At 37.4% G+C, this 144,179-nt stretch overlaps 2 protein-coding genes across 7 annotated transcripts; one reads left to right on the top strand and one right to left on the bottom strand.

Annotated features, from left to right (window-relative positions):
• Positions 1 to 24,634: 24,634 nt before the first annotated feature.
• On the top strand, positions 24,635 to 26,483 carry SHISA3 (shisa family member 3). The gene is made up of 2 exons (XM_030239076.2): positions 24,635 to 24,929; positions 25,785 to 26,483. Exons 1-2 carry the CDS (start codon positions 24,635 to 24,637, stop codon positions 26,234 to 26,236), a joined length of 747 nt encoding a protein of 248 aa, XP_030094936.1. The 3' UTR covers positions 26,237 to 26,483.
• A 4,556-nt stretch (positions 26,484 to 31,039) lies between these two features.
• On the bottom strand, positions 31,040 to 126,867 carry ATP8A1 (ATPase phospholipid transporting 8A1). 6 transcript variants are annotated; one of them, XM_030239043.2, is made up of 37 exons: positions 126,312 to 126,867; positions 119,199 to 119,313; positions 117,911 to 118,010; positions 117,112 to 117,210; positions 114,027 to 114,072; positions 110,062 to 110,102; positions 109,130 to 109,203; positions 105,003 to 105,072; positions 104,286 to 104,413; positions 101,054 to 101,165; positions 100,062 to 100,227; positions 97,741 to 97,868; positions 95,032 to 95,109; positions 92,537 to 92,625; positions 91,960 to 92,004; positions 89,253 to 89,325; positions 87,160 to 87,265; positions 85,865 to 85,947; positions 85,637 to 85,686; positions 81,297 to 81,366; positions 80,399 to 80,483; positions 76,736 to 76,875; positions 74,718 to 74,856; positions 73,498 to 73,562; positions 71,652 to 71,824; positions 68,902 to 69,085; positions 68,676 to 68,786; positions 62,145 to 62,219; positions 61,905 to 62,027; positions 59,330 to 59,408; positions 55,429 to 55,490; positions 52,205 to 52,261; positions 51,642 to 51,749; positions 41,784 to 41,872; positions 41,303 to 41,395; positions 35,848 to 35,939; positions 31,040 to 35,511 (listed from the first exon to the last, which is right to left on the bottom strand). In XM_030239043.2, exons 1-37 carry the CDS (start codon positions 126,358 to 126,360, stop codon positions 35,414 to 35,416), a joined length of 3,495 nt encoding a protein of 1,164 aa, XP_030094903.1. In that variant the 5' UTR covers positions 126,361 to 126,867; the 3' UTR covers positions 31,040 to 35,413. The 6 variants fall into 6 exon arrangements, with proteins under 6 accessions (XP_030094903.1, XP_030094905.1, XP_050829595.1 ...); XM_030239045.2 differs by lacking the exon at positions 109,130 to 109,203 and adding an exon at positions 106,490 to 106,563; XM_050973638.1 differs by lacking the exon at positions 109,130 to 109,203 and having other exon boundaries at positions 105,003 to 105,092.
• Positions 126,868 to 144,179: the final 17,312 nt, after the last annotated feature.

The raw sequence follows: 144,179 nt of genomic DNA, 5'->3' as shown, positions 1-144,179 counted from the left end.
GATTCTTTTCTCCATGTTCAACAGCCCATTGCCAGGTCACGTCCAGCCTCTCATCCACCAGCATTCCCAGGTCGCTCTCGCAGGGCTCTCTCCAGCCATCCATCCCCCAGCCTGGGGCCATACTCGGGGCTGTCCCGACCCAAGGGGCGAGGGGCCTTGCATTTGCCTTTGTTGAACCCCCCGTATGCCCACCTGGTGAGCTTGTCCAGGTCCCTCTGGACGGCATCCCGTGCTCGGGCGTAACCTGTGAATTGCTGGGGGGGGCCTGACACAGGCAGCGAGCGAAAGGGGGAGCATCTGCCAGGGGATGCTGACGCGGGGGACGCGCTGGGACAAACCGGAGTGCGGTGACGAGCAGGGTTAGGCTCAGGAAGCGACAGTGGCTGCGGTGCCGGAGCAGGGTTAGGCTCAGGACAGGGTGCCGGAGCAGGGTTAGGCTCAGGACGCGGTGCCGGAGCAGGGTTAGGCTCAGGACAGGGTGCTGGAGCAGGGTTAGGCTCAGGACGCGACGCTGGCCGCGGTGCCGCCGGGCCGGGCCGGGCCGGGCCGCCTGAGGGGGGCACCCGCAGGCTCCGGCAGCGCCTGCAGAGGGCGCTCCCGGCCCCCTTTTGGAGGCGCTCCGGCAGCGCCGCCGATCCCGCCCCGCGCCGGGCCCTCAGAGCTCCGGAGCCAGAGGTACCCCAGCTCCAGCGGGTTGGCCCTTGGAAGACATTAACACGGGCAACAGGCCTTCCAGGAAAAAGCAGCAGCGTGTGTAGAAAAGGTGGCTTTCCTTTTTTTTTTTTTTTTTTTTTTTTTTTTTTTGCCTCCCTCCTCATTGCATTCCATTGTATTTTGATAAATTGCGCTGGTTTTGTTTGGCTGGGGTAGAGTGAATTTTCTTCATAGTGGTTAGTATGGGGATTTTACCTGTCCGATTTCCCTTATCCCACCAAAGAGAGTGAGTGAGAGGCTGCGTGGGGCCGAGCTGCCGGCCGGGATTAAACCACGACATGAACTCGCAAAGCATCTGAAATAGTTGTAGATATTCTGCAAATACGGTGCCCAGGGAGAAGAAGCTCATGCGTTTTTCCACAAGCTCTTCCTTTTAAGAAGTAACTAGCAACAAAGGAAGAAGAGGTGGTCTGAGTCTCTTGTGGGATGCCTGTGGGTGGGAGTCAGGATGGCTTTCCTCCTGTTCTCCTCCCTCCCCTGGTGCTTTAGCCATAACTAACTAAAAGGAATTTCCTATACTTGGAATAGTTTTTGTAGTGGCTGAAAATGCAGATGCTGAGCATGCTCACCTTTTCTTCAAATAAAAGAAGCTCTGGGTGAAATAAAGCCTCAAAGAAGATTCAGCACTTCATGAAATCTTGTGAAAATTACAATGTTTTGAATTCATACATCGAATAGGAACATAGACTTCAGATAGGATTTTTATTTCATGATCTCCATGCCAGATAATTTGGGGACCTGGATATATACGTAGGGTATGCTGTACTTTCCAATTCCAATACTTTTTAATTGCATCAATACCTTTGGGTTGGTCTTACTGAAAAGTTGCCTGTCTTTTAGCTAGTAGAATATAAAGTTTGTTTCAAATACATATGGATGCTCCTGTCCTGATGGTGAAGTCAAACCTGCCAAAGTACTAATCTGGCTGTCTGAAAGAAAATAATATCAAGAAAAACTCAGTGGTTTTAATTTCTTCAGACTGCAAACAATGTGATAAACTCCTGTAAATTATTGGGATGCATTCATGTTTTCCTGATTCTTCTAGTTATGGTTTTTCGGGGCACAATTCATATTTGTTTGCAGACACTGGCAGGGCGGATTGTGTGCTCTGACAAGCTGCAGGCACACGCTGCTTCAGCAGATTCCGGGGATTTGTTCTCACTGTTTATTCCAAAAATAAGAACATCTCCTCCTAATAAATGTTGTATGCAAATGTGGTTCAGTCATTTCTACATGAGATTCTAATTCATTCATTTAGAGATGTTCATTTTGTAGTGTATGCAAATTTGCATATGTAATTCAGCAAAGGCAGAAGCAATCTTTTATTCTTATCACTTCTGACATTTTAATCAATGATTTATGTCTTATTCTTACATTTTTTAGCCCTCCCTCGGAATGCTAAGGCAGATTATTATGCATTGATATTTCCATACATATATAAAGCTCATTAAGGCTTTTTGACGGAAAAATGGACAAAGTGCAGGAGCAGGGGGCAGGCATTTGGGGGCTTATGCTTTACCTTCTCTGCAGGCTGGTTTGGCTCATTTGATAAACAGCTTCCTCGTGTTAATGTTGTTCCATCTGTGCAATAGAGATAGCACTGCCCAAACTCAGAGGTGAGACTAATTGTAGTTTTTAAAGCTTCTTGAGCTCCCTGGCTGGAAACTGCTATATAAATATTCTTCTGGTCACAAAGAAAATGAACGAGGTACAGTGCTAGGTAATGGAGATATCATCCATTATTTCTAGGTTTTGTCTGTGTCAAAGGTGTCTGCAGAAATGGTAACCTCTTTTTCTAGAGACTACCCCTTGTAGCTATTCACAGTCACACACTCACTGACTTTTTGACAAAACACAGCTTTTATTGCTATTTCCTTCTTCTGACTTCATTGGCTTTCCAGATCTGAGGGACTCAAGTGAATTTTATTACCTCCTAGGCACCATCAACAGAATAATTTATCCAGTCTCAATGCCAGTCAGTCACTCCTCTGTGAATCCTTGGAGGGCAGTTGAGTTACAAAGATGATTGGGAAAGGCTGAATTGTAAGACACAGCATTACAGAGGAGTAATTTTAAAGGCCTGATTTAACCAACAGACCTTTACAGCTGGGATGAATATGTGAACGGGAAGAAAGCTGGGATCCCAGATTCCCTTTTGAGTCTGAACCTGGTTCTCCATATTTAGAAGAGTGATGAAATAAAGCAACAAGGAATTTTTCAAAAGCGTAACTTCAACTTGAAGGGTGAAAATATAGTCTGCAATTCTTTCAGAGTTAGAGCTTTGATTATGTGATTTTTGGAAATACATTTGTATTCTTATATGAAATAAAATCAGACTTGCCCCCTGCAGGAATCCAGTTCCAATTTTCACAAGTGTAAATCCATCAATGGTACTTGTCAAAAGCAAAATCTCAAGCATGTTTACAAGTAGAAATGGGAACTATAAACTTATACTTTGTGCTGAGAGTCGTGTGTTTGGTAAATGCCACACCATATTTCTGGAGAACACAGGCATATATGAGAAATCTATTCTTAATTCTGTAATACTGCTGCAGCTGAAGTTTACAGTGTCCTTTTAAAAGGAAAATTTCTGGAGGACACCCAAAGTCACACTCCAAACACTTTTCATCAGAGTAATTTCTGATTGCTCCTGCTGTACACTCTGGTCTGCATCAGTATTTGAGTAAATCCATGTGACTGCAGTTGCTAAATAGTTGGCCCAAAGTAAGGATGGGGGTCACAAGAGTCCCAGAAGATAAAACTGGGTATTTTCATTATAAGAAAATGCAACCTGACATCTGACTCTACACAGGTATTGGTAAGAGTCCTCTGAGCCACAGGTATACCCAGATAATCTTGATGTCATGCTGTCAAGCCCAGGATAATGAGAATAAACAAGATGAACAACTAGCACGATGAGTTTCTTTCTAGTAACTGTAGTAACAAAAGTAAACATTTTTGACATTTGTGTAAAGCTAAACAACCTTAAGAGAGATGAGTGTACATGTCTCTGATCTTGGACATGTAGCTGTAAACAGTTCTTGTTGCTACAGTGAAGAAAAGTATAAATTCTAGGGAGGTGCTCAGGAGTGAAAGAATGGTGGGGAAAAGAGGCACTGGAGTATCTTCTCTGTGTCACCTCTTCTAAAATAATAACTCAGACTGTTTTTACCTAAGCAAACTATTTTAAGAGAGTTGCCTAGTTTCACAAGGATAGGCAACTATCTTGAAAATAAAATAAAATATGTTATTTTCAAAGTGATATGATTCCAGGGGCTGGAGCTCTAAAAAAGTCATTGTCCATACTCTTTCTCCTTGTCCTTCTCCTGACAGGAGAGAAAAAAAGCTCCAGTGTTTCATAATGTCAGGAAATGCATTTTATTCTTACATTGCCTAAACATTTCCTATGTTATACAGATATCCCAAACATTTTTATTTTATTTCTCTTTATTTTGGTTTAGTTTACATAAAACGCGAAAAATAACAACAGGGATTTATGTCCTTGTGTTTTCTGTTGTTACTGAGACCAGACCTCAGAACCACAGAGAGTTGGTAATGTGGAATAAGGAAAATAAACTTAATTGTAACTGTAATGGTTTATTATTTCTTTATTCTACAACACCCTCCAACCTTTCACTTTCTGAGGGGCAAAAGAACACCAACTCCTGTCAATGAGAAAACAGGAAAAGGAAAGAGATTAGGACTGTGTAAAGTGCAAAGTGATTTCTGCTTCTGTATCAGAGGCAAACAAAACAGCCCCATTTTCAGTCAGGTACACATATTTTGTGGTTTTAATTGCAGGATATGTGGTATCACAGGAAAGTCAAGCCAGAGCAGCACGTTCTGTGCTGCTACTCCTTCTGCTGCTCTTATGGAGCAGAGCTGCTCAGCCAGTGCCCCAACCTCTCAAGTCATTAGAACATTTCATAAAAAGCTGCACTTCTGGAAAGTTTGATATTTTTTCCAGTATCCACACAGGCCCTAGCAATTTATTTTTTGGTAGTAAGTACTCATTAATTGAATTTCAGAGTTTTCCTGTGTGGTTTTAAAGGTAATTTGGCCGGAGGTAAGACTACAGACCCCAAGGGCTGGAGCCAGCATTTGTTTCACATAAGTCACAGCTTGCTTTAGGTTATATTTTCTTTGGAATGGAAAGCCCATTTGTTTAGTTATGTTGGTCTGAGGGCATCAAATTGGACCATACTGTCACTGGTAACAAAAACAAGCTCACAGACTGCTCAGGACATCAGTAAAAGTAATTGGTCAAATTACTTTAGCCAGCCATAACTCTAAAGGTAGACGTCTGATAAGTAAGTCTTCACCTTTCAGGAGCTATCAGTCCATACATCATTCTTGACATGAAATGGGCCTAATTTCCACAGCTTTAGCACCGAAAGGGATTTTTTTTCTCCTTAAAAATAACAGCTGTGCACAAGATAGCACTGAAAATTTTATACCAGTAACTATAATCTTACTGAATCATACCTTAAGAACATTTCTCATTGGATATTTGAGTGTGTTTTGTAATTGTACTACTCATCCACTGAAGCAATACCTTTCAAAACAGACCTTAATACTAACTCCAAGTGATGGCAAAAGAAGCCATCACACTTCCCTCTGCTAACAGTAAGATGAAATAAGTTTAATTATTTAGTAAAATTGTTTGTGCACAAGTGGCTTCTCTTTCATCATTATGTCTCAGACTAACAGAACAATTTTCTTAAACTAAAAGAGTATTTTTAAAATTATGAGTTACATGGCCTCTCTTATTAAACTTTTTATGCTGCACTTCACAGCAATGTGAAATTGTTACAAGGAGCAAGATGGTAGACTTGTTCATGAATAACATGAGGATGTTATTCTCTCTGTTGCTGGAGCAGGCACCACCCAAACCCCCTGGTGAACAGTGCAGGTGGGCTCCCAGGTCTGGACTCCCTGGGACTTTCCTCCTTTGCTTTAGGATGGAAGGAGCCCTGTCACAAAGAGCTAGTACTGAATATAGATCCAGATACTGTGCTTCTCTTCTAATATTGACTTTGATGAAGAATTAAAATTTAGGAAGAGTAAAGACATCTCTGCCCTTGAAGAGATGCTCAGCTCTCTTCACGACTGAAAAAGTTGCACCACCGTGTTACAATGCATTTACCTCCTGGTTTGGTAATTTTTTTGCTATTGTCAAGATTTAATAAGTCTGGCTTGTTTTTTTTCAGAGTTAATTACTCTAGAGGATCAAAGGTGTTAGTATGACCCTGGCTTTTTACAGCATTAATGGACAACCAACGTGCAAGGTTTCAGATGCAAGAACTTCAACCTCCTTACTCCAATGATCTTTTAGTGTTGTCAGGAAGGAAACATTATTTAAGGCATCTGAAATGTGACTCGTTAAAACTTTTTGTTCTAACACTTTTTCTTATAAATGGTTTTTACAATTGAAGAGACATAAGTAAATTCTTGTCGCATTATCTTCTCATCCCTTCTTTGATAGGAAGGAGGAGAAAAAAAGGGAGATCATCCTGGGTAATGCATACCAACCAAAATTCCTGCTTTGGCAAATTGTTTCACCAGTGATATGCCTATGAGCAGTTGCTTCTTTAGACAAAGGTCAGCCCAAGTTATGGGACAGACGGAATCTGTGACCACCAAAGGCCCTCCCCTGAATAAGCCTCCATGGATACCTGGAGCTTGGACTGTAAGTTAAGGCACCACAGAGGGAATTTGAGGTAAAATAAAGGCAGTGGTCTTGTCCAAGTGTTACCTCAGACCAAGGGGAAGGTAAACAAAGCTAGGGAGAAGAATGTATCACTGATGATGGACAAGGAAAGCCAACACAGCAACCCTGCTGAAATCAGCTGATTTTCTAGCTCTATATATGTCTGCACCACATAATTTCCAATCAAACTAATTTTGTTTGTATCACGTGGCAGAAGTTCTGTCCCCTTACACATAGTCTAGTACTCAAAGAATGGTACTTCTGCAGTATCTAGCTAATACATAAATGTCCTGGTGATAGTCAGAAATGGACAAATCAGCAACCACATCCCAAATGGATGTCAGCATGCAAGCCTTGATTATACAGAGTTTGATATATATGTGTACATGGGAAATCAGGCTGCTGCTTCTTGAAAATCTACAATGTAATGCTGAATTCCAGCTACTATGCAAGAATATGTGCAGACAGGGGACATAAGCTTTGTTACTCTCTTTGTTCAAACTTGGAGACAAGCTATTGAAAAACCAAAAAAAATACTATGCTTTTAGCTCTTCCCATTAATGGCTTGTTTCACTTTTCTACCCGTTTTCACATTTCAATAAGTTATTCTAATATGTGACCAGAAAAATAAAAGGGAGGTATTGCAATACCAAAAAAACCTGCTAATCTGAGTTTAATAGTTTTATTTTTATAATTATTATTGAAAATTACTGTCTCTGCAAGCTGTTGGAAGATGTTTTCATGATACATTTTTTATCAAAAATGACAGTCTGCCTTTTCAGTAGTTCTGCCTTTAGTTTGCCTGGTTCTTCATCTGCTAAAAGGAGTCTCCTCTGTGTGACACTCCTTCGTGCAGCACACAAACACACCTCGTTCAGCCATTATTTGTAGTAGGGCTGTCTCAGAGGGTCACTGAGATGAGGCAGATTAGAAGACATGCTAACTTAAAGTGAGCAACAAGTGATGCAAGGGGGTGCATGAGTACCAACCACTTGATAATCACTGCAGGATAAGTCAGGCTTGACTGCATGTCAGGGCTGTATGATGCTGCCTGTGCCTGGTGCATCCTGAAAGGCACCAATAATGATCTGATGTGGAGATCTGTGGGTTGAATCAATGGATAGTTTGTCTTTTAGATTATGCAAGTACCAAATGCAACAGTAATCCTTTGCCTGAGCTTGACAAGCTAGGAATTGACAGTTCCTCATCTTATTGCATGCCTTGGAAGCCAAGGTTCTGCCTTGCTTTAGGGCAAGAAAGGTGGGCTAATGGACCCTTGGCTATCCAGGGCCTTGAACTGCTCATCATTGCCTTCCTCAGTATCAGCAGCCTCCAACTTGGAGAATGGAACTATAAACATTCCACTGAAATACTAAGTGTGAGAGCAGATCTGACAGAGACAGGCACTGTCAGCACTGATGCAGGTGCTGGTGTGACAGCAAACGGCAGGGAATTATGAGGAAGCACCATTCCCAGGTCACACTGCAGTCTGGCTGACAAAAAAGTGTCAGTTTCTGGCAGAGGTGCGGCTTTGTGCTGCCTCCCAAGCAGGGGGCAGACAGACCACTACCCTCCCGCTGCTAGTGGGCTAAAATTTTTCCAACTGAGATGTTGCTTCCTGGGATTGCTGTTTCTTCTTTTGTATTTGTAGGCATCTTTCCCATTACTATTAAGTGTATCAGGTTGTCCTGAAGGCTGTCAGGGTTTCAGAGCTAAATCCATGTAGCCACAAACCCAGTGAGTCTTAAAAGGCATTTGCACTTTATGATTGCCAGGCATTTGTAAATTGTGTGGTCACCAGGAGTTTTGGTACATAGCAGAGATCTGTTTTTGTATGCATCCTCGAAAGTTCTGCTCCCAAAGGATGTTGATTAAAAATTTTAATAGGGGTTTTAACAGCCAAGCTGTATGAAAATGCTCAGCCTTTAAGTACTGTCCCCAGCATTAATAAAATTACTGGGAATACACTCTGCATTTGTGTTACAATTATCCCTCAGTTTCTATTTTGTTCCTCTAGATCATCTTGCGTCCTTCAAGTATCCTGTCTCTATGATTTATTGCTAGATCTGCTTTGTCACCATCTGCTCTGCTATTGCTCAAGAAAGAACAAATCCCCAGAAAATATTACTGTCCAGACTAAGCACCACATACCCATCCTTTGCACATTCAGCCAAATATTGACTAATGGCAAAATATTATACTACAATCTAAACTATAGACTATAATCACAAATTCCCTTCTTTCCTGTTCACTACAGTTCAAATTCATATAAAAAACTTGGTGGAATTCAGCTATCCTCCTTGGGGATATAGGTTACCATCTGTCTGGTTTCCAGTGGTACATTTAAAAAACATTTGTCCCATTTTCATAAAACATCCTGCTGTACAGAAACCATTTTAATATCTAATTACACAGCATTATGTATCACATATGTCACAACCAGTATAATTTGGCCTAAGTTTCTCTTATCTAGTTTAGTCTGTTTTGCTCTTTTAAATTAAGTTATCCAAACACCTATAAATCCAATAGCATGCCTCTAGCTAGAGTAATTTAAAAAAATAAAATAAGTAAATACTGAACTGCCTGAAGAATATTTTGGATTCAATTTGATAATTTATATAAGATCTTCATTTCAAAAGGAAGCAACATTTTAAACTAAAGGTTATGTACTCACCATTACATTAAAAAAATACAAATTGGTAAAAGCAGACAAGAAAATGGTAAAAGGTATCAGTTATTCTGGTGCCCAAACATATGTCAAAAATATAGCAAAATAAATTATTCTTTCACACTTCTCAAATCTTTCTAGTTGTCACCAGAGGACAGTCACACTGTAGTCAGTCGGGGGACGGTCTCTTCCCAAGCCACATCTACTCTGTGTACTTCATGTGGAGCCTACTCCAGCCTGTGGGAAGCTTCACAAGCCATGGTGCAGTCAGGGACCGGGGAGAGGGTCTGGGAGAGGCAGCCAGGCTGTGTCACAGCTGGGGTGTGGTCACACCCCTGGCCAGCCCATGTGCCAGCAGTGACTGCCCCCGAGCACCTGTACAATGCAGTTTAAAATGCTCTGGGTGCAAAGATGCTCTGGGAACATTATGATTTCAAGTGAACATGAAACTGCTTGGTACCAAAATCCCATGAAGTGGACTAGCCCTTGCATCACTTTGCCTGGCTGGGCTGTATTTCTGCCCTGCTCATGCACGGATGATGCTCCAGCAGTGGAGGCATGATGCCTACAGCACCCTGCTTCCCCATGCCCTGGCCAGGATCTTTCTTCTTCTCCCCCAGAAATGAGGGTGTTCCTCTTGGAAAGCCCCAGCCTGAGTGGGATGAGACTGCCTCAGGAGCTGGAGCTGAATGAGAAGAGAGACAAATTTAAGTAAGAAAAAAAATCCTCCCATCTTCTACCCAGAAATTCAAGTAGACCCCTTGGCCAAAAATGATGGTATCCAGAACCAAGTTGTGTCATGATACTTTTTTGTGTTGTCAGGTTCTGGAAGACTCAAATAGTATTTCCCACAGCTACCCCAAGCAGAACACTTGCAGTGGGCCACTCTGAGATGAGATACAGATGATGGATAGCAGCAATTATTTTTTTGAGAACAAATTTTTTTCTGTCTGTATCTAGTCAGAAAGCAGCTATCTTGTTCACAGCTATTTGTCTAAGAGAAGCTATAAATTTAACTAAAGTTTGCAGGAAACATGCCCTCTGAAGGGTGGCAGAATACTTCCCTGTAATCACATTGGTTCTGTCACACTGAAACTGAGCCAAATTACTCAGAAGTCTCCCTCAATTTCGGAGTGTTCCTGATAGATATGACACAGTTGGTCTAAAGAACACTGTTTATGATGGAGTTGTAGCATAGGATTTCCCCCAAAACTCAGGATCACCTTAGAAGAACATGCAGCACCAAGAAGCTCATCCCAAGACAGCCAATCTTGGTTAGCCAGCCTGTCTCCACTGAAATGCCTTGTGCTCTTCCATGTGAGAAGGACTCTGGCTGTTTTGCAAAGAAAAGGTCTGTTCTAAGGAAGTGTCTTGGTGGAGCAAGGGAGAGAGGGGGTGGTTGAATACACAGAGATATTTTGAGAGACTTAATTCTCTCCTTCCTAGAGAGGGAAGGTGGATGGGCTTCACCTAAGGTGTGTGACTGAGGAAAGGAGACTCACATTCCCCTGGACTGGTCATTATTTGGCTGAACATTAGCAAACATCAGCTGTGTGATGTCCTGAGCACACTGTGGGCACCTGACCAGGCTCCCCACGACACAGAGGGAGAGGCAGGACTGTCACAGTGCAGCACCAGAGGCATACATGTGGTCAGAGCTACCCATCCTTTGCAAACAGGATGGGTAGCTATTAACAATAAATTCAATTTAACACTAATAGCTATGATGCTATTAGCGTTAAATTGAATTCACGGTGGGAAATATCAGACGGAGAGTGATGTAATTAAAAAAATGGACATGGAATCCTCAGGAAGAATGGCAGAAAAGAAGGGAAAGTTTGCAAATCACATAGATTTTTGAGAACTTGTTCTGTTCTAAAGACATCCCAGTAGGACAGAAAAAGCTCTTTGTAGGAAAAACTTCATAGGCATCAGATATTTCATTATACTGCTGAGCTAGTCAGTGAGATTTAGAAAGTAGTCAGCTATCAATACCAAAGCCTATTTGATAACTACTCCCAGTGGTATTATTATAGTCTCAGGTGCAGCTAGCCAGGAGAAAAATAATCTGATAGCCATGAGAATTTATCAGCTGTTTCAGGACAGATTATCTGACCAAGAACAGTATGACTCTGAAGTTATCTCCGAGGAGACCTCCTGAGTTCTATATTATTCAAACTGACATGAGTAAAAAAGAACACAGGTAAGTATCATAACTTATATTTCATTATGAGCCTATTACCTATGTCTCTTACCTCTTCAACTATCCAATAAAAAAATATATAAATACAGAAGGAAAATTATCTCTAAATTTACCTTGCTGTGACTTTGCACTTTTTGCTGAGTGACAAAATTTTTAACTTCTTGCCCAGAGCTTCATTTACACATCTGCTCCTGAGCACATTCACTCATACAAAAACTGTGAATTGCCAGAGCAATCATGCTTACAGCCTGGGTACAAAATAATCCTCCATTTATGACTTGCCTATGCACAGAGGTCTAAGCACTGCAATAAAGGCAGTATTTAACAGGCATCTCACTTCTCATCATGGAATTAATCAGGACTAATGATGGTAAGGCAGGCAGATAACACATGATTTTTGCACACATAAAGATACAGTATCTGATGTCCCTGACTTGTGCATTGGGACAGAAGCCAAAGGTTTGCATAAACTTATTAGAGATGAGAATGGAATTAAACAATAAATTATCTGTGTGATTAAGTTGCCTTGTGAAGGAGAGTGGTCACATTGCTTTAAGGAAGTCTTGGCTCTATCACAGTAAGGAAGCTGCTGCTCTGGGCACTTCCATGTCTTCCATAGAGTTTCTTGTGTCACCAGTTCCCTGCTGCTCGTGTGCCATTAATTCACCAGTGGGATGCACAGTTTGATCTCATTGATGCTTCCATTTTATTTAACTCTATCAGGGTTCAAATAAATCTCAGCATATTTACAGATCCTTTTTTGTGATGAGTGTCCACATGGCTATGCAAGGAACTAATGTATCTAACCTTTCATCCCTAAGTGATGGGAATACTTGGCAGGATTCTTTGCATAAATGTGAAGTATGCACTAGGACAATATGTTAATTCCATTTTATGATTGCTGGCAAATGCAAGACAGGGATACACATATATTCATACCAGAACATACATTAATAAACTTAATGAGCATTTTAAGAATCTCAAATGACTCAAAACAAAGCAATACAAAGTGCTTTTGTTATGATTTTCAAGAATGATAATTGTTTTAGTGTCTCTTTCTCAGTTCAACTTCTCTAACTAAATAAAAAGCCCTAGCTGGTACAATAACCTTCCAAATATAAAAGGTGCATTCAATTTCAAACATATCTCCTCTTCACCAGAAGTTGACTTAATTATCTTTCAAGAAAAAATTGTTTAAATGTGCTTGGTTAGTTTATAAGAAGGTACTAAAGTAAGTCTACAAAATACAGATGCATCTTTGATTACAAACCAATATGACAAGATGAGTTTCATTATCAGTAACACTGAACCTGAGCATTTTTGTTCTTACTGTGCTAAAGACTGCTGTTTCCTGTAGTGTCATTTTAATTCCCAAGGGGTATTTGATGGAGGGTGTGGGAACAAGCCATTACAAAATCTGTGCCTGGTCTAGCATCCACAGCTGAGTATGCCTGAGGACTGGCTATTCACAGCAGAACTACCAGTGTTTCATGTGAAGACGTTAATTTTTATCCTGTCTTAACTATTGGTGGTAAAGATCTGCTAGCAGAGACTCTAGCAGAATAATTTGCTGATACTTAAAGTTCAACTCTGAAGTGCTTGTGTAATAGAGTGATGTTTAACCATACAGCATGTGATCTGCAGAACAAAAAAAAGATAAATAGGTGACTGCAGAGGAGTGAAATTATTCATAATTGCAAAATTATGAAAATTTTACTAGAGTGCATTAGCTTCTGAACAATTAAAAAAAACTTCTCACGGAAGTATAAGATTAGGTCTTAACCAGGTTAATCTACATGACATTTGTTTGTTTCACTCCTTGGTACTCTAAAGTATAGGGGTTGTAACAGGTCTATTAATCAAAGTGATGGAAAAATAAAATGTTCCCACTTAGCCAGGAAGGCATCAAGTCAGTATCAAAATCACAACGTTTTAATTTAAAGCTGTCTATCTGGACTTTGGAAATGTTTAGACTATACAACTAAAAGTTAGAAACCAAACATTTGAACTAAGCTGATAAAAAGTGATCATTAATTGAGGCTGAAGTCAACAATCTGGCACTAAAGAAATTTCTAGGCTCCTGAGCCAAAAGTCTGAAGTAAAATTAAGTTTGTAATAATACATCATCAATTCAGGATGAGATAAGCTCTGTGAAGGAAGCCAAACATGGGTAATACAGGGGACTACAGGCAGTCTGTACAATAAACATTAACGTTTCTTCTGAGGGAGGCTAATGGTTCAGCTAATTTAGGGCTGGTTTTTAGAACAGTATTAACAGTGATTTAGGGCTGAGGCTACTGACTATTATTGTTGTCAAAGATTTATATAGACATGCCAGCTATCAAACCCAGCTGTTGGACCAGTTGTGATAGGTCAGTCTAAACCCCAGTGGTTTTTTACTGCAGGAGATGTACACACAGCCTCAGTTACAAAGTGATAAACGCAAGCAGGATGCTCTAGTTCAGAGCCACCCAGCAGCAAAGGGCTCAAACCCAGGCTATGAGCAAAGCAAGCACTGTTGAGCACTGTGGCTGCTGGCAGTCTGCAAGGCCAGCAGAAGTGGGGGGTAAAAGAGAAGGGGTTCTTCCTCTATGGCTGCTTTTGCCTTATGCAATTGCTCCAACTCTCATTTTTCCTCCTAGTGTCCTCCAAAAGCTTATTGAAAAGGACAGTTGTGCACAGGATAGAAGATTTAGGAGGGGAGCTGAAGGAGGACTCTTCAGTGACACATTTTCCCTTGGTTTTTTTCACTTGCAAAAGGGAGCCCTTGAGAGAGAGTAAAATGTTGCTGAAGTGTTGCTAATATAATCTCTGTGTGTGGTACACTGGTGCACTCTCCTTCTCCTCTCTTCCAGACTGTGGGGAGAACTGCTGGCTGGGCCTGAGCAGGTGCTTCTTGCAGCCCTGCTGGGTGGATGAACTGAACTGGAGGGTGGGACCAAGACTGTCCTGTGCTCGTTACCCATCCTTGCAGCCCTTGGGAAACGCAAGCACTGGGCAGGAACAGCAGCTGGCAGGGAGGAGAGGTGAGATGCAGCTGGAGAGAGACAGATACAGGTCAGGAGGGGGAAGGGAGAGACTGCTGGATCCCTTTTGCCAGGGATCTGACATGGTGCTCTTGCAAGACACTGCACAAACTGGGATGTCTGCAGCCTGGCATCCCCACTGGAGCTCTCCCAGCGGGAATGGGACATGCACTCCTCCTGCCCTCTTGCATGGTTTGACCTGACTGTTCTGAATGCAGCCTTGGTAGTACAAACAGCATCATTCAGAGAAATAATTACTCACCACAGTGTGCCAGTTCTCATTCCTCACACAAGCTGTGCACAGTCTGTCCCACGATGCCTCTTTTGCAACACATGCTCTGCACTAACAGAAACTGCTGCCAGAAGAGGAAAAGCCATGACATTTTTTTGGGTATGAATACCCTCTCTCATGTCTCCTGTCGATAAACAGCTCCTGCCATGTCCCCGGCCTGCTCTGTAGATGGCAGTGTGCAGTTACTTTCTGTGGTGTATTTACACACTAGCTGCTTTCTTGACATTTGCTGGAAAACTACTTCACTCAGTAAACACCGAAAATGATAACATCGAAGACTATATTTAAACACTGTAAATTTCATATCTGAAATAGGAGTATTTGTTAGGTGTTTGCTGTAAACTTTAGAGTATCGTAAATACAGTTGTTTTTATAGGTCAGATCCCAGAAGAAATAAATCTAAGCAAAGAGACTGAAATGTAGATAAGCAAAAGAAAATTTCCTCAGGCTGTTGTATATAAGAATAATAAGTAATACTTAGAAATAAAGTAATTAATTCCTCAAACACTTGACTGCATCCAGTCTCCATGAATAAGTCAAATTCAAAAGCTGAATATTTTAAGTCAATGTTACTGGTCTCCAAAAAAATTAATGTGTTCACCAAAACATTTTATTATTTTCCTCATAGTTCTTTAAAGTTTGTCTTTTTTTAGTGTCCTACATGGCAGAGTATAGCCTGTACATGTTTTTCTACACAATTTTGCCTTGAGTACAATCAAGGAAAATTGCATTGATTCCTACATGGTGGTAATGCTCTAAACTGCAAAGGGTGAAATGGATTTGTGCAGACCCTGCTGTTTGTGTCAGGGAGTCATAGAATCATAAAATGGGTTGGGTTGGAAAGGAATTTAAAGGTCATCTCATTCCAAACCCCCTGCCATAGTCAGGGACACTTTTCATTAGACCAGTTGCTTAAAATCCTGTCTAGCCTGGCCTTGAGCTCTTCGAGGAATGGGGCATCCACAGCTTCTCTTGGCAACCTGCAGTACCTCAACATCCTTACAGTAAAGAATTTCTTCCAAATAGCTAATCTAAACCTCTCCTTGTTCAGGTTAAAATTTTGCCCCTTGTCCTGTCACTATTTGCTTGTGAAAAAGTCCTTCTCCAGCTTTCTGAAGGCCCCCATTAGGTACTGGAAGATGCTGTAAGGTGTCCCTGGAGCCTACTCTTCTCCAGGCTGAACAATCCCAGCTCTCTCTCAGCCTGTCCTCATGGAGCTCCATCCCTTGGATCATCTTTGTGGCTCTCCTCTTGACTTGTTCCAATAGGTCCATGTCTTTCTTTTGCTGGGGGGCCAAGAGCTGGACACTGCAGGTGGGGTCTCACAAGAGCAGAGCAGAGGGGCAGAATCACCTCCCTTGCCCTGCTGGCCATGCTGCTTTTGATGCAGCCCAGGATGTGTTTGGCCTTTTGGGCTACAAGAACACATTACCATCACATATCTACCTTTTCCCAAATGTCACTGAAGTACAGTTGGTGACAGCCAGGCGGGTATGAGCTAGATTTTGTTCCTAAAAGCTGGGCTTCAGGATTGGTACTTGATAACTAAAACTAAGCATGTAGGTGAGCATGAGATACAACTTTGTTCCTTCCCAAAAGTTTTATCTCCCAAGAAGGAAAATTGGTGTGGAGAGCAAGATAGGAAATGATAAAATGTGCATGGGGCTGTCTGGCTGGAGCAGAAGTCACTCCCAGGCTCATCCAGGAGCCCCTAACAATGTACTAGGTCCAATGCTGCTGTGCCAGTGCTTTGCTCTTCATTGCAGCAGAGAGATAAGCAGAGTGGATATCAGATGGGATGGATGTACATCCCAATAGTGGCTGCCTGCTAAAAGTTCTCCAGTTAAAATCTTCTCTGGCTGGTTAACCACTGCAAAGAAACTCAATCCTTCTCAAGCTGAGTCCTGAGCAGCAGCAGGTTTGTGTTAGTGACCCTGAGTTACCATCCACTCCTAGTTACTGCATTTGCTTACAAAGATGGAAGTGCAAGAGGTCCAGAGCCCTCGGGCAGCAGACAGCATTTGAAAGCCACTACTCACTAAACAGAAGAATTTCTCACAGACATTGTGCCAGGGGACACTGGGAGGCAGCCCATCTTTGCCTGGCACCTGTTTGTGTGAAGGGAGGTACCATGGGAAGCACACACAGGAGGCTGTCCTGTCATCTCTCCAGCTAAGGCAAGGGGGCTGGCTGAAGAGGCTGCTCCATGTGGAACTGTGGTGAGACACAAATGCAGACTCTGCTTGGCACCACTGCACCATGGCTGTGCTGATGGCAGCAGCCAGTTCGTGAGTGGTGGTGGCAGCAGCCACCAGCTTGAGTGGCTGTCTCAGGGGACATTTCATCTTGAAACAGAGAAGCTGTGTTTGGAGACTCGTGATGATACCTGAGGGAGTCAGGTGAGTGGGTAACCATGCTGTTTTGGCTGGGGTACAGTTAATTTCTTCAGAGTAGCCAGTAAAGGGCTGTGTTTTGGATTTGGGCTGAGAACAATGTGAGGGACTGGCTGCAAGGGGCTGAACTGGGGTAAACCATCACAGCAACACAGGCAAATGAAATGCTGTGCCTGCAAATGCAGGGTAATACCATTTAGAGAGGCACATTTAGACTTCTATGTAGACACTCAACAGGACTTTCAGCCCACAGTATTATACCAGAGAAAAGGACAGCCCAGTGAAGACATCTGCTCAATGTTCAGCTGCCATCAAAAAATTACCAGCAAAATATTTTAAAAAGTGTATCAGTGTGCCTGCTTTGAGTTAAAGCCAATCCCCAGTTACTGATCCAAAGTTTAAAATTACTATATATTGGTCTCACTAGATAAGATGTCTTTCTGGCACACAAATCTTGTTTGGATAAAATTTAGGACAGTGCACTTCAGCACAGGATCCCCAAATATTTCCTGTGTGCACATCCTGCTCAGGCAGACAGCCTGTGCCTAACAGCCTGCTCACTGCATGGAGAGGTGGAGATGGCACTGCTGCAGGGCTCCACACCTCCCCTGGAGCAGTTCTGGGTGGCCACAGAGATGAGACTGGATGTGGTGAGTGGCAGGACCCTTCTTGCTCAGGATCTGGAAATGCAGCATATCAGGAGCAACAAGCACCTGAGCACAGCAACTCTGCAGCTACTCAAAACAGTGCCAAGGTGAGCCAGTCCCTGACTTGCCCTAGGCTGTGGGAGATGAGGTAGAGCTCTCCCTTAAATCCTACCCACCTGCAGTCAGGAAAAAGAAAATGGGCCTCAGTCTTTAATCTCACCTAATCTGTCATTCACTGATTAGATTATCATAAATATGGAACTAATTTATATCACCAAATGCTGATTTCTTCAGACCTGAAATGTCTTAAATTCTTTGGGAAATCTGAGGTTGTAGGCAGTGTTAAGAGGCCATTCCACAGACAGGATAAATTCAATGAATGGAAAACCCCACAACAATCTGTTATAAACATGCACTGATATCAACACAAACCTGGATGGGTGGTCCTCAGTGGGTGAAAAGTAGCCTGAGGAAGATGGTGTTGAGGACCTGAGCCAGAGGAACTGAGGGATATGCTACCATGGTCAAAGATGCAGAAGTTTGCTCTGTTTTTAGCATTGGAGAGCTGATATTTAAGATCCAAAATAAATTTTTAGCATCAGCAATATAAGATTTTTTTTAAATTCCTGTTTGTACTATTAAAATATTTGATAAAATTATCTCTTTGGTTGCTGATTCAAGTTAATGGGACTAGCTTAGTTTACCAGCTTTAGTGATTCAAAGGAATTACTCTTTTAAATCCAGAGGCTCCATTGCCTGTGAGCTACTTGTGTGCAACTTTCATGTGTAATAAGCAAACAACTAGTGCTAGATATTAATATTTCCTATAAAACAAGCTCTTCCTTAGATCTTTAAAGGATGTATCCTACTTAAGGCTAAAGGTTACTCCTAATGTGTTCATTTGGAGATTTCTTTGGGCTTTTTCTTTGTCAGTTATTCTCATGCTTTAATTTCATAATACCAAAAAAAGGAAAATGCATATTTTTAAAGTTAGGCATATGTTTATTAGGCACTGAGTTAAGGATTGAAACAGTGCCCTTGTATACAGCACTATTTATTTAAAAATAAATAAGTAGTGCTGCATGTGAGGGAGCACTTGGAGAAACAGAAAAAAGCATTGGTATGTATTCATTTATTCTTTTTGAATGTTTCTTTTTTTTTTTTCCCTGGTGTGAGTGAAAAAAAAACCAAACCAACCCAGTTGTCCTCATTCCCTGGTAAACACATTTTCTTTCTACACTTTTCTACACTCAAATGTCATGTTCTCTCACATCCTTTCACCTTTTTTTGGTCATTAATTCTGTTTCAAGGAAAAAGAAATGCACACTCTGCTACAAAGCAGGTCTGATGCTATCTCTTTCCCCTGACCTTTCTGTTCCAATATTCATTAATATGACTGTTTGGGGATTAGGGAATTGCCTGGCAATACCATACTGAGCCTTTCACCTCTAGCTGGTAAGCTTGGTACTGTTTAAAAATTACTGCAGCAGCTAAGATTATAAGGAAGTATGGGTATTTACTTGCAATAATTAATTTCTTCTCAGCAAGTTACAGAGAAGGAGCTCTTTGCCAAATCACGATTGAGTAACAGTTTTCAGGTGAAACAGTGGTCAAAATGTGGTCATTTTTCAATCTTTTTTTGGCTGTCAAAACATTTCCCTATGTTCAGTGCTTTGAAAACGGCTGTTAGAAATACAAAAAACCAGTAATTTTTATTCTTTATTTTTTACTTTTTATTTTGGGCTTTATTATCTTGCTCTGCTAGTGGTTGGAATAACTACATACTGAACTTTTTTTTAGACTTAAGAATTGTTGCTTGGAGAATTTGTTTTTGAATTCCGAAGCACAGGAACTTCTGGATTAAAAGTAAAATTAAACACTTCTCCAGAAAACCTTGCTTGGTAGCCATAAGACAGGCTATTTTTAGCCACAGCAGGAATGAAGAAAGGATAATTGCACATCATGTGAGATCAAAAATTCCTATCTATTCTAGACATCTGTCCCTGCTTTTCTACTTCTAACAGCTCTGTGCCCTCCTGGGTGAGGAGGTGGAGAGCACTGCTGTGGTTGTACAGGGGGGATGCCTTCAGCACACGTCAGTTACTGAGTGTAACCACAGCCAAATCATCTTTAGGACGTGGTCTCTGTAGAGCTCAAAAGAATGGCAAGAGTGATCCTCTAAAGGGTAGATGGGGATGGCTGGCATAAAATGTTCCTCAAATAGGGATGGCTGCATTGCTGGCATAAAAATATCTTCCACTCTTGCTGCCTTAGGAGGAGAATGATGACTCCTGAGGTTTGATCCTAACCCCTCTACCCAGCAGGGCTACAGACTCCAGATAAGGAACCATTATGGTGACGTGTGTACACATGGATCAAGATACCAGTAATCAAACTTCTGCTTCTTGGGTGAGCCCTAAGGCACTTATGATTAATCTCACTTACTTTGGCAGTCATGAGGCTGAGATAACCTGACTTCTGAGTTTTTCTCCACAGACTGTAACCAGCTTTCTCAATGGTTACCTGTGGGAAAGAGTAAGTGGCGCTGCCTTTAACAGCTGGTTTATGTAACCTTACCCCTCAAATATTTCTGACAGACTTGAGAAAACATGGTGATATTCCTGACTGGGGTGGAAAACCATGCAGTGCTGGTCAAATCCCAGGAATAAATCATAAAAAGTTGGCTGTCAGAGCTTCAGCCTCCAACCCAGACCAGAAAAGTACAAAAGAATACTGAAAAACAAGCAAGGGAAAAGAAAGAAGAAAAGCAGCACATTTCCCCTTGATTCAGTCAACCAAAATGCACATTATGGGCTTCATGGGCCTGTTTTAATTTGCTGATGTAGGCAATGGGATGAGGCTCTGCAGCCAGAGGAGGAGCAGAGAGGCAGCTGGAGACTCCCTGGGTCATGGGGCTGATTCTGGGGCCCCTCGCAGCACTCCTGCCAGCACTTCCAGTCTGGGACATATGTGTGGCCTGGCAGGTGACAGGGATGCTGGTGGCCTGGCAGGTGGCTCTCCCAGCAAGAGAGCTGCAGGAAGGGCATTCTCACAAGCAGCCAAGACTAAAGATATCACTTGGGAGATCAGCATACAGGATTTTGTTCAACACAGTTGTTATATGCCCAATGCAGCAAATCACCTTACTCAAGGGCTTGCAATTTCAGTGACAAAATCTTTTGGTTTTATTTTTAAAGGGAAATGTGCTTGCACCAGGCTGTTTTAGAAGCTGATACCTCAATTTGGCCTTTTTTACTCTTTGAAATCCAAGACAAAATTTAATGAAGAGCTGGGGTGAAATGACTGATCCTGCAAGATATGACTATCAGAAAAGATATGAGCTGAGCCTATCTGTCACTGCCCTAGTCAAGACAGAACTCTGACATTATTTATGAATGTTTGGGAGAGTTCATCTCTGCTTGGACTCTAGTAGCTAATCCAAAGTTCTGGGACTTTACATTACATTGGTAGTGACTCCCTGAAGTGATAATAGGATGTACTCTCATGCGAGAGCTTCCTGGGTCACTGGCTTGCTTAATAGTCTGAAAGAATGCCAAAAGTATAGTAGTGAAATCAGGGGAAAAAGAACAAGAAAAAAAGCCCAAATCCAGAAAATGGAATGTAGCAAAATAATTATTAGGAAATATGAATATGGTTAAGAAGATTTTAATATCTGTTTTTACAACTGATTTGGCAGTAGTAAGGTAATTACAGTGTGCAGGGAGCCACTGATTTCAGAAGTCATTTAAGAGGAAATGTTTGATCTTGCACAGAAGCAGATGAGGAGTGCTATAATGTGTTCTCCCTGTAGGTTTGCTATAGAGACAGTAAAAAAAGCCTGGTAGATAACAATACCTTAAAATACAATTAAGTATCTCTTCTCCCTACTATATGACTGATCTGACCTTCATTAATTTTCATACTAAGCTTTATAAACAACAACAATCAGAACTACACGAGCTTTTAAAAACAATGCTTCTCATTCAAACTGAATGTGATGTAATTAAGTTTATGACACATCACCTGGAAGCTGGAAGGTTTTGGCTGGGAATAAATAATAAGCAAAGTCAGCACTGATGTTTGGCAGGAGCATCACCCAACAAAACCAGTCTAAAAGTGAGTGCGCTACTCAGAGCCATCCAACGTCCTCAAACTGCAGATGTAGGATGCTCAGCAACAGTCAACATTATAGTTTTTACCTGTATTCTTAATTTTTTTGTGGATTTAGTTTAAAGCAAATGGCAAAAATCAATGCAAATGAATCTTCTAGCATGTCAAACTGTACCTTTACAGAAAAGGGAGCAGAACAAAGATTTTTACTGTGTAGGTCAGAACAATCCAGTTCACCTTTACAACAGTCACATCACATTCTGCAGGCTATATCAATATTTCAGAGAAAGGAAAAAGACCAAAGAAGTAATTTAAGACCTCAGCAGTTTATAGGAAAACTCATGTATTTTCAAAGCTTTCCAGGCTGGCAGTGTTTGCAGGATCAGTCCTGAAATCTGCCACTGACTTATTTGGCAAAAGGGAGATAAATCCACTTGTGTGATTGAAATGCCATTTAGTCACACAAAAGTAAACCAACCACACACACTTGCAAACCCATACTTAAGAAACTCTTGAAAGAATTTTCTTGCAGGTTGGAGAAATTGGGGATTCAAATAAAGAGAAGGTTAATTTTGCCCATTTGCAGGAGACCCTGTACAGGTGCCATCATCAGAGGGGAGCAGAGAATAGCCTCTGCCTAAAGAACACAAACATTTTTATTAACAATCCAAGCACTAGAGATGGCACAGACAAGGAGAAATAAACCCAAGTCAAAGTCCTCCCAATGTCTGTGAGCTGGGAGCCTCCTCAATGCCCCCACCCAGAACTCTATCACTGCAGTTCCTATGGCAGCTTAGGATCTGAAATATCTCTGTATCTCAGAAGGCTTTTTTCAGACCACTTTTTTTTTTTTTTTTTTTTTTGGAAGTCGAGGAATTAATTAACAAAATCATCATATGAGCTGTGAGATATTTACTCACTGACTCCTACTAAATGAGGCTTTCCTGCAAACTTGAGAGGACGGCTCTGTTGTCTCTCTTTCCTCTGCACCTGAGACAGCTAAATGCACCATGAAGACCTTACTGAGTTCCTGCTCCAAGCCTCATCCTGGTTAACACAGAGATTCCTTTTGACCTTCCTGGAAGTTGGATTAGGCCTTTTAAAGTCATACATTTTAAAACATTCCATGAAGGTTATGTTTGCTTTAAAACCACAGTGAAGTAAATGCAAAACTGTATTAATATTTAACATTGGCTTATAAAAACTAGGAACTTGTAGTCAGGACAGCTGGTAAAAGTTTAATCCACATCATCGTTTCAAATTAAAAATGCAGGGAGGATGAAATATCACATTTTCACTTTCAGAATCTATATGTTTTTCTTTTATATCCAGTTTTGTTATTTCTATAGCCATATCTGTTAAATAGCCATGAAAAATATTTTTCATTTATGCAATTTTTTAAATTTGCTTTTCTGATTTGGTGGTACTGGTTATACATACAGAAATCAAAACAGGAAAAAAGGGTCAGAGAAGAAAAAAAAATAGAATAGATTAGTTAAAGGGAAAAAACCCCACAAATATAGTGCTTGTGGACTGTATTTTGGAGTTGGCCAGAAGTCTAATGTCTTGATAGATGGTTCTGAGTGCACAGTTTTATTGCTGGTACACAGCACACTTTGTTCCTTTTGTTTGACTAAACTTGCCAACTTTGGAAATTAGTGACATGGGCATTCAGAATGTTGGACAAGTGGTCAGACTCTGATATACATATTCATACCCCAGCAGTAAATGATGTCAGGAAGTTTCAGATGCAGGAAAAATGCATTCTTTCGTTCAGCACAGCTTTAATATAAGTTTCATAAGTGCTTTCACCGTTTGAGCAAGAGTGCCTCTTAGATAGCACACAGGGGAGACATAATTTACAGAAATGTTTCTTTGCTTGAACCAGAAGTCCAAATCTGCTTAGTTCATTTAAAATGTATTTTTCCTCTAGAATAAAAGAATAAGCAGTTCCTTTTGTGGTTTTTGCTTGGTGACTTGCTATTATTCTTCTAGCAGAAAAAGGATTGGATTCTTATATGAACAGATGTGTTCCTCCTCCCTAGCCCCACACCCATTCCCTCCCTTTGGAAAATAGAGGTGACGGGCCTGGTGTTTGACTAAGAGAGGCTATAAATCTTCTGGGGATATGCTGTTATATCTTTGCACATAAAAGGCATTGAGGAAGGGAAAAGGGTTAAAAAGAAAAAAGTCTTTGTAATAAATCATACGCTGTAGTTGCTTTTTAACCCTTAGAAGCACAGGGCTGCTTTAATAAATTGCCAGCGCAGAGACCCTTCTGCTTCTTGGCGGCCGGGAGTGAGGGACGCGATCGGATGTGCGGGACGGGAGCTGCCAGCACTCCCGCTCCGCGCTTTTCTCGCAGAGGCCGGGCACAGCCTGCCGAGAGGAAGAGGCCCGCGGAAAGCAAACGCTGAGCAGGGAGCCTCCCTCCCTCCGCGCCCGGCCCCGTCCGACCGACAGGTACGGAGCGGAGCGGCCGAGCCGCGGGGCGGGGGCCAGAGACGTGCGGGGCGATGCTGCGGGGGCGCGGGAGGCGGCGGGGGCCGGGGGCGGCAGGTGAGCGGCGGGGGCGAGCCGTGTGCGAGTGTGTGTGACAGTGTGAGTGTGAGTGAGTGTCAGTGTGCGTGTGAGTGTAAGGGTGTGTAAGTGGGGGTGTGTGAGGGTGTCTGAGGGTGGGTGTGTGGGTGTGAGGGTTGTGTGAGGCTATGTGAGGGTGTCGGGTGGGGGTGTGTGAGGGTGTCTGAGGGTGTGCGTGTTGTGGGAGCTGCCTCCCAGCCCCCGGACGCGGCGCAGGAGGCCCCGCACGGCACCCGGGGCCGCCCCCTGCGCGCCCCGTCGGGGCGGGCGGGCGGCGGCGGTGGCGGGGAGATGGCGGGGCGGCGGCGGGCGCTGCCGCGGCTGCTGCTGCGCTGCCTCCTGCTGGGGCTGCTGGGCGGCGGCGGCGGGGGCCAGCCCGGCGGCGGCGAGTACTGCCACGGCTGGGTGGACGGGCAGGGGGGCTACCACGAGGGCTTCCAGTGCCCCGAGGGCTTCGACACGGCGGCCGCCACCATCTGCTGCGGCTCCTGCGCTCTGCGCTACTGCTGCGCCGCCGCCGAGGCTCGCCTGGAGCAAGGCGGCTGCACCAACGACCGGGAACCCTCGGAGCCGGGAGTCACCGCCCGTGAGTGCCCGGCCGTGGGTCCCGAGGCGGGCGGGAGACGGTCCCCGCGGAGCATCCCCCGGGCCGAGCCCGGTGCCGGGTCCCTGTCCCGTGCCGGCGGGTGGGCTGGAGGCGGGCGCGGCTCCAGGTGCGCTCCGCCGGTGGCGCCGGAGGTGCGGCTGCGGAGCGGCCCCGCGCCGGGACGGACCGGGAGCCCGGGGGCCGCAGCTCCGCGATCCCAAGCGCACCGGCATCAGGATCCCTCCTGACTGCATGGTGCGCTTGTATTTTAAGTTGGCATCGGCAAATTCTGCTGGGTCTGTATAACTTTACTGCTCCCGGAGGTGTGAGTGGGCCCCGGTGCTCTGCACGCACTGCCCACCGTGCTAGGGGCCGTCAGTTTCCCAAACAAAAGAAATCCGGCAGCGCATACGGAGACTGGTTCCCCAAGTCACACGCTCTTCCACCTTAGGAAAGGAAGCGATTTAATAGCATCTGCAGCATTTGAGCTTCACCTGCAGATTCTAGCTGTTACACCTCACAGTCCCGGAGGTTTGGGAGATGAGGGAGAGGGAGAGGAGTGAGATTCTTGAACTATACCTAACAAGAACCAGTGAAAGGGACACGATGTAGACAGCTTTTACCTTTGGTAACTATTAAAGCTGTAACAGAAATAAATTTTTACTGGAACCTACAGGGTTTAAGTCTGATTTTGTTTCAATACTAATGTTGCTTTGTATTCTAAGCAGATTGGTATGTTATTGGGACTGAAATAATGTGAGGCTTCATAAACACTGTGGAGTTTGTTTCTACGCAGAAGACCTGTTACTTAAGTGGGCTAATGTGCATGGCTTTTCTTCTTCTTTCTTCTCCCAGAACCAATCTACGTTCCATTCCTCATTGTTGGATCAATATTTATTGCCTTCATTATTGTGGGCTCGCTGGTAGCAGTTTATTGTTGCACATGTTTAAGACCTAAACAGCCGTCACAGCCAATCCGATTTTCTCTGCGGAGCTATCAGACCGAGACTCTTCCCATGATCTTGGCCTCCACAAGCTTCAGGACCCCATCCAGGCAGTCCAGTACCGCGACAAGTTCCAGTTCGACCAGCAGCTCGGTTCGCAGGTTCTCCTTCCCCCGGGCAGAGCCAGGCTGCCTTGTGCCCTCCTCACCTCCACCCTACACATCTGGCTGCTTCCAGACAGCCCACACAGTCCACCTGACCCAGCCATCAGGATTTCTGGTGTCTCCACCTTACTTTGGGTATCCTCTCCAGCCAGAGCCTGCCCTGGTAGGGAAGAGCTGCTCTGATTTTACTCAGAGCTGAAAGAACTCGTGAAGAAGTAATGCAAACTTTGCAACCACAGGGGCTGCTGCTGTTGGGTGTCACACTGATGTGCTCTGTGGCTGCAGAAGTCAGAACTGTTCCTGTGGGTGAGTTGCCCTTGAAAAGTGAGGGGTCTCACTTGAGATTGCATTTCCCAAACTTGGATCACACTTACAAAGGAATTGTAAAACACTCCAAACAGTTGCTCTAAAACCGGACTGCTCTGCCTAATTTGTGCAGAATGTGTTCAGAGACAAGTAAAAGAACCATGCTGGGATGAAGGTACTCAGTGTTATAAATGACATTTTACCCTAATGCAGTTAACTTAGTTAACAAACAGTGGCTGCTTTCCACTGATAATAATCAGACTAGTTCTATAAAGCAGCAATAAGCCTGAGAAGTAAGACAGGACTAATACTTACTAAAGAGGATCCTTGAAAACATCTGACTGTTTACCACTTCCACGAGCAATGAAAGTAAGGGGAAGAATTTTATTAGAGATCAAAAATCAGAGTTTTTTTTTTAAAAAACACATAATCTACCTGAACTCACACTGCATATTTGTATTAGTGAACTTTAACGATGGTAGATAAAACTAGTAGTAATTATGCTAGTTGAAGATCAGACAGTCTCACATAGCCAAATTATATATGAGGAAAGCAGAATGTATTCAGCAATATCACCAATACCTTCTCCACATAAAATTCCAAAAATAGGGGTCTACTAAAGCATTCTTCAGAAGGAAGTATTTATTGTCAGCTTTTTGCTCAGCAAGTGTAAGTTGGACAAACTGATAATGAAGTTCTTTTTGTAAAATTAGCCATGTATAAAATGTAAAGACAAATTTGTAATTTAAAATGCATTTACACCATTGACATCACTAATTATTTAGTAGTAACACGCAAAAAATATTACCAATAAACTGTGTGGTTGAAATGTTGTGTCATCAGTATGACTCTGTACAGGTAGTGTTTGTTGAATTTGGTTGGTGTAACTCTTTTGTATTTTTTTCATGTTAAAATAGTTTATTCTGCTTTTTAAAATGATTTACAACTTTAACTGCACCTGTTGTGCAGATTTAATATAATACAGATTTCTGACTATATAGCAAACAAACAGATTCATTTATGTTTTTTACATGCAGCTGCAGTGAAAAAGTGTTGAAAACGACACTGATTAGTTGGGTACTTTGGATTAAACATCCTGCACTAGGAATAAATTCTGTTTGCCCTTCTACATTCCTTCACCTAAGTAAACCAACAAACCAAATGGAAGAAGAAAAAAAAGCATCTAAACCAAATACTTGGAGTAAGCAAATGGAAAATACACAAGTTAAAAAATGCAGTCATTAAAGGGCTCCTCTGTATACTTGTTTTTTGTGAAAAACTGAAGTCATTCTGTGGGTCAGAATCTACAATATCAGAGGCCAAGCTTTCCTATTTTATCAGCCTCAAACTCCCTCGTAGGATCTGTTGAAGTACATTATAGCTGACCTATTTAACAAGTAGTTTAGAAAAGCTTCATTGGTTCTTTCTGAAGAGTGAGTAATTTTTTCCTAGCAAATATCTAGCAATCAGTATCTAGCAAAAATATCTAGCAAAATTTTTTCAAAATAACCCTTTTAATAAGTTTTTTACCACACAATTAACATTATAATCCAGCAAACAACACTGCTAGAAATGCAGAAAAGGCAAGTTCTATACAATGGTGTTTTAAATAATAGGCTCTAGCTTGAATGCTGTAATCATTAATTACACCCCAAATCATGATACACAGCTCTGTATATGTTTTGCAAGATACAAAAAATTAGTTTTTAAGTATTCAGGAAATGAATTGAAAGTTTAGTGTTCTGGCCTGTAATTTTATTGTAGAAACAGTCTTCAAGAAAGAAAAATTTTGCTTGCCTTTGGTAAGGTTTCACAGGACTCTTTGCTGCATATTTTGAATAGCTATGGATGGGACTGTTCGTCAAGTAACTTTTTTGAAAAATCATTGGATATTTCAAGATGTGTCAGCTGTCTTGTTCAGAAGCATACTGTGAGATGTACTGATCACTCCTGTATAGAGCAGAAACAGCAAACCAGCTCAACAATTTTTTTACAAATTATCATTAGTCTCCAATTAGAAGAAATCTTTGTCTAAGCAACACAGACCCATTCTGGAAGTAGAAACTTTATCACTTTTAACTAAGAAGGGGCAATTTAAAGGGACACCTTTAAAGAGCAATTAGTCATCAGAGCCACTGACACAGGTGGTGAGGGGCTGAAATTCAGTGTTTTCCTGAAAGAAAGACTTACTGCCCGTTACCATTTGGTGCTGTACAGGCCAGGCTGCTTCAGTGTGATGGTCTCAGAGGGCTCTGCAGTCAGTTATTAATGTTTTCACACAGGGGCAGATTTTTGCTACACTTGCATACAGCCTTAAATTTTAATGACTGTTCAGCCTAAGGAGAGCTGTGAAGTTTGCCATGTAGCAAGAAACTCTGCTTAGCAGGGAAGACCTCTCTGAGCCTTTTCCTTTCTTCCCCTGATGCTGCATAATGGGTTTGTCCTCATGGAATGGTTGAAGAACTTGACACAGAGGAATAATTTCATTGAATCAGACTTAGATAAGTCTGTAAGTTTACAGAGTGCTAAGTACTTCACAGATCAGTAGCCAGACTGCAACAAATCCTGCAGATGTGGCTCTTAGGGTGGGAAAGATCAGTTGTAATAAAAATACCTGTAAAACTACCTGTAAAACAGGTACCTGTAAAACAGTTGAGGTGGGGATTATGCACCGTCTGCAAATAGACAAAGAAGAACTATAAACAAACAAACAAACAAATCTATTTTGTTCATGTAGTTACAGTAGCAGTGACCCACATAGCTGAAGGGAGAGGAAAGGAGGTGGCCAGAATGAAACCCATGGATAGAAACAATTCTGCCTGTGCCAATAGTTTCCGACCCAGATGGATTTGGTGTGCAGGCGAGAATGCTGAATTTCCTTCCTAATGGAAAGAGCTTTTTGGCACTAGATACTCCTGTGATTTATAGGAACAGGAAATTTTCCTAAAACTTGCAGACAGAAGAGAAATGACATTGTGATAGCACTTTAATGACTAATGAAATGGTTTGAAGGGCTGGATGCTTGAACTGAAAACTTGAACTGAATGCAATTGCTTACTATCAGAAGTAACATTTACAGGCAGTACTTGCTTTAATGCCATGTTAACAAAGTAGATTTAACTATTTCTTTTGGAATTCTGAACTCAGTTCATACTCCTTTTTACTAGCACTACAACAATCCAAAATCAAAATGAAAGAATATTCTCACTCATTAAATTGATAATTGTAATTCATGAACAATGCTTTGATTGCCATTAACTGGTAATGACTTAGATGAAACCCAAGCCTTCTGTGGATCATGAGCAATAGTGGCCTGCCATTTGTTTAGTGTTTCCACAATTTGGGATTCTGAAGTGTGTATCTCCAAAATGCATCAAGACTTTCCAGTGCTAGGAAAAACATTACAAGTACTTGCAAGAATGTCTGAAGGATTCTGTTTTAAACTAGGTAAGCAGTGCAGTATGTGGCTGTGTAAACTCATGGATTATTTGTAATACTAATTCCACTGGGATAAAAAAAAAGTGACAATTTCAAAAGTATTTTGTCATTACTGCTCAGTTACAGCTTGACATAAGGACATTAAGGAACATTAAGGAACATTAAGGAATTCAAGTAGTTTTTCAGTGCTGTTTTGCTGCCTATTGCAATGTGCTGTCTGGACTTGAACTCCTCTGAACAATGAGTCTGCTTTTGAGGGAGCCACTGCCCCCCAATATCTCATAAAATTTTTGAATCACAGTTATACCAAGGCTATAATTCTATGCTATCCTCTTTTCATTAGAAAAGGCAGACAAGGAAATGCCTTTCTGTTCTTTTTTTTCTTTCCATCTATGGCATGTGCAAATTCAGGAGGCTGTAGTGTGAATCAGGTTAGTGAAATGATTTTAGCTTAAAAATAATATTTACTGTAAGAAAGAAGGGAAAGGATTTGAGAGGGAGCCTGGATCATTATAAACTGGATTACAAAATGAATAATTTCAATGATCTCATGACTGCCAGTATAATAGAGATGCTAAAATATTATGAGGTGGAATATCCTTAAATCAGACCTGCTACTACGGGCTGGATTTGTGAAACTAGCACTATCTAAGATGCATGAATTACCGAATCTGCTCGACAGAATACAAAATAATTCATTGTCTAGTGTATATATAAAAATCAGTCACCCAGCTACTACCAAAAAGCAGTTAAAGTTTGGATATATTGATTTTTTTCAGTGGTGGGCTCTGTTAGAGGAAAGAAATACCAGTGACTATCAAAGCCACAGGACACAGTATTTACCACTGTTGTCTGAAGAGAGAGGTGATGTTTCCTTATTCCTACTCTTACCATTCTCGTACTACATACTTCTCTTTCAAAATAGGGTATCGCCACCAGAATATGATAGGACGTGGCTGGAAGTCAGTAAATTGTAGACTCCTGTGCTCCTTGGTGTTTTGGTTTTTTTTTATTTTTAATTTTCTAGACTGAAAACGACATCTCCAAATAGGTGTTCAAAAAAAACCCCAACCCTAACAAACATTAAACCAATTTTCTGCTTTTTCAGTTTACCTTAAAAAATGCAAGAACTCGATGATATTTGTGAAATAATATTTCTGGTATGTCTCATTTTAAAGAATGCAAACCCAAGAATGATGAGATATGTTTTCCTCTGTAAGTAATCCCTAGCATTTCCAACCAATAAAGTCAATAAAGCTTCTTAATTTAATGGCAAAGTTTATTCATTTTTAACAATTAAATGACAAAACATTTAAAATTTGCAGTTCAAAACATGCACATTCACCAAATGCCAAATGACATTTAACACTGCATAGAACTGAATGTGTTACTAAAAGAACTATTTACAAAACACAGTGCATTTAACATCCAGTTAAAACTAAACCTGAGAAACTACCATAAACACCGAGTCAAAAAATCTTCATTCATGCAGCTTCATAATTTCCACAACAGTTTCAGCAGTAATGGCTTAGTGGAGCTGTAAAACCTCACTTCATCTTGAATGCAAATTTTGCTGTTTCAGACTGACCGCTTTCTGCAGCGGTTAACACATATCAAACACTGAAAATTGTTATGAAAAATTATGTTGAAGTAGAAAAACAATATTAATGCATTTATGGCTTCTATGCTACATTAAAAAAACACCATAAAATATGACTTTAAAAAAAAACAACAGACTTGTTCTGGTCACAGCTTTGCAATTACAAATCACACTCTACATGGAAACACTTTTATTTCAGTATCCACCCTCAAAAGTGCCCAAATTTGCACATCATTGCTCAGATGAGTAGTCCCTATACTCACAAGCAGTCCAGTTGGGCCCTATGAGAGTAGTGGTTTGCATAAGCTGGAACCAGGTTTGGAATGCTAAAATATTCCTTTGTTTAATAAAGATCTATTGGTTAACAGCAAGGAAACTGGGGGAGCGAGGGCAGAGGGTGGGAAGGAGAAACTCATTCGTGGAGTTTTGTAACCAGTGAAAATATCCAATGCCAAAGAAGCTGAACTGACAAACTCATTTGCTTACACAGCACTAGCTTCTCAATATATTATGAGCAGACATTTAACGAAGGCATTAAAAAACAGGGATCAACAACCACCATGCATCGCCTCAGAACACTTAGAAATAGTGCCTCATGCAGACAGAATGATAAATTCATCAGAACTACAACTGCTGTAACACAATACACAAGAAAAAAAGGGAAAAACTTTTCTCCGTAAATTTAACATGTATTCCAAATTACTCATCATTCAAGATGGGTTCAAATGTCATGATACACATCTTAAGACAATGCTCATCTTTGTAACAAGGTGAATTTTATGGATGCATGTGGACATATAAGAATCTTCAGCTATCTCTTAGTGTTTCAAAATATTTTATTTATCATTTTATACAAATAGAATGATGACTAAGTATAAATCTGTTGAAACTGCTTTGCAAAAATATGTGTAAAATTAGGAAATGGCAAGAAAAAATTCCAGATACAAATTGTCAATAGGTTTGTTAAAATTTTTTTCCAGTTACTCTTTTGAATAATTTCTATATATATGTATGTATATATTTAAAAATAATCAAGCAAAAGTATTTATATAAGATACCCGATTTTTTAGTGGCACAGGTTCATCTTTTAGATGGAAATTTTTAATACTAACTTGCAGTGCCCATGAAAGAGATGGAAAAGTCCACGTGAACTCTCTATTTAATACACTTTTGAATTTTTGAACAGTAAGAACAGAGGCATTGTTATGAGTATTTCCGCCTCAACTGTTCTTTTTTCCTTTGAACAAACATCAGCAGAATCCCCTTATTTTAACAAAGGTATGACATGCTAACAGGATGGAACTAGATTATATTTCTGTGTACTTAACATGAAAAAAAAAGTGCATATTGTATACTTGGCCTGATTTAAAAATGGGAACACACAGATAAAATAATTTTGTATTTTAAAATGGAATTGTATGAACAACCAAAACTCACTGGCTTTGCCACATTTGGCTTTTTTGCTATTTTTAAGAGGTGGTATCTTTCGACCACTAATTATCAGGGAAAGTACAAGACAGGGGAAAAATTCATCAGAAGTAGTAAAAAATGTGCTTTGTGAAATACTCCTTCAAATTCTGAAAAAATGTAAGCATGAAATGATGTGATAAGATTATCTTACAAACCTTTAAATTAGTCTGAATTGAGGATCTTAGAGTTGTTTCAGTCATTTTCTCCCTTTTTAAGGTGGTTAATTTGGGATGTACTGTGTGTTGTTTTCTTCAAACTGTATTACAATAGTAAAAGAGAATTTTATTTCATAGGAAGAATAAGAGATCATGTAAATATCTCACTGTATATATTTCACAGTGTATTCTAATCTCTATCTGCATAATTAGCAATTCGACCAATTAGAACAGAAAAAAAATTGCCCATGAAGAGACTAGGTATAAATTAATTTTATATGAATTAAGTACACAGAAAGATTAAAAAGGAGCAACAGTGTCATGGTTAATTTCAGAAATGTTTTGAAGGTGGTCATTGTCCCTTGGATGACAGCAAATAGGGATCCCTGTTTTAGGAAAGGGGCATGCTCCCGAATTTTTTCTTGCCTTAGGTCAAGTGATTTGGCCCTCCCATATTGATCCATCTATTTGTCTATGCCTGCAATGGCTTTTCTGAAGGCAGTTCTTGTCTGCATGACTGACTGGCAGTACTGTTTCTAGTTCCCCTTCTCCTTGTGCCTGCTGTTTAAAGATCACTCCGGGCTAGTGAGAGGAAGACACTGCACAGCACACATATGAAATGCAGACTGCCTTGCCACTGATACACCTTCCTAAATATGTACTTTCATATACTGCCTTCTGTTGGGCTTTCTCTGGGTATTTTTAAGTTTCTCTTTGAATGGTGGACGAGAAACTCGGATAGTGAGATTAATTGCATGTTAAGCATTTAGCTAGATGAAAGGCAAAGAGGTTAAGTCACCTTTAGTATATGAAAAATGAAGGAGGGCAGAGAAAAGATGGGACTGGATGACTTGTTATGATTTGGAGAGCAAAGAGGAAATATCTAATTTAACAGATCACTGGGGATGTTGTTCTGCTTTTCCATCTGGTTGATCTCCATTGAAAGGAAAAAAGAGATCATTCCTATGCAATGCACAAAAATTTACTTAACAGTAAAACCAACTGCTACTATAGAAAATTGTATTTTTAATGGAATTGTGGTGGCCTTTAAACCCAGAATTAAACATGGACTAAAGAGTGGCAAGAATTAGCTAAATTTTAAAGTTCAAGTAGCCTTTCTTAGCTTGAAACCTGACAGTTGTTGGATGGTAAGTTGAGAAATACCAAGTATAAGTACTTAAAGAATGTATTACAATGTTCTCATTTAATACCACCCTCTTTTTTTTCCCTCATACCAGGTGTGTATCTTTTTCTGCAGTCACTTCCTCTCCATTTTAATTAAATGTGAGAGTATATAAGTATTCTGCATGACCAATAGGTTGTAAAGAGACTGCTGCAATCTATTTCACACCTTTATAGGAAGTGACTTTAGTGCAAATAAACCAGTACATACCACAGACTAGCGAAGGGCATGCTTTGCTCTGGATTTCAATGTATGCATTTCAAATAATCCTAGTATAAAAATGTTGAAAATTTGATTAATTTTAAAAAATAAGTTTAAACAAACTTTCTTTTGAACCTACAGTATAAGCAGATACAACTAAGCATCACAAAAATAATTAAGTTTGCTAAAGAGAAGTAAGGCAGAGCAATTCTTAAAAATTGAATAAAGTATTATGTGTACTCCATTAAACAAGTTGGCAGCCATATTCAACATACACAATACTAAATGAAAATAAGGGGAAAGCTTGTATAAGGCCAAAGGTGCAAAGACTTGCAGTTTTGAAAGCAAATGCCAAAAAGGCCACTCAAATTAGATTCACTATACCTTCTCCTCAAGTGTGGAGACTGAAGCATGCAGTTCTGAGATCAGGACTGGAGATAGTTTCCTTTCAAATTGTTTCTAACAGAAGACATTTATGGAACTTCTTTGGCAAATGTTTTTAGATTAGTTTGACACAAACACCTATGAGCATCTTGACTCAAAATCTTTCTTAAAGAAGGTGAATTAACACCATTAAGATACTGGGTTTTTTTCAGCACTTGTTGAAATCAAAGGCTTGTTATCAAATGTATTTAAATATATTAACACTTAAAAACCTTCACAGATGCTAGTTGATCTGTCAATGTAAAGTACATTTAGCAATCCGACCACTGCCCTTCCAGTGTATGACCAGTATTGATCCAATTTCATTGTAAAATAAGCAAGCTGGCAAGATACAAGGTAAATTCCAATCTGTTTACAAAGGCTAAGCAAATACTCGTTAAAAATTTAGAGATGGTGTGTTACAGTATAGTTGCACAGTGCTTATGTCTACTGAATACACAAATCCAAACTTTATGGAACAAGACCATCATAGATCTTTCAATGTCTGATAACTGGACCATGGTCACAGCTCCCAGCAAAGATCTAGCAGCCTGTCTCACAAAAGTAACAACTAAGGCCTAGATGTCCAGCTGTGCTCCTTCACCATTCCTCGGGTCTCTGCTTTGTGGTATCGTAAGCTCTTATGACTTCAGACTGGGAAACAATCCCGTTTTCATCTTGAGAAAAGGCGTAGCCATCTGAGATACAAAGCAAAACAGAAACAAATTAAGTTTTGATAATTTTTAGTTTTTTAAAGCTTTAATAAAAGCAACTTAACAGAGGTGAACAGAGGGGAATAAACGTCTTTTCAACAGTAAGTAAAATCCTGTGCCATTTCTTACAGAATTGTGCAGTTATAGAACAGCAGAAAGAGCTCTGCACAGTACCTTAGGTATGAAGGGCAACTTAACCACAGAAAAGAATATGGTCTAATGGGTTTAGAATACTGCACTTTTACTATAAACAAATGCAATGAAAGGCAGAATTTTACTGCTGTTATTAATGGATATTAATATTTGTCAGTGAACACTTACGAAGCAAGTTTTGTTGCAAAGAGTCAGAGCGATACAAGTTCACATGGTTCTTCTTAAAAACATTCTTCAGTAGCTGGGCTCTTTCAGTTAAGCTAGAGAGAAAGTGACACATGAAAAATATTTACTTACTAATTACCCTATCCCTTTATGTTTGAGTCTGCTCAATGAGAATTAATTGTTAAATGAGAAGTGTCCACCCTCCTTTTTCCTTCTATATTGTGCCTAATGAATTATTAAGATGATGATTAAAAGCTTGCATGAAGACAGACAATTAAGTTCTGACCCCTGGTAATGATTTTACTTGTCACAGTGCAGGCAAAATATCTGTTTGAAACACTGCTGTGTGCAGACAACACAAATAAATGAATAATATTGTGAACCTTTGAGTGTGACTCCTTTAGAAACACACAATGTAAAGGCAAGGCACTGTCTTCCTTAATGTAGCACAGCTTGAATAGTGCCAGGCTGAATTAGTCTTTTTTATCCTACACAGAAAGTGGTTCCAGCCTCTATGGACACAGTACCCTAAAGGGATGGGAAATGAGTGGAGTGAAAGCCATGTTCATGGTCATCAGCTGTGTGTACAGAACTTACTTCCATGAAAAGTGTTCTAGAAAGGAACTTTCCCAGAAAACTCTAGAAGGTGTTTTTCTGGAGATCACACCCAAATAACATACTACTATTGCTGCTAAGGTTGGCCACTTCAGCCCATCTCCTTCCTTCCCAGCACTACTGAGTTTGTGGTGTTGTTGTGTACACACACTTGGGTACCCTTAGTGTGACCCAAGGTATTCCCCATTTCAGCCCAAGTGCGAAACAGGAGCATTAAACATTTTTTAAATTGAGACTCAAGAGTCAGCCAAATGCTGCAAACTGTAGTGAAATGAGTAGCAAAGGTATTGGGTCTCCTTTCTGTCTTTCTTACACTAAAATTCTAACAGGAACATACTTTACTAAATAAATACCAGGTAGATGAGCCATAGCTAAGAAAAAATTGCAAAATCTGACAGTTATAATAACACATTAAATATGTGCAAGGGACTATATTAAAAAAAAAACAAAAAAACTCTTCAGTGTCCTCTTAGTTTGATATTCACTGTGAATTACAGCCTGTGTTTCAAGAAATACCAACCTATCACTTAAACACTTCAAATGCTGAAAAATCCAGCCGCCTCTCAATGTAAAGTGGTCTAAAATTAGTTCAATTAAAAAAGAGATGTATCTTGTGTATAATGTGAGTATACAGTGATTTGATATTGTTGCTGTTTTGCTAGATTAGCAAAGTAGTCTCTTGTGCAATGATGTAGTAAGGAAAACAGATTTCACACACCTTATGTTACCAAGTTTTGATTACTCAAATTACTTTTTAATATTATTGTCAATTAGCTCAACAGACTTACCTTCCCAGGCTATCAACCAGACTAAGTGGTGCAAGGAAGGGAACTAGACTGCTTTCCTTACCAGATTACCGTTCAAGCCACTAAATTAGAAATGCTCATTCTTTCATAAGTGACTCTATACTTATATATGAACCCAAACCACTGTTTAGAGCTGGAGAGACTAATGGTTTATCTCATCTTTCTGTTCCCCTCTAGTTGGTGGTTAAAGCATATGGTGAAAGCTTGGCTTTTCTAAGTTGAAAAAGGAAAATAAACCTACTATGTCCACACCCACAGATGAATGCTAACTGGAAAATCTACAGGGTAAGGTGAAAGGCAGGAGAAACTGCTTCTGTGGCCATCTTTTAAATGAAAAGATGGAAAGAGACTTCCTTGTAAGAACAAAAATTATGTACCAATTCCAGGAAGGTAGTTGGCATCTGCTGACTGAATCAAGAAAGGAGAGGCTGAAGTACTGAAACACATCTTACTCTCAGTCCTTTCCTAAGCTAACTCTCTGGGGATTTTCTTTTCATCCTGCTTGCTCCTCTGTGCTGTGTAGGAGCCTTCTTTTTTAGTTCAGAGCTGTAAACTGTTTAAGTGACAATATTAATAAAAAATTAGGGACTGAAATCTAAACTGTAAGAATACAGAGAATGAATAAATAAATCAATATCTTCATGTAAAATTGGAGGCCAAAGAGGTGGAAGACTATGGTTACACTTAGATACAGTTATCAGCTGCATCTCCTTTGCATCTCCTTTCACATCTTTAATGTGAGTTGAAATCAGAAAATTTCTATGAAATGTTTGACAGGTGTTATTTTCTAATAAAAAAATATTTTATTTAAAACATTAGCATGCCTATTAGCATACCACACTTGGTACCATCATTCCTCCTTCCTTGCTTATATTCCTGAATGGAATGTTCAGATTGAATCACTATATTGGAAGAGACCTTCCAGATCTTCCAGTCCAACCCATGTCCTAACACCTCAACTAAACCATGGCACCACATGGAGTGCCACATCCAGTCTTTGTTTGAGCACATCCAGGGATGATGACTCCACCACCTCCATGGGCAGGCCATTCCAGTACTTCATCACTCTTTCTGTAAAAATCTTTTTCCTAGCATCCAACCTGTATTTCCCTTGGCACAGCTTGAGACTGTGTCCTCTTGTTCTGTCAGTTGCTGCCTGGAGAAGGAGACCAACCCCCACCTGACCACAATCACCTTTCAGGGAGTGGTAGAGAGTGATAAGGTCACCCCCGAGTCTCCTTTTCTCCAGGCTAAACACCCCCAGCTCTCTCAGTCGTTCCTCACAGGGCTTGTGTTCCAGGCCCCTCCCCAGCCTTGTTGCCTCCTCTGGATGTGCTCGAGCATCTCAACGTCCTTCCCAAACTGAGGGGCCAGAACTGGACACAGCACTCAAGGTGTGACCTCACCAGTGCCAAGTGCAGGGGAAGAATTACTTCCCTGGTCCTGCTGGCCACACTATTCCTGATACAGGCCAGGATGCCCTTGGCCTTCTTGGCCACCAGGGCACGCTGCTGGATCACGTTGATCCAGCAGTGTGTCAATGAGTACTCCCAGGCTGCCAATGAGTACCCCCAGGTCCCTTTCTGCCTTGGCACTGTCCAGCCACACTGTCCCCAGCCTATAATGCTGCAGGGGTTATTGTGGCCAAAATACAGGACTCAGCACTGGGACTTACTAAACATCATCCTATTGGACTCTGCCCATCTATCCAAACTTTCCAGGTCTCTCTGCAGAGCGCTCCTACCCTCCAATAGATCATCAACACATGCTCCCAGCTTAGTATCATCTGCAAATTTACAATGAAAGACTCAACATCCTCATCCATGTCATCAATAAAAATATTGACCAGAACTGGCCCCAGCACAGACCCCTGAGGACACCACTGGTGACTGGCCCCAGCTGGATGCAGCACTGTTCACCACCACTCTCTGGGCCCAGCCATCCAGCCTGTTCCTAGCCCAGCACAGAGTGCTCCTGCCCAAGCCACAGGCTGCCAGCTTTTCCAGGAGTGTGCTGTGAGAGACAGTGTCAAAGTCCTTGCTGAAGTCCAGGTACACAACATCCACAGCCTTTCCTGCATCTACCAGCTGGGTCGCCTGGTCATAAAAGGAGATCAGGTTGGTCAAACACAGCCTACCCCTCCTAAACCTGTGCTGCCTGGGTCTGATACCCTGGCCATCCTGTAAGTGCTGCATAATGACACTCAATATAAACTGTTCCATCACCTTACTGGGTACTGAGGTCAGGCTAACTGGTCTATAGTTACCAGGATTCCCACCCTTTTTGTGAATGAGTGTCACATTGGCCAGCTTTCAGCCATCTGGAACCTCACCAGTGAGCCAGGACTGTTGTAAACGATGGAGAGCGGCTTCACAAACTCATCTGCCAGTTCCCTCATCACTCTGGGATGTATCCCATCTGGGCCCATAGATTTATGAACATCCAAGCAGCTCAGTAGTTCTCTGACTGCCCCCTCCTGGATAACAGGGGACCATTCTGCTCCCTGACACCATCTACCAACCCAGGAAGACAACTTTAAAAGCAAGAGAACTTACTCTTGCAAGCAATGGTTAGGTCTGGCAATGATGAAGGAAAAGTAAGTTTGAAGTAGGAATTGCCACATACTAGGGGATTCTACAGTACTTCCAGCGTGAAGCTGCTGCTACAAAGACAGCAGACAGAGCCTGAGAGGAGACTGCATGCAGGTGCGTCCTCTTCTGTAGCCCACCACACTAGACTAGGTGTTCCATGGGTGGCAGGATGAGCTTCCAGGCCTCTTGGAACTCCAGTTCCTTGTTACCAGGAAAGATAAACCCAACTAGAGACAAAACATTCTTGTAAAAGCTCTCATACAAGCTGGATACTGCCCCATTAAAAATGACAGCTATCACCTTGGTCTGATGTAACTTGATCTCAACCTGGTAAACCCTAGTAAACTGATTCCCACTGAACTGGAAGAGGGATACAATAAGATTGCTAAAGTACCTTTAAGAACAAAAGGTACCTTCTGAAAATTGAACCTACAATAAAAGAAGTGGCTGTGTTTTTCCTGGTGTCTTTCTGCGCATAGCTCGGTAGGAAAAAAGCCTTCTTGGCTATGCTTTTTGCCATGAAGATACTAAAAGAACAGCAGTCCAAATAAAAGAAAGAACAGGAAAATCAAGTATCAGCAGTTTTGGCTTTTTTTAGACTTCACAAAACTCATGAAAATGAAGACAAGAAAAGAAAGCTCTAGCTCAGCCAGATGGCACTAATGAATTGGAAGGGGGGCAGAGGGGGATTTTGTCATCTCATACATTCAGTGAGTGCTTGCTACAAGTTCAGCTTGGGGTTAAAAAGTCTGAAATATTTTAGTGAGTGCACACCTTTATGCTGAGTTTACATGTAGAAAATGTCCAGCTGTTTAGTTTTACCTTCTCCCTTTTCAAATTATCTGCCTAGTCCATGAAAGAGGATGTAACAAGGGAATTCTTGTGGAGTCTTACAAATTTTACATACTTCATATAGGTTAATCAAATTAGTTTGCTTTGGACTGGAATTAAATACAAAACCAGCTTGTTATATTCAATTTCAGAAAATACTAGATACATTTTTTGTTTTTTCCTATGCTACTGAGCAACTTTTATAGAATTTAATTTTTGTTTTTGTGCTTAGGCCCTGTTTACGGCTATACTAGAAAATGATGCAGATTTAAACTCATTTTGTTCTAATCCATTTTCTTCTTATTTTGTTTGTGAGTTAATTGTTTGTTAACACAGGCAAAAAGCCACAGAATTAAAATTGCACCTCAAGCTTGTTCTATACATAAGAACCAGAAACCAGTCAGCTACAAAGAAACACATCAGTTAAAGCTTTTGGTAAAACCTCTACGTAAGGCAATGAGAAAACACTTAGGCTCAGTAGACATGAAGGTCCTCCACAGATGCTTTTCATTTGTACAGCTTTTGAAAAATAACCTTTTGTCATTGAAACATGTATAAAGCTAAAAATATTTAGCTTTGTTTTTTAAGACAATGTTCTACAGACTTTTACAGTACCTCTTGCCATGCACAACTGCGCCAGGATCCTCAGACTTTGCTTCCAACTCCTGAACTTCATCTACCAGTGTCTTGTAAGTAGCTCTCTTTACTCTGTAAGTAGATACAAAATACTGCCAGCTTACTCTTCTTGAAAGTAGAACAACAGATACTTTTAATACTTATATAAATATTCAATTTATAAATCCATGTCCCCCGACTTAAAACTAAGCAGAAATATAAAAAAAAAATTTAAAGAACATATTTTATCATCTGTTCTTGCAAATCAGAAACAAAAAATATTTATTAATAAAACACTACAATAATTTGAACATTTAAAATAGTAATAACTCTTGTAATAAAGTTTTTAAAAACAAGGATGGTAAAAAAGAATTTTATAAAATCACCAGAATTGATCTTAATTTGTTTTTTATTATATTAGTAATTAGAACACACATTTAAAAGTACTCTCTTCTGTAAACACTGGCATTTCCGTACTCACACTTTGTATACTATATCAAGAAGTAAAGCTGTCATAGGAATACACAGAAGTCCCATCCAAAACACTCCAGAGCTGAACATCATAGCTGCCTGAAGAGAAAATGCACAAAATGTGATGTCATGACAAGAAGTAGCAAAAAAAAAATCTTAGAAATATCAAGTAGTTTGTGGAGGTATCAAAAGCAAATTTAAATGAATCATTCTAGTCTGAGTAATGTGAAATGGAACTTGAACTCCTTTCTAAAATCCCCTGAGTTGCACCATAAATCCAGTAAACAATAAGCACCATTTCATGTCAAGAGAATGGTAGAAAGATACACTGCTTAGCTCTCTGCATGAGGATATCACCCCTCCACAATGCTGCTCTATACCACTGATTTCAGGCTTTTCCACTAAAATCAGATTTATCAAAAATCCACCCTTTTCCAACTTTCTCAATACATTATGAGCATAGTTTTTAAATTTGTAATCTACTCTAACAGGATATAACAGTTTCTGACCCTTCATTTGGATACTGAACACTGTTACAATTATCCTGCAATATAACTTGGATCAAAGTTTTCTCCCACAGAACTCGCTGTACCACAGTTCCCACACTGCCAGAGACTTCTGATTGCTTAAACAGATTGCTTAAAAATGAGAAATAAGGAAACAACTACTTATGCAATTATGAAAACATGCCACATACTGTTAAATGAAGATCTAACACATTAATACATGGTGAAATATTTGAAAACCACGTAATTATTTTTATCTGTGTATTTGTTTTTTCTGTATACCACTATATGTAATACATAGGAATTTCTTCTGTTCACAACTTGGTCTGTAGAAATACTAAAAACTAGAACATATTGAATGGCCAAAACAAACATCACAATATATGGACATCAAAGAAAAAATGCCTTTACCTTTGTAATTCACACTCAAATGTCTAGATAGATAACATTATGGATGCAAAGAATACAATCAATACTTACTGAAGCATGTTACTAGAGGTTTGAATTGCAGTCAGTACTAGAAATACTTTTATGAGGTAATTTGATTGTAGAAAGGTTGAAAGTAACATCACTACGCAACAGTAGTATAGTGTAGTTTCAAATCCTTTGTTTCATTACTTGGAGACTAATTTCTTTCACAGGTTAAGCCTCAGTATGTAAAATAAATAAGCCTAAATTTTACTAGCTTTAATTAGCTGACAAATCGTAGATAGTTTGCAGTACCTGAAGTCTAATTTCTTAACATGCACACATGAACATTTAAGAATTACACCCAGTATGTTGATATATGAAAAAGAAGTTAATTATTTTCAGAAAAAACACTAATTCTCATATAAGCAAAAAGTTCAATTTACCTTGTTTTTGTATCCAAATTCCTAATGACATTGATTCTTTGGAAAGCATTAGAATGTACTTTAAAAAGGTGGTAACCTTCCCATGGCTATGTAAAAAGGACGTAGATATTGCCCTGAGATTCTACTAATTTCTGTCAACAGCTGCCAGCAAAGGTGTAAACACTGAGCAGTGGCAAGTTCAAAATATAATAATTCATATTTTCAAAAGGGAGAAAAAAGGATAAAATTTTGTATCAGGAGGAAATGTATTAGAGAAAAAAACGTATTAGCAGTTACTTTATAAGCAAAACCTGACTTGTGACGTACTTGATGAAATACTCATTTTCTAGAACAGGAGCTAATAAGAAATGTCTATCATAAATGTATTTTGCAAGACATTTTATAATTATGCAGGAATTAGATAGACAGTTCCCTTAAATCCAAGAAAAAAGAATAAAAACACATTTTGAACTAATTATGATTATGACTTCCTATTATTAACAACATTTTTTTTTCTTTATAAGAACATAGCAAAGAGCTGTCCTTGTGTTAGCCACCCGGTATTAAATGTTTGCTGGTGAAACAGCAAAAGTGATAATGTAGGTCTTAGGATGTTAATTCTGACCATTGTAATGCTAACTATGAATGAAGGAACAACTGGCGCCTACTATTCACTCCATCCAGCCTTTGGCTTTACAAATGAACAACATGAATTGAGGTAAAAAAAAAAGTTTTTCTGCGTCATATTTGAAAGCCTGTCAGATTTTTTTTCTTTTACTGAGTTAATCCAAACCTAAAAGATTTAAAGCCGACATTCCCATTAAAGACAGAGGCCCTCTTTGTATTTTTTGGATGAAGAGGGGAAAAAATAAAATCCCACAGAGGTATTTCCTTCCTTTCTGTACAAGAAAGCTCCCCCCTCACTCTGTAGAAAACATTTTTGTTTCTAACTTTTCACATCTCTCTACACATAGGCAGGTCATCTGGGAAATGGCAAACCAATCCCTTTCAGACAATGGCACTAACAGGAGCAGCCTGTTCTGGGGACGGACTCTGGCTGCCTCTGTTTGTGGTTTACAAATTGTTCCTAATGTGAGAGATTTGTGGTCTATGCCAAGTCTTCCCCCTTTAGGCCTTGTGAAACCAAATGGAATCTGCCACAAAAGTGGCTCCCAGGGGAATTCAGAAGTAATCCAAAATGAGAGCTGGGAAGCCCAGTTTATTGTAGGACTTACAAATCCTGCAGGGAAGATAAATAATTTGTTGTATGTGTAATTCATGCTCAATGTTAAGACTTTCTAAAATAAATTAGCATTTTTTAAAGGTTAGATTTTTATATAGGTTCTCATTTTTCAAAAAAGAAATAATTGCTGAGAAATACTCTTTTTCATGATTTAGTGGCAGATAGAAATCCTGGCTGCAAAACACTTTTAAAGCACTGCTGAAGATAAAGTGTTAGGAAATTACATGTCAGAATGAACAGAGAATATTCGCTTTTTCCTCATTATGAAATGATCTGCCAAAACAGCTGGCTCAGATTTTAAAAAGTCTTTAAAAATAAGAAGAGAAAGTTGAAAACAGTGGAAAATTCTTGCTGCAGAAAAGCTTACCCTTTTGAGTTTATCTATTTCAAGTGTCATCTGGGTATGCATCTCCTTCCTATAAACTACAAAGCTATACAATACCTCAACAGCATCAAACTAGCAAAAGTTTCTCTTTTCAACCTACCGAAAAAACTTCATTAGTAGCAGTTATGTGCATGAGTTTGCCTTCATATATGCCAAAGGACTTACTGTTGCAGTAGTAAAACAGATCTGTATAACTTCCAGTGCAATGAAGTTCCTACAAGTAAGTTTGTGTATTGCCTCTAGTCTTTCTTTACTATGTAGAGTTTGAAAAACAACTTTTAGCTCCTTTTAATTAGGAACTGTGTTAGTTAGAATTGCAAAGAATTAAGTTCCTCTCTATTGGGATCTCTGGTTATTAGGTACATTAACCAAGACAGACCACTGGAAGCAGAGAAGATAAATTGGGCAGTTCAAAGATCAGCTCTGCTGTTCCTGTTTGAGAGAATGAGAATGTAACTACTGAATATGGAGAAGGACCTTTGAAGTATATCTGGGAATAGCAGATTCTGGCTCACAAATAAATGTCTGCCACTAGACCAAGTACAATTAAACATGAAGGTTTGAGGAGTAAAAATGGGAGCTACCTATCGGGAATTAAACGGAAAAATAAAAACTCCTTAGACAAATACTTTTGATTCCTGAAGTGAAAGACAAAAAGAAAACTTCAAATATAAATTATTAAATAGTTAAAATATGTTAGTATCAGAATGGTAACATAATTTTAGGCTCCCAGGTGAGGACAGATGACTAAAATGGATATGTTTTATGTGATGAACTCTGATTAATTTTAAAAAAATCATCAATAAATCACTTTTAAAAAAAAAGTAATAATATTCTCCACAAATGTACACTGAACTTTTTTTTCCCTAAACAAGATGTTCACATAGGTATAGAAAGGAAGACATACAGATTACTGATTTTTTTTTTTTTGTAAAGATTCATAGGTCTCAAAAGTCAAGCTGGGAAAACTTGGAAGGGGGTTGAAAGTGAATGTAGGATAATGCCTCTAAGGGCCTTCTGCTGAGGATGGGCTTGAGAAATATTTTGGACTATGAAGGAAAAGTCTAGCTTTTATTGTTGAATTATTTCCATGTTCTTGAATATTTAGTACACCAGTTATTTCCCCTGAAATGAAGACACAGAATTTGAATAATAGTTTAATCCAGACTGGTAAAAAAGCAGTGCAACAGAAAAAAAACAAAGCCAAAATAACCCCCAAACAGACAAGAAAAACCAGCTACCCTAGGTATTAGCCAATGAAGAATGACTATATTCCACAAGTTTTGTGATAATGAAGTGAGAATTGATAGACTTTGGTATTTGCTTACTATACAGAGCTCAAAGCAATTTTTTGAAATACAGATTGCCAACTCAGTTACCTGCCAGGTTTTCTTAAAAGCATGGCACAGTAATGCTCTTGTTTGGAGGAATTTAGAGAAATCATTACTTCCCAAATTTTAGGGGCGTTATTTATAACTCTCCCTGCTAACACTGAGGCAAAGCACCATGACAATTTTTCTTAAATATACAACCATTTAAATTTATTTATTATGCTGTATTCTGCAAAAGTTATTAAAAAATATGCAGCTGTTTTTTAAAAGTGCAAGAGACAACTAGCACCTTTTACAGCTGGAGGGACAACCCAGCAGGATGCAAGACCTCTAACATCCTAACAGAGAAGCTGCAGATGTATGGGCTGGATGAAGGACTGTGAGATACACTGAAAACGGCCTGAATGGCAGCTGGTGATCAGTGTCAGGCTGGCTGGAGGCCTGTAACTGAAAGTATACCCCAGGGGTCAATACTGGGTCCAGTTTCATTTTACATCTTCATTAAAGATTTGGATGAGAGGCAAAGTGTACCCTCAGGAAGTTTGCTACTGACACAAAATGGGGGGAGGAGTGGTAAATGCAGTAGAGGATTGTGTTGCCATCCAGAGAAACCTCAAAGGGCCGAAGAAATGGGCTGACAGGAACCTCATGCAGTTGAACAAGGAGGAATGCAAAATCCTGCACATAGGAAGGAACAACCCCAGGCAGCAATATATCCTGGGGGCCACCCAGGTGGAAAGCAGCTTGGCAGAAAAAGACTTGGTCCCAATGGACACCAAGTTGAAATGAGGCAGAAATGGGCCCTTGTGACAAAGAAAGTGAATGGTATCTTTTGGCTTCATTAGACAAAGTATCGCCAGCAGAGAGGAAGGCAGTCCCCTCTACTCAGCACTGATGAAGACACACCTAGGGAAGTCTCCAGTTCTGGGTCCCCAGTACAAGAAACACAGATATACTGAAATTAGTCCAATGTCCTGAAGAGTCTCTCATACAGGACAGAAACCTGAGACAGGTGGGATTATAGCCTAAGAGAAGGCTTAGGGGGATCTCTCACCCTGAGTGGAAGGTGCAAAGACAGAGCCAGGCTATTTCCAGTGGAGCCCTGTCATGGCTCAAGAGACAAGGAGAGCAAACTGAAACTTGAATCTGAACATTAAGAGAACCTTTCTAACTATCAGGGATTAAACAGGGACAAAGGTTGTTCAGAAATGTTGTAGTGTCTCCATCCTTGGTAACACTCAAAAGCTGTCTGGACACAGTCTGGGGCAACTCGGAGTAGTGTCAGAAATATTAGACCAGAAGACCTTCAGAGACCTGCTCAACTGTTTTATGATTGTAATCTATCCTGAACACTTTGCTTTGTAGGCTTTGCTCTACATTAGAGTAAAACCAATTCCCACTTTTGGATCAAACTTTAGACAAGCATCCTAATCGAGAAGACCTTTTCATTAGAGACCGAAGTATCTACATTTTCAAAAACATTATTTGGTGTGTTTTTGTGTAAAAAAACCCCAGTGTAGTAAAGGCATTAAAGGATGCATATCTAATATTTTAATAAGCATGATTTAATATAAGCAGATACTTGGCAAAATATGGAGAGAAGCAATATTTAAGAAACCAATGTTGTCAATATAGTATATTCTAATACACCTTTTCTACACAGTGCAGCTAAATCTCCCCAAAAGAAATATTACTGTTTTTCACAAGACTCAATCAAATGATCTTAAATTCTGTAAAATACATGCTTCTACCTTAACTCAAATTTCCGCCAGTAGTTTTATAAATCCCCTGGGTCAGACAGAGCAGAAACAGATGGTGCTCTGGAGAACTTTACAGTGCATTGTCTACAGTATGACAATAAATTAAAAAGTTCTGTGGATACTGAACTTTTGCTTTAGTATCCATGTCATACTTCTTATTCAAGTTAAGTATTATTATTCTAAGATATCTTATTAATCATATAGGTGTAAGAAAAAGAGGCCTAACTATTCAGAGCACAAAACAGTAACAAGGAGCATTACTAGTGTGAAATACACAACAGATTGATTTGTTTTTCACCCCTCCTCAATTACAGGTTTGCAACTCAGACCATAGCCAGATTTTTTCAAGAAAGAGATAATCATATTAGTTTAGAAATGTATCTATTTTTATAATTCAAAAATTATTCTGCTTTTTTTAGGAGGACTTAAAGAAAAAGTAGACCTTTTAACTGCAAGGATGGAAGCACTAATGGAAGGTTCTCACAGCTTTACAGCCTCCTAACATATGAATGGAGGCTGCTCTTATTAGGTGATGTAAGTTGCAGAAATTTCATTAGTTAAAACAGTAATTGAAAAAGGACTACACAGATATAAAAACACAGAACAATTTAATCACAGCTTCATTTATTTGTGCAGTTATTATAAACAATATGATTAAACATGGAAATTTCTGGCAATTTCCTGAAGATTAAAAATACATTTTTTTCAGTGTCACAGAACAGTTTTCTGTGTATTGAAGAGTTTCAGAGAAAAAAGAAAATACACCTGCAAAGCATTTATCAAATATGGACAGACTTGGCATTTACTTTTAAAAACTTATGCAAACTTCATCTGGGTTAAACAGAAAATAGCATAAGTTGTTTAAAATATTTTGAAAGTATATTTCAATCGTTTATTTATTATTATGTATTAAGTTGATACACAGAAGTATCAACTTGATTTATATCAATGTAGTAGAAAGACAGACCCAGGCAGTTGATTTTTTTCCTTAGAAAGACAGACCCAGGCAGTTGATTTTTTTCCTAAGTCCACAATAAAATTTTTCTTCTATTCTATGTAGTGACACCTTTTTCTGAAATTAAATGCAACTTGTTTACTGTAATGGGTCAAAACATACGGTGTTAAACCTAACAAAAAATGCCTACAAAGAATTCTATGTTGTTTTTTTTTCTGTTTCTTTTCTGTGCATCTATATTTAAAAGCACAGTCTTTACTAGTAAAATATTAAGAAAATAACCCATAAAGTTCCTTGTTCATATGCTTCCATACTAGACAGTACCAACAGAAAGCAAATGCATGAATAAACATTCCTGCAGATGTAATGCAAATTTTAATATAATAAAGACTATGCTACAGAAGATGCAAAGTTGTTATAAAATTAATGAAAGCTTTTGAAATGCTTTCAGTATTTCTCTCTCATAAGCTGTGCATCATAGATAGAAGTTAAATTCCTAGTTTTTTAGGATCTGTGTCTAAGACTAGAAGAATATAGTCCCTAATTCATAGAATAAACTCAAGGAAAGTAATTTTTAAATGAGTGATTTTAAAGTACAAGCCAAATAATATGAAAGTAAGCAGTAAGTTCCACTTAATTAATGATAAAGTAGTTATGCCTTGTTTCTAGTAAAAGACTTATGAAGTTGATTTGCTACACTACCTGACCTAGCTACACATACTATACAACATAATTAATTACTTAGGTTTTCACCCCTTTTTATCACATATCCTTCCTTAGTTTTATGGCCTATTTTTCCATTTTCTTCAGCTTCATAAAGCCCATTGCTTCTCTTGTAGTTTTCATCCATTTTTCCTTCTAGCCTCTGTCTGCCAAAAGACAATGGTGAACTGACAGTTTTCATCTGAACATCATCAATCAATGGAAATGAAAGACACTTTCTTCACTTGGAACTTTATTTCCTTAAGAAAAAACCCCACAACTGGAAAGAAACTGTTTTAAGGTTGCCAAGATGTAACTGGTTTCAGAATTTTAATATGGAAAGCTACTATAACCCAGATACCTACTATCAATCTCCAGCAGATAATCAGCTACAGGACTACAGTTATTTATATCTGGAGAACACTTGTGCCAGGATACCTTACTTATGTGAGTCAAAAGTCAAATTGCAACTCTTCTGGTGCACTACCTCTTTGACAACAAGTTATCACTACTTACAGACTACTTTGGCACAATGTTGAATTCAAAGTCTAAGAGTATTATTTTTGTTGACAGCTAGATCTCTTTAATAAAGAACCATTTCTAGAAGATCACAGGAATTACACTCTCTCAAAAAAAGGTGTTTTCACAGTAACTACAGGGTCTGAAAAGCTACCATCTAAAGCATTGTTATTTCAATAGTGAAGAATCCACCCTTTTGTCATACTGGGTATAACACACCATTTTATTTCCACTGTGGTTATCACCATTAAAGTTCTGCTGTCTTAAAAGCTACAAAGTTTTTACAAAATCTCTAAAACCAGCAAGTTCCAAAACCATTTTTTCTTCTATAAAATGCCGTATATATGAAGAAAAATGCTGAAGTATGATAGTTTCGATTACTTTAAAATAATATACAGAATTAGTTTTGAGTAGTGGAGGCAATGTAGTAATGTACAAGATCTACATACATACATAGGTAAGATGTGATACAGGGGAAAACCAGTTAGAAATTGTGTAATTTCAAATTCTTTTCCTTAGGTGTCCAAGTATTTAAGGTAACACCTTGTGCTTTCCATTAAAATATAGTAGTTATAGAAATGCCTATTTACTATTTTTTCCTCTAACTGTTTAAATAGGAGGTTGGATTTATGGGACTTAATTACTTTCAAGAGAGGGAGAGATATGCACCTACATTTCCCACATCCTACATATATTTTTAAATTGCTGAATTATATCACAGTGGTGGTGGAGTTAAAGGGACTCACTCTTTTACTGGTGTAAGGCTTGATTTAGTTGATAGGCTTTGAGAACCATTAGAGGAATATCTTTCTGACACAAGCAGGTATTCTCAGTTTCTGATTCCCACTGAGAATGCACATGAAACATCCCAGCTCGGGAGGTACTGGTCATGCCCAGAAGCAGACATTAGTGTCTGGGAAATTAATTCTTCAGATGTTTCTGGAACTGAATGGTATTGAGAATTTGGGATTGCAGTTCCAATTAAATCAGATAAGGTAGCAAATAAGCATCTTTTACAGATTCAATCCAATCTGGAATATTCAGAGCAGGTTTACACAAATGCAATTAAAAATGAATGAGAAACCACTAATTACTGTCAAAAGGTTCAAGATACATTACAATAATGCATTCCAAGCAGTGCATTGATCAAAAAGGAAGTGTGCATGACAAGCAGTTCATGAAATGTTATGGCGCCTCAAATTTTTTTGAGGCATTTTATGGAAGTACTTGGAAAATTTGTAAAATTCAAGATTAAAAACAGCCTTAACCAGCTACTACTGGTTACTTCATGATAAAAAAATGCTCCAGAAAAATAAGCACTGTAATTCTAAGAACTGCAGTTGGTAAGACTTTTCTTCAGAAAATTAAAGCTCACCTAAGAACTGCAAAGCAGCTTACCTGTCCATTCTTTCTCATTAAACCATATATTCACAGCCTGTTAGCTGAGCTCCATTTTCACAAGAGTAAAAATTCATTGTATTTTAAATAAACATGGCTGCCATATTGAAGGTATAAAAGACAGATGACATACGTACCTCTAGTTAGCAGAAGGATCCAATAAAGATTAGGTCTGTACTACAGACTGAAACAATATTTTTTCACACATTTGGATGTTAGTTAAAAGATATTTTTACCTCTCCTGACATATCCGGTGCCATAGGAATGACTGGCCACAAAGAAGAGTAGATTCCAAAAAACACTACCCAAAGTGCAATGCTTCCCCAGATTGCTATATGGCTGAACTGTGAAAACAAACCAAAAAAGAACAATTACCACAGATGCAATATAACATAAAGTAAGATCTTTGCCACCTAGTATTTAAAAATCTCTTTCGATATATTGGATTCAACTTCCATGCCTTGTATTAATTTCACTCTACTACTTCAGTTAGCTATTTCTTAAAGGAAAATTATACTATCAGCAGCAATATTACTGCATTTTAAGGCAATTTAAATTCAGTTACAGTAAGTCCAGAGCAATTTGATTTTTTCTAGTTTAAGTATTACATTTGTTGTAATTTTCAATATTGAGCACTATTTTTTGTATGTGGATATTCTGTCCTGCCACACAGTAACCACAGTTTGCTACTGAAAAACTGTTAAAGGGTACAATATAACAAGTAAGAAGAAAACAATACAATTATTCATCCATCATATTTCACAGAAAATTTGAGAATATGGTACAGACATTTGCTTACCAAAGTCCAATATGAGGTCTCTAATCCAGCCTTCAAACACACAGTCAGAACCACAAACTTCAGGAGAGAAAGACAGAGAGAGGATTCTTACTATGGGAATCTTAACAGACCGAAATTACTAGTTTGGTTAAACTTTCAGGAGAAGACAAGAAAAAGTAAATTGCTACTAGAAGACTTAAGGATACAACCCAGTAATAAACTAATAATAGAACATTAAGAATTACTAGCTTCCATTAATAATGGCCACTCCCTTGATTTGGAAAACTCTTCTTTTGCATTAGAAATCTTATCTTTGCTTCTTAGAACTCTCTAAGTCTGGCTCTTACAAAGGTGTTAGCATCTTTATTGACAGAATTTAGGTTACACAGAAAGGTTGGTGAAAAGTGTAGTAGTCCTCTTCACTAGAGACTGAAGACTCTTTAGCTACAGACAGGATGACTACACCAAGATAGATTTAGAAGACACAGATGCTGGACTGAAGAAAGCTTGGAACTGTTCAAGTTTACATTAATCTAAACTTGAAAAAACAACCAAAAGTTTTGTTCACTTCATTAGTAAATAAATCAGCTGCACCAAACCCTGAAAAGCCCAGGAGTTAAATGTTGGTAATATAAGACTTATGTTCTGCATATAAATAACATGTTGAGTAAGTCTGTTATGTCATTTTCATTATTCCCTCTGATCTTTTCCCTTTTCTTATCCTTGTACTTTTTATAGTCTCTGAAAACATCATGTTTGTAGGACATGCTCCATTTTAGCTTACAGATGAGCAGCAGGAGAAAAGTTTATAATCCCACAGCAAGGACTCGCTGATCCAGGAAAATTGTTTATCTCCTTTCTTTGAAATTCACTCAAGCAAGTTTTCTGTTTACCACAGAAATAGTTATGCCATTTTGTAACTCATTCATGAACGTGTATCACAAGTTTTGTTTTACATGTAATCTGAAGAATATTAGGTTGATAAAGGGAGTCACAAAGACCAAGCTCCAACTCTAACAGCTATAGTTTAAATTCTAGCTTGTTGGACAACTTGGCAGCACTGGTTGTCAGTGAGTCTGTTTGTATTGAACTTCAAGCAGCCTCAAAAATTCAGAAGAAGAAATGTACTTCAATCAGAAGCTGAAGCTTGTGATTGAACTAATTAAATATGTATGACAAATTTTTCACTCTGTCTGGTGCACAGAAAGATAGAAATACTGCCAGAAAGCTTTCACCTATAAGCGTATACTTTCAAGTCTGAAATCCTGAAATCTCCTATTTCAACTGTGCTTTAAGGACCAAAAAAAAAAAAAAAAAGTCACACTACCGCAATTTCATTATCTAAAACACATGTGAAATCTAATTAGAAGAAAATTGAGGATGATTGTGAGTATTATAATTTGCTTTGTCTATCCAGTTTGGGTTCTGTACGGGGATGCATGAGAAAAAGTTATGGAAAAATAACCCAAACAACCTCCTTTGGTACACTTGTTTGCTGCTTGGGTCAGTCATAAGAGAAGTAAACATCCTTCAGGATAAGATCAAACGTTGCTGCTGCATAGACAAAATGTATACACAAAACAAACACTGCATTTCTCTATAAAAGGAGGTACAGAGTGTGAGTATAGAGCCTTTACTGACCGTGATGGGATCAGAACTGATACCCCTAATAAAGTCACCAACTATGCACAGCCACTCCCTCAAGAATATGGGATTTATTGCTCCCTCCTCTGCTTCATCCAAACTTACAACAAATCCTACCCAGGAAGCAAGAACTCAAACTGGTATTCTGTATAAATACTGAGCTTTAAAAAAAAAAACTCTCTAAAATGGTCATACAGATATTTTCACAGCACTCCATTCCTATTTGGAATTTATGTTTAAAGAAATAATTCCAGGACATGTTATGAATCATTGCATATTTCTGAACTTTATTTGTGGATCCAAAGAAACTAAACTATATCAACTTCTGAATTCCTTTCTTATTGACTTTTGCAGAACTGATGACTACAGACGTCTGAAAACCACATTGTAAACAGTACGAGGAATGAGAATTACCTTAGCCTCAGAATTTTGATATGACTGACAACTGTTACTACTCATATACTTCAAATGAACAGATTTAAGAAAAATAAAACTCTTCACCCTAATTTTGAAAATCTCTCCAAAAACCACGTATGTTTCAGATTTCCTTGCATTCCTGTGCAAGAGCAGGAAAACATCAATTGCAACTTCTATATTTCTCCAGACTTTTAAACTGAAGTGAAGGAAAATAGTTTTTTTGGGATATTCTTGACCACTCTGCAGGTTAGTAGCAAGAAATTGACCTCTCAAGATGGTCAAGTTTCAGCTCCCCTAGTTGAGAAGCAGTTGCAGAACGTGACATACGAGCAGCATTGTGACCTCTGTTTTAGCATGCCTCTAGAATATTCTCCTTTTATTTCAGTTATGGTGTTTCCTTATTCCCCAAAGAAGTGATTTTGATGTGAATTCATATTACAGCCCTCTTACTTTAAAGGAAGAATTCATTTCTTTTTTGTACCTGGCAACAGTGAAGATCTTGAAAAATTAATTATACTTTTAACATTGAAGAACAGAGGACAGTAAGCATAAATCTAATTTTGCTTCTAAGAGAGATCTTGGAAGACCCACTGTTGAGTAACATTCATATCTAGTAAGTGAAAAACATATATTTAGCTTTAGTAATTTATTCTAGGAGATAAAAGATTAAAAGGGAAAAAAACAATTATGACTACTATCTATGACAGCAACAGAAGTTTACTATTAGGTATGGACCAGTTGTATTTCTGGTGGTCTGATTGCCTCTGAAAAGGCATTCCACAACCTTTATTCAATATGGCTCAATGCCTCTTTTAAGGCCTCATGATAAATTAAGAGAGAGAGAACAGGATTGTATCATCAGAAGTCCACAAACCACTTCTATAATCAACAACCTGAGATTTCTCCAATGCAAGTGCTTAAACTAAAAGAATTCCCATTATTTAAAAAACCAGACAGTTAACAGCAAAGAACAAATGTATCTTCTGCATCTTTATTAAACTGTTTTGTTTAAAAAACTGGAATTAGAACACAAAGTGCACTCCAAAGCTTCTCAAAGAGTCATTCAAGAGCCATTTCTTAAGGCACTTTGTAAGGCACTGCACTGAATTAAGTCATCTATGAACAGGATTAATAGTAATAGTAGCAGCATATCTTTACAATAGTTAGAGCCAGTGTAGACTTACAGTGTATACAGTGTTACCCAGGAGCAGGTAATCAGAAGTTTTGCCATTGCCAAATACAGTACCTGGAAAAGGAAGCAGCGATGAAAATAAAAACATTTAAACATCCACAACAGGACTATATAATCTTAATTTTTATACAAAAGAGATGGCAGCACTTTCTACAGGGTACTAAGAGATTTCTTGAACTGCACTGAACACTAGGGAACTATGACTTGTATCATGTTTAGTGGTCTAAAACTTTCAGGGACTTCAGGCATTATGCAGAAAACAGGAACTTCTTGTGACACCATATACCAGTAAGACCAACTTTGTATTCAGTAGAGTGTAATTAGAGTTTATTTTAATATCAGAGATATAAAATCTTATCTTCAGAAATATCTGAAATATAATGGTTATGGTATATATTGATTATAATATGTAAGTAAGCAGAAAACTTAGAATCAGATTTTCATAAATTCTGTTATTTTTGGTATGGAAACTTATCTTTGCTGTTATCCATATTTCTGAATTCAACTTCAGTAAAAATACAAAATATACTCAGTTTAAATTCTTGAGATGCTTGTCATTCATAAAATTTTCAAAATTTATCCAACCCAAATATTTGCACTCATATAAGTACATATCCATTTGGCACAAATGGAAACACACACACACACACACACACACACACATCAGTTATGCAGAGGCAGAGCTCTCAAGAGATGCATTTTCATAAAAAATCTTATTTTCATAAAAACCACATGTTTCCTAAGCTTAAGATTCTAAAGCAGTGAATTTTCCATTATTTATCAGAAGTTCATGACTATTTTTACAGCATAGGCTTTTCTGGTCCCAGTTCTGTCAAATTTATTTTTAGATGTGGGATAATCAACCACTGAATTATTATGAAGAAATTCCTCATTCACAATTAAAAGTCCTGAGGTGGCTGCATTTTTCCATGTTCAGTTTTGAAATGCTTTTATCATTCAAGACTGTTCATATACTGCAACTAAATCAGCAAAATTATAACACTCTTGCTGTAGAGGTTCTAACCACTGGGATATTGCTTTTTACTGCATTAAAGAGTGTTAAATGTTGTGTATGTAGTAAGTAAGGATGAAAGTAAAAGACAATAAGAAAAAGAAAAGAATAATAAAGAAGGATTTTTAAAAAGCTGTACTGGGGGAAAGAGAAGAATAAAGGTATTTCTTTCTGGGGTGAATTAAGGGATGGATTTATAACTCCTGATTAAACTGGACAGAGGAAGGTGACAAAAATGGTGATAAATTCTGATAAAAACAGTTGGAAACACTTATTTTCCACTATCTCAGCTGGCATATGGTATATTAAACACTGCCAATTAAGTACATTTTCATATTTGTGTTGAATGTTTTTCTAGCCTTCATATCATCTTTATATATGCTTGAAATTAAATCCATTTTTGTTGTGGATGAAGAATGCTCCTCTCTAAAAGCTTTTCAAGACTTGTGAAGACAGTTTAACACAGAAAAAAATTATGCATTTCCTGATATGCTGGAAGAGACAGCAGGGGACAACTTTACAAAAATAGTAGGATAGAAGTCCTCCTTTAACCTAGCTGTCTCCCATTCCATGATGAGGAACTCACAATGGCTGCATCCTTAGCTCTAGTGATAATGGTTGCATTTCTGACACTTCCCCTATTTAACTTTCTCCCTGGACAGACAAGCACACCAAGAAGGACTACAGGAGCTCAAGCCTGAAAAAAAAGAGCTGAGACTATAGCTTAAAGATTATACAAAAGAGAGAGCACCTGGTGAATTTATTAGTACATGCAAATTTGGCTTCTCCCATTTATGCTGACAAAGTTGCATCTGTAGAAGCTTCTGTGAAGACTGATGTGTCACTTTTTGTATCCACATGACATTACACAGGATGTAAATTTTGTGTACTGTACAATGGTAAGGTCCCATGGAACCAATTCTGACAAACAATTCTTACAAATCCATACTTATTCTCTGATCACATATTTCTTCATGGAGTCTACTATGCAGTTTGAAATTTTCTGCTTTTATTTCAGATAATAAACAGGTGGACAAGCAAGACTATGACTAAACAGGAGAATTTGACCAACAGAAGGGCGCCAGGAGATTTTAATCATCTTCAAGATTTGGTTTTCAACATTCTAATAAATACCTCCTAATATAGCACTGCACTGCTTTACAATATATACCTAGCAGCAAAGAGCATAGTGAGAATAATACAGAGGAATAGGCAGGCAGCTAAGCCTATTTCCACCAGTCAGAGTGCTGGGACTCAGCACTCTAATGTACAAAGCTAAGCTATAACTTCCATATTTCAGGATGTACCTGCACCTCTTCTTTCTTAAGAGAAGGTGGAAGCAGGGACTTGTTCTCAGAAGTTCCTGTCTCTAGTACTCCTTAGGAAACTCATAGCATTATTTCCCTTTCCTGTTCATATATACGGAACCCGGTGATTTAATTAATAGCATATCATTTTTTCTGCACTTTGATCTCCTTCATGTAAAACTCTGAGCACCGCTAGACTCATCCTAGGTACTGATTATATCACCTCATGATGTACACAATTTCACCAAATCCCAGTTCTGCTCCCTTACCCATCCTTTCTCCAGCAATGAAAGGGGAAGGCAGTGGGCAATTTGTTCAGACTCACAGAGGCCACGTGCCAGCAAGACAGTTCTAGCCCAGGGTTTGTGGGCTGAGGAGGCTGAGCTCTCACAAGTGCTTGTACAGGTATCTCTGCCATTCACAAATGAACTCTACCCTGCATCACCACAGACAGTCATTGAACATTTATCCATTATGAAATGCATAAATCTCTCCCATGGATTGGCTACAGCTTTGAATAGGGATTTCAGTTTGAATTTGAGATGATGGTTTTATAGTATGCACTGACATTCTGGCAATCTCATTCCTCCTGGGCCATCTAAACCTCTCCAATGCAAACTGTTGCCACTGAACTTACATTCAGTGTGATGTGAGTGGGCCTTCAGAGAAAATAGGCTGCCACATCCCTCCCTTTACCCATTAGGAGTCACAGAGTGTTTTTTCCTTGAGCTTTTAAGGTAAAAGCAGCTGTTACTCAGCTGAGCTGAGCTGCTCATCTCAGCACTTTCAAAGGTCCATGAGAACATTTCTGTCCCCTATGCCAGCGCAGACTGCTTGGCTACATCAACAAAACTGAAAAGAGATTAATTTTCAGAAAAGCTGCGAGGTACACACTTGCTTTTTTTTCTCCCCACAAACTGGAAACAAAACAAAACCCCACCTTTATGAGACTTCTTCCCGCCCCAAACATTCCCACAAAATGGAAGCAGTGCTTTCAAGTTTCCTTTAATTAGCCCCACTTTCCTCTCAACCACCCCATCTCCTTCTGCAGCTCAACTATATACAACAGTTGAACTAAAACATGGACAGGACTGAGCAGTCCAAGATGCCCCTGTTCCTCAGCCACAGTCCCACTCTTAGAAATATAAAATAGCAGATTATGGCCTTGAACTAACAGGACAGAATGTATACACATTAAACCAAATGCTGACAAAATGTAAGAGACAATACAAGAGATCAAAGTGTTTTAGGATTGTGTATGTATTTACCATGGTAGTGTATTTCATAAAAATTAGCATAATTAATTAGCAATCTCTTTTTCTCCATCTTGTTTCAGCTTACATCAACACTACTGAAATGATTAAATGTATATGTACATATTATTATTCCTGCTTTTACACAGATCTTAAATAAAACATTTTATGTATATGGCATCGGGTTTAGTTCTAGAAATGGTATATTGAAATTTAATCACATTGAACTGCTATTATTTATAAAGGTTCCCTTACAAAAAAGATAATATTTAGAAATTTTTTACTTTTCAACATTTATATTTTATTTTTCATAATACTTACCATGCTGGAGGGCTTTTAGTGGAAACCAAAACAGAATGAATGAATGGAAGAGGCCATTTAAACAATGAACCCAGAAAACCTAAGAAAGAGAAAACAGAAAATCCATGAGAACCATTTGCAATAAACTAGCTCTGTGAACCCTGACCTTTCTTTTTATCCGTGTGTTAGATTCACAAAATGTGTTTTTGTTAGGCCACCACTGTGAAGTAATATAACTGACAGGCACTTTCTGCCTCTTAGCTCTTTATGGGTCATTTGTTTATTTTTATGCTTTGAAAAAAAAGTGTGTATTATCTCCTCCTTTTAATTTCAATTCAGAAGGGAAATTAAAATATAAAAATATAGGAATATAATCAGAAAAATAAGACTAAACTAGACAGCTGGAACAATTGCTACATTCTAAGTGGGGAATTAAAAAGGACTCTAGCTTTTACAATTTGCATTTAGTCTAAGAATAAATTTAGATAGCAGAAGAATGAAAACCTGAGTTACACATATGCCTAACCTATATATTCCTACACACAAAGGAATTTAAAAAGGACAAATATGAGTTTATTCCTTAAATTTCTCCTTGCATACTCCACTCTTGAGGAGCACAATTTGATCATATTAAAATTCCTTTAATGTATTTGCTAAACAATTGAAGTTTTACTTCCAAACTTATTTTCTATTGTAAAAGATGACTTCTGCAAAGGATTGTATTAAGAAAAAACACTCTATTAATGCTTTCCATAATATACTGCATAATGACATAAAAAGACAATAAAAAATATATAGCCCATTTCCTTCAGTATGGCAACATTGGTTTTTTTTCACTAACAATGCTTTTGAATGTTATGTCTTTTATGGTGACTGACTGATGTGTATCTAGAGTGGTAAGGTGTTTGAACAATTGAAATTAAGTTGCCTGTCTCGCATTTTCCACAGTCTCAATGTCTTTTGTTAGATTATTCAGCTACACTTGGTTGCATGGTCCAATTTACACTCTAATACTTTGCACATTTAAACTTGTGCTACTCATTAACCTTTGTCTCTCCTTCTTGCTATGTCATTACCAGAAGTTTTTATTTGACAGAAAGCACAGGTGGGTGCAAGAAAAATTAGTTCTACTTTTCCATTTTCCTGACCAATTCTTTTTGTCCCATGCTAATCCTTTAACCTCTGTCATGACCTCATAACCTTTGATCCCTTTTACCATAACAAATATCTGCATCAATATTCAAGGCAGTAATGTTTCCAAATCTTTAACACCAACTATTCAACTTATATAGGTGGGAATTTTGTAGCTGGTGAGTTTGTAGACATTTACTCATAGAAAATGTTGTATGGGAACAGTCACAGAATTTCCAATTAAGTCAACAATAAAATGAAATAAAAATAAATTAAAGCTTATTTTAGGACAGAAAAGCAGCTATTATACTTACACTGTTTATTAAAGCTATCACAACACAAAAGTGTCTGTATTTATGAGACCATGAAAAGCCTCATATTTGGAAAGCATTCACAGGGACACAAGTGACAGTGTTACAGTATCCTTACAACTTTCAGGCTGGGCTTTTGTAGGTGAAGGGATGAAATGAGGAAGAAGGAGAAGAATCTCATATGTTTCAGTGAATAAAGATAGTTTAGACAAATAATTATGTATATATTGGGGTAACTCCAATTATATACCACAAGTAGTGCAGATATAAGAGTTAAGTATGCTGTAACAGCTCTGCATATTTACTACAGACCATGACATGTAAGCATTGTTAATTCCAGGATATATTGAAAATGTCTCCAAGTTCAACATAAAATGACATTACTTGAAATGTCACAATTATATTTATGAAAAAAAAATCAGAAGAATAATTTACAAAAGTCAAATACTCATGAAATCACAAATTCAGGCAAAAGTTTAAGTTAGTTTTTTTAAAAGTTTTTTTAAGCGCAATGCTGTAGAAATCTTCTGTATTTTATGTGTACATTCTTTTACTACTACTTATGCTAGTATCTCTAAGATGAACATCACCCATTTCCCATAGCTTCAGATTCTTTTTGATCCACACTGCCACATTTTTGTCTCCAAGTATTTTTTACTAAAACTCAAAATTAAACCATAAAATCAAAACTCCAAATTGACGAAGAACAGTACCATGTCCCTCCCTCTACAAATCTAGTGACAGTTCTTATTGTCCACTGCAACACTTCTCCACAGGCTTCAGTAATCCATTTCCATATAACAGTACAAATACATACAGCCCAGCAACAGTGAGGTCTAATCACTTCTGCCTACAGAAGACAGCTTTATTACCAGCAGGAAAAAAAAAAAAAAAAAAAGGGAAAAAGGATTAAAAAAATGAAAATCTAGTTGTCCATTTCCATACTTGGTAAAAATGAATATATATATATATATATATATATATATATATATATATATGTATGATTTGTACCACTCGCTGACAAGTATATACCTGGAAACACTAGCAATAAAAATTCCCTCAATTATTAATTATGAGCAGCATAGAACAAAAAGGATAACTATACTGAATTCCTATGAATTTTTGCTTTATGTTTAATTTTTACAAATATCTACCTTAGTATTAAAGTCCAGTGCATTTTGGGAGGTCTTGTATAACTCAGGGTATTTCAGCATGTTTTCTTTTCGGCAGGATCTCTCAAATATTCCAAGAGTTAGAGGAGGCATTGCTGTAAACATCTAGGTCGTTTAAAAAGAAAAAATTGCTAAATTTTAGAGTTGAGGATTTGCTTAAAGATTGCTTACTCAAGAAACATTAATGGTTAAATGTACTTAAAGGCACACAAAATTTCTTACCACATTGTAAAGACCTATACACCATCTTTCAAAAAGAATTTGTCCAGAAAAGCCATTGACAAATGCAAACCAGACCTGCAAAAGATCAGAACTGTGTATTACTCAAATGTCTTGCAAGTTACAATAAGCAGATTTTTCCTGAGCCTCTCAAAAAAGGATACACATCTACAACACAGTTGAAAATGTTGTGGTTTAAACCCATATGAAAAAATTAATTCTAAACCCAACTTTCAATCAAGAACAGACAGCGGGCAATCTAGTCAGAAATGTGAGCAATTCCGTGTAAACAGGAAAACATTCAAAGGAGGTAACTATTTTCAGAAGAACTGTCAGGTTCTTTAAGCTTTTAAGAGTGATTTAAGCTCACTTAATTCTTAATGAAATAAAAATTCTGAAAAATATGGGCTGGTGGAGGGGGAACCTACAGATGAGTAGTCATGGTCTTCCCATTGTTAGCAAATTTGACTAACAGAATTCAGAGACTAACCTGCTGTTTGGAACTTAAAAGTACCAATAATCCTTACTCATGAAAGGATTAGGTTTTACCAGAGCACTAAAGCAGAACTACTTAGTTAAGAAACACTAACTCAGCTACAGGGTACTGTAGAGAGGGAAGTGGACATCTCTTTAACTGCATAATTTTTATAATTTTTTGCTAAAAGGTTAAATGAAAGCAGATTTAATTTGAAACACGTGAGAACATATTTTTTAATGGATGCAGCATATCTACTTTCTCCTATTATTCTCATCCCTGAATTAGTTCAATGACAAAGTGGAGAAGCAGCACATCTGATGAACCTTTATTACCAAGTTACACTGAACCTATATGGTCTAGGAAAAAATGTAAGCTCTCAGGTAAGACAAGTCAAAATCATCTGACCATTCTACTCCATTTAACACTCAGGTTTTTAAAGTGAATTTTTAGATGCTGCTTTCTTACAGTTCACATTTCATTGAACTTCATTAAGGAAGCATGAATGACTACAATCAATAGGTAAGTTTATCAATACGTACCCAGCCTGACCTCCAGGTGACTGGATTCTATGACCAAAGTCAGATTTTTTTTAAAAGTCATGTGGTGCAATGTCTGAACATGTCTGTGACTACTTTGAGATAGAAAACATCCTAATTTGATAACTATTAACACAAAAATTGGCAGATAAAATCCAGCCAAAATTGCTGTTTGTTCAACAGATAAGAGTAATTTTTTTTTTTTTTGGCTGCCACTTATTAAAACAAGATTGAATACAAAATCATGACTGTTCAAGGCTGAAATACAGAAAGAGAGAATACCCTGAATTTTCCAAATCTAATAATTCTAATTTTGTTTACTTTGATAGATTAAAGTGCAGCAAGCACAATTTTCTAACCTTTCAGACTACACACTGAAAAGACAATGGAATTACTTTATTTAAGCTAAATCAGATTTTTAGCAGCTTTTGTATTTTGATTTTTGAATTTCAAAAGATGAATTATGATTTAATTGTGATGAATTTATTGGCCGCAGTTTCTAGGTAGCTGACTGTAACAGTGCAAGATGAGTACATAATCAATTGTACATTACAGAATAATTAATTATGCATTCAACATCAGTAAAACTGAGGCTTTTTCCCCTTGTTTGTATCAAATACTGGAGTAAATTTCAGAAATACTGATTTGAAAGGGTTAGGGTGGTGGAAGATACGTGACTCAGTAGCTGGTCGTAAATATGTGTACATCTCATTGCTGGGAATTGCAAATAGAGTTAAGAAAAGTATCACTCTCTAGGAGGAAAATAGAAGACCACAAATATACATAGACTTGACCCTTCATAACCCAAGGAGTGTATGGAAAAGACATTAACTTTCAACTGTGATTTAACTAGCAGGCAAAGTGTTATAAACCACTAATTTTAAATGAAAGGCCTAAATACATACACTGAATCTATTCCACATGTTGACTGTTCTTACAGGTAAATGATGTTAAGCAACAGTTGGAAATGTTTTGGAGTGACTTTTAAAAAGCAAAGCAAGCATTTAGAATAAAATTTTACTTTGCAATGGAATGTTGCTTTCAGCTTATTTTGTACAGAATTTAAGTCAGAATTTTCAAGGTGTTTAAACTGAAAATGGTTTTAGTATAAAATTGTAAAGAAATCCTTTAGGGCATAGTACCGACTCCCTGAAATATTAGCATTTACTTTTTTCTAAAGAAAGCATGCAAGTTATAAGCATTTTATTTCATTTTAGTGTAATAAGGGACTGGAATGTATCTTGGTCAGAGACCTAGATGGAAACTAAAGAGAAATCTGGTAGCATCTCTAAGTCCTTAAGTTCTTATGGAATATATCAATAAAAGTCTATGAAGAAGAAACCTTTCAATGTGGCTAAAAGCAGTGGTCTCTGGTAGAAACACTACTTTTAGTGGAATACCACATATCTGACTTCAAGAGATAAAACATCTTTAGTATCTAAGCAGAAACATTAATTTTATATTATTTACAAGATAGTATTTGAATGTTCACGTTAAGAACAACTGGTTCATGCCATAATGGCTCAAAATTAAAAGATCTAAAAGGTGGGAAAAGAAAAAACAAAGAACAAATACAGCCCTCACCTCAAACTATAAGAGAAGAAGAAAATAACCCACCTATTTGCCTTAACTTCTGAATCTTTGGCCCTAGAAAATTACACTCTTAACCCTATCTGAAAAAAGTAATATGGAGCTTACTACATTATTAATAGTGACAAGAAACACTTGCTCTGCAGTGGGCAATTTATTCAGAGACAAGAGTGTTCCGTCCTAGTTATGACAGACAATGAAAGCAGCTGTAACCGCAAAACAGGTTTTTAGGATGCTGGACATAACACTGATTTAGGAGCAGACTCAAACATTCCTCTCCTAGGGTACAAGTCTTATCAAACAATTCAAATTACTAATCTAGTTCCCTTTTACAGAAGGAAAGATGATTGGTGCTCTTAAAAAGTATCTTAGAATATATATGTAAACAGGCAGTGAAAATTAAACTATTCTGTAGTTCAATGCCTACAAAATTTTCCATTGCAAAGGAAAGATTTAGGTCCCCAGCCTGTCTAAAATGAGATGGACCTCAAAAAGATCCTTGTATTTCTAAGTTTTCCAACCATGTAATGCAAAAATGTGGGCATGAGCACAATCACTTTCTGCTGTGTGTGTTTCAAACTGAACTTGGTGCATTTTGCACCCCTCATGTTAGTATGGCACAGTGAACCACAGCAGCTGAACTGTGCAGCTCAGACCCAGTGTGAGTATGCCCAGAAGCCTGCTCATGTTTGGGGTTATGCATTATGGGGGTTATGCATTACATGATCATGGGTATTCATCTGGCATATCAGGCAAAGGAAATAGGAACACAATGGTAAACTCCAGTTATGGACATACACAGCTTGGGGGAAGAGGGAAAATAACCTCCCCATCATCCAAAGTTTATGGAATAAAAGTAAGTCATTACAGCTTTAATTACCTAATAAATTATTTTCAGAGTATCACCTAAATTGCTATAAACAGCCATTTTTAAACATCTGTGACCAAACTTTAAATCTCAGCTCCACTCATCTGTTTTTTCTGCTTGTCTTGGTCTTTTACTCTTTCATTTGATGTTTCATGTTGGGTATAAATCAAATCTTATTTTTTAAAACTGTAAAAGTTTTTTACTTAATATGAACCAGTTATTTTGCTAGTTATTACTAGACAGCAAAACGAGACACAGGAATAGGAAAATTTTGTTCCTCTGATGTCAAAGGGTGATTTTCATACCTTCAGAAAATGAGTAGTTTAATGACAGAGTGTTTACAGTAATGGTAATTACAAAAATAAAACCAAGCCACAAAGGAGTTCTCAATCATGAGAACAATCTCAATCTCAACCACCTTTATAAAATAATGACAGCTCCTCCAAAATAAGTATGAGACTTTGCCTATGTGAGTGTGATGCTCTGTACAGGCTTAATAAAGCACATTAGTGGCCTATTAGAGATTCAGAGTTTTCACTTGCAATTTAGACTGATACATCAGAATACAACCTCTCAAGTCATTGTGACTAGTCCTATACAAAAGATGAAGCCCATATTTGAATAGCTATTGCATCAAGACACAGAGTAGAAAAACATTATTACAGACCACTTGTAGTTTCTTATGAATAGGAGTTTAAATGTCAATAAGCACTGATCACTGGGCTTGAGTATTACTATAGACCTTTACCATTTTCTGAATTAAAAAACCAATTGACATCAATTTCATATAAGCTCATGAATACCTAGGATTAAGGCTGTACTTTAGATTAAATGGAATGTTTTCCATTATTTTCTTGATTAGTACTGAGCAGATATTTTAAAAAAGGACACACATTATTAAGTAAAGGTAGGTATTTTTGGTTATTGTCAGAATAAAAGGAAACTTGTTTCAAGTAACTTCCAGACATGCCTTTCACAGTACTATTTTCTAAACTCCAAGACAGAGGAGGTGTGGCCACAAAAGCCTCACAGAAGTTTTCCTGATGTAGCATTTCTGCATATTAAGCAGCAGCTTACAAATACTCATTGAGCTCCCTGCTCCCACGCCTGATCTGTACAAAAAAACTGAAAAGAGAGACTCAAGACTGGCAGTTGTCCTTTCTGGAGACATTGAATGATGAATTTCTGCCCATTCACTCACAGTATTGACATGAGCTATTAACATCTCTGAAAAGTTTTCTGAGCTGACAAACACGGGGTATACAGAAATTCAAGGAGAATTTATTTTGTCTTCCAGAGAAGGTGTATATGGCAAAATGATTGCATGCATTATATATAAAGGGTCATTACAACCAATACCAAAATGATCTCTCTGCCCTTCAATCTGCTCACCAGGAAGAGACTACCTGTTCATAAAATCAAAGCCTTTTGATCTTCAGTCTATGATCTCTGTACCCTGCATTTTACTTTCTTTCTCAAAAAATATAAATAGTGGGATACTTATACCAGATTTGTTAAAAATTTAAAGTATGTTTGCAGGTGACAATGACAGAAATTTAAGAAAAATAAGTTGATTTGTTCTAAAGCCAACCTTTGTATGCTTTCTATAAGCAAAGTATACATTAATACTATTTTTTTCAAATTCTTCTAGAGCTACTGCTAATCAGTACTTCGGGAAGTCTGATCATGTAAGTAGATATACAGCCTTTGAAATACAGGATCTAGCCACTTCTACACAATAAAGGACCTTTAGTGAACTTGCTTTTTCTATAGCTTCCTACTTTATATTTTTCTAAACAGGCTACAAACTTGCTTAGATAGAAATCGATTTGCAGTAATAACACACTAGGGAGAGAAAAAGAGGAAATTTAGAAAATGTAAAAAATATGGTAAGAAAAATGCACTCCTTTGGCTACAACTTTTGTGCATAAAAAATGAATAAAGTATTTTCAAATATTATGAGTAAGGTCACATAAATAAGTACCAAAATTGGAAATATGAATCTAATGTTTACATCAGGTTTAACAGACACAATGCATTTTCTTCCAGTAAAACTGAATACTTTGCAAGTTTAAGATACTAAATTGAAAATATATTTTAAAAAACTATGTAAATTTAAAAAGTATCTGTTAACCCCATTAACACAGAAATATGTAAGACTATCAATAATTTTTTTCACATTTTAAACCCAAAGTTTCACTGTGAATATCAAGTTGGAATCAATTATAAATGCAATTACTATATATATATGTATATATATATTTGATTATAAAAGATGCAGAAGCTGTTGGAAGAAAAGAAAAGGAATGGAGAGAGGAACTTAAAAAAATTATTTAAAAATATGTTCAAAATTTTATGGTTGCTGTGTGGTCATGAAGGGAGTGAAAACTACAATTATACATTCTGTTTTAACCATACCTACCAATAAATGTACATTTATTACAACACAATCCTCTCATACCACTGTATTTTATGCAAGATTTCACTCCTTAAAATCCCAGGTGATAAAACTAGGTCAGCTACTTTCAGGAAAGTATCCCTGTTCTTGAACAGGAGCCTGAGGATGCAGGGTCACCCCATTCAGCAAGGGAAGGGTGCCCAGGAGTGGAACTAAACCTGTCTGGAAAAGCCCTGGGCACTGCTCTGAACAGCAGCAGCCCTGCAGTGCAACAGAGACCTTTGAAAGGGTTTCAGGCTCCGAACCCGACAGTCCTGACACCAGCGCAGAGAGCTGAGGCACACACATCTCTGGGTAAATTTAAGGCAAACTTGTAACTGGGTTCCTTCATTACTGCAATGATGTTACATGTACAGCATTGCAATAAGCTAGCAATATTGGAAACATATTTGGTACTAATATTTACATTACATTTTTAAACAACTGTGGTTTTTTAAAGTATTAAAAAAATCAGATTAATCAGTTTATTAAAAATGTCAAGATTCAGTACTAGTAGGTATTTAATTACAGTTAAAATACTTTAAAAAAATAATATCTCATAACCAAAAGCTCAAAATTCAGGTTTTACTTTCAAGAAATAACATATCATGTGCTGTAAAATTACCTCAATAATATAAAGAACTATATTCTTGTAGAAACAATATAAGATGCATTTAGCTACTCTGTTGTAATTCCAGGCTCCATGAACCAAGAGCAAGTTCTTCAAATACTTGAACTGCAAAAAACATGAAAAATGAAAAATGAACAAACATACAATTAAAACATACATACACAAATATTAACAATATTTTAAATTTTTTGTTGTAGTATTTTGCAGTGTAACGACTTACCTGAGCAATTGAGTAGTCTGAAGAATTAGCAGCCTGTAGACCTTCGTTCCCACTGATACCAACACCAACGTGTGCTGTTTGTATCATACTAACATCATTTGCTCCATCACCAATTGCTAGAGTTACTACCTTAACTTGTTTTTTAACCATTTCTACAACTTCAGATTTTTGAAGTGGTGATACCCTAAGGGATAAAAAAACCAATCAGGTTTAATACAGGACTATCAAATGAACTTTTAAAACATACTTTATTCTGTGAAAAGCTAATAAACCCAGGCCAATTAACATCCTGGTGAGTGATGTGGTGATGTTATTGCCCTTCAAGGGTATATGCTAAAAGCACATTCACAGAAAAATTCATAAGAAACAACATTACTGAACTTTGGACTACTTAAAAGCCGAAAGAGGATTCTATGTTGAGGATGTCACCTTACCAAGTGTGTTAGAGAGAACCGTTTTAAAATGTATTTTAAAAAATAAAGGAAAGAAAAATAATACAGCCTTCAAATTGTAGGTGGCTATGTAATCACATTATTCAGTGATCAGCCCAAAACATGCACAACTATTGGACTTCTAAAAAAGCTTTGTGGGATGAGTCCACAGCCTTGTGGAAAACCCTGGGTTGAAGGTTTCTGGGCAACAGCCCTTCCAAAAAATTCTATGGTCCATCTATGTGAAAAAAAATCTTTCTATGATCTTTTGGTACATGTTTTATTTGAACTCTGCTGTTGAGAATTGTACCAAGACTTGCTACAGCCAGCTTCTACAGAAGATTCCTGACCTGAATACTTCTTTTTCATCTCTTTAGCCTCTCAAGAGCAGTGCCTTATTTCCTTTTTAGACAATGTTATAAGGGCAGCTGGAAGATGGCACTATCACTGCCTCAAGTTCATGGTGAAACCAGTAAAAAATATTTTTCCTTCATTTTACTCACTCTTAGCTGTACATTTTTACTCCAGAATAACCCATTTAACATTCTTCTTGCATATATTACTCTGAAACCAATATAGAGTTGGAATTCAGTTAGCTAAAGTCTTAAAGCCAAACATCTGCTTGGAATTAATAACATACACAGATTTTTTTTTAAGATAAATGTCTACTGAATATTTCTCAGCATCATCTGTGCTACAGCTAGTCTTAGGAAGAATCCATTGGCAATAAATGCTTCTGCACAAGTCAATGCAGCCTGCAAACTTAAAAGAAAGTAGTGTAATTTGTAATTTTAGAATGAAGGAGAATTAAAGATGTTTACTGCCTTTATATGGATGAAGAAAGAACTTACATTTTTGTTAAGTCTGGATTTTATATATATTTAAATAATTTTTTAAGCTGATTTACCTTAATTAAAAACTACCATTTACAACTTTTTATTTTGAAGTTCATATGCAAGGAAATGAAGTTGGTACTGAAGACAAAGCATTTCACAGAAACAAATATTTTGGCAGAATTTTGACTTTTGGGAAACATGGGATGTTTAAATATGTTTACATTAAAACGCTGAGCCTTACGAGCAAGTATTTTAGTTTTAAACCTGTAGCCAATTTTCAAGCAACCACAAAATATTTCAGACATATATCTAGATATGCATTGAAACCAACCGACCTAGGTAAATTACAGAAGTGTAAAATGAAGAAATGGCAGAGAGAATACTACTAGAACTACTAGAAACTTTCATTTTGCACTTTGCTGTTTCTTTATAAGAACGCCAACACTAACAGTTTTATGTACAGAATACCTCTCAATGGTTCCCCAGTTCAACAGAAACAGAAAAATTACCTCTTCAAATGGCAAAAAACCATATTTTTTAATCAAGGAAAGAGAAGAAAAAGAAATATAGCTTTAAAAGATCAGTTCTACATGCATCTCCTGCTTGTTACTGTACTGAGCAAACTCAACCTAGCAGAACAAGCATAATACTCCAACTTACCTGTCAGAAAGACTACTGCCATTAGGAAGGTGTTTATGCACAGTATAAACTGTTTGTCAGAGTAACTTCTCAGTTTAGAAGATGGTAAAAACTTAGTTTGAAATTCAAACTGGTTCAGGCTGAAGCATGGCTACAAAGCTTAACCACAAAAACATTAATTTAAAAATCCCTTGGTAGCATGACATTGCTTTTCAGAAGGGATGGAAAGACTAGAAACCTGGTGATTATTTGGATATTGGAATATTACTTCTCTTTCTGTGTCCTTTTGCAAAGCAGAAAAATAGTTCCATTTTGAACAGATTTTTCAGATGAATCTGACTTATTTTAGTGGAACAATGGAAGTTTCTAGCTGTAATAGTTGATACTTACAGGAAAGGATGAAAGGGTTCATTGTATAAACAAACCTTATAATAATTGGGCATAATAATGCTTAAAAAAGGGATTCCTACCAGCTTTGGGTAAAAAAAGCACCCTGAGTAATAACTTTAACATTTTTGAGCACTTCTTATACAGTGTAATCCATATCTTACAGAAAAGCAGCATGTGGAGAAAGATCCACAGATGACTCCAGATATGCTAAAACATGTGGTTAACTGTAACATCAATTCAAGGTCAAGATTAGTGTCTCAACCTTATTGAGACTACTCTTAATGTATTACAAGTTATGTTTCTGGAAATATGCAATCTGAGTGACTCTGACAAGTACACTTGGTTGCAGACTGCCATACAGTGATATTTCACTTGAATGACTGTATTTCATAACTTCAGTTTATTTTTTGATGTCAATAAAAATAGCATGGAGAGAGAATAATGTAAATCTTACCTGCAACAAATAACAGCTTTACATGACAAAGCCAAGTCTAGGAAATACTGTCTTACTCCAAATGTCAAAGCATACTTCAGAGATTTACCATCAATGATGAGAGCAAAATCATTTTCCTTCCTTAAAGCATCACCAAGAGTACTGCAGTGATGGCTAAGTGTCTCTCTTGTTCCCTGTTGCACAAAAAATGATGCCCATTATTTTTAGTTCTTAATATTCTTAAATCCAAATTTTTCAGTTTGATCAGAAACACCTGCACTTTGGTTTTTGAGGAAGGTGCCTTTTGATTCTGCTATCAAATATTATAAAGTGAAAAGAATATTTGCAATAGTTGCACTATTAAAAAACACAGTAGAAATGTTGTGACTTGGATGGGTGCACTGTTTACTGGGTAAGAAGTGTAAAACCAGCATCTGTAGGTGCTGTTTTGACAGCCAGCTGAACATGAGCCAGGCCAATGGCATCTGGGCCTGTGTCAGCCATAGTGTGTGGCCAGAAGGACCAGGGCAGTGATTGTCCCCCTGTACTCAGCACTGGTGAGACCATGCCTCAAGTCCTGTGCTCAGTTCTGGGCCCCTCATGACAAGAAAGACATTGAGATGTCAGCAGATGTCCAGAGAATGGCAATGGAGCTGGGGAAGGGTCTGGAGCAGAAGGAGGAGCTTGGATTATGTAGCCTGGGACACTGCATGTCCATAAAGGGATTAGATTTGAGCAAGCTGTGTTTTAGGAAAAGCCACTGGTATGCAGTGGACATACACTACTATTTTAACAGCAGGGGAAGCTGTTTTGTTTAATGCCACTGTTCTCAGTGCAAGGTTTCAGTATTTTTCAGAAGAGTATGCAGATCAAGAAAAGCCAACCTCCCTAACTCCACAGAACCTATCAACATCTTTATACATCTTTAACAGCCAAGAGGCTATGCTTTAGAGACAAGGAGGAGAGGACTGCAACTCTTAGCAAAGATGCCAAATACACAAGTGCCATGACACTGGGATTATCTTCTTCAAGCTTTCTGGGCTGCTCAGTTCCTCTCATGATGAGGAAACTGGCAGAAAACTTCATAGTCTCTTGTTAAAATATTTGCAGAGAGCTAGTTTACTCTTATTTTTTGAACTGCCTCTCAGACTTCGTTCACCTACTGCTAAAAAAACCCCCATTATATTTGTTATCACCAAAACCAGATTTGCAAGTGACCAGTTTGCATGTACAAATACAGTGGGCATAAGATATTTGTATCTCCATGTACTCCATACTTTGGGCATGTAAGGAAAGGACCTCTCAATCTCTATACAATCTAGACACTCCAGTTTGAAATAGGGAGTACACTGCAGTTATCATTGCACCTACTACCTTTTATTCTTATACTATATTTATAAAAAATTGCTATAAAAATGTATTGCTTGATAGATATTTATTGAACTTTTGAATCACCACACTAGAAGTAGTTTATCTGCAATGCTTGTATGATGTGAAACTGCTGGCTTTGAGCCTGCATGGATGAAGTCTACTACATGGAATTTGTTTCCTCATAGTTGTGAAGTTCTTTTGTGTAGTGGCTGCACTGTAGTTTCAGTGGGTATAGACTGTTTTCCAGTTATTCAGTAACACTCTGTCACAAAGATCATACAGTCTTCCAAGCATAGAATACTAAAATTAAGAAAGCAACCCCCCACAACAAACATAAATAACATCCCCCCAAACCATGGTTTTGGCAGAATTTTCTGTTTGTCCAGATAAATAGACACTCCAAATTATTTTTTACACCACATTCACCATGATGTCTGGATATTTTAAGCAATAAAATAATGTTTCATTAACAGAGAACTTTAAAGATTATACTTACATCAAGAGAGCCTTCATTTATAACAATTAGTCCCATGTTCTTTCTCAAAAGTTTACAAGAGTGACCTGTTAGAAAGGATTTTGTTTTTAAAAATTAGTTTCACAAAGTCCATTACAATATAAAAAGGCATTTTTTCCTATAAACGAGCTACAGATAGAATTAAATATAAAATTTCCCTAGCTGAAATAAATGATAAAAATAATTCTACTTATTTTATATAAGTACATACAGTTACCAAGTCAGAACAGTTAGAATTTCCCTTGCTGTAACTTGCAGCTGTTCTGCCTTATTCAGAAGTGCTTTAAAGAGAGTTACAGAAAACAACAAACAGATCTCCCTAAGCCTTGTAAATTTTCGGAATGCAACTTGCATTTCAAAAATTGCATATATACACCTTTTCATTCTTTCTTTTATTCTTTGATGCATTAAAGAGGATGCATTTTCTGCACTAATGATGTAGGCTGCCTAGTCAAAAATATGTATCACCAGTCTTAATATAGTGGAAATATTGGTATTATGTGTATTGCCTCAAACCTGAAGGTACTGAGGAAAATAACCTTAGATCAACTGTATCATGTGCATATGGAGAGTTTTTTAGGATTAGAAATAATAACATCCAATAAAAAGGATCTATATGACTAAAGTAAGGCTTTATTTTGGACATGCATCTACACTACAGCAGTAAGTGCTGTTATGGTCACATGCAAAGAATATTAAATGTTAGAAACAGCTTTCATGTATAACTATTTACAGATACAGATTTATCATTGTTGAAATCAGTCTTCTTTACCATCCTTCATAATAAAAAGGAAAGAATAAAAATTAACTTTCATTTAGTTCACCTTTCTTGGAAAGAAAGAAAAATAGAGGAGGGAAACTAAGAATACTTACATTCTCTTAATATTATTCCCTCTCACTGTCAAAAGTCAATATATTCTTTTAAATTAATTTCATATGCTATAAAAAAGTACAATTCCCTATTTTTTCTCTAATGTAACTTTTTCTTCCTCTTAGTATTTTAACAGAGGCAGAATCCACCATTCCCAATCCTCACCCTATCACTGACTAAAAAATAATTTCACATTCAAATTAGCTGGTGTGACATATAATATTACTACTTTTTACAAGACAACTTTCCATTCTGAAAGAAATTTTAATCCATCAACTGCTATTATTTTTAAACCCATAACAAAGACATCAAATAAATACAAATATAATACCAATATTAATGGCAGTCTCTTGTTTGTCCCCAGTAAGTATCCAGATTTTTATGTCTGCTTTCATGAGTGTCTCTATGGTTTCAGGCACTTTGTCTTGTAGTTTATCTTCAATTGCTGTTGCTCCGAGCAGCTGAAGATTCTGTGAATATAAAATATTTCATACATACAGGGTTTTTTTAAAATTTAAATTCAATTTCAATGCTGCATTTATTTTATTTAACTCTCTGCATTTACAACAAGATTAATGCACTCTAAACTCATTAATCAGATTTGGTATCAACAAATAAAGAACTTCCACTTTATTCCATGAGCTTTAACTTAGATATCTGTGTGGCCTGACAAAACTGCACAGCGTGCCCACTCAAACTTTAACCAATTATTCTCTCAGTGGCTCAGTAGCTTGTTCAGCAACAGCTACCTTTTCCTGAGGAGTACCTCTGATTTCAAGGCTTCAGGAGAGCTAATACCACCCCTTCTCTCTTTTAATGATTTCTTTTCACTTTGAAAAAATCCTAAAACACCTGTAAATTTATCTTAGTATTTATTTATCTTTGATTTTAGCTTCCTATGGAGCAAATCCATACAGTTTTTGTGAATGCAGCCATTTTTATATTTCCTATCTCTATACCTTTAAAACTAGCTAAATGTTAAAGAAACCATTATACATCTAATATTATGCGATCCTGGTAGCAGCATGGCCTGCATACTACATCCTGAGGAAGTACTTGTGCACCTTATCTACATATTTGTAAAGGCAGCAGGGTTGTCCTGGCATTAAAAAGTAACACAGTTTCAAGTCTGTTTTGTCACATCCAGATAAACTGCTAAGCAGTATTTATTAGTGACTGAAGCTATATACCCTCACCTTTCTTTTTCATGAATTGAACACCACAGATTTGTGAGGCTCTGAATTTTAAGCAGCTTCATCAATCTAATCTCTTTTATACTTCCTGAGGAAAAAAAACCCCAAAAATATTCCCCCAAAATTTAAGTATCAAAACTTCAAGCACTATTGGTCTCATGCACTCCTTTTTCTAATAAATTTAATAGTCATGGGACCCTTTTTGGTTGAGGCAGGGAAGTCTTAACCTCATGCTTGGCTATTCCAGAAGCAGTGTTGCCAGAAACTTAAGGCTCTGCTCTTGTGATGTATCTGGGTTTAAGCTTGCTTTATGGGCCTTCAGTAAAACAGAGGCTGACAAAGTGGAACAAGTCCAACAGAGGGACACAGAAAACAGCTTAGGGCCCAGAGCACACCATAATAAGAACACCTGAAGAAGTAGGATGAGTTTAACATGGGGAAAAAAAGAAGACTAAGGGAGGGACTGCTTCTGTGAACTGAAGTTTGCAGAGCAGTCTTCCTTCTCCAAAATGTATCCCACACAGTGAAAAAGCAAGAGGCATGAGACACATTCTGCAGCAATAAAAATTTTAATTCAGAAGAAAGAAAAAAGACAGACTAAGTTGAGCATCAAAAAAAAATTACCTGCTGCAGCTGGGAAAACTCCCTCCCTGTGGATACTCTAAACTTCATCGAAGTGTTGGACAAGCAAAACTAGCCCTGCTTTAAACAGGGATTTGTGTCTATATGACTTCCTGAAGTCCCTTCCAATCTTGACTACTCCATTGTTCCAAGATCATTACATAATGAAGCAGATTTGTTTATCTGTTATTGCGGTTTTTTACACACAAGAAGAACTCTGAAAAAAAGCTTTCCAGTAGTTCAACCCATAATCGACACTTTCCAGCAAGGTAGCTACTTGCAGCAAAAACTTTGTCAGATTAATTGTTCCTTCATTTTGATTGTTTAAACTGCAAGGACTACCTGACACAACTGTCAGTATATCTCTACATTTGGTTTTTCTATTGAAGCGTTATTCCTCAACAGTGCTTCACTTTTCATGGTATAGAAAATAAGGACAATAATAAAGAACCCACTCTTCTGCTCATCCCTCTGCCCACCCCATCTTCCTCCCAACCAACCCAAACCCCAGAAAGCTACAACAAGCTGCACATACTTTTTCAATGAGTTCATAGCTCTCCTCAAGTTTGAGTACTCTGTTTTGTATAGCTGTAGAAGCACGGTGATAGACATCCAACCATTCCTGATAATCACTTTCTGAAATCTCAGCCACAGCAAAACACAGAGTTCTTAAGCCTGGAGAGAAAGCAGATAATGATTCAGTATTTCTTAGTCCCTTCCCTGATAGACCTGCAGTATCTTTTGAAAGCTAAAATTATTCTGTATTTTATGTATGCATATGCCTGATTTCAAATTACTGCTGCACATCTTGAAAAACTATTTAAATATACATAAAGTAAAAATGAACTATAAATAGAAATTTATTCAACAGAGTAACAGTTTCAAAGAAGCTGAATGTAATACATGTGATGTATTTCACTGGAAAAGAAAAGTAAATTTTTATGCAAGATTTGACTTAGTTTAAACTGTAAAAAACCATGAAGAAATCCCAACACTTGCTGAACAAGTATGTATGTTGAAACATTTAAAGTATACAATTGAATCGTATTACTGAGAAAAAGATTTATAAACATAAAAGTTGCTATGCTGGAAAGAAGTAAAGTTAAAATATATCAGCACAATGTTACAATTGCCCTTTTCAACCCTCCTCAATATTCTTAGGGAATTCCAGTTTGAAATTTATCATCTAGAAGCCAACTTTGAATCCCCTCATTTAACTTTCCCGTCTCATAGATTGTTTTAGCTTTCCAAATTCTTAAAATAAAATCATTATGTAACATTTGGCAATTTTACTTACCAATCTTTGAGCTGGTTGATATTATTAACAGATTTTTTCCTTCAGCAAAAATCTGAATCAAGCATTACAGCAAGAATTTGAGACAACATTATTTTAAGAAATATCTATTTTTTTGACCACACATTTTACACTCAATTTAAATAGCTAGGTGTGAATTTTCTAACAGGTCATTTTCACATATTACCAGATTTCTAGAGAATCTAGTAACTCCTTATATACTAGCCACAGTTTGCAGGCTAGTAGATTTAGAAGGGGGGCAGGCAGGATAAATGCAGTTACCCTTTGGTCACTTGCCCACTCTGCTTTAGGAGACAAACAGCACCACAAGCAGGGATAGTTAAATGTAACTTTTATTTGGTCACAGGTTTCTGGAGAATACAGCGCAGCACCAGTGGCAGTTTTGAAATTAGAAGAGGTTGGACATGAAATAATAAATGTGTCTTAGATGTAAGAGTAATTTAGTACCTTCAGGATAAAAACCATGTGTGATGTGGGTATTCTGACAACTAAACAGCATTAGGAACATGGTGTCTCACCATCTAGACTTAGAGGAATAAACTCGAGGCTGACAACTCCACTGATTTTTTTTCTCTGCATAATAAGGATATGCTAACAAGGTCCAAAGCAATGAATACAGGTGAAGGGGAGGAAAGGAATCTATGTCTGACTAATAGTGATACAATTTTCACAGTGCTTTCACCATATTTTCTGCAGACAATAAAATGAAGAAAAGAAATCCAAGTGTATGGAATGTCAGCAAATAGTTTTTTCAAGATATTTGCCTTCTCTTTTTAAATCACTGACTAATTTATATATATATATATTATTTATATATTATATATTTAATTTTTAATATGCTTCATTGTGATTTAAAAGAATCTTCCAAATAAAATATGGAAAACAAAATATCATTAAACCTGGTTGTTAACAGACTGGAACAACAGGAAAATTAAAGAGGATTTTTGTATTTATCCAAGCAGGCATTAACACTCCAGCTTAATAAATGCTTACATATAAATGCCAGCCATGCTAACCACTTCATTTTTGAACAACACACCAAGAGCAGGCAGCAAATGCCAAGTACATACTGTCCTGCCACATAAAAGGATACTCATGAGAAACTTTGCAACATAGTTGGCTGCAATTTAAATCTGAAGTAAAAATAAATACCAAATTTTTAATCAATTCCAGAGATATGTGATTTTTTTTAAAGATTGAATTTTTTGCTTTTTAAAAGGCTAGAAATTCACTCTTCTGAACAGTAAATCTTTTAATCTGTTGAAAAGAAGGTACAAAAAATATCTGAACAAACTTAATCCTATTGTATGTACAGTGGTTCTAAAGACATGGAATTTTTCACTTTTTATGTTGATTTATTTAGTTCAACTTGATGGCTAAGAAGTTGTACTACTGATGTAATGAGAATGGTAATTAAGAACTGGGTTGAAATTTTCACATCAATTTACACACGACAGAAGACAGTGATCTAATTTGGTCTTTTCTGTAACCAATATATACCTTAAGACCCAAACTAACTTCGCACCTAAGTAACTTTTTCTTGACTAATTCTGGTTAAGCCTTTCTAGAACCCCAATGTGTATCTGAGGCTCTGGGCTATCCCATCAGCCAAACTTTTTTGGGTATAGTTCTGCTTTCAGCTTTATTGTAAAATTTATTCTAACTTTTTTACTTTAAAATTCTTTAAGACTAACCAAGTGCTTCCTGCAGGGATCTTGATATGAAAAAGTAACAAAAGAAACAGATCTGTGACTTGTTTCTGCTGTCACTGATAGTACCAAGAGACTGAAGCTGCTTAATACACTAGCCAAAACTCTAAATTCCATGATAAACCAGAAGACAAAAGCTAGAAAAGTCGTATGCATAACAAAAAAATAATCTTTCACGATAACAAGAATATCTGGCCAGAGATCAGTTAACAAAACATAAGCATTGTTTCTTCGTTTCCTTCCCAGAGTAAGTTTATTTTTAAGACACATTAAAGATAATTTTAATGTTCTACTAGCAGTGTATTAGAAAAATAAAGAGGTAGAAACTCTGCAGTTCAGATTCCCATAACTCTTATAATTCTGCTTCCAACTCTTCTCTACCAATTCATTGATAAATTATAACACTATGATACTGCAAAGTACAGCACTATAATCCTCCTGAGATACTAAGTGGGTATGGCATTGAACATCTAGGAGCTGGGCAGAAATGTTTCTACATTCTGCTTTTCTCATCACATCTGTACTGTGAAATCCACTATAATTAAATAACTGACTGGCTGCTTGTAGCAATCATCTTAATTTCACAGTCTTTTAAATTTTACTTACTATTCCTACTGCACAAACCCTCACAGAGAGGTTCCCCACCTCTGGCAACTGTTTTGTAGAAGTGATTATTAAAACTGCAGACACCAAAACAAATGCTATGGATGCTGGCAATCCTCCTTACTGGGACTGGTGACAGAAACAATACAGCTAAAAGCTTCCTTAAAAGCCCTACACTAATAATTTCCAACCATCTTTACTTTGGCTACTTCTTCCTCTGTGCCCATCCCTACAGCATCACTGGGTATGGAACATGAAAGCAACCATGGGAAATGAGATCTTCACAGAAACAATGTTCTGAGTGTTTGCTCTCTGGAAAAATATGTTTTGGTTAAAAGATTTTACTGTATACTCTGGGGGAGTGTGGGTTGTTTTTTAGGTGTTTTTTTAAGCATGAAGTTATTACTGAAATTTCTTAGGCAGAGGAAGACTTTTCTTAAGAGGACATTGCTAAAATGTAATTTTCAAACATAACATGAGTAAAACACTTCAGTAAGACAAAATCAAAAAATGGAAAGTCGAGCAGTAACTGAATTTCGTGTTTATTTTTATACTGAATAGTATCACTCACCTTCTGTAGCAAACTGCTCTAGATGTTTTAAGGTGATTTCTTTGTATTTTGAACTTTCAGCAAGACGGTCATAAATTACAGTATCCTACAAAACAAATAAATATAGCTCAGAACACTTTAATAGAAAAATGATTTCTGTTTTGGGTAGACAATACAAATCATGCAGGAAAATGGCTGACAAATAGAACTGTATTATTTAAGCATCAAAAATTAATAGACATAATCTTATTTCAGAAGTTAAAGAAGGACTTCTTAATCCTCAGATTTTCTAAATTTACAAATTCTGCTATAATGCAGTCTTTTTCTTCTACATTTTTTGATGTTATTTCCCCTTATTTTGAAAAGTGCCCATAATGCTGTCCTCCTCTTTTAATATTATGCCCACAAAGTTAAATTAGGACTTCATAACTGCCATTCTCAGTTTTTTTGCATATGCATTATGATAAGGATACCTTCTCACAGGTCCTGCTTTAGGAAAATTTACTTCTGTGTAACATCAATGGTTGGTTAACACTCCCATATAGTCAGTTATGCTAGATTACTATCTCTATCCTACTGATCCATGCACTGCTACTCCAGCAAGTAATCCAACATGTTAATCCTTTTCTTGGGAATACAGAAGGAAGTAATTACTAAGAAACATAAAGGTATTAGTCCAGTACAAAGAACAGGATGAACAAGTCTATCATACCTTCATAGGCAGTTAGTAAAAAAAGACATTAACTAGTTCATCACAGTGAACAGCTACAGAGCAAAACAATGTAAATTGAAAGAGGTACATCAACATTCCTTCCCCCACATTTTCAATGTTTTGACTGCAGTTATTACAATCTTTTGCTTTTGTATTTTTATTGGTAGCATGTATTCTTTGTTACAGTGAGAAAAGAATAAAACTCACAGCTCCTTTGCAGTAGAGTCTTAACTTCCCTGACGGTGTGCGAACTATCACTGACATTCTCTTCCTAGTGCTGAAAGAGAAATACATTCTCCATATAACGTGGTTCATAAATACAAACATTTACCAATATTTTACCTAATAATATCAATATATATCTTATATTACACACAGAATGAAAAGTCAATACTATCAATTCTGAATTATGTTCTCAGCTGACTGGGATGGAAAACAGTTTTAATGTCTACCAATTAAAATTAATGCAATAATTTCTGTGCATACTTCTGTAGGCTTTTTTCCCATTAAAATGGTATCAAGAATTTTCACCTTCATCTAAATACTGTATGACAAAAAAGCACCTTAAAGCACAAAGCACTTGTCACCAATATCATAAAGAGGCAGTGTATCATGGACTGTTTCATTTTTTTTCTTCCTTCCCAGCCAGCCAGAATCGCTCATGCACTGTACTGTGCTGCAATCCTATTACTCTTATCCCAGAGTTTCTTTTATCACACCAAGTTTTCAGTATGCTAAGAGCTGGAAAGGGGCTGGACTAATTTTAACTACTATCTGGTTCTCAGTTGTTAATAAAATCCAAGTTATTTTTTCTTTTTGTCCTCAGAACCGAGGTAGAAATTGGAAGAAAACATGGAGAAGACTGTCACGGTCTGCTTTCTGTCTTCTTCCCTTTGAGGTTTGCCAACAAGCATTCTTTAGGTGCAAAATCATGTCCTGTCAAGATGTGTATTTATATTATAAGTCTTTCAAATTTCAACTTTGTAAATAAATCTACAGAAACTATTCAGGGAGCAAAACACTTCTCATAGAACATTTCACAGTAGAACAGAGATGGAAATAAATGGTCCTTTAACAATTTTGGTTCCTTCTGGAACTGGATCCCATTTATACATCATCAAAGAGCATTACTGTATGAATGGTTCCTGAAGTTCAGACTCCCATGGAAAACATCCTGTAAATGGAATGTGGACATACGTGAAGGAAAGAAATTTATAATTATAGGTGAAGTAACTGGCTGAGGAATATCTTCAGGAAAACATTTTCTAATTCCACCTGGGTGTGCACTCTGCTTCAAGTAAAAATGTCTGAACAGCAATATTAAATGACGTTGTTACTGTGAATATTGCACAAAAGTACATACAAAGCCATTAACTACTGCAACTTCTTTTCCATTTCACCTCTAAACCTCAGATAAGTAGAATTCCAAAAAGCTTTAGACAGTGTCTAGTTGAATCTACTTAGACAACACTGGAGAAATTAGGATCATCTAAACTACAGCATAGCTGCCTAAAACAAAAGCAAGTCTCAGATCCACATTGATTCCAGCCAAGACTATCCAGCTTCTGCTGCTTGAATTCATTACACTTACCTGAATGTTCAATTCAGAAACAGTGAAGGAATTACAGTAGGTTAGGGGGTGTATACAACAGTAATTTGATCTATTTACCCTTGACAGGTAAAGAGATTACAGTAGGTTAGGGGGTGTATACAACAGTAATTTGATCTATTTACCCTTGACAGGTAAAAACTCAGCAGTTTTGTACTTGTCTTGCAATACCAGAAGATTGCAACCCTGAAGTCCTGTATGGAGCTGCATATCATTCTACTGAAGGTGTATCAAAGAATAACCAATGACTTATTGTAGCATTCTGAAATTTTAGCTATACAGACAGATATTGAATCTTGACTGACCTAAACTTTCTTAGTAAAACTGCAATAAAGCTAATGACCAAGAGTTACTCTCAAGGACTTCTAACTTCTAAAAAACCTTTTTATGGCAGTGACAGTTTTAATTCCTTTTCCTGGTGAACTACAGTAAGCCACTAAATTGCACTACTACAAATAACTGTCATTGTGAGACTGCTGTTTTGTTCTGCTTGCTCTCCATAGAAGCAATGTGAGCAGCCATAAAGATGACCTGGTTACAACGGGAAAAATACTGAACAGAAGATGTTTGCTGAATTAGTGACAGAAAAAATGTCTGCAAGCCTAGAAATTGGAGACATCCTGAGATACCATCAATATGCACAAAACTGTAACTAGAATTTTTTGTCTGGAAAAGGCAGAAAATATAAGTAATTAGGAATTGACAAAAATCTGGAAAAATAAAAATTGGTCTAGGAGAAAACAACACACCATCATCTACTGGTGATCCCAAGTGAAATACAGAAATTAACAGCATCTACTGATTGCTGAATGTGGTTGTCTCCTGAATTTCCTTATGTCTGCGCCCCACACTTAATTTTATCCAACACAGAGCCTCTTAAGAGCCAGCCCCAACAAATCCTCCTCATCCTCACCCCCAAGTGCTTGTATACCTTTGCTAATTCCTTTGCTAACAGCAATTTTTAATAATCTGCAATTAAAAAGAAAAAAGTAGGTAAAAAACCCCCATGTCCTTGTGTGCTATGGAATCCTGCAAACCCATTGTTCTGATCTCTATGGACCTGCAGACTGGGTAACCCCTTGGGCTGTTACTAAGAGGCAGAATAGCTGGTAATTCCCAAGGAGTTGCAGTGGAATCATAAATAGATAGAAACCAAGTATTCCTAAAAATTTTACTTCTGTAACATGCTTCTCTGTAAGACTGTCCTATCAAATCTCGATGCTGTTGCACTCTACTTGCAGAAGAGTCTTAATCTAGCTGGTACTGGAAAGCGGTGAGGAACTCATTGGCATTTTTTCTGGGAAAAACTTGCAACACCTGCAAACTCTTAACAGTTTATTCAAAACAGATTACTTCTCTGAAGGTACATGCTCCAACCCATACAAATAGCATTGTTTTGGAGCCAGAATTTCTCTTGCTGTGGAACACGGGTGACCTCTAGTGCTTCCAACAAGTCAATTCCAAGCACAGCTAAATATTGCAGAATAACAATAATATCTATTAAAACTGAATACTTAAAAAAATTCTGGGATTAGTATCTACCAAAAAACTTACACCTCCAAAGGCTGAGATTTAAAAGCAATTCTCTCACCTCCATAAAGCATCACTGTTTAAATGACAATTTTAGACTTATGCAGAATTTTTTAAAAAATCGATTAAATCAAGACAAAGATCAAAACCAGAAACAAAGTAGCAATCCTTCACTGCTACTCCAGAAACACAGTACGAACTTTCACAGAAGTCAAATTAACAGCAATGCACTTTGTAATACATACTTGCTAACTTTTACAAGAAAAATAAAATGCAAGCAATGCCTGCAAAAAAAATGAAATCATTACATAAATCTAAAAAATTCACCCATGTCCTCTACAATATTAAAAAACCCCATTAATTATAAACAGAATTAAAATACATTCAAAACTATAAAAATTACTTTCTGTTGACTCTTTCATTGTTTCGTATTATTATTGCTGTTACTATAACTACAGGCAACTACTCTGATTTCACACAACTTATACATCTTCAGTCTGTCTCTCATGAATTGGACTGTTTTATTTTTTCTCTCTTTTTTTTTGGAGTTTGTTTTTTTTTTTTGTTTTGTTTTTAGCTAAGCTTAAGGGAAATACAATACGACAGGAAGAAAAACAACAATCACTTTCCACAGGCACAATTAGAGTAATCATTTTTAGAAAAAAAGGAACTTCCTCTGCATGCAAATGTCTTCCTTATCCTGTGCCAAAGTAAGCAATAGGCCTACACAACCATTTAGAACACAGGCAGCATACACAGATACAATATAAACAGCTCTGCGTAAGAATTGAAACTGCATCCATAATTCTTATGGGTACATTTATAACTCGAAGAACTTTACTATAAAATTTTTACTGAAAGAAAAAGATGCGACAAATTCATATCCCAAGTAAACCAACTGGTCAACTACTGTAGTGATGCTGCTCAGAACATAAGGAATCTCAGTCTAGAGTATTTAAAAAAGCCATAATTATAAACGTATATTTAAGGTCAAATGCAAGTTTTAATTTAGTAGTAATGATAAACACACTTAATTTTTGATAAATCATATAATGTCAGGGGTTTCAGAAATACATTTAGAAGTTTGAATACTTTCCTATATAATTTTCCACAGATTTTTTTTAAAGTTTTGATATCAAAGGTTTTTTTAATCTTTGAGCAAAGGCAAAAGTGAAAAATACATGTCATAATTAGACATCAAGAAAAAAAAAAGCCTCCAAAAATGTTTTACAATTAACCAGGCAGTGTAATCTTAATCATGTACTCTGCTTTGTCTGTAGTGTGTTTACATATTACACAAGCTACACAACCTGCATACTTTACCTGTAAAAATATAAAAAAAGCAAGCATTTTTATCCATGAGAGGAGTCTAAGTATTTTCACAAAAAGACACCAAGTACAAATTTACCTTGTAAATTCCAGGACGTTTAGCAGTTCATATCTCTCTTCCTGTCCCAACTGAAGAATAAAAAAACAAACTAGAAGGGTAAGAATTTAAAAAAAAATCTCGAGTAAAAGAACCAAAACCAACCAAACAACATGTTAATACAAATGTATCATAATGCAATTATTCAGATTATTTAAACTAAAGCATAAACAAATACAGTAAATTGTAATGCTACTCCAAAGTACTTACAGATTCAATGATTACTGAGTCAGGTGTCCTTCCAGTGAACACAAAACGAAGATTCCTGGCTGCTCTGACTAATGCTCCTTCATCTGCAGCAAGTTCAACAGTTATTTTACAAATGTACCAGAAAACTGTTAATCATGATTTAATCAACACAGTCCCGGCTTTTCTACTTTTCACTTCCTCTTTCCTTTATGGATTTTAAGATTAAATGTGCTGCTGGAGAGAACTCTTTGTTTCTCCTGTGAAAACTGATGAATGGAGTTAACAGTTCAGAGAAAATTAGCCCTGAAAGCAACACACCTCTCAGCTCAATAATGAGAGCACCCTCCTCAAAGCACCTAGGTTAGCACTTTCCTCAGGTCACTGGATAACGTACAGTGCTCTTTGTTTAAATTCTGCTTTGGAAGAGAAGAGTGGTAAGTCACTGCTGTAAATAACAGGCAACTTCAATGTCTACATTCAGGAAACCAGCAACCATATCTCCAACAGTGATCAGCTGTCTCCAAGTGGCTCAGGATGTCAGAATGGAGTTTGCTTGCAATGCCCAGTAAAACACTGCCATGACACAGTTAACTTTATTTATGGCACTACCTCTGCCCTTGTCTTTCAGCTGTTGAAGGACAGGATGCACAAAGGTAGCCACCTAGAAGCTGGGGAGCCAAGGAAGAACCTCTGCACTTGAGGTAATTTTTCCCATCATAATTTGTAACACATTAGCTCAGCAGAGCTGAGTGTATTTTAATCATTCTGCCTTGCTTCATCATTTCCTGAAATCAAAAATTGTCTATGATCCACAATAGGCTAGGCTTGAAAGAGACCTTCTGCAAAATAATATTTTCTCAATCCTAATAGAATTTATCACAACTTCTATCCTATTAAAAACATTTCTGTTTTGATTACACAGTCTCTGTTTTAAATCAGTATCATGGTTACCAAGTACAGAATAGGCTTATAGCATAAGGAAGGACAGCAATTTTTTGTCCTGGTTTGATTCTTATTTACTTCTGAGCACTTCCTTTAGAACTCCACAGCAATCTGAAAACGCCTCAGCAGTGCTGAATGGTTACTAATTCTTTGCCCTCACACAACCCACATAACACTGAAATATATTTTCTAATGAAAATTTTAAAAAGTCTAAATCCTTTTTTACAAAACTTATTTTAGCTGATACCAATGAGTTTTTGAGGGGTAAATTTGGTTTTTTTAAAACTTTGGAAGATTCTTCAAAAAAAAATAAACTGAGGAAAATTTGCTTGTTGAGTTGACAGAATATGTTCACTGAGTTATTTGAGTCTCACCTGGAGATGCTGCTTGATATATAATTTTATCACCTTCTCTTTCTGGAACTGCTGTATGACATACTGCCATCATTGTCAAGAACTCACATATTATAGGTGCAGTTGGCTAAGAAAAAAAATAGGTCAGAGTGTGATTATTTATTTAAGCAATAAAAAACCAAAATGTAATAATAGATATAGACAAATAATAGCCCAAAAAAATTTAATGAAAAGTACCTCTTTTCTTTAAAAACTACCTGTAAACTAATTTCAGCATGCAGAGTAACTTCTTTCTGCCGTACTTACATACTGGATATATAAATAGAATTTAGTGGCATTTGCTATCATAACAATCAAAATTAGATAACCAGAAACATGGCACAGTTCAAATAATTACTTTTTAGGGAAGTTAAGTATGAATGGTGTATTGAAAGAATTTTACTTTATTCACAGAAGTCTCTTTGGATGTCATAATTTTTACCAAAAAATAGTCTCTTTTACTTTTTGTCTAGTACTGTATTTGTCAACATTTTTGAGAACCTTTAGAATGATGTAGCAAACAAAAATCACATGGAAAATGTTGCAAGATCAGACTGCTTTTAAAGATGAATATATCAGGCACTTCAAAGTGTAAAAAGTGGAAACAATTTAAAATTATTTAGTCAAAAGAGGGGAAAACAAACATAAGTAGAACAGTTAATTTGGGTTGACAAATACAGCTAAGAACTTTATTACTACAGCTGGCATTTTGCAAGAAGAATGAACTGGTGTAAAAGAAACCCCAGCATTCCCTGTAAATGAGCTCAAAGCAGCAGCTGCTACCTCAGCTGAGGGTTTCTTACGGTATTTCAGTTTTGTATTTCAGACTAAGAATAACATTGCATTTACTCTATAAAATGCAATAATCTCTAAAAACCTAATTTAATTCTGTAGTGCAGAAACACTAATGGCAGCAGGTTCTTATTCTCTTCCACTGATGGCCCCCAAATCCTCTATGATGTATTCACAAAGCTGAATTACAAATTCTTTTCTGAAGCACTTCAGAATACATTTAAAATACAGTGTTGAAACCTCTCTTTGAATGTGTACCTGAATTTTTAAGATGCATACAAACACATTTATATAGCATGCTTATATTATATATACTTAATAATACATATCTACCAGAAAACTTTGAAGATTCAACAATTGCACACCAAGGACACTTCAACAACAGCAGTAACAGCAGATGCCTCTTTCCAACTATGCCACTCTCCCTGTTCCTAGCACTGTAAATATAAATGGCCTGTGCAGGTAAGTATAAGAGTCCCCTTTGCTTTAAATACACTTGAGAACTGTTCTCAGATGTCTACCATTAAAGACTGCCCCTCTGGTAAGAAAAAGATGCCTCACTGTCTGTCAGTTAAACTGGAACTAGCCTCCTGCAAGGACAAAATTTAAGAAAAGAAAAGAGAATTTACTTTAACTCTTCAAAAAGAGAACAAACAGTTACACTGTTTAAAGTAGGTGTTGGTTAGGACTAGGTAAAAAAATCTCTTGCACAAACAAAAAGCAGAAAGTGGTAATGATGGTACTGTTTCTTAATCAGATAATAAATAACTTGTTATTTTCCTGAGAAATGTACTGTCTCTTTGGGGCAAATATAAGTCTCCAAAATGCCTCCTTCATTTCATCATCTAAAGAGCTAACCTTATGGAAACATGCACATAAAACCAATGCATACAGTTAACTCCTGACTCCTGTCCAAGCCCAGGTAAGTCATGTCAGGATGTACATTAACCTGGCTTATCCTGAAAGCTTTAACGGCTGCCATGATATCACCTGAACAGCAGGAGTACCAGTAAAACACCCAGAGAAAGAAGAACACAAGACTACTTCAAACTCACAACATCTGAACCAGAGCATCAAAACAAAAAAGGAGAGAAAATAAGGGTTAGATCTAATTAACATATATCAGCAACAATTACAAAAGTATTCATGATCTCATGCTGATTTCATATAAATACACAATTTATTTGTTTTCCCTCAAAGGACATAATCTTTTGAATTATTTTGAATTTGGAAGCAATGGTTTCGTTTCACCAAACAATGACAATTATTTCTATATAACTTACGTGGTTGTTTTGAAGATTCTCCAGTAATGATATGTCACTAAATGTTTTTTCTTCTCCATTTTGTGGGCCTTGCCTAGAAATAATTGAGTAAAAAAGAGATCACTCTTAGCATGATTTTAACAGTTTATATACAAATCATCCAAACACAAATTTTGGGCTATAGCTGCTGCAATTAAGGCCGCAATCACACATTTTGAGAAAAAGAATTTAAAAGGTAATTGTCTCACATTTCCAAAGTTTATTTAATTTCAAGAAACCTTGGTTGATATAAATACACTTAAATCCAGCAAAGTCTTTCTGCTGAATTCAGGTAATGAAGGATGAAGTAAAAATATATCCACAATGTAAAACTGAGGCTTCTTGTCCTCTGATCCCTAGAATGAGATTATAAAAGGGGCACAAAAAATATATATGCCCAAAGAGATCACAGTTCATCAAGAAATTAGCAGTTTTGGGATAAGTTTATAAATGTCTGCAGGAAAGCAAGCCTGGAATCCGAAAGAGGTAAAAAATGAGTTCAGACATCAGAGAAGTCTGCATGCAGAGAATTTGCTTTTTATTGCTTATGATAAAAAAGGAACAGATGAAATTGAAAAATAAAGAAGACACAACAACAGTGGTGAAGCATGGACTTAAAAGATGCAAGGAGGAGATAGTGCTGGAGAAATAAAGTCATACAATAACATCTCCCAAATTGCACAAATATTTTGGATGAATGTGAGACCTCAAATATGTAGATACTTCTAGGAAGATTTGTTACTGCAGCTGACTACAGCTACAGTCTTAATACTACAGCTAAGTATTAAGACAATATAGATGACTGGATTTGAGTAAAACAAAACAGTGCTGAAAAGTGAATCCAGTTGAAGGAATTTTTTTTCTCATTTACTATGGTTCTTGCTTTGGATTACATGGTCTTACAAAAGAATAAATACATTTGGTGATTTAACTTGAAGAATAAGCCATATACATCAAAGGCAGTCTAAAGATTCTCTATGAAAACCAAAAGTGAGCTGTTTCAGTCCTGCAGTAACTACCATGGAGGAATATAAAATGCAGAGCCTCCTCTATACCACCACGCAAGGACTACTTTTTCTAACTCTGTAATTACAGTGAAAAATTTGAAGCATTCCTCTTCACCAGGACTTCTTTTTTGAATGCAAAGCAAATAGATCTTGAAGTGCCAAATATTGACACCTTCAGACACATTATATTTGTCTAGAGCCTTAGCTTTAAGCTTTGTTCACTTAAAGCTTTCTGATATAAATTTTCCAGATTCTCAGTGCTAAAATACAGAAAAAATATGGTGCAAGTTTTAATGAAGTGGAAAAAAATTCTTTCTAATACAAAAAAAAAGATAAAAAAGATTTGGGAGTTAGTATATTAGTCATGTTAGGGCTAGAAATGTTACTGGCACAAGGAGATTTTATCAATTGCAATAGATTTGCACACCCAGAAATTTCAAGTATCATATTTTCTAAGTATTTCTAATATATTCTTTGCCTATAGGGTTTGGGTTGGTTTTATTTTAAACTTCAGATATCAGTTCAGAACAGTTCCAACAGTTTTAAAGTGTTCAGATATCAGTTCATCCATTTCAGATGTGTTCATAGAGATATTTATGTGAATAAATATTTATTCAAAACCAGTCTTTTTTCATGAATGGCTTATAAGCAAGCATGCCTCATTTCATGTAAGCACTGCATTGTTTTAATGAAATTACATGTATGCAGTTAAGCAAACTTATGCATCTTTAGGAAACATTTTCCTTCTACATCAAATGATATTAAGGTCAGGTAAGATTTTAGGGTATGCATGTGTACTACATTTTATGTGTTGCAGGAGGAATTTTTCTGGCTTTGCTTTGTTTTTCTATCCAAACAAAGAATTATTAATTCTAATTTAGTCAAGTTTTTTTTTTCCTTCAAACGTTTTCAACAAAAGATGACAAACATTCCAATTTTGTGTGACATTGTCTTGTTGTCACTTCCAACGAATAGAATAGTGATAATTTAAAGACTGTAAAAGACATTTCTTTCTCTGATGTATCTGAGCTTACTTTGAATGGTATTGCAAATATTTAGTGTAAGAAAGTATGATGGACAAACACAAGGCTTCATGTAGATGACTGCAGAAAGGAAGCCAGGACTTTTCTTTCCTGAAGTCCCCATTAAGACATTAATGTTAGTCCCAAGTGTATTTGGGTGCTCTAACCTCAGTTCCAGTTAAGAACTATGTAGTGCTAGTATTCTAAAACTATTTGGAGGAAGTAAAATAGCAACAATAACATTACATATTTTTCACTCTCAAATATGGATTTTTAAAAAAACACATTATTGATTATTACTAACATATTACTGACTACCAGTAGAAAAGTGTGATTAAAGTTACCACAGTACCAGATATATAATAAAAGACAAAACTTTCTCTCCAATTAATAGTTTTGAATTGCACCAGGACTGTCAGTATAATGACTGCACTATATTTCAGGGACCCAATTAGAGATTCTATTCCATGAAACCTAATGCCATAGAATTTGGATGGCATAACTTTGTGTAAGATGGTCAGTCTGCCTGAATTCAACACTGAATTAACTTCTGAGCAGTAACCTATCTCACATTTAGCTCCATCTCTAAATATATTGCTCAGTATTTTTAAACCTGAATCTTCAAGAAACAGCAGAAACTAAATGATTTTTAGAGCTTACCAATCATCTGAAGGAACACTATAATCCTCAGGCTCAGGGCAATGGCTGCACAAGAAGCAAGGGAAAAATAGAACAGGGAGAGGAGAAAGAATCACAAATGCTAAAAAATTGGATCACGTGTTAAAATAGTAGTTAGTTAATAAAACAAAATTATCAGAAAACCCTGCTTTGCAACTATTTTGCTAGTGCCTAGATTGCAATGATAATTGCAAAAACACGGTCTTTCTATTGAGACTTTGTAAACTATAACAAACCAAGTTTTTGCAAGTCTCCGTCAGGCTTTTTTTTTGTAACAACATTAAACAGGGTAAATGATGGCAAAACCATGCATACTGAAGTTGCCTTACAGCAGAAAGCCTGTGGTATCTGTTCAACTTTATTTTTGTTCCTCTTTGCAAAAAAAAGATGTCGTGACAGAAGTGATCCTGTCTCTTCTAAGTAACATTTTATAGTCACAAAAAGCTGACTGAGTTGTAGATATTTTCAGGTGTAAGTTCATTTTAACTACAGTATTAATGCATGAGTACATATGGACAGGCAGAGGCACACAGATGAAGAAATATATAAAAATACCTACCCATATGCAATTCCTGCTACAGTACACTTCTTAAATTGCATGACATTGCACGTCAGGGTACCCGTCTTGTCAGAAAATATGTATTTGACCTAAATGAATGATAAAATCCATTATACATCAACATTCAGCAGTTAGTGACATGTCTAGTACAAGTCATGACTATCAACATATGAAATATTTTTACCTGTTCTGCAATTTTCACAGCTTATAGAAAAAAAGCCAACAACAAAGTCAATACATAAACATGGCAGATACACAGCCTTCATACCCAATTCCAAAAGAATCAACCAACTGAGATGTCAGGAAACTTAAGCCTTCTTCAGTGCACAGTGGTGTAATTAACCATCCCTCTACATTAACTCTACATTTTGTTGAAGTGCAAGAAACTTGTGAAGACCAATGACTATTTGCCAGTAAAACATTGAACACTGGACAGAAAGCAATATGCTAAGAAAAGTATCCATATGCATTTACAAACTGATCTTTTTGACATAGAAATATCTTCTTAAAGCCAAAATGTTAGTAAAAGCACAACAGTTCAGAAATGCCAAATTACAGGAAAAGGAGAAATACATTCCTTTCTACCTATTCTACATCTTCTATTCCCCTGGCATTATAAACCTTTCTGTTCCAAAAACTACTAGGTAGAACACTTTAAAATACAAAGCTGAAATACATGAACCTGTGATATTTTTAAGTTTTGTTTAAACCTAATATTATGAAAAAAGTTAATATTTGAAGAAATTAGGTCGTCTGTGAGGAACCAAAAGTTCTACGAGTCACCGGCAAACTTCAATTCATTAAAATTTACTTCTAATTTAAAAAAAAATCCAAGGATTTTTAATTAGGAATTAACTAACAGTATACCTAGGACTAATAAAGCTATGTATTAGTAAAAATGTTTCTGAGGAACTATGCCTTAGTAAAATCAGCAGTAATAAGGAATCTTTCTGTGTCAGATTTATGCTGCAAATTGTATTTTTTTTTTTTTTTGTGTGTGTGTGTGTGTGTGGGCACAATAGGAAAGTGGGAATTGCAGCTAAAAAAAGTCAACATTTTTTCCCTTCACCAAAGTTTTGCCTTTCTTAAAACCTGAAGATCTCTTGGGGGAAATCTCTTCATTACATGTGCAACCCTCATGTACTTCAAAGAAGAAACCTGCTCTTTTTAGTAGAGTCCTTTGGTCCCTGTACAAAAATCTGCTTAAATTAAGAATCTGTCGAAAAATGAAAGTGGAGATCCCAAGAAGCCTGACTAGCTCTTGATGGTGAAGGAGAATTTGCTGAGAATCCTAAGAAATGAAGACAAAAACTACTGAAGTCAAAAGGAAAGAATGTGTCTTGGAATGTGAATAACAAAATAGCTGCAGAGATAGAAAAAACAGGCAGTGTAAAATGAAACAGAAGGAAAGCTAAGATTCAACAAAGACTCTTCCCCACTAGAGGAGCTTGTACTCCCCTTCACAGCCAGGAAAATAACAAAATTTTCTGCACATACATATTAAACCCAAGAGGCAAAGGCTCGTACTCCTCTATGTAGACCAGTCATAGAACATGTTAACTTTCAAGCAGTTTTTCCAAAAGGCACATATTAGTCCCTAGGACTGCTTTACTATATGGCTAAATCTGTGCTATTGGTTTTGGAAAGCTAAAGACAAATTGTACATGCCCATGCAATAAAGAGTTAGTTATGAGAACTTCTAGGTTAGGAAATGCAAGAACATGCATAGTTGTGTTCGTAATACAATTCAGTTAAATGAGCATGTAATTTATTTCCCACAGCCAGAGCTGCTCACCACCAGTGTACCAGAAAGCTCAGCATGTTTTTAAAGCCAGACTGCAAATACAACTGTGTGAAAGAGCAAATACCATGCGTAGTTCTTCTAGAAGCACACCCTCTGCCCCAGGCACTTATTTGTACTAAGTCATACTTCCTAATTATGAGCAACATATAACAAGTGAAAAGTCAAACTGATTTTACAGTATTAAAAGAGAACTCCAAAGCACAAAGAATTAAGCCCAAATTTCCAGGGATTAAGTCCAAATTCAGGCCCCATTCCATTAATGGCTTCCAGACTTTCATGGCAAGAAAAGAGGACATGTATAGAACTGATTCAACTCTAAGATACTTGCCATCACTTCTGAGGAATGCAGAGAATGTGAAAAAAAATAATGACATACTGAAGACACACATTATCATAAATTTATATACTGAGACTAAATTTTACACCACAGACAACCTTAATGCTCAAAATTCCTTTGATTTTGTAACTTTATTGATGTTCTTCAATCTTCTGTGATTACCTCATGCACATTGATACAGAGATTGTTCATGTAATACTGGTTTTAATTGATACTGCAAAGTACTTTAAAAATATCTGACAAAACAAAGATAATAGAAATAAAAAAATACTAATGCAAGAGTACATTTTTTAAAGTAAATTCTCACATGAATAATTTCAATACAGAGTTGGAATCAGTAATTCTTTTATCTACCTGTCCAAGTTCTTCATTGAGATTAGAAGTACGAGCCATTGCAGCAGTGTCTGTAGGCTCATAGTGCATGTCTATGTCCTAGAAATAAAAATAAGTACATATATTTAAAAACCAGTCTTCCAGAACTTCTCACTAAAGGCCTAGCACATAAACAAAACAGTTAAGTGTAGAAGAAAAGACCACACATGAATAGATCTACCTAAGATTATTTCAACATGGGAAGCTACAAACACTATCAGATCACTTCCAAGAGTCCCCAGAAGAAGTAAGATTTTCTCATGGGTGATTTTGCTCAGATTATTTCTAGTGAACAACATATTGAAAAACTGCTGACCCACACATTTAAAATGACATCAGCAACAAGCAGAAATGACTCTTAGGGAGAAGTGAGTCTTACCTACTTCTATTGTATGCACAACCAGTCATTTTTAAATAGCAAGATAAATATATCTTGAGATAAAAACATGAAGATAAATTTGAGAGTACACAATAAATGTAAGATACAATTCATATGGTGCGAGTTCTTTTTCTCTTACTTGTTAAATAAACATCAGAGTTTGTTTTTAAATACAGTAAAAGATTAAACATTGTCAAACATGGTAACAGTGCAACAGATTGCAGACTACCGACTTCTCCATACAAATATAATCTACACAGAGAGAAATATTACTTAAAATGAATTTCCAGAGTCCCAGACTGGGATAAATTAAAGGCAACTAATCCCTCATAATGAGAAACTGGGGCAGGAAGAGAAGTTAAAACTGCTTTTCTGATTTCTTGTATAAACAGTGGCAATCTAGACATTCAAGATGGGTCTTTGTTGAATATTTATTTTAAAATAAAGAAAATTAAGGAAGAATTTCACTGCATTCTCCAATTTGTGAAGTTTGTTTTACAGCACAAGAAAAAACCCCTCAAGAAATCGAAACCAGTTGACTGCTCACAAAAGTATTTAACTTTTAAAAGAAAGCAAATGATTCACCTGCTACTTCACATGCATTCTTATTTATATCTCCATAATATATCTCACACATACAAATCTATTTCACACATTTGATCAAGGAATCAAAGTGTTCAGAATGCTATGATAAATTTACATTTGGAAAAAAATGGAAAAACTGAAGGCATGTTTACATGGCTTTAAGGAAAACAGCTCACTCCCACTCAGAGTAAACCCTTCATTTTCCCCACTAATTCATTCAGAAAAAAAAGAAAAGAAAGGATTTCAAAATGATTTTTTATATATTTCATAAGGGATAACACTAGCAGACACTGCCTTTGTACAATGAACCCCACTCCATTAAACTAGGGTTGTGCTCAGAGAAAAGAAGCAAAAAAAAAAAGCAAAATGCCAAAGTCTGGAAAGAAAATATGAAACTGGACAAAACTCCCCAACACTGCAAAACACATTCTTCTGATCATTCTGAATGAAACTGATACCTGAATACCAATAATGAGAAAGTAAAAAGCAGAAAACCAGTGTCAAGAGACTGAAATGTTATAGTTCATGGCTTAAACCTTGATGTGAAAAGCTGCAGCGCCAAAGCCCACCTTGAATGGGCCCCCTGAATGAAACCTTGGACTGTGAGTTAAGCCCCATGAGAGAACTTGAGATAAGATAAAAGGACACTTTTGTTCAGTCATCTTAGGTCTGTGGAAAAACAGATAAGGCTGGGAGAGCATCCACAGGAGGGCCAAGCCCAGCAGCTGTCCTGAAAATCATCCCTCCCTAGCTTTGAGCTGGGGGAAGCCACAGCTCCCAATCTTATCTCCTGCTGCCAAGTTTGCACAGACTCCTTCCCAGCCAAGGGTGGAGGAGGAGGAGAGCCTTGAGGGTGTGGTGCAGCCTCTGGCCAGAGGTAGTGAACACCCATCCTCCGTCCCACAAACTGGCTCAGCTGTAAAACAACCCCCCACCACCTCAGGAAAGCCACATCCACAGGACATTCATGTGAGGGGCAACCCAGGGGGTTCACAATCATCAAAAACCCTAAAGTGCTCCCCAGACTCATTCCTGAGACCTTGCCTCAGAGCACTGCATGGGATGCAAAATGATGCAACTGATCCAGAGTCTTGCCAGAGATAGTGTCAAACTTGCCCTGGACGTTTCCACATGGCCCAAACCAGGCTGGTTAATAAAATATTGAATTCTATGCCTATCAGAGGGGGACCCTCACCACCAAGAAGACCAGATGGAGAGGACCAATGACACGTTGCTGGGACCCACAGAGGGGTGATATATTTCTATTTAATCTGTCTCTCTCACTCCTCCTGTCTGTCCTCCTCCCCCCCCACCATTTCTATTTCCTTCTTTCTAATTTATTGTTAAATAAAATGTATCAATTTTTTTGGCATCAACATTTAAACTTGTTTGGCTTTAACCACATTTTGGGGAATATTTGAACTTAAAGTTTCTATCTGCAATCCACAGAAAGCTCACTTTTCTCCTCTACAATTAGTGAGTGGATCATAACAAACATGCTCCAAAAATCAATCTGGTGCAGCTATAAGCACACTAAATGAAAGAATTTATTATCTCCTGAGAGATAATAAATATTATTATTATAAATAATATTATCTCCACTAATAATAAATAAACAGCATTTAGAAAAAGTCTGAAAAAATGTATACATAGACAAGCAATTCATCATTTCACTTCCTAGTGAACCACTTAATTTTAGAAATCAATATTATAAAAATAATATTTACCCAATTTATGAAATATGCCTGGATAAATTTAACAACTTCAAGTGTAACCAACAAGCTGATTGGAATAAGATTATTGAAGAGAATGATAAAAGTCAAGAAATTCAATCCAAAGTTGCTTGCTCCACCATCTGCCAAAAAACAAAGTAATCAAATAAATATTTGAGACTGTAGTTAGAAGTATATATATGTATTGTACTCAAAATATTGCATTAACAGCTGATTTTTATTAAAGTGTTCTAAGAAGAATCTTTGGAATTAATTACAGTACCACTTGCCTATGGATAAGACCTTCCTCAGAGTTAAGGATCTCAGTTATAACAACGAAGTTCAAATTCAGCAATCTTTGCAATCATCTACAATTTCTGAAGAGCAAATTTACCAGCCATTTCCTCTTTTTCTACACTTTAAGATCAGAATCTGGGAATATCTATATAAGCAACCAAGTTCTAAATTCAAAGTATTATAGTTTAATATTTTTAAAGGGGAAAGATACAGTGGAATGAATTTTTTCTCCATCCACTTTTACACAATCATATAGTCTCCCTCAACAGAGCAATATGCTTTGAGAGAGGTAAATTCACACCCCATGAAAGGAAGATATGAAATTAGAGAGTTTAATGAACGTTCTAAACAACTGGAAATGTGAATATTAGCATATAAAACAAGTAGTTTCATACTCCTTTTTCCTTTAAAGTTTTAAGTTTTTCTTTTAAAAGTAACTCTAGCAGTAGCACCTCAGAGAGGATGAGAATGGGAAACTCTGCTGTGCAGTACAGCAAAAGGGTAAAAGATGGAGCCTGCCTAGCTGTATTTAAGGCATCTCAAAGAAAATCAGCCTCAGAAAGGTTTCACTGTCTGTGCAATGTAGATTTGGTTATTACTATAAGATCCAGGTAAGAAGGTTTTGGAGACTTTCATTAATATCAATTCCAACAGCAAATGATGTACTTGCCTAAAAGATCAGGGAACTAAAAAATTAAATAACTAAGAGGAAAGGGGGATAGAATGCATTTACACAGTGTCTTACATACCTGGTATCAGAACAACTATATGCTGAATACAGCCTTAAGGGACATACCTTACAAAACCCAAAACAATTTCATTTAATCATGGGACATACATCAGAAAATAAACTGACATGGATACTCGGTTTAGAACACACAACCCAAAATATCAATGGACACTATTTCATATTTCTTTTTTCAGGAATAACAACTTATGAACTGCTTCACTACTGTTGCTAACCACATATGAGCCACCATGTTCTTAAAACTTTTATATTTTCCAGAAAAGAAAAAAAAAATTCACAGATGAAGCACATCTAATGCCCTTCTTTGATATTACCTAAAATTGTCAACATTCTATGAACTAGTTCACTTTTTCTTACCTCACTAGGAAAACATGAAAGTTAAGTTTCTTAATTAATAAATAATAAAGTTTCTTTCTCAGCATCGAAAAGAAGGGAAGCTAAGTTCATCATAAATGCAGACACAGAAACTTCAGGAGTGCCTTCAAATCAGAACTTCAAGATTTTTCTTTAAGAACTTACCAAAACCCCCTCTTTGCTGACTACATTCAGAAGCCTTGTACTCAGGAGCTTTGTTTTAGTTCTGGTTCTGCCTAATTAAAAAGGACCCTAAGAAATTCTGAAAACATGAATAAAGGACTGCAAAGTATATTCTTGAAAACTTCTTTTAAATCCTGTTTCCTCACAGAGGGTCAGACTCTGTCAGTATATTGTATGCTGCTGTGAAGGCCTGTGCAACATCACACTGCCCTACATCTACCTTACCTACAGCTGCCCAGTATAATATGTTAAAAGAGACCTGTGGTGTCTCTTTTATCTTCTTTAGGAGGAGTCTATTAAGTTCTGACATTGATTAGTTAAAGCCCTGTAAAAATTATAAAGCCACAGCATCAGTTCCTAAGACAAATACAAAAATTCAGAAAAGTCCCTGCAGCTTGAAATGTAATCTATTAGTAACACCTCAAAGAGGTTTCAGACTGATGTCTAGGAAGCTGACTGTTTATGCCAGTGGAATGCTGATGCAGACCTTGCTGAGCTGCAGATATGGAATGCCTGAAAAAAGTAGAGACCATCAAATCATCTCGCCCTTTCTGAATTTAGGAAGAGCTCAGATGGCAAAGCAAGGCAAATTTTATACTTGCTGTGATATACCTAGCTTAATGACTTTAGTCAACCAACAAAGAAGAGAGATTGACCAAAAAACCACACTGTGCAAGGGAAGGTAACTATCCTCCTTTCCAAATATTAAAGGCAACCAAATACTAAAATATTAATATAATATTTTAGATCTTACAGTTTAGATCAAGATACCAGTCTCTTCCAGTATGCCTTCGGTTCCATATAGCTGAACCAATAGAGCAGATCAAAGACATGGCAATAAGGATGCAGAACAAAATCAAAATCTGAATATTTGTAATTCGTTCCACATTAGACATTTTAAGAGGTGGACTTGTTGAATTCTGCAAAAGACAAAAAACAACAGTGGTTATTAAATATCAGATGAGGTAACATGGTTCTTGCTTTTCAAATTATGTGTTACTGTATCCTTTCCTAAATATTCTCCCAAATACATCATCACCAAAAATGCCCTCTTTTACTTAAAAAAACCCAAAACCCAGCAGCTTATAAATCTATGAATTGGAGCTTTAGAATTGTGACACAAGAAGTTTAAACAATCACACAGAACACTGGTAACGCCAATAGTTAACAGTAAACATTAAAAATGAATGGGAAAACACCTTGTCAGTGCAATAGAAGACAGCTGCTAATACAGACACACTTTTTCAAGTAACTATTTTACAAATCAGAAAAGCAATAAATAATGCATGAATGACCAATCTGAAATTATTTTTTCTCAACAAGTGCATCTCAATTCTGATACTTCAAAACACATTAGGCAAAGTAATTTCAGTCTCTTCCCTCCTCATTTTGTTTTCTGACAAGAATGATTATCTTTGTACTGGAAAGAAAGCCCCACAACAGGACAGTTTTAGGAGCTGTCAAAAATAAAATCTACAAACTATGATAACAGAACTTGCTAATAAGGAGTTGTCAAAGCACAAGTTACATGATAAAAACAATGAATATGCTTACGAGTGGAAAAACTTCTTTGGGACTAAGTGACTAAAATAACAAGAAATTTCTTTATTTTTATTGCTTTTAATTGATATGAAAGGGGCTCTATTACTGACATTTTAGTACTGTATTGAACCAAGCTTTGTTTCTGTACCATGGAATGGTAAATTAAGATAATGAAACAGGTTGGACAAAATCCAAGGGACAAACCTGCATAAGTTTTGTGTCATGTCCAGTATAGACAACTATCCCGTGAACCCACTGAGTATTTCTCAACTGAGCTCCTCGTAGAAGAATCTGATCAGATCCCAATGGAACAGTACTAGAAGTAAGAAGTTTTACATTTTAACCAGTCAGTATCATTGAATATTAATGATTAAATGTAATCAACATTTGATAAAACTAATTTATCAAAATGTACATGATTATTGTTAATAGGTTAGGAACCTAATTTTCACATTAAATTTTTTGGGAGTTTTGACAGAGAAAACTTGAGAGATAAAGAACCAGGCCAAAAATCTAAGGTTACAAAAATATTACTTACCATCTAATTTTTATTATGGACTACTAATTTTGATATGGTACTACTAACCAAGCATACTGAAAGTAAAAATATCTAATTCTCTTGTGATTTATGGTTATCAATTTTTCTCCTAAATGATCTCTTACAAAATTTATTTTCAAAGCAATTTTCAGATGAAATAATTTTGTGAACTCTTAACTTAGCCTACTTTTCTAATGAAATAACCATCCTTTATGAACACAGTCACTTAACATTCACAATAATATTTTATGCACCTTCTTTAAACTGCAAAATCAGGTATAATTTGTTCTGTTATTATTTTAAAACTATGTATAGTTCAGGAGCAACACACCCTCAAAAGACATGGGAAACATTTAATTGTCTTAAATTCAGACACTGTCTTTATACGTATAATGTATGTCAAGTTTTTCTTAAAATACAAAAATTTTAGATAATTATTACTCTTTTCTATGGATAAACATGCCCTGACTTGGTACTTTTCTTTCTATAAATACCAGCTGGCAGATCACACCTGTCAAAAGTGTTTGGAATTCTTACCTAAAACTACTTTCTCTACTTGTTTGAAAGCAATGCATTATTAAGATCACAAGTTAACTGATTAGGGACAGCAGCTGTATCTCTGATACATAAAATACAAAGCATCTGAGAAAGTCATTATATTAGTAACATTTTGGGTAGCCCAAAGAGTATAGTCAGGGTATGGAAAGCCCAGATCTGTCAGGTGTCACGCGACAAATACTCAACATTGTGATCACGCTCTGCTCTAATAAAGTGATGGCTTGACAGAGGTTTCAAGTGTCTTATTTCCCAGCCTCAGCCTTCTTAAAACTGATTCAACACATCTCATTTCTCTAGCATTTAACATAACCACTGACTGTCACCAACATGCCTGGGTTGTATTCAGTAAAGGATGTTCTCAGTGGGGGAAGCTGCTTTTAGAATGCCTTCCTGGCAGAGGGTACATTAGGAGCTAGTAATTTCTGAGACACATGTGAAAACTTATACAACAAATTGTTTCTGTTAACAGGTATACTTCACTCTTATCCAAAATATAAGAATGTATTCAGGAAAACATATACTTTAGGCCTGGATAACCAGATTTTGACCTTGTTTTGCACAATCTCCTTACCACTCACCAAGCCACTGTCTAGTCATAGGTTCATATAAACCAGGCTACAGAACTTTTCTCTTTTCTCTAGCTAATTGTCTTCATGGACTGAAACCAAGCTGACATGCTTCTGTATACCCATAATAAAGAACTGCACACTTTGGGGATAAGGGTTAGTTCACTCAAAGGCTGAGGACAGCCAGAAAACATTTTTCTCTTGTAGTTCACAGATTTAGGCAAAAGGCAAAACACCTGTAATGGTGTTCTGTCTCCTTGAATACTGGATATCCAAAAGAAAAAAAAGAAAACCTTTTTTTTTTTTTTTTTTAATTCCTCTCCAATGAAGGGCAAAAGAAAAGACTGAAAAGGTCAACAAAATAAAACATTTATGGCACTCCAGTGACTTAAATTAAGTGAAAGAAGAGGGAGACACATTTTCAGTATCCTCTAACTCTATTGTTTTTGCAAATATGTTAAGATGGTAATGAATAAAGTGTAAATCACAACTGCTGGACCTACATGATGTGGTAGGAAGGTCTAAACATATGGACAAATAAATATCATTTAGATGAATTTGCACTCCCTCTATAACGGGCAGAAAAAACCCAGATCCCTGATTTTTCAGGTTGAAGTAAGGCCAAGATACAAAGAGTTACTTACCTGTAATTCTTCTTCACTGAAGGTAAATATTATATTAGAGCCACACTTCTGGAACTATCCTACTGCACAGAACTATAGGCAAAATATTTCAAAACATAAGGTCTCAAATGAAAAATCTCTTGACCAGCAGATGGCGGCCTCTTACACATGCTTGAGGCATAACAGCCATCAGCACATACAATATTTATCTTTAAATAAAATTTTAAAAATTAAATTATTAGATTAGAAAGGAAAGTATGTTTTTCCTTCTAGCCAGGGAGGAAGAATGAATGTGTGGATCTGCTGTAACTATTACCTTCAGAGAAGAATTAGAGATAAATGTTTTTCTAGTCTTAATGACAAGCACAGTGGAATTGTAATACATCCACACTCTTGAGACTAAAAAATCCCTGAATGCATCTGTAAGAAATCAGTAAATAAAAAACGGAATATGAAGTGAAAAAAAAAAGGAGGTATTTAGTAATTAGTACTGTATGTATCAGTCTAAAACCACAAATATGGACAATATTGGATATGGAGAAATAAATACCTACGAAATAAATAAGAAATACTGTAAATCTTTGGGAATGAAGGATCCAGCTATTTTGGATCTCGCAATTAATCTTCTGTGAATTCAGAGAGGACCCTGACTATCAGGATTTCGTAAGCATTTCAGTATTTTAAGAATTTTTTAAGCAGTTGTACAAGCATGTGTGTTGTAAGTGCACATTTTCTATTTTTAAAGGAACATACTTTCATAAAACTAAGATATTAAACATTTTTCAGCTACCAGATTAGAAGAATTTGAGGTATATTGCAATAGTCTCTGTTCCACTCCACACTTCGACAAACAAAAGAAAAGAACAATTAAAAAAATAAAAATGACAAGAAATTATTTCTATTCAGCTCCTGTAACAAATGACATGCCTAAGAAGTGAATTACTAGGTACATATTCCAGGACTGTCAGAATTTGATTAGCAGTCTCTCCTATTATTAAGTTTTTATCCTTCTAGTTTTTCAAAAGAGTAAAGTCTAGCAGACAATACATAAAAGAAGATTTACTATTCAATTTTTATTTCAGTAGTTTAACACATAGCTGTCTACTGCATGGACTGAATCTCCCAAGGTCTTCTTTCTGGTATTTACATACCCATGCCCATCCAGTCTGATGTTTCCAACAAAGTCATAGAGATGTCGGTTTGGGCTCTCACACTCAATTCTGCCAGAGAGTTGCATCAAGCTTTCTGTGTCCTTGATGTCTGATGTTAGTGGCAAACCCTGTAAACAAAATTCATTTGTCATGACATTAAAAAACACTATCCAATAACAAATTTACATATAAACCTAATAGCAAGACCAAAAAACAAGCATCCCTATGGGAGCAAAATGGACCAGCTACACTTTGCTGTTGCTACAGTGAAAAAGTCACCTTGGCATCTGAAAATACCATGACCAAGACAGGGTCATAATCCATCACAGAGCTCAGCAAGAATGTCCCTGCATAGCGACAGTGCACTCAGTCAAAATCTGCTATTCCCCACCTGTCCCTGAAGGACAATACTGGCCCCATCAGCTGCTTTCTGCAGGGCTTCTGCCCCATCATCTGTTCTCTAGAAACAAAGCCAATACCCAAACCACTTATGTTTCTACCTATTCTCCCGAAGAAAAATCCTAAAACAAAGAACAAAGAATGACTTCAGAGTAAGCACTCACTCCTCCACTTTTATGATGCCAACAATCCATAGCTTTTTATTCAAACCACTAAAAATTCAGTCTTCTAGAACATCCATCAATGTGATAAAATGTTTTTATAAGCATTAATAGGAAAAAATAATATTAGCAATATTCCAAAAAATGAAATTCCTACCTGTCGAATTTTTAAGTTTGTCTCACCATCTAAGTTAGATGTTTCAATGTAGCACATGGCTTGTGGTTCACTATTAAGAGAAAAAAAGTCCTGAATTCAAAATTATAATGGCAGAATCCATAAACTTCCTGTAATCTTGTAATACTTATTTATGCAAACAGGTTTGTCTTATCAAATCTTCAAAACCAGAATAATTTACAGCCAAATGTATAAAAACTAACAGTACTTTACATTTTCAGAGAAGTTTGCCAAAGCCCATTTTCTTAAAGGAAACATTGATAAAATCACCATACACAGCCAAATTGTTCTATCTTTACACATGAGATTATAACATAGGCACAGCTCAGTGCATTTGTAGTGCTTACTAGAGCAGGTAGCAGGAGTTTAGGACAGAAACAAGACAGAAAGACAGTTTTGATTCTGAAAAGGATCAATTAAGTCATAAAAACCTGTAAAAAAAGAAAAAAGGTTTACTCTCTACACCACTTTAATGCTTCTAGTGTTTTCTTTCATTCTAGCATGAAATTCGAGCATCAATTGTTTTTAAAATTTTATTAATGGAAAAGTGGCTACAGATAAGTTACTTGAATTATTTGCAGAATAAGTAGATTATTTTAACACAATTTTGTAAAGTACAAGCTTTAAAATGTGAAAAATTATAATAAGGTACATTCAGGCTACTGTTTCATTCTTGGCGAACTTCTCTAAAAATATAAATAAGTTTTATTTAGCCTGCTTGGATGGAACCACCTGTGAAAGACATTTTCAAAATCCTTGTATTTTTATTAGTTAACAATAAAAACCAAACAGTATTTTTGTAAAGCACTTTTAAAACAAACTAAGGCAGCAAAGGCATTTCAAGTGAGACACATGCTTAATTGCAAGAACTGTAGCAGATTACAGTGACCTCCAAAGTGAGTTACTGTTAGATCAAGGCAGGCCCATTGATTGTTTAGGGAAAAAACAAACGGTGGTAAGAGTGCAGACAATAGCATAAAGCTGACATGTCTAAGAAACATGCAGTTTGTCACAATACACAAGAACAATGCTGCTTTTGCCACCACATGCAGCAGAGATTGTGCAACATCCAAGTTTGTGCAGAGGGTCCTCTACCAGTCCTACCAATGTTAAACTATATTCTTTGCTGAAAACAGCAAGTTGGTAGCAACATGTATATTCCGCTTAAACATATATTTAACCTGGTGTTTAACTGTGTTTATTCAATGACAACTTGTTTGATAAAATTTCATGGGGGTGGTGTTAAAACCAAGAGGAGTGAAACAATTTTAACTTCTTGAAGTGTTATTGCGTATTTTCACTTTAATGATCTATATTTGATAAAAGAACCCTTTCTAATTTTGTAAGTATGTAGGTTTTGTTGGGGAAAGGTGAATGGCAAAGCAAAGATTATCAACATGGCAGTGTTATTTTTATTTGGTATATGAGGACCCACATACACATATCCTGTGCAACTACTTTATTCTAACCTTGAAGACAGACTGATGAGATCAGCTGGGAGATGTTCCCCATTGGTCACTTTCACTACTTCCCCTACTGCCACCTACACATCCCAGTTTGAAATGATTAGAACAGAAAAATAAGTGACAGGGAAAAAAAAAACAACAAAACAAAACAAATGAACAAAGACAAAAAGACAGAGTTTGAAATTATTATTCAAACAATACATGTTAATTAAAATGTCTGATGACAATTTTTTCAAAATCTATTTTAATCAGGTCAGAAAGAAAAGAGCTAGAACACTTTAATTTTTACTCAAGTGGTTTATTTTACTGTAAGGCACAAACTTTAAGCTGCAGAACACACTGACATCGTATGTAAACATAAAAAAGTGTTATGCTTATTTCTCAACTCACCAAGTTTCCAGCCACCCCATACATCAATTAAGAAAATAAATGCCACAACAACCAATTTTTCAACAGCTTTTCTGAAGAGCCAGGTAACAAGCACCTTTTCTATGCAGACATGCTGAAAATTATTTTGTATTTTTTCCAGTTTTGCAAATTTCAGTGTACACTGAACTAGCAAGAACCATACAGATTTAAATCTCAGAGGTTTATGTACTTCACTGTAAGAGATTACAGTTTCGTAAAATAATTAAGATCCTCTTTTTGTTCAGAAGCTGCTATTGCTGGTAAAAAAAATCCAGTATTATTAGTTTGAATTAAAATCAGGCCCACAGACTCACATTGCTTTTGGAACCTAAAATGTAGCTGGGCATCAATGAAGACCTGAAAGCAAAATTGATGAGAGTCTTCCAGAAGAAACATGGCCACATGGAGATGAGAGATGGAGGAGAGCACGTGCCAGTATGCAGGCAGAATTAGAGGTCATGTAGTAGTACAGAGCTCTCTCCTGGAAGCAAGGCTGGAAGAGGATCCTAGTAATTTAACCAGGGAAGATGTTTTAGCTGGAAGAAATGCCTGAACTGGGCCTAGAAAAGCAATTGTGATTCAAAGAGTCCCCACTGCAAACTGGATCCTAGACGAAAAGCTGACAGGAAAATTCAACGTGAGTAATAGTTGGACACACATAGTGGGTCACACACAGTGTGTTCTAATAAGGGTACTAAAGGGGGGTTAAACAAAGGGGAAACAGTCCTGACCAAGTCCAGTAGCAGCTAACTGTTATTTTCACTGTCAACTCATGATACAAGATTCCTTTAGGGGTACAAGGACTGCAAAGTAGGCTTTTCAGGCAGTTGGTATTTTCCTGTGTGTCAGCCACAACTGTGATGCAATGTCCTCCAAATCTGAAAGGGCAAAACTCTGAAGACATCTCAGAATAGACTCAAATTTAGGGGATTACTCAGGAAGATTATGAAGAAGCTCCTCTGAGAGGATGTAATCTCTTCCACTGCAAGACACAATGGTTACCATGACAGAAGCTATTACCAGGCCAATAGAAAAAGTGTCCTTGCTGCTTGGTGTATTGCCTGCAAAGTTCTTGCTGGTGAAGCAAGAAGATCTTGGTGGACAATTTGTAAATGCTTCTCAATGTACCAAAGTAAAAAGTTTACAGAGGACACTCAACACAAGCTAAGTTATGAATTACTCTTGCACTGAAGACAGACTGAGGGAAATTTGCAGTATTTTCTGGGAACTACTTTCCACTTGATAATGATTTATTAGAAGTGTTTTAGAAATAGTTGCACTTAATTTTGAGATATAATGGAAGACAGAGAAACAATACTACTCTATATCACAGCCTGTCAACAGAAATGCATAGAATCCTAACTTTATTATTTGTAGGAATGAGTAGATTAATTAACTTCAGTGGGGTCATAGAGGGTTTATACCTAAATCATTGTCATACACATTACACTTCTGTTTGTGCCAGGAAAAAAAAATTACAATACATTCACATTTAGGTAAAATCCATTAGAAAGGATTCTTAGAATATATTGTCTGTTGACCTGATCAAATAGATGTTGAAAAACGTGCATCTCCCACTTAAGATGTGGAATTCTTAAATAAAACTGTCCAAGGAAATGATGATAAACAATCTCTGATTGTCCATGTAAAAAGGGTCACAGCACGACATGCTAAAAATTAAGTCTTGCTTCCAACTAATGAAATTAATCATAATATATATATATATATTAGATAATAAAGTGAGTGTTCAGACAGTACTAATTTGATGATTCACCTCTTATGTTCACTTTTTTCCCTGATTCAATTATCAAACTGGAGACTATATAATTTAGAAACCATTTCTGTTCCCTGCAATACATCAATTTTGATTTACTTATGGGATGAAATTTGTTGGGTACATATCAAAAAGCCAACATGGCTAAATATGGCAGTTGAGGTCCAATTTTTAGAAAGAGAACCAGCCTTTTTTGTATTATATCCAACAATAAAATTAGCATACAACATTTTTCTTAGGAGTAAATTGAATTCCAGTGTAATTTCAAAATTCTAATTGTCACAGTTTAAAAAAAACCCCATTGCTTTAAATGATAAATGACCAAATGAACACCAAACTACACTTCAGAACAGCAGCACTTTTGTTTATTCTTTATTTCCTTGGAGCAATCACAAATAAATAAATAAATGCAGGGTAGAGAAACCAGCCTCTACACTATAAGTATCAGTGGGCATCTCTACCTTGATGAGAGCAGTACAGTGTCAGCAGGTATATACTCTTTGCCTTTTATTATAACTATATCTCCAACATCTACCTGAAAGAAAACTGGGAATTGGTTAATGGTCTCAAACAAAATGTATTATACCCTTGTTTTAAGCACATTAAATATTTACCTGCTGAATTTGCTAGCAAGATTGTTAGAAACTCACACACTTAGAGAAGTTAGATTGTACAGCCGAAGTTCTGTCAAAAGTTACTGCAACTTTTTGGAAATCTAATCTTTAAGAAGTCTAATTAGCTAAATAAACCTTATCTTTAATAGCCTTCTCTATGCAGTTCTTTAATTTTGCTGGTTTTGTAAAATACTTTACTGAAAGATTGAAGTTGAGTTAAAGAAGAAATTAATCTCACCTAAGACCACAGTTTTCTTGCATAACACTATATCCTTGCTTCTTCAAAGGCATAAGCCAATTTCATCTGAACCTTGCCCCCAAATTACGGTGGGTCAAATTTTCTTCAAGTTTTCAGGTATAACATTTAGTTCTTGAAAGATACCTTTAAGAGTCCCTTCCTAACCACTGCATATACGCCTTTAAAAGTTCTCATGATTTAAGGTGATGAAGTTCAACAAATACAGGAAGTAACTAGTTTCCATAAAGAAGTTTCTGCCTTGGCAAACCACATTATACTAAGGAAGTGAGTCATTTTGCCACAGCCATCATATTATTCAGCTTATTTCCACTGACCTTGACCAGCTTGAACTCATGCCATCAAAACTGACTTGACTTTAAAGTACATTTTGAGAGACAAATACCAACAAAGAAAAAAAAATACAAGAGATTATACATTTCCCATGATACCAGTTATTATTTATCATTAAAAATTACATGGAGAAATAAAACAAATATTAAATATGTTTTATGCTATAAAAGTGACCAATAAAGACACACACCTTTTCCCAGTGGACAATCTCCCAGGCACCATTTCGTAGTACTAAAAGAAAAGGAAAAAAATAAAGACTTTTCCAGTTGTACAATCTAATTGCAGTATACAGGCATGTGCTAGATTTCTTATGAAAAGCCATACAGACACATCTCATTTACACAATATTTTAAAGCATGCCTTGTTTCTATGAATTCGGATCAAGCATTTCAAACATATAGCACACATTCTTAATAATAGTTTTTGTGCCATTGAATCTTATTACAAAGTCAATGAGAACATTTTACAGGGCTTGAGAAACAAATAAATCTGATATAGATTTTATGATAATGTGTTTTCCAAAATAAATCAGTAATTAGAATAAAAAAGTTCTGAAGATAAAAAGTTTTGAAATTATTGGGGTGGTGAGAGGAATATATTCAATATTCATCCAAAGTGCCAGGAGGCTTACTATAGTTTATCTCTTCTGCTGTTATTGGCATATCAGAGAACTTAAGGATCAGTGCAGTCACCTCCTCCACAAATATCCTGAAAATACCCCATGCTATTTAGAGTAGTATTTAGTATAGTTTTTCCCTGGTAGTAACAATTAATATTGCAACCACATTCTACTATTCTAGTTTTACGTGTTACTATTATGATACAAAAAACCATGCTTTGCTGCCAGTTACTTCAAAGATTGTATTTTCAGAGAATAATAAAGGCAATGGTTTTTTAGCCCCACTTACTGAAGATGGATGTGGAAAAAAAAAAAAAAAAGAAACATGTTGCTATGTATCAATAGATAACTTCAGGGGTTCTCCCTTTCACTGTGTTTTCCAGGTTTCAAACCATCAGGAAGCTTCAGTTCCGAATCAGGACCAAATTCTTACACAAGAGCATGCTGACTTCAAACAAGTGGATCAAAATCTGGGGTTACACATGGCCTTTACATTTAAGTCTTGGAGGTTATGTCCTGACTGACTCCTCTTCTTGTGTATCAAAACGATATTTGCAACCATTACTTAACCTGCTTAGTAAGTCTTCCCCTTCCTTCCCCCAAATTTATTAGTATTGATATGCTCAGGGCAATGGTAGATGGGGCAGACTCCCTTTCTGACAGCAAGCAAGACATTCTAATGACTGCCTCACCAACCAGTTGATCATTACACAAAATCTATTCTGACAAACCATTTCCCTCCGCTGGTAAAATTACAGATTCAGCATGGTGACTGGTTGTAACACTGTCCTAAGGAACCCAAGGCATTTGATAATTGTGCTGCCAACTACCTATTTCCATCCCCTTGTGTCAGCAATACAGCTTATAATACAGCAATACTGATGGGGCCATGGCACCAATCAGATGAAAGAAATGATAAGAATTAAAAATATACCTTGCAGCAGTCCAGACAACTACACTTCACAATCAGTTACAGTATAATAACTGCTACTGGAGCTCTGCAGGTCTGAAATATAAGTAAGCCACCAGATGTGGCCAGTGGCTTTGTAAGAAGGGGCTTCTAGATGCAGAGGGTATGTCCTGTCCTGCTGTCACCCTATGCCAAAGTGCATGCCCTCACTGCCTTGTGCTTGGTGCCCCAGGGTCTGCTGGGCTCTTTGTTGAGCCAGTTTAATCCACTCCATTTGTGTCCGTAGGACACCATCATTTTTTCTTTCTGGATTCGTTTCTTGCTGGTTTAACTGGTTAAAATCAGCTCAAAAACAGATGAGTCAAACTCATGAAAACATGCTGAGCGACCTGAAATCTCAAGAGGACTCTAACCCTAGCTTGATCTGGTAAGCTTTTAAGGACAATTAACACACACTAACATTCAGTGAAATCCATTTTCTTATGAGAACAAAAAAAGAAGTGGTGTTATGCACCTTTTATATAATGGTTAGAATACATGCACCATAAAGTTTTCTGCAGCCTGACTTTCTCATTTGTATCTCCCACTTCTCAGCTCTTTCTAACAACGAATTTTCAAAAGCATTTTCCATCTGCCCTACAGAAGGCTATTTCACCACACTACAGAAATGCAGATTTCATCCTGTCAGAATGTCTGATGGTGTCCTCCTGTATCATATATGTATGCAGCCTGAGGTAACAAAAAACTATCCCACTTGCAGCCCAATACATCCAAATCCTTTACAAAAGGTTTTCTCATAGTAAACTTTTAGAAAGTTAATTACTTACGGCTAACTGAGATACAGATCATCATTTAGGATCAGAAAGTTGAATGGGGACCCATATACAGAATCTACACATGCTCATGCCATTTCACTAACAATTCCGTGTGTTTAAAAGGCAAGCAAAGGTGGAGCTGCATATACAATGTACTATGCACATAGCTGCTTTTCAGGGTCACAGAACTGCTGAATACATGAAATAAATGAAGAGAGTATCATACTGATTAAGTTTTTAATTCTTGCTTTGACAATAGATTGTACTTGACAATACATTTAAAAATTGATTTGTCAGGATGATAGGATCAATGCTGCACATATGTGAATCCTGCATGAGCTTAAGAAATGTGTTTCTCAGTGCGAGCAATATTTTACTTATCCTCATCACACATTTAACTTCCCAGATACTCTTCTGCATGCATGGAACATTAAGGAATCCTAGGAACAATTAACAAAGACCCTGATGAAAGGTAACCAAGAAGAAGAGTCAGAAAATAGAGTAAAATGAGCCTTTTATTAAAACTTTGTACACTCTGGACAAAAAGAAAAATCGAAAATGCATTTTAAGATTTCACTGCAACCAAAACTGTTGTTTGTAATCTCAATAGCTATGAGTGGTTGATGAAAGAATTTTGGATGTCAATATTAAATCTTCCTTTGTTTTTTATGTATTGCTAATAGGTTACCTGTTTCTCCAGGCCTCTGGAGATTTCCATTTCTGTGATTTCAGTCAATGGTTTTTTTCCCCATCCTAATGTCTCCATACCTGCTATTGAGCTCAGTAGTCTCTACATGCTCAGTAGTTTCCTGACCTATCTTGCCCTCCCAGGCCCCTAAATTTTACAGAAAAGATTTTCATACAATTTAGGTAGGCTTTAAAATTTATGATTCCAGTACTTAGCAGCGCTACACAATTTTTTTAAGTGATGACTACATTTCTCTCTAAAAAAATAATGGTTATTTTTATTATATATTTAAAAGGATTCCATGTAAAATTTTTCTCTTTGTGGTATTTTTCATATTTTTTGGAATCAAATTCACATGACACTCATTCCTCCTCCTGTTTACAAAAACAGGACTAGTACCATCAAGACAGGTCTACCTCAGAACAAGTAACGTGTAAAGCTGAAGAGCAGCAAAGCAGGAACCTAAATTTTGACATACTACCTGACAAGCATGTTTAGAATATACTAGTACGTTCTTCACTTTCTGAGATAAAATAATCCCAGTTTTATAACACTTTTCTTTATCAAAATATATTAAACAAACCACATGCCAATATGTTGGCTAGGGTAAACTGGCTAAGAATCCTATAATTTCTAATCAAACAGTTACATTGATTTAATTAAAGAAACCCAACAACTCAAACCCAAAATAACTCCATTAGTCTTTATCCACAGTTTTGAAGCAGCATAGAAAGACAGTTCTATTATTTTTCTGATGCTTCCATCCTATTGCTGGCTGAAAAAAAAATTATATTTGTACTCAGAAATGCAGACTTTTAATTATAATGTAGGTTCATTAAACATCCAGGTGACTACAATCTTCTAATAGCGGCAGCATCACCTGTGCTAAATGAATAAATGCTCAAGTTTCTTAGGAACCTCACAACCTTAATCTAGAACATATTCTATTTTGTGGAGCTAACATCACTGCAAATTATTAGTTCAACTGTTTACATTAGAAATTTTGAAGTAATCTGCACATGTGATTTCCCACTCAATTATGTCAGCAGATCAAGTTGTATTACTACCACGTGCAAAAATTCAACATCCCGCCCCCCAAAAAAAGGTTAAAAAAATTTCCTACCTTGAGTCTGTTTCTTGTTCACCGCATTATCAGCTTTATGTCTTTTCTAAATTAAAAAATGCAGAGTGGTTAAAGGCTTTTGTTGATAAGATAAAGCTTTCATACTTCTAATAAAACCCCCATCTATTAGCCCCTCCTCCTCATCTATTCACTAAACCACATAAGTATTTAAACAGGACTATTATTTACTTGCATAGTTATGAACATCAGGAAAGTCACATCCAGTTCCCGGCTAATTATACTGGACTAAAATATCCTTTCATGTGGGCAATCTCTCCCTGGACAAGTTCCTTACATAAGGAACTGCTGCATTTCAATGCTGTAACCTTGCCCTTTCCTGGAACTGACTCTACTACAGCAAAGATCATGGAACAATTCCTCATCTGAGGGTCTCATACAGACATCTGAAGTTAAAATGACTGTGTAAACATAATGACTCCACTTCCACAAAGCTGCCTGCAGACTTCAACAACAGTAACAGACAAACAAACAAAAAATCAACAGCACCACCCCCACCAAAGAGACAATGATGCCCCTCAGTTTTAATATAGCTGTGAGACATCTTTTGACAGTAATCTTTTGATACAGCTTTTAACAGCCAGCATTTTCAAGGTATGACCAGACTCAAGACACAAAAAAGCTTAGGAGAGCACTAGTTTAAACCCACTATTTAGGAATCATGAACACAGTTTTTTCTGAGCAGGAACATGTTTTAGAAAATTAATTTAAGTAGAAGTAACTGGTTTAAGTACACTTTTTAAACAGATGTTCACAATTCATGCCTTTGTGATGCAAACAAAATCAGAAGCAATCTTGTAAAATGGAAGAAAAATAGGTCAAGATGCTTGAGTGATTTATTGCCAATAAAATGTTGATTTGACTCTGAGCTCGCAGCTCTTAAAAGGCCACCTTGTAACTTTAAAAAACTGAAATATTGTTTTTACTAGATTTTCATAGATAACCAGCAGATTCTCCTTTCAAAAAGATGGCTGACTGTACAGATGAATAACCTTTGTCAAAGGGAAAGCCTAACTTGACCATAGCAGGTGTCTATTTGCCCACAGGGTGAATCTCCTCCATTTTGAAAAGGCTAATATCCAGTGCTTTCTGAGGTGTGAGAGATGAAAATTATTGGAAACAGTTGACAATCTAACACTGCATGTCACAAATCTTGCTAGCACCTTTGAAGCATACATGGAAAACACATGCTCTTCATGAATAGTATCTTGTGCTAACGTCTTTCTCTTGGCATTTCATTCCAGAAAGAGAAACATTTGGTTCTTGAGCTGAAAGTATTATTTTGACAAGTGTATTTGTTGTTATCATTATAAAAGGTTTCCATCCAAAAGCTTTAATATTAGATGAAGATTACCATTCATTGAGATCCTAGATATTTCCCTGTGTAAAAAACCTGAGAAATAATGAAGGTTAAAAGAAAACACTTTGAATATTTTACTATGCAGAAAGTGGTCGGCTTTCTCAGAAAAAAAAATACTACAGCTGTATTGGTTTTAGGTATCTCTGTAGCATTTGTAATGAGAACTTTATTTAGCTGATATATGCAAAACCCACTATACCTGATGCCTGTCTTTCTCCCCTGCCACACCAAACTGTACACTTCAAGTTACAAAGAGCAAATGGTAGAAATAAATAACAAAAAAAAAGCAACTGGATGAGACAATTTTAAAAAGGACACTCTGTACAGTAGCAGCAGCTTCAGTTTTATATTTGCCTAGACACTGACAGATGGTGTAAGTCTGTAAGCATTAACAGCAGAATGGTTAAAAATATCTAGAAGAACATGAATTGATTTAATGGCTTTTTTAAAAGGGGTTTTGTTTATGTAAAGAGAAAGCAACAAAGGCATTTAAGGAGAAGCTGACTGTAAGGCAGAAAAAACTAGAAATGCCAAATAGAAGAAAACTATTTAATATAAAACTCATTGTGTCTTGCAGGACCACTTAACTCTGTGATCTAGGAGCTTCATAGAATCTAGGGAGCCAATATCTTGCCCACCATCCATTCATAGAGGTAACTGAGGAGAAAACCAATCAATAAAGACAGCATGGGACCAACCACTCTCCATTCCAAACCTCCTTTGCAGCTCATCACTCTTCCCTTTGGTCATGTTTCTGCACACACATTGTAATTCTGCTCAAATACAATAAATCTGGTGCTCACAGGCAGCTTACTACTTGTGTGCAAGGAATGACTACACTACCTGCAACCCTTTCCAAAACTCAAAGAGAAGAGTCCACAAACAGGAACACTATTCCTCTAGTGGACAATTCCACTATTCCTCTATGACTGCTGTGTCATGACACACAGGACATACATGTCCTGTCCTTCTAACATACCTGCAGAACTAAAATAAAACAAAAGCAGATAAAGAAATTCTTAGCAAATGGAGTGATTTGGTAAATAATTAAGACTACTTTAATCCCTTAGATACAAAATACATCAATTAAAAGACTTAATTATTTTAAGCAAGTTAGAGAGACAGATTTCTATCATATATTTTTAGTGAAGAGAAGGCAAGAAGGTACTTAGAAAACCCCAAGGTCTTTTGTATAAAGTGAAACAGAGACTGAAATTCCTCTCTCTCTCAAAATAAAATAAATCAGAATGGATGCTTCTGTGTTGACAATGTCCCACCTCTTTTAAAGTTTTCTTTCAATGCAGGAAGAAAGCAAAACAACAACTACCACAGACAGTGACTAGAAAGAGCCTAACAAAGCCTAGCATAGGTGCCTAACAAGGACCAATTCTCTCTTTTCCTGGCCATCAGGAGTCACCAGATCACACTTAGCACCAGGAAAATGCTAGCATTTAGGAAACACAAACAGTTAATTGCACTGGACTAGAGCAACAGGAAATAAACTGAAAAGGCCTACTCCCCTGTTTAAAAAAAAACAATGAAAAGTCACAACAGTGAAACTAAGGATTTTATGGAACATTAGAACATTAGAAATAAAGAAGTGCATCAAATGCTGGGACATGGATTTGACAACCAGGAAATATTTTTGTAATATTATAAATGAAAAATATGATAGCTATTTACAAAATATTGCTATTAAATACTTACAATATCCTCTATTATCTCCTTCACTGCAGCTACAGCTAAAATAAATAAGAGAGGAACCAATGTTGTGTAGCGGCCTGTTGGTGATACATCTGGTATTTGCTATTAAAAAAGAAAGAGAAAAAATATTTTGCATTGCTGGTTGAAAATATTTTAAATACAAGAAACAGTACTTTCTGGGCAAATAAAGACACGTGAATTCACTTTTTAGCACAGTGTTAATTATTTCCAAGAGAGCTTTATAGTCTTCAACTCAAAAGCAGCTGATACAATAAAGGAACATCTGCACTTCAAGCAGTACAATGTTCAATAGTACTATTTCCAAAGGTTTAGTGTTTGCAGAATATTCACCTTCCTTTTCTGTGTTTCAAATTGAATTAAAATACGCATTTATAAAATACAACTAAACTTTCCAATTTAGGTTTTTGTTCATATAGTTCAGTATGTTTTTAAACATTACCCTCTAGAAGAAATGCCAACTACAGGTAACAGTTTTGTGTGTATGCCAAATATTTTTAAATGGAATTTTCTTCTCATAAGTCTTTTTGACACAACAGAATTTCAGCTATACTTAACCTGCTTTACAGAAAAATATTTGTGTGCATTTTCTTATCTCCAAGGAGCAAGAAAGCCACAAACCCAAGCATTTTATTAAAGATATGTCTACATGATACAGCTGTTCTGAAAGGCCAGCTAGCTTGGAAAGAACAGTACAGCAACCTCAAGTATCTCAGTATCTCTGTCTACAATATAAATGGTCTCTTATCAAGTTTAAAACATTAGAATCTATTGTTGATCTTACCTGAAGCAATGCAATAAAAAGAAAAAATGCATTAGCAGCTCTTCTGAACTGGGAATAAAGGAACCTTGGCAGGAATGTGATTATGTTGTACTTTGCAGTGCTGAGAGGAAGAGACAAAAACACATGCTATTATTACAGAACAAAAATTTCTTCAAATGTATTCTTTCCCTCTCAGTTATACAAGCTTCCAAATAAAACTGTTTGCTTTTTGATTCTAAACTGATAAATATTGGATATTAAGTGTGCTTTTGCTAGGCTGGAAGAAGAGAATAAAATTTATCTTCGCAAAAAAATCTCTGCTAAGCCATCCTCACAAAATGTTTCAGCTCCCATCTCTCTGACAGCCTTTTACATCTTTTAAGAAGAGACCACCAACCATCTAAGGTTCTAAAACAATATATGCAAAAACAATCATGCCAAAAACTTTTAGGCAAAAGACTTGTAAGAATATTTTAACTTATTTTTAAATCAGTCATATTTACTTTGACCTTGCATAAAACTGTCAAAATAAGGGGGGAATGAATGTATCCCACAAAAGCCCTCTACTCTGCAAGCGAGCAAAAGACAGGAGAAGCTGCACCAAGAAATAGCATATAAAGTTTCTCAAGGTCATGGAAAATCCCCCCACATTATTCTCAATGTCTACAAAATTTCTGCACATTCTCAAAGGTACCTTCAGAAAACACACCTACTATTTGGGACAGAGGTATCTTTGCTGTTAATTTCCTTTGAATTTTAACAACAGAAGTGAGGATGTTATCAGATCTAAACACACATTACACACGTTACTTCTGAGTATTTACTGTATGACTTAAAATTTATCAAAAGCAAACAAAAAACCCAGCATAACCATCAACAAAGTCCCTAAAGCCTGAACCTGAAAACTAGTCTCACAGGCAATCACAGCATCCTTGTGACCAGCTGACTGAAAAAGCCAAGTGTTTCCAAAGTGCAAACAATGCTGTGCTCAAGTACAGTACATCTTCATCAGCATTCAGCTGCCAGGAACAGGTTCAAAGACGAACTGAACTGAAACCTGAAGAACAAATCCATCCTCTAGGGACACACTGATGGTACAGCGGTAAAGCACCTGTATCTTCCCCACTTCATTCTTAAAAATGCAGAAGGTCAGGTTTGTAAAACAGCTTACTTGTCTCATTTAACTTCATTCCTCCCTCCAGTTTCTGAGACTGTCCTTGGTGGCCAGTAGAAATGACAGAAATAGAATAAATGAAACCTTTCCAATTCTGCTATTCAGCATGCAATGTTCTAGTGTTTTTGTTAATACCTGACATGATTATTGCAGAATTTGGTTAGCTGAGGCTGATTGATGAATATAGTTCTCACTTCCTCTTGATCAGCTAGGGAAGTCTTCTCTGAAACATCCTCTGTCTTCTCATAGCCTGTAAAAACACAGCATGATTTTTCATATAAATATATAAAAATGATTTTCTATATAAATAAATTTACTTACACAAGATTCAAGGCACTTCATGAGACAAAAGGACATTTATTGTGGATGTGAACTCAATGTATTTGCATTTCTCACCGGTAATGACCCGTGAAAAAATAAAAAAGTCTTTTTCATATATTCAAGATGCTCAGGAAAAACCTACACACCCTACAGACCCTCCTTACATTGCAAAGATCACTGGGAGTGACATAACTGTGACACCTGCCAGCTGCCTCTGCATCTTATTAGATCCACAGATTCTTGTACTGCCTGTTTAACTGTTTCCTAAACTGATCATTCTCCACCAAGGTAAGTCTTTTTTGTTTCAGACTTTGCAACCGGTATCAGGAACCTGGGGTTCCTGAAAGCTGATCTTATCAGTAGAGATTGATAAGGGGAGCAGACACTGTTTACTGCATCCTATTCTGTCTTTTGTTTCCAGGTTCCCTGCAGCATGCAGTCTAGAGGCACCACCCTTCTCAGTCACCATCTTTCTGCTGTTGCATCTGAAGGAGAACAAGAATTGCATCTATAAGGCACTCACCAGGTTAACCCCAGGTAGGCTGTGATTTTACCACTAAATCCATCTGCCATCAAGGTGCTGACACCTAGACCTGCTGGTACACTTTGATGCAGCCCAGGATGTGATTTGCTGTCAGGGTTCCAAATGCACACTGTAAAATCCTGTGGAGCCTCTCTCCCACCGACACCCCCAAGTCCCTCTCCTCAGGGCTGCTGTCAATCCATTCTCCACACAACCTGCATTTGTGCTTGGAATTGCCCTGACCCAGATGCAGGACCTTGCACTTAGCCTAGCTGAACTTCATGAGGTTCACACAGGCCACCTCTAAAGGTGCCTCTGGATGGCATCCCTTTCCTCCAGCATGCCAGCTGCATCACACAGCCTGGCATTGTTAGCAGACTTGCTGAGGGATCACTCAATCTCACTGTCCAAATCACTGACAAAGATGTGAAAAAAGTCAGCTCTCATACTGACCCCTAAGGAATGCAAGTTGTCACTGCTTTCCACTGAGCTGTTGACTGCAATTCTTGGAATGCAACCATTCAGCCATTTCTTTATCCACTGGGTGGTCAATCCATCAAATCCATGCGTCTCTAGAGACAAGGATATTGTGGGGGACGGTATCAAATGCTTTGCTTCATCCAGTGCTTCTGCCACCTTGGCTTGATTTGTGCTCATTGTGATGGACCAGTCTTGAGCTGGAAGGATGTGATCATTAGAAGTCAAGGCCATTAAGCTGGTTAATCTTAATTGGTTGTTCTCAGTGGTTAATGAGATTCCTTCACTTGGTCCAGATTTTCTTTGTGACAGTAGCCAGATTATTCCCAGAGACGTGGCGTCAGTATATTCCTTATTTTGTGTGTGCTTAATTTGAAATAGTTTTATTAGACTCACTGACATTCCCAACACCTGCCTCCACTAGCCAGTGAAAGTTGAGATTTCTGTATATTCTTCCAGGGACTATGAGGTATCTTGTGCCAGCCTGCATCCCAACTTTCAACTGCAAAAGGGGACACCAATGTATACTTCTCTCCCAAGGCTTTTCACCAATGTTTTGTCAACCATCTGCCACTACATTGCTGACAACAGGCCTAAGCAGTCTTCAAGCTGGAGCTTGTAAAGTACCAACAGATATAGCACAAATCAACCAGCATAAAGTTTTAACATGCTACCAACAATATGTGTATAAAGTTGCTTGTTAAAAATACACTGCTCATTCTGTATGAGAATGAGGAAAAGACACTGAAAACCCCTATGTTATAATGCAACTGATTACATCAGAATGTATAGCATGTCAAGGATAATTAGGGCTGTACATGAAAACTTAATGCTTATTTCTAGCATGTTCTATAAATGCTTGCAAACACATTAGGCAAAACCCAAGCCATTTGCCAAGTCCACTGGCACAGTATATTGCCTCTTACCTATTCAAAATACATTTCAGACACTACTTTGCAAGGTCGAGTCTCCACAGACTGAGAAAAGGCTCAGCAGAAACTTTTTATTTCATCCCATTTCCTATTCATAATTCACAGGCTCTATTATGATACAAGAAACCCTCACTACTACATTCACCCTCTGCAATTTCTCTGTTTCCTGCCTTACCCAATGAAAGGCACACATATTCACACATATTCTTGAGTATTTATCTCAAGAAGTCTCTTCTAAGGAAGGACAGCCAGCCTAGCAGACTGGTCCATCTTAACAGGTGCCAACAAAATACTCAAGGAACCACACAGCCTAACCCAGTGAAAAAACCATAACATCTTCAATAACAAAAAATTCCAAATAAATAAGGAACCAATGAAACAAACAAACACCGCCCCCAAACCAATTAGAGCTTCTTTCAACAAGAGCACCCACTGAAGATCATATTTTGATCCAACAATAAATTTGGAAGAAGCATCTCTCTTCAAACACTCAGTATTTGCAGGAACTCCTCCTAAACCAGTCTTGATTAAAAAGTTTCTATATTAGAAAACAATGAAAATTAATTCCATCCCCTAATTTTTTCTTTAGGTAGGATACTTTCAAGACTTTCAGCTTTTATTCCTTAAAACAGTCTCATTTTCATTACAAGACTGTAATGTTACATACAAATATACTACAAAATGGAAATAAAGGGAAAGAAAACCCTCAACCAAATTGCCAAAAGGATTTTAATACAGTCCTCTTCATCATAAAAAAAAAATATCTTTTTAATTCTCTAAGTAGAGCTTTCGAAACCTTTGAAAGCTGATGCTGTAGCCAAGAACCTCTTACACAACTAAGTGCTGTGGTTTAACCTGGCAGGCAGCTAAACACCACACAGTCACTCACTTGCCTACCCCAAGTGCTGGGGCAGAGAATCAGAAAGAAAGGTAAAACTCATGGGCTGAGATGAAAACAGCTTAATAGGACAGAAAAATAAGGGAAAACAATGATAAAAGAACATACAAAACAAGTGATGCCCAATTGTCACCAACCGCTGTCCATCCAGTCCCTGAGCAGCAGGCTGCCAGCCCCCTGCCAACTCTCCCCAGTTTTGCTGTTCAGCACAATACCAAAAGGTCTGGGATATCCTTTGGTCAGCTGGGAGGCAGGTGCCCTGGCTGTGTCCCCTCCTTTACCTTTTGAAATCCCAGCCTCCCTAGCAGGGCAGTTTGAGATGCTAACAAGTCCTTGATTTAGTGTAAGTGTTGCTCAGAAGCAATTGAAACATCAGTGCGTTATCAACAATATTCTCAACCTAAATCCAAAACGCAGCATTGTATCTGCTGCTAGGAAGAAAACTAAGTCTATCCCAGCCAATACCAGAATACTTTGTCTGCCAGCTTGTATTTCTGAAGCACGTGGCATAGTTCAAAGATGGAATCACTATGAAAAAGAAAGTGTCTTCAGAATTATTTGTTGCAAAGCCATGACAGACCTTCAGTGACAGAATAGGCATTGGGAACCTGACACAGTCTGTCATTCTGAGGAGTAGAGCACAGAAGAAAATTTAAATTACCTACTTGAACCTGCTGGTACCACTGAGATGGCCAAACCTGTCTAGAACTAAACCAAGATTTCTCCCTGTTGTGAAACACTGGGATCAAAACACACTTGGCACAAATAAACCCCAGACACAAGTGAATATAATGATCACTAAATCCAGTAAAATGTTAGATAGTCCTTAAGACCATAAGCAGAAATACCTAAGGGTACATTAGGCACTACAAAAACCAGTAGTCTGCTGAAGACAATCTGATGACTACTACAGAATTTCAAAATATATTCTTTCTTCATGTGAAAGTCATTTCATCTTATCCCACTTCAGCTTCACCTAGATTTTGTACAAGAACACCAACAAGAACTAGTTATTACCTACTAGTTTTGGTAGGCAGCATCATGGCACCTCAACTCTCTACCCTTTCTCAATGACCTGATATAGTTCCCTGAACTCCACCAACACACAGAGGAAAAGGATTATTACTTCAATCTTCAGAGAACCCTAATAAGACTTGAGAAGAACAATTCCACTTTCCCAGAACCTCTCAAAAGAAATGTAATTACTTGAATGATCCAATTTCATATTATTTAATCGATGCATATATTAACTGTGAAGCTATATATAGCTAAAATAACCACAGTTAGTTACTGTATTTAATAAAGCTTTATGTAGGCCACACTACTCAAAGATCCCCCTTGTGTTTTGCAATTGCAGAATACATGACACCAATTTCCTATATTTTTTAAGAAGGCCAGATCTTCTATGCCTTGAGAGAGACTTTATTCATACCCATACCACTTCAGAATGGTAAGCAGCACCTATTTCTTGCAACAGGATAACAGACACAAAAACCTAATAAAACATGGTTATAAGCATGCTTGGTTATCCTTCATCAGCCATGAAGAATTTGCAGAGGTTTGGAAAAATGGCAGAAAACCAGGGTTTTTTTTGCTCAGATTCTTTTCTCTGTGCAGGTAATATGTTGGCTTGCAGACCCTAAAACACCTAAATTTTTATTTTGCAATAATTTACAGACTGTAGTATCAATTCCTCTATGCAACTGTTGACCACTTCCTGGGAATGCTACATGTGCACATCATTCTGACAGTTCTGAGTCAGTTGGTTTCCCCTGAGCACAACACCTGATTTTTTCTAATAACATTATCACTATCTCTTCATGTGAGAGAGAGCTTAGGTCTTTCTGAGATGGTGCTCAAGACAGTCCAATCTGGTAAGGTAGTTTATGATCCATGGAAAAGGTCTCTGAAGCAGGAATTAGTTGCTGCAGTGACAGGAGAGCAAAGTGAGATTTTAAGCCCAAAGATACAATACAAAATTTCTAGAATAAGGCAAGTAATAGTGTCTGTCAGACCCCCACAAGTCTTAGGCTAAGGAATGGTCCATACCATGACAGAAGTCATGGAAGCTGCTGTTTGTGATTACAGTATTACCAGTGTTCCAAGAACACAGAGGGACCCAGCCAGTAACAACTCTGCACTAGGGTAAGAACTCTTTGGCAGAGTTCTCTGAAAGAAGCTTTATCATCACTTGGCATAGTGCTTATCTAAGAGACTTGGGCTGTTGCCAGAACTAGGGTTTGACAGTTCCTTTATGTCCCTGTCAAATACAGGGCAGAATGCTGGAGCTCTCTGTTTTAGAAAACAGTAGCATTTATAAAGAGCAGTTTAGCAATGGCAACTATGTAGTCTAAATGTATGGAGTAACTGAACGTGGAATCACTCCTCTCAAAACAAAAAAAAAAGAGTCTAACTGATGTTGGTTTCAGTGTGAATTATATCTAAACAAAGTGTCACATTAATATAAGACTAAGAAAACAGATTTTAAATTTTTTTGAGTAGTACTATATATACAGTGAAGTACAGTATGAGTCATATAGAATCAACTCAACTGGTGTAATGAAAAAACTATCTAGACATTTTGCAAAAGTTAAGTTTCTTGAAAGATGCTTTATACCTACTGCCAGTCCTAAAGAAAGTGGTTCTTCTTAAACCCAGTATTTAACTGCTTCACAGTCATTCAACTTTGAAAAATAAACCAGACTTTTTTTTTTTTCTTTTATTGCAACTGTAAATCTTAGATAGCCAGTTACCTTTAGGGACACCACATTTATTCCATTAATAACCATTAAGAGTTCTAGAATTAGATAACATTAAAGAGAGCATCAATTTTCCCAATTTATTTATGCAATACTCAGCTTGCAGTGAAAACCAATTGTCTGGAACAAGGGTAAGTGAAAAGGAATTGAAATTAAGCACTGAAAAATTGGATGTTTAACTAGTCTCATTATATGCATCTACTAATCACTGTGAGTATACAGGATTGCTGCTCTGGTTGTAAATACATTTCAGAAGTGTTCCTGAAAGGATGCACTTTCTCCCTTTCTTCTTAGAAAGGCACATCCTTCTATTTCTTTGCCACTAACATTTCCTAGGCAGAGGCAGAGCCAGACCTCCTACAAACCTACTTCTGGTGGAGGAAGGCATAAACATGGTAAAACTGAAAAAGAACATCAATCTAACAGCCCACTTCTAATCTATGATTCTTTGTGCTTTTCTTTGCACAGAAGTTAAATAAAGTATTTTTTGTTTGGAAGATGGAAGAAAGATACAGGGAGGAAGTTTCTGCCCCCCTATACCAAACAAAGCACAACAAAGCTAAAAAAAGAAAAAATCAACCGAATGTATGGTTTAAGCAAGGAAACTTACATACAAGGGGATAAATCCAGCACAACTGCCTCAATACTTATGCCATTACCGGGACATTGTTATTGTTACCGACAGCAACTAAAAATCACAGGCAGCCCCAACATCCCGCTGCTTTGGGGTCCACGATTTCAAACGTTACTTCTGCATAAAAGCTTACAGTAATGTAATTCCACGGCAATGATTCTTTTCACAAAGCAGCTGCTGACACGTTACCTAAGGTTAAACAAATCCACTTAGGGACAAGACTACAGCGCTGTCCGAAGCTTCCTGGCACAAGCCGTGTATCAGAAACGCTTATTTCTGATGATCAGCGCACACGCACATGTTACACACAAAAGAGTGATTCCGGTTTATTCCCGGGCCGAGGACCCCAGGCCATGAGCCCCCGCTGCCGCCTGGGGCTGGCGGGCCGAGCAGCCACACACCACGGGGAAAACGAAACCGCCGCTGAGGGGCAAAATGCTGCGCGGGGATCACCGGATATAGACCACCATAAATACGAGGCCTCCCGGAGAACACCGGCACCGCTCACGCCCCAGGCTGGGGTCGCTGCCGCCGCAGCCCCACCGGGGGCGCACGGCACGACAGAAGACGGGGGTGAGGAGCGCGGCGGCGGCGCGACACCGGCTCCCACCGCCCCCTCCCGGCAAGGCGGCGCAGACCCCACCGGAACGCCGCCGGGCTCCCCGGTCGCTCCCTGCCGGCGCGGAGAGGCGGGCGGCTCTTACCCTCTGCGCGGGAGCGGATCTCGGACACCGTTTTCTGCACCGCCGGCATCGCCGAGGCGGTGGCGCGGCCGCCTCCCTCCAACGGCGCGCCCTGCACCTGCCGCCCGCCGGAGCGCGCCCTGCGCCGCTGCGAGGCCCGGGGCGAGGGCGGCGGGTCCCGACGGCGGCGGCTCCTCCAGCAGCCCGAGGCGGCGGCTCCGGCAACCCGAGGCAGCGCCTCTCTCCGGGTGCGCTTGTCCCCGCTGGCGCCGCCGCTGCTCACTGACAGCCGCGGCGCCCGCGCTCCGCACTCGCCGGCCCCCTCCGGAACCTACCAACTCCGCCCTCCCCCCGCGCCGCCCTGTCCCGAGGCGTCCCGCTGCTATCTCCCTGTCTCCCTGGCTCGGGCTTGTCGGGTCACCGCGCCTAACCGGGCACCGGCACTACGGCGGTGTGTGTCCCGCCTCTGGAGCGAGCAAAGGGCTTCCGACGCGCCCCCCACCCCGTGACGCGGGGGGAATGGAACGCGCCGAGCCCTGGGCCGCTGCCCGGCACTGGGGGCGGGCGGGGGAAGCCCCGGGCAAGGTCGCCCGGTGTCTCCGGCAGCCGCGGCGGGCGGGACCCGTGACGGGGCGGGGAGTGCCGGGGGCCAGGCGGGGTGAGCGGAGCCCCGCCAGGCGTGTGCAGCCCCGTGGCCTTGCCGGGGGGGCAGGGGCGGGGGCAGCAGGCCCGGCGGCGAGCCGGCAGAGCGGACTCCCCGACTCTCTCCCTCGCTCGGTCTCGTACGCTGCTGAGCGAGGTGGACATGGAGCGAGGGGCGCGGTGGGGGCCGGGAGGGGTTCATCCGGAGAGGGAATTGAAACGGTGTTCCATAGCCCTCATTCAGGCGAGGAGAGTGTTTGTGCCACACTCTGTTTGACAGGCAGCCTTCAAACTCTCGCCCGACTTCTTATTTTTAATCTCAGTCAGGATGCCGCAGCGTGACAGCCGTGAGTCAGTGTGAATCCAAGCGCTGCTCCCGTGTGGGCTGTTGGGAAGGAGGTCCCAGCCGCAGATGCCTCGGGCGGAAGCAGCAGCAGCACTTTCACTTCGAGACTGTGAGCGTGACACTGGGGCGACGGCAACAGGCTGAGCAGTGCGCCTGCCGCACGCTGCCCCCGTGCCTCCGCAAGAAACAGACACAGTAAAAACAGGATGCAGAAGAAAATAAGAAAGGTGATTTGGAGGCAGGTCTGCTTGGCATAATTATGTCTTGCATCTGTTTCAGTCAGGCATAAAGCATACTGGCTGCCTAGAGCATGATGGAACGGAATAAAGCTACTGTTGTCTCATGAATCTTGAGAGGATTTGAGGCTGACGTGTCCCCTAAAGGCCACCATTGTGTCCTCAAGAAAGTACATAACACAGATTACAGATGTAGGATTGCTGCTGTTTTCGCTATAGAGGATATACACCCGCTATAAGAAAATAAGAGATGTATATAGTCTTTCTTAACAGCAACAGAGTGACTATTTGATAAAATTGTATAAATTTAATCTCTGTAAATGGATGAAGCAAAACATGTAGATGTTGTTGGTACTTAGGGTTTAGTGATGGACCTGGCAGTATTATGTTAATGGCTGGACTCAGTGGTCTTAGGGGTCTTTCTCAGCATTAAAGAATTTATGATTCTACGAAGCAGTGCTTCATTCATGGAGGAAAGTGAACCAAGAATTTGTTTTTCTTAAATGCTGAGCTCAGATATCAAGGAAGAGAAATACTTTGCTTCAGAGAAGACTGCATTAGGAAATAAATACTGTGGGTTTCTTTCAAGTCACAGGTCAGAAAACCTCAAGAGTGTCCTTCAAAAGACAGTGCTCTTCTGCATCATCCTATGCAGCAATCTGTGTGGGTTGTTTGTGTTTTTGTGGGTTTTGACTATTTTTCTTTCTTTTCTGAACCAGAAACAAGGATTGTAGAAAGATGCCTCTTCATGCATTTTTCTGGTAAAACAAAATGACTGGAAACAGCATGCATTGCTCATCCAGTTTTAAGAAATACTCAGTGTGGGTCAGTCAGCCGTGGGCAGTCTTGGCTGGTGCAAATTACTTTCAACAAGAAACAGCTTCTAGTTTTCTGTGACATTCCATTGAAGCCTGACTGAAGCAGTCATTTAGGGGACTAATATATATATAAACCTCCCAGCATCAATAGGGCCCTTTTAAGAAAGAGAATCTTGAGGGAGGTGGGGAGTGGTGGTTTGCACTTTCTAGCAGCTTCAGTATTGTTAAAAGGCTGCAACAAAATTGTGAAATTCACTATAAATCAACATACATGCCAGTCAATGTGCATTTCCCCCCAAATTACTGCAGTGCTGGTGACAAATAGGATTGTCACTTAAATCCACATTTGGATGCTGTTTTATGTCTAAACTGGGTTTTTTGGCTGTAATATCCCTGGCAAGTGGTGCTTATTACTGGTGCCTTTGGGCAGCTGGAAGTGTACCCTCTAGAGAACAGAAGATACTATAACAATGCTGCCAAATATTATTTAAAATTGTGAACAGTTATTTTACAAATAAGGCCACCATCCATCTCACAAAACAGCACAGCAACAAAATTATTAGCTTTATTTTTGGTATACTTTTGTGTACTCTTGAGTTACTGTGAAAGCTTAAAAATATTTTAAAAAAAAGAGAAAAACCTTTTTTGACATTATAGCATGAGTAATATTTGAAAGAATGAGTAAGATTTTTTTAAATCTTGCCATCAGTTAAGAAATTCTCAATTTTTTCAGTTTTTTTCAGTTTCAATAAAGTCTCAATGGTAAGATAAGCATGTTTAACCATTTAGTTACACAACAGACAGTTAAACCAGATGTCATCCAAATGAATGAAACTCAGCTGCTATATTTCCTAACAGTCCCCATCCACTTGCAACATCACTCCAGGAGAAGCACAGTAGTGTCTATTTCTTCTACATTTCCCCTACATGATCTGCCAGCAAAACCAGCTGGCCCTTGTATTTATTTCTTTCCTTTGGAAGACAACTGTATGAGCTCCATCCTTTCACCTCTTTTATGTAAATAGAACCTGTGTTACTCAAGGGGTTTCCATCTTCACATGCCACCCTTCCTGTTTTGATACAAACAGGTCAGAAAAGGCTTCTGCAGCTTTTTAAGCTGAGAGTATGCTTAGTTTATGCACTTGAAAATGTGCTCTATATTTTAAGGAATCCAGAATTTAGCTTTGGATCATCACTTGTTTGGAATGTACATGACAGGATTGCAAAACAGAAGCAAGTCAGTCTGCTTTCCAACACAGCAATAAATTAAACAATATGCCTATATTCTGCTTTAAAGATTAGATGACAATCTTAATTGAGTTTTCTCTTCAGTTTCAATGTCTATTTTGAAATATGTGGAAGCTCTGGTAGAAGAGATAGAAATTTATTAGCATTAATTTATTACTACACCCTACCTTTTGGAACAAAAGATGACAGAAACCTTGTTTTTAAAATATATGCAGAAAAATTGCATATTCATTGAGAAGAATAAGTTATTTCAGACATAAAATGTCTTGCAATGACAGCTAAAATGTTCAGCTAGTAAAAGAAAATTGTGAAAGGATACACATTTATACATATGTCAAAAATATCACCTTCACTATTCCATAGTTTGATGATTTGACTGAGCTATGATGATCCAGTCTTACATCACCATTTCATCTGTAATGGCTTTCAGGGGTATATACTACTTAACCCAACTCAAATTTTTTCTTGCAAGTGGTATAAACACTTACTTTATTAGAAAATATAGAAGTTTTCATTCTTTCTGATATACTAACTGTGCACTGTAGTAGCCTACCAGAGTAAGAAATACTCTATATAAAATGGTTGCATATATAAAGCAGGATAAATTAGTTGAAGTTTTCACAAACTTGACATACATAAAATTTTAGTCTAGATTTTCCCAGTAAGGCTATTAATTCATATGAATTTTCAGGGTGCAGTTTCCCTTTGTGATATATTGATAAGTGACCAGGTTTCATACAGTAGTGGAAGGGAAAATTAATACTGTAACTTTTCCTGCTTTTCTAGAGCTTTGTGGAAAGGATTTCTGGTATATGTCTTTTTCTGCTTCACGGGATAATTAAGCAACTGGTGCAGTTAATCTCAAACTCTCATAATTCTGAACCATTACTTTTGTAATTGAATATTCAGGGTACTACTCCCATAGCATGGGAAGTGTCTAATAAAATTTTATAAATAACTACATATAAAATTCAAAAAGGTATGGGGAACCAACTATTTTAGATCAGATGAGTTTGTAATTTACTAGAAGGCTACGTATGGTATTGCTGAAGACAACTAGTTCTGTGCTCAATTGAGCAATAGCTTATTTTTTCTTTGCTTTCTTTGACCCTCTGAAAGGTTAATACTTACAGATTTTGTGTACTGATTTTTAAATCCATTGTGCATATGTTTAAGCATAAGCTTCTGCTAACTATTCTATAAGTAGATCAGATTAAGTGCTTTAAAATTCTTCCTGAAACCATTAAAATGGTAATTATTTTTATTTACAAAATTATATGTTAACTCATTATTTTCTAAACTTTGGAATTTCTCATGTTAGGTTTTATCTTCTCAGGTAAATATATCTCCAAGTTTTTAAAAATATTTGACTTTGCGGATATTTCAAGTATTTCTAGTGAAATTCTTGACAGTTATTTTGGTGGTTTAACAGAAAACAGCAAATCTTCTGTTTTCCCACATGTTACATGTGTGAAATTTTTATTATAGAATGTGCTTTTTTCCTCCACGCCAGTGTAAATTTATGTTGATCGCATCCTTTATGATTATGAAACTTCTCCTTTTCTGAGGCAAAACATGTTAATAAAAGAAACCTCAAGCCCCTGAAGTGGATATTTAGACATATAGAAATGCCCCAAATTACCTTAAATAATTCAATCTCTAGGCTGATTTATAGAAACCTTTGAAAGCATTCCTGTTAGTTTCTCCCTCAGCTGCTGTAGCAGCACCTGACGGCATAAACAAATCATAGGACAGCAATAAAACCCCAGACAAACAGAAACAAAGCAAATCCAGAGTGTAACAGATGCTACACCTGTATATCCTGTTCTTTGTAGATCCAACTCCATACCCGAGCCTAAAGATCCTTTACTCAAATTTTCTTTGTACTCCTATAGATTCACATTCATGGCACTGAAGGAAAAAAATACTTATGGATCTATAATTGGATAGGATAAAACCAAACTCATGGTTGCTTGCAATGGAAGTCTGCAAGAACATCTCTGGTGTGCATCCTGTAACACTGTGTGGCAGCATCATTTGGCCCACATCAGACACACAAGTTCCTGAAAAGTTATGATCTCACATGCTAAAAGGAATTGTGGTAGTTGGAAGCAGTTAACCTAGATGTCCACAATGGTGCAATACATTTATGGTCAGTTCTTAGTCTGTTTTGTAGCTTGGCCTTGAAAAGACAGTACAGATACTATTAAATGTGGCATGAGGAGCATTTCTTTTGGTCAATAAAGTTAGTGTATCAGTACTTCTTTACCTCATTATCCTTTCCTTTCATAACTTCATTTTTACACGTGGAGGGAAGGGAAGTTACTCTTTATCTTTTCCCAAAATAGGTCTTGCTAGAACTCAATTTGCAAGAATGAGGGATGGATATAGACAGAGAGAGAGGCTATGTAGGAAGAGATCTCTGGGGACCTCTGCTGTCTTTTGTCTATTGTGACATAGACTTCAGGAGTTGTCACCCATGACTTCCACATTTTCAACTTTGAAAGCTTTTATTTTTCTTTTGAACAGATTTTTTCTTTTTTTTATTTTTTTTTAATTTTTTTCTTTTTTTTTTTTTTGCAAAGGGATGTAGTAATAGGACAATGGGAAATGGCCTTAATCAAGAGGGGAGGTTTACATTAGATATGAGGAAGAAATTCTTTTCTGTAAGGGTGATAAGGCACTGGAATAGGTTGCCAGGGAAGTTGTGGACTCCTCATCCCTGGAGGTGGTCAAGACCAGACTGGATTAGGCTCTGAGCAACCTGGTTTAGGGGAAGGTTCATTGTCCATGGCAGGGGGTTTGGAACAACAATATCCTTAAGGTCCCTTGCTATTCTCTTTTGATATTAACATGAATAATGTCAGTCCTAATTTAATGAGGCCTGGCCTCAATATTGCTATGAACAGTGCTTAGCCCGTCAGAGAAAGTCACAGAATCAAAGAATCAGATAATAAGCTGAGTTGGAAGGATCACTTGAGTCCCATTTCTGACCCTCTGCCCCACCCCCCTCCCCCCCACCAAGAGTGCACCTGAGAGAGGATTGTCCAAATTCTTCTTGAACTCTGTCAGGCTGGGTGCTGTGACCACTTTTTTGGGTAGTCCATTTCAGTGCCCAATCGTAAAACCTTTTTCTAATGTCCAACCTAAATCTCCCCTAACACAAGTCCAGGCAATTCCCTAGGGACCTGTGCCTGGACACCACAAGGAAGAGATCAATGTCTGCCTTTCCCTTCAAAGGGAAGCTGTAACTGCAGTGAGGTTTCCCCTCTTCTCCAGGCTGAACAGACCAAGTGACCTCAGCTGCTCTTCACGTGGCTTCTGCTCAAGGCCCTTCACCATCTTTCTTGCCCTCCTTTGGATACTCCCTAGTATTTTAATATCTTTCTTATATTGACCAAAACTGCACACAGGACTTGAGGTGAGGCTGCCCCAGAGCAGAGCAGAGCAGAGCAAGACAATCCCCTCCCTTGCCCTGCTGATGATGCTGTGCCTGATGCCCCACAGGACACGGTTGTCCCTCCTGGCTGCCAGGGCATTGCAGACTCACATTCAACTTCCAGTTTACCAGGACCCCAAGGTCCCTTTCTGTGGCACTGCTTTACAGCATCTTGCTCCCCAGTCTGTCTGTACAACCAGGGTTGCCCCATGCCATTTGCAGAGTTTGGCTCTTTCCATGTTGAATTTCATTTGGCTGGTGATAGCCCAGTCAATACTTCAGAACTTCACATGGTGGGTGATTGCTCAGTTTCTCAAGGTCTCTCTGCAGGTGTTCAAGACCTTGCAAGGCTGGGCTGAAATGATCATCATCTTGGGTTTCCATGGTCTTAAGTCATAAATACAGGTCTAAAGTAGAGGCATTTTCTTACAGGACTGCCAGTACCCACCTGCTGGACCTCACAGGACCTTGTCATGATATAACCAGTAAACTGGGTAAACAGGAAGAGCATTCATACATGAGCAGACAGTTAAAGGGGAACATGAAAGTAGAGGTCTGCATGTGACTCTCTTGATAGTCAGTCACAGCTGAATAAAATGAGAGGAAATTCATCATGCCTGAAAAAAAACCCAAACCAAAAAGGCAAAGATTTGAACTCTTGCCAGACTACTTGGCCTTCACAGTGGGTTCAAAGCTATTGTAGCATTCTACAGGCATTCCTTGATGTTTGTGAAGCTGTGGCAAAAACACAAGTACTTATTGCTCAGCAGACAGAAACTGAAACAGTCATGCTGATAGCTTGGGTATAGTGTTGTGGCGAGCAGATTTATCCACAAGGAAGATGGCACAGGAGCAAGCAATGTTGGCACATAAAGAAAATGGCTCAGGGACAGTATGGCCAGCCAGATGGCTTCTTTGTGGCTGATCACATGCTTATGCAAATACTAGATTAAAACCACAGAAGAGAAACAAAATGCAGATGTTTATACTGGATTGGTTTCTTCTGTGAGGGCAAATCTTATAAGAAAATGCTAAAAGGGTAATGACTGTAGGCACACACAGGTCTTAATTACACAGCATGACCATTTGATTCTGCTGCTCAGTGATTACTTTCACTTTAAGAAATAAGTGCAAATTAAAGTTATATAATTTTACATTGATAAAAATAGTAGAATTCACTGCAATTTTCCTCCATTTTATGCTGGCTTTAACGCTTCCAATTTTAGTGATGTTAAGACACTGGGTATGGAATAACTGGGTGGTGAGGAAGGCTGCTGAAGTTTAAATTGAAAACAGCTGGGATAATTTAAAAAAAAAACCTTTTAAAAATACTTGTATCCAATTAGATACATGTTTTTGAGAGAACAGGGAGGGGGAATAAAGAGAACACATACCACAATAAATGCTTTCAGTTTTACAGGCAGTCGGTTACAGAAAGCACTGATAAGAGATTGAAGTATCTATCCTACCATCTAGGTAGAGATAGCCAAGAGCTCTGATAGCAGGCATATTCAAATATGAATAAAGAGAAGGAAATAATAAACCAAAACCTCATTATCAGTCTGAAATCCACTAATTAAAAACCTGTTAAACAAAGCAATGAGTCAGCTCTGTGTTTTAAGGAGAGTGAGCAGGTGTCACTCTCTGTAGTAGTAGGGCAGTAGAGTGGGCACTGCCTGTAGTGCCCTCCTGCAGTGTAGCAGATTTGAGGTTGGAAACTGCTCTCTGTGCCTTCTTGTCGTTTCCTGATTTCACTGCATCCAAATATGAGCAGCCAGCCTTTGGGAGAGAGAAAATGGTGTGGTGAGGGATTCCTATTTTAAATATTTGCAGATTGTTTAGTTGAGGAACTGCAAAACCTTGGCAGATGTGCAGCTGATCTGCCTAATTGTCAGAGGAATGTTTTATGACATTGCTCAAAAAAAGCTGAGAATAAAGTCAACTTGAAATTGGGCGAGTCATGACTCCAAACATCTGAGCTTGCAGATTCTCAGTGCAGGCAGTATTTGACAGCCAAATCTCTGAAGGTTACACCATTTACTGGGATTTGAAGGACAGAGCAGGACTACCCTCTCTACTAGCTTTTCCCAGTGTCTTTCCCCAGATCAGGAGGGAATTTTTGAATGACAAAAATAATTAAACTTCCTGTGTTTTTCAGTGTCTCTTTTGGAGAAAATTGCATGCAAGGAGGATGAGGTGTGATTGCAGCACTGAGGACTGCAGTCAGAAAATAGTTGTAGATAGGGAAGGTAGGAGTAATGAAATACTGTAAAGGCAAAGGAAGAGAGAGGAGTTAAAATAATGAACAAAGTGTCTTAAGATACCGAAGTACACCTCTTTTAGGACATCAAGAAACTCACACTTTCTACACTCTCATGGGCAAATGTCTGGTATTTGGCACTGGGGTTGGTACTTGTCCTAGTCCTTGGTTGAGAGCTTCAGCTCTTGGGCTGTGAATAATAACCAAATGTCCAACTCTTATGACAGATCAGATTTGAAACTCAGGAGTGTTAGAATACTCATGATGTTTATGGCACAATTCATCAAGCCATTCCACGAGAATGTTAGTCTGCCTGCAAAAGAATAACTTTGACATTAAAGTTGTCAGATGGTTTAGATTGAAATCTAATAATTTTAATGAAATAAACTGCAGGATGATTTTTTTATCTTTGGCTCTAGAATGCCTTAAAAACCTGGGAAGTTTTACTCTAAGGGTTACAAAATCAGTTTGTCCCGAGTTGAAAGTCACAGTATCCTGGCTGCCTGTTGAACCTTACAGGCTTTAATGCATGCATGAAGCCCTGCTCAGTTTAGACTTTGGTCACAAACCACTTTTCCCAACCTCCCAAAGTTTTGTTTTCCTGTGGTGTTACGAAAACTTTCTTTTGATATATTCCATGTCCTTCAGGAAAAAGAAGATAACTTCAGAATAAAATCTTGGACATGCTAAACTTGACAGTCCTTTTTGCTATTAAGCTTAGATGTGCAAGGATACTGCCTAGATTCATTTTTTTCAGTAATTTAAAACCCATCATGTTATTCTGTAGTCGGTAGAACAAATGAAAAGCCTGCCTAAAAAGTATAGTGCTAAATAATACTAGGTTATATATCAGTATTATTCCTCAATGATGTGACCTACTGCACTACCCATTTCCTTTCTGTCTTCTCTACAGTAAGGTAATGTGGCACAGTTAAAAAAAAAGATGAAGAGCAGAAGGGCATTCTCATGTAATCTTTATAAGAATGACACTCTTAAATGAAGAATATAATTATGCCGATTTCTATTTTAGATGCTCATGACATGGTATTTTACTTTCCAGTAAAGTTTGTCTTCAGCATTCATTTAGCTCTGCAATATCACAATGAAGAGAGATATAAAGCTACTTAGATAGAAGGGCAGCTGCAATACATTTTAAAAAAAGAAGATTCTGTTGTAACTTTCGAACAGCCAATGTAAGGAACTAAAACATCCAACTTTCAGTTGAACAGTACCTTATTGTTCACACACAATATATCTACCCTATACTTAGTTGCCCAGAGGTAATATTTACCATTATAGAATAAGATTATTTTGATCTGTGTTGATGTATTTGTAAGTATTTACAATGTCTGTTCCCTTTTATGTAGGTGATAAATACAGACTAATCTGGGAATAAGGTCATTGCTCACATACTCAAGACCTTGCAACACTGGGCCCTCATGAAATATTCTAACCATGTGTATTTATGAAATAGTTTTGTTTAAGAGTGTACTCAGCCTATGTTTGCATGACCTTTAAACAAAATAATGTCCTTGCGCTGGTTTCATTGCAAAATGAAAACATGCAGCAGGATGGGAATCTCTGAAAAGCTTTGAAGGAGGTTCTGATACAGAGCAAGTGAATGTGTAACATGACAGATGTCCCTTCCTCTGTATTAGGCAGTGAGAATTCATGTTTTATCTTTGAGATGTTGGACATGTCAAAAAATATCCAGCTTTTTTGGGTAATCAGCAGTGTAAAAAATTATATAGCTCATTCTTCTATCCCTTTTTATTTGTGTATTTTCACACCATAGCAATTTTGCACCATTCTATTTCTGATTTTCAGAAATATAACTTGCTACTGTTAAATCTCTATATGCATGTCCTCTATTACTTTATTTGTATCTTCAAAAACCAGATTAACTCAAATAAAGGCAACGGAATGAAATAAATTAAATAAGCACTGACTAGCAAGTGTAATGTTAGAAATGTATGCAAGAAGCCAGGTGTGTATCTTCCATTAGTCCAATACCTGACTGGATGACTTGACAGAAAAAAGTGATCACAGCTGTTATTTACTGAGTCCTTAGGAGAAGTGGCTGTACTTTATGTACCTCTCCCCAGGTGTAGCAGGTTAGCTGCTCTAAATCTGAATTTAGCTGAGAGTGACAATTTTAACATCAGAGACCTTAGAGGTAAATACAGGATTAATATTCCTGTGCCGATGGCATCACTCAAGGGTGGAAGCTTAGCAGAGTTCTTGGGATTGAAGCTTAAAATGTCAAGCACTATCTGTGTCTATACTTATGATAACTCTTCCTCTGAACTCAGAATTTTATAATGGTGTTGGGAATGTATAAAATGCTTTCTAATCTTCTGCAGACATTCAGCTAAATTCTTCACCAAATTTCTGGTATCAAATGAGATCTATTTCCCTCTGTAGTACAGCTGTTCTACTTTTTCAGCAGGACCTCTAAAAGCTCTTATGGACATTAATGGTCTTTATGAGGCTGCAGAGGTGTTTTACCATGAGCAAGGAAAAAGGACTTTTAAAAATCACCAGCAAAGAGGTATTTATTTTACTTTTTTGTTTTGTGGATTTTTTTTCTTACTATGAGCAAGGAAGCATTTTGTTTGGTTATTTTTTGTTGTTGGGTTTGGTTATTTTTTTTCCCTTGTTTGTTTTCCTGTCTAGCTGGGAGTTTTGGGTTTCGGTTTTTATTTTGCTGAGTTAGGAAATGTTTTATTTTGTTTTTTTACTGTTCAGGAAGTAAATCCTTTTTGACAGGTCACAGCTACAAACTTCTGCAAAAGTACATGTTCCTCATCTTCTGCAGTGTTTTTCCATATAAGATCTGAAAAGGTCACAGAACTTGTAAAGTGCATGTTGTGTGCATTATGCCTGTAGGATATGCTCTACATCAAAATTTCTCTGATTTCCATCATCTACATTGGAGGGGTTCTGTGTTGTAGAAATCACTAAGAGGGTGGCCATAGAACCTCAGTGCAACATCTCACTCAGAGTCAGGGTATAATGGCATTACAAGGTCTGCAACAGCTGCTGCAGAGATATATCCGTGACTCATCTGAAATCCTGCTATGAATAAAGCACTAATCCAGCATCATAACCTCTTCTGCTAGCCAAAGAAAAATGCTAAATATAAGTAAATCTGTTATAGAATGCAAATGCAGGGGAAGCTTGGTAAGATTGCAAAGAAGTCAAAAAGCTCTATCATCCCCAAAAAGGGAAACTGAAGGAGAAACTAAAAGAAAGTTTTTTCCAAGTCTTCTATTTCCATGTCTCTTCTAGATCTTTAGAGATACTAGCATTTGTTTAGACACCAGGAGACTAATCTAATGTTTATCCGAGAAAAAAGGATTGTAAAAGGTAGACTACCAAATGAAATCATTATTACATCAGATGTTTGGAAATTAAAACAGATGATTATTCAGGTTTTGAAACCCAGAACAGTATTTACCATGGTGGGAGTTTAACTAGTTCATCTAGCTGCTAAACCTCCACCAGCAACAGCAATACCTGTTGTACATTTTATCTCTCTTACCAAGCTGAATTTGATGCAAGAATATAAAGATAAGCTTCCTCTAAGCAAAAAAAGAAAAAATTGCTTTATACATTCTTTTAATTCTCAAACATTAGCCTGATGAAAAGTTGCTGTTCCTACTCAGAGAAATATGTACTGTAAACTTAGATGCAGAGACATCACTTTGACTGTCACCTTTCCATGCAATGCGATGGAATAACTGAATTCAGTGTTCCTGAATGGAAGGATAATCATTAATAGAACTGAATGCAGTTTGTGCAATGTCTCAATTTTAATAAGCTTATTTGTAGCTTTAAAACCTGCTGAGATGGTGATCTATTTATATCTCAGCAGTACTGCACGCAGCTGCAGTGTACTTAGGACCCAGAGAACTGAGTGGTCTTGTACCCAAATGGAACTCTATGCAGAGCTGACTTAAGGGGAAAGTATAGTTTGCCAAAGCAAAATACAAGAAAAACAGGGGTGGGAAATGTGGTTTTGCTAAACCAAATGCTTTTCTGGGACACAAAAGGGAGAAAAGTAAAGGTGCTCCATTGTGGAAGAGCAGCATGTGTCCAATTGATAGGATCCCTGTTTTATTGTTTCCTTCAGTGAACTAGAAGGCAAACATAAATACAGCTCCAGATAGCACCTCTTGTTTCCTGCAGTGATTTCCACAACTGTCTCTTTACCAGTAAACTGTAGTTGATAATAGCTTTTGGAAACTATTTGGAAATTATAAAATACTTAGTTTAGAAAAAAATTAATAGTATTGCTTACTTTTCATTATTCTCTTGTAAAGGATCAAATATAGAAAATTAAGGAGAACAACTTTTAAAAATAAAGGCCCTAAAATTATGTGTTATTTTACAGTCATACTAAACATTTCCTGTATATTTATGGAGAATATTTTAATTGTGGAGGTAAGTTGACTGCAATAGTTTGCAAAGTCATGTGATTACTCAACATGCAGGGATAAAACACAAACTGCAATGGGTGCATAAATCAAAGCAGTGACTCAGCATTCAGCACATGATCTTTGCCTTAGTTTCCTAAAGGAAATGTGGCAATGAAAAGAAATTTATTCCTTTGTGTCATAGGGAAGGAAAAAAGAGGAACAGAAACCTGTTCAGGTTTCTGCAGGTGCTCTACCCAATTCTCAGTTCTTGTGCAGTTCCTGTGGCCAGCAGTTTCACTCCCAGAACTTTCGCTCTTATTGCCTTCCTCTTCCCCATGGGAACTGCCTGTTACCACCTGGAAAGAAAACTTGAGCCTCTACTAACAATGGCCACAGATGGTGTCAGATATATTTGGGTAGTATGATCACAGGGCACTCATGGAAGGCAAAGATGGAAGCAGGACCCATCTGAAGGGGAAGCAGAAGTGTGCAAAAGCACTGCATGCCACAAGTGTGTTGGCCAGTGCAAAGCTCCTCCGCTCCAAGAAATGTTTGCTTGCACAAGGCTGGGAGAGGCTGCGAGAGCTGGATCCCCGTAGTAATGCCTGAAGAGAGGAGATAAAGCCAAGGAGACACATGCACTAATTGGATTCTTGTTGATTGCACAGGAACATTATCTTTACTTGGCTTTGAGATTAAATCATTCTGGGGATGGGGATGCTGTCACCGAAAAAGCACCTGCTATAAACTACATTTGACAGGTAATAAAATTGATATTATCAGTTGAAGTCCCTGCTTTGTACCAACAGTTGAGAGTAAAAGAAGTAGTCCTGAGTTTAAACACAATCTCTAACCCAATCAACAGCTTTAGCATGATCTTTTTTCTGTAAAATGAGAATTTGGTTTCAGTCCTATGCATGAAAATCTTCTGCTTCCATGGAACACAAATGCCCAATTGTAATGCTGCACTATTTTTGAAAATAATACAAACTACAAGACCAAAATTAAAAAAAATTGCTGGCAACAGCATATGTTCCATACATAATGATGGCAGAAGGACAAAAGTCCTTCTGAGTGGTCATTTATGAAACTGAAGTAAAACATCCATTCATAGTGTAAAAGGGAGTACTGGGAACCCCATGCAATGCTGGTAATCACTTTCAAAAAGATTAGTGTAGCAAACTCATTCATTCTCCATCTGCAGCACTTATGAATTATTCAGTTAATCCTGTTTGAGAAGATAAATTTTGGATGTATAGGAGCATTTGCTATGATATTTTAAAATTTATTTTGATATTTATCAGACTTCAAATTTGCTTTTCCAGAATGCCAAATATTATTGCTTTAGTTCCTGGATTTTGCTTCTTACCATTGAGTTTACAAGAACCCCCATATGTGTTTCTACTTGACAAGACTTCTGAAATGAATAAATTAAAAAAGGTTTGATACTTTAAAAAGCTACTGTAGACATTCTGTCTCAAATATTAAGAGTATTTGTCAGCCACCAAATAAACACAGCTTATTTGGTCTTTTTTCCAAGCCTTGAAACACTTTCATTAGGTTTTTAATCTAGGTGTTTTGTGAAGAGTGTAGTAAAGTTCAAACTGAGATATGTTTATGAACTGATAAAAATCAATACAATTTGATGAACAGTCTGGCAAAATACTGAATAAATACTCATTATTTGTTTGGGTAAAGAAAGTCAGGTTGATTTTAAGGTGCTTGCTGGGTTATTATGCAGTGATTTATGGCACAGGTTACTTCTACCTTGTGCTTTGTCTCACGGCTGCAGTCCTAAGACTTCAATGCATTGAGGATCCTTTTAAAACAGTCCAAGTATTTTACAGAATACTCATTTCAGTTCTTATTTCACCATGAAATGTATAGTATATTGGTTCAAAACCACCATTTATATGGTAAAGTGAAGGTGTCACTGCTCTGCTGAGTGCCTTAATTACAGTGGGGACAAAAGTGTTGGAGTGAAGAACTTTTATTACACAATTGAAATGAGAGAAGGATGCCCTTCACCTGATGTGATTTTTTTCTTTTGCAGTCCTGTATTCTGCAGCAGACAGTTGAGTGGCTGAAGAGCAATGCTGCCACGCTGGGAGCTCCCGCGCTCCACCGCAGCATCGCAACAGCGCTGCCTCTGCAGCCACAGCCAGCCAAGCAACCACAGTTGCCAGCTGCGTGCTGGGATCAAGAGCTAGCCTGCGGACAAAAAGCCCAGTAGTTTTCCTAACGACTTGCCTTCCAAGAAGAAAGGTGGCCTTTACTCCCCCCTAGAAACATCTCTTTTTCTTAGTGCTCATTTTCAGTGTGTGCTTAATCTGTCATCGTCCTCTTGTCAAAGGAAAAGTGAGGGTTGTTTGACCTGACACAAATCCTATCTCTGGAACAGCAAGGCAAATTGGCTGAAAGAATCCCTGTCAAGAAGAGTTTTTTGATAGCATAACAATGTGAATGCACCTGATTATTCTGAAAATATGAGGGAAAGTGCTTCATAATTCTGCATATCAGGAAAGTGCCTGATAAATCTGCCACAGATTTAACTCTATAGGAGTATTCAGTATCTAACTGAAAATCCACCTGAAAATCACGTAAGTGGAAAAATAGTATATGTGTATGAATGAATTTTAGCAGTCATAGAGATGACTGTTGTATTAATAGCAGACCAGTTTCTCCACAATCCTTTGCTTGGTGCACACACAGGACAGCTAAGCTTCCACCCAGGGAACCACTGCACATACACCCCAGCAGTCACTGCCCTGCCAGGCCTCCCCAGCCCCACTTCCAAACTCTCATTGCTCTTTTCGAGAGCTTCCTCTGTCTCAGTAGCAGAGAAAGGGCAAAGCCTGAATGCTCAAAGTGTGGTATAAGATGGCTTTTGTGTCTGTGTACGTGCATATGTATGGAGGACACAAGGGAAAAACAGGCCCATATTTTTTCATGATGACAAAGAAGGAAATAATTTCAGATGATTTTGTTTGCCCAGGTCCCAGATATGTTAATTATTAGAGGCAAAAACCAAGAAATATATCTTCAAGTAAAGTACTGTTATCTGAGATATATTTTTTAGTAATTGCTATAGCTACACCTGTGATGCTATGTATATATATATATATATATATATATTCTATTCTCTGAAAATTCTCATTTCTGTGGAGAAGAGGAAGAGAATGTTGGATACTTTAATACAGTGACAGTTTTTCCCTTTGGTGTTCATGTGTAGGTCTTGAATTCTACTTCTGGGGTTTACATCATTAGAATTCTACTTGACCTGAATCTTCCTTGCATGCTTTGATTTTATGACACCATTAAGTTTATTTGGCAATGGAATTACTTTCATCCTAATTACTTTTCCAATCTGTGTTGTTTTCATAAAATGAGACACAGACTAGAAAGTAAAAAAAAGTAACCACAGAAGTCTTAATACTTTCCTAATGTTTTATTTCCTTAATTCATCAGCTCTCCACTGTGAGGCATGCTGGTGAACAGTGTAGGACCTGGACAGAAAAAAATCTGAGTTACAAGTTATGTGACACATTAACAAAGCTGCTTTAAGAATGTAAGAATGCAAAAACTGCCCAGCATCCATGTAGGTTAAACTATTTTTTTATAAAAGAACTGAAATATTCTTAGGCTTTTTCCTACTTGTTTAATTTTTCCCCATCAGAACATCTTGATGAATATGTGATTTTTACAAAAATGCATTGCTTCAGTTACCTTTGTTTTTTCCTGCCATCCCTGAGCAATATTGGATACTTCCCTTGTGTTAAATATTTTAATATGATGTTGACCCTGCATTTTCTAACCTTGCAAAAATTTTATTTGTCTGTGTTTTCTTTTCTTAAGAATTTTTTTTTCCCTTCTTCTAGAACACAGGGAAAAATCTGGTCAAATAAGCCAGTTGTTTTGCTTGGGCTATTGACTCTGCTTCCTTTAGAGGACACATTTGAAATTTATATACTATGGGATCATTTTTTTTCCTCATTTCCTGAATTTTATGTGGGAACTTTTCTTTGCTCTGAAAAAGTATTTGATTGTTTTTAAGTTTCTGCTTTCTTTAAGCATATTACACACTATATCAAAAGGGAAAGAAAAAAAAAAAAAAGAGACAGTAGTAAGTGGAAAATGTAAGCCTCAGTCTAGAAAGAGAACCTGAATTCAAGTAGTGATTTTGCCTTATCTCCTGGCTTTGCCTGTTTTGCTCTTTTATGACCAAGAAGCTAAGATAGTAGAGCAGCACGTATTTGTCTCTCAAACATAATGGAATAACCATAGCAATGGAATTCCATTGTAATTTAAACTTTTTCTTTTAAACCAGCTACTAAATGACCTTAGAAAAGCAATATCCAGGGAGCACTGGGAATCTGCCTGTGTCAAATTAACCAACCAAATTAACTGCACTCAAGCGTTCTAGTTTGAAACATTTGATTCTTCTTCCTACCTCCTTCACCCCTCCTGCCCCTGATTTAC

The sequence above is a fragment of the Serinus canaria genome, chromosome 4 (genome assembly GCF_022539315.1).
Source record: "Serinus canaria isolate serCan28SL12 chromosome 4, serCan2020, whole genome shotgun sequence".
In the NCBI taxonomy this organism is placed as follows: domain Eukaryota; kingdom Metazoa; phylum Chordata; class Aves; order Passeriformes; family Fringillidae; genus Serinus; species Serinus canaria.
The sequence above is the reverse complement of the archived record's forward strand: the minus strand, read 5'-3'. Positions and strand labels throughout refer to the sequence as shown.

Excerpts from the sequence above, each read along its gene's own strand:
- ATP8A1 (XM_030239043.2), bottom strand. The coding sequence starts at position 126,360 with ATGCCGGCGGTGCAGAAAACGGTGTCCGAGATCCGCTCCCGCGCAGAG. Across the intron at positions 92,626-95,031 it reads TCAATGAAGAACTTGGACAG|GTCAAATACATATTTTCTGA; the intron begins GTAGATAAAAGA and ends TCATTCATTTAG. Across the intron at positions 59,409-61,904 it reads CACTGGACTTTAATACTAAG|GTTTTCTGGGTTCATTGTTT; the intron begins GTAGATATTTGT and ends TCTCTTTCTTAG.
- SHISA3 (XM_030239076.2), top strand. The coding sequence starts at position 24,635 with ATGGCGGGGCGGCGGCGGGCGCTGCCGCGGCTGCTGCTGCGCTGCCTC. Across the intron at positions 24,930-25,784 it reads GGAGCCGGGAGTCACCGCCC|AACCAATCTACGTTCCATTC; the intron begins GTGAGTGCCCGG and ends TTCTTCTCCCAG.